Source organism: Aythya fuligula, chromosome Z, assembly GCF_009819795.1.
Source record: "Aythya fuligula isolate bAytFul2 chromosome Z, bAytFul2.pri, whole genome shotgun sequence".
NCBI lineage: Eukaryota > Metazoa > Chordata > Aves > Anseriformes > Anatidae > Aythya > Aythya fuligula.
The window spans coordinates 69,566,958-69,673,090 of NC_045593.1; the positions used below are offsets into that span (position 1 = coordinate 69,566,958).

The 106,133-nt window shown below is 48.3% G+C and overlaps 3 protein-coding genes across 5 annotated transcripts; 2 read left to right on the plus strand and 1 right to left on the minus strand.

The window, feature by feature from the left end:
* Window positions 1–2,007: 2,007 nt before the first annotated feature.
* ELP1 (elongator complex protein 1) lies at window positions 2,008–31,186 on the minus strand. Its single transcript, XM_032206079.1, has 36 exons — window positions 31,009–31,186; window positions 29,915–30,067; window positions 28,074–28,155; window positions 26,359–26,439; window positions 25,944–26,029; window positions 24,725–24,824; window positions 23,788–23,878; window positions 23,152–23,275; window positions 22,411–22,501; window positions 21,746–21,976; window positions 21,482–21,652; window positions 20,997–21,096; window positions 20,650–20,832; window positions 19,777–19,883; window positions 19,162–19,265; window positions 18,281–18,334; window positions 18,074–18,179; window positions 17,310–17,425; window positions 16,502–16,575; window positions 15,794–15,872; window positions 15,562–15,641; window positions 14,537–14,677; window positions 13,288–13,373; window positions 12,516–12,664; window positions 11,537–11,660; window positions 10,981–11,078; window positions 9,647–9,848; window positions 8,207–8,268; window positions 7,637–7,699; window positions 7,426–7,486; window positions 6,492–6,605; window positions 5,662–5,773; window positions 4,402–4,529; window positions 3,863–4,017; window positions 2,598–2,676; window positions 2,008–2,152 (listed from the first exon to the last, which is right to left on the minus strand). The coding sequence occupies exons 1-36, from the start codon at window positions 31,159–31,161 to the stop codon at window positions 2,085–2,087; spliced, it is 4,008 nt and encodes a 1,335-aa protein (XP_032061970.1). The 5' UTR covers window positions 31,162–31,186; the 3' UTR covers window positions 2,008–2,084.
* A 3,609-nt stretch (window positions 31,187–34,795) lies between these two features.
* Window positions 34,796–53,043, plus strand: TBC1D2 (TBC1 domain family member 2). Its single transcript, XM_032206679.1, has 13 exons — window positions 34,796–35,281; window positions 35,982–36,114; window positions 36,608–36,749; window positions 38,438–38,574; window positions 39,204–39,391; window positions 40,501–40,887; window positions 41,730–41,840; window positions 43,454–43,641; window positions 45,050–45,520; window positions 46,784–46,904; window positions 49,309–49,494; window positions 50,160–50,281; window positions 51,000–53,043. The coding sequence occupies exons 1-13, from the start codon at window positions 34,871–34,873 to the stop codon at window positions 51,199–51,201; spliced, it is 2,799 nt and encodes a 932-aa protein (XP_032062570.1). The 5' UTR covers window positions 34,796–34,870; the 3' UTR covers window positions 51,202–53,043.
* Window positions 53,044–55,955: 2,912 nt separating this feature from the next.
* Window positions 55,956–101,965, plus strand: CORO2A (coronin 2A). 3 transcript variants are annotated; one of them, XM_032206276.1, is made up of 13 exons: window positions 55,956–56,020; window positions 56,796–57,044; window positions 84,504–84,704; window positions 88,982–89,098; window positions 92,881–93,030; window positions 93,577–93,756; window positions 94,596–94,712; window positions 96,052–96,156; window positions 96,509–96,605; window positions 97,150–97,262; window positions 97,672–97,762; window positions 98,049–98,314; window positions 99,112–101,965. In XM_032206276.1, the coding sequence occupies exons 3-13, from the start codon at window positions 84,504–84,506 to the stop codon at window positions 99,241–99,243; spliced, it is 1,569 nt and encodes a 522-aa protein (XP_032062167.1). In that variant the 5' UTR covers window positions 55,956–56,020; window positions 56,796–57,044; the 3' UTR covers window positions 99,244–101,965. The 3 variants fall into 3 exon arrangements, with proteins under 3 accessions (XP_032062167.1, XP_032062169.1, XP_032062168.1); XM_032206278.1 differs by lacking the exons at window positions 55,956–56,020; window positions 56,796–57,044 and adding an exon at window positions 74,985–75,038; XM_032206277.1 differs by lacking the exons at window positions 55,956–56,020; window positions 56,796–57,044 and adding an exon at window positions 77,046–77,051.
* Window positions 101,966–106,133: the final 4,168 nt, after the last annotated feature.

Consider the following 106,133-nt stretch of genomic DNA (forward strand, 5'->3'; position numbering starts at 1 on the left):
AGCAGACTGGTGGCAAACTACTGCCTGACGAGAGAAGCAGGCTTCCAGCATCACATTTACTCAGAAACTGGGACAGTTCTTATATTAAGTCTATTTTTGCTTTAATGACTTACTTCAGCTGCATCTGTTTGCAAGAGCCTCCACAAATGTTAAGAGCAAATTCAGTGTACCTGCAAAGACAGTAGCTAAGGCACAGTATGTTTTGAAGCGAGATGCACTGCAACAAAGGCAAAGAACATCCAAAGAGAAACCCAGGGCAAGGGAACTCCTGGTTGCTGCTGAAGCAGAAGCAAAGGTTCAGGGACTGTAGCAGCAGGATGCAGGACTAAGAAATGTCTAAGAAAAGGGTCTCCAGCTCTGACTAGCACCATGATGGAAAAACAAAAGCACCAACAACGCAGACTTTAAAGGAACTTGTGTGTTTGGCACAAAGAAATTACCATCAAGCTAGCAGAAATTTTGCCTTTTCTTGGGATCTTTAAGAAGCAAATCTTTTTCTAGGCAATAGGTTAGGCTGAACAAGACCCTAAGTACTTCCTAGCATCACATTGAAGTGTCAGGGATCAGCAGCGTCAGTGCCACATTTCAGTTGCAGGGCCAGAACTGGAGAGGACCGCAGACTTCATCACTTATTTCCCTTATCAGAAAGTGTTTTCCGTGTCACTTTGGACTAGATTTTGCTACCAGCTTGAAGACCCAAGCCCAGTAAAAAGCTGCTATCCACTGCAGCCGTCCATGTGTTTTGCTGCCTTCAGGCTTCGTGTTTGTACAACCTCCTTTCCAGCCTCATCACAATGCTCGAAAACAGGCTCGAGCCATCCCCACACCACCCAAAGAGGCCATGTAACTCAGAACAGATGGAAGTAAAACCGCTCCAAAGCTTATATAACGCTGACAAAGGATTGCTTTTCCACTGCACTCCAACCATCCCAAGCCAGCACAGCGCAGGCTCATGTGGCCACCCCAACGTGACGGAGCTCCTGCACCAAGGACACAATAACCTGCAGCACCAGACACATTAATGCCATGCATGCAGAACGCAGCAGATGCCACAGACAGGAATTATGTTGTTGGTGCTGGCATTCTTCCCATGGTGCATTGAACTGCATTGAACACAAAGCTGCCAGGCCAAAATTAACTGAGAGGAAGGGCCGGGGTGGGTGGAGCAGCGCTGCTTCCACTGAAAGCACCCAGCCTCGTCCGCAGAGCTTGTCCCCTTCCTCTGCTCCCCAGACTGGTGCTGTTACTTCTCGGGCCAGATTGCTGAAGTATTCTGTAGTAAAGTTTAATCCTCAGGTGTGAATTTACACATCAGTTTCCATCTGAAACAGTTCTGCAACAGCACAGAGTGTAACCAGGGCACAGCTGCTCACCTGCCAGTGCCACACAGCAGCATCGAGCACAGATACCTGGGGTAGCATTACCCAGCAGCGTGCAACACCAACACAAGTATCCCCCCCAGCTTTTTTTTCCATGTTCTCACGTACCCAAGATGTCCCTGGTGCAAGATCAGCAGGGCAGTAATGGCTGTCAGTAATGCAGGGTTCACTCTGATGCAACAAAGTGATTCTGATGAAAATCTGCTATTATCAACACTCAACTTCAGCAGAGGAAACATAACTTACTTGGTTAGCAGCTGCAGTTTGCCACTAGTACAGGCTTACTGGTGAGATCTCTAAGCCCGGCTGAGCAGCTTAAGACATGACCTGCTCTCACGGCAGGTACTGTACCAGCCACGGGAGGAAGTGTGATGAAGAGAAAAGCACCCGCTGGGCACTCGTGGGTTTGCTTCACCTGGAAGCGAGGGCACAGTGGTGGCACGTGTTGGGTTCAGTCAGCAGCCTTCAGATCTGCACAGTCTGCTACTCCCCACCCCTGCACACAAGCTCTGCTGTGGGATGCAAGCGGCTGACACCATTAGCACGATGCAGTATGGGTCACAGGCACAGCTGCATCGCCTGCAGGGACAGCCCCATGAGCAATAGAGCAGGAACGGCAGGACAACAATGGTTTTATATAAGGGTGTAATGAAATGATAATGAAAAGTGACAGTTCAGAGTCCTCTAGGATTCCTTGGCTTTTAGTTACTGGAGAAGATGCAGTTTCCACTGTAGATTTTTATTGAGTTTTGGTGGAATGAGTAGCTCTGGATCTGAAAGGCAAAGAGAACAAATGTCAGAGCACAGGTTACCAGCAACACAATTTCTCTGGGACCTGTCAACCAATTCATTTGCTTTCTTTCCCATCAAATAACACCGAGAAGTCCCAAACATCGTGTTCACAGCCAGGAGTCTGCTGGAGGACTTTTTCCTGGCAGTTCCAGGAGTAGTAAGGGAAGATGGGAAGAGAACTGAGGACTAATGGGGAAGAGGGCAATTCAGGCAGTAGTTTTAATGCAGGACTTCAGAGAAAATAAAACCTTGTTAAGAAGACTGCTCACTTGTCGCGAGGAAGATGACACCGTAAGGTAAAGCAATCAACTCCTACAGCTGAAGAAACGCTGCGGCTGTTGGCAGGTGTCAATGCTTGAAGAGCCTCAGTGCTCGCTGGCCTCGCTGACATCTCACACCCACACCAAACCCAGAGCCAGAACTAACCTTGTACAACAGGAGCCAGCATCCTCTTCTGCTGATAGGCAGCCATAATGCTGTTAGCAGTTGAGTTGGGACCCAGGACCTGTATGGAGAAGCAATACCCATGTTCCAACCTGTACAGAGGGAGGCTGAGAGCACAGATGCCTACCAAGAAAACTGCTGATAGGCTAGACTCCAGGAGCAAAAGCAGCTGGCTGCAGGAGACCCCACAGCTCAAAGCGATCAGGAATACAGGACCAAAGCCCAGAAACGTCTCAGAAAAGCTGACAGAGAGGCAGAAAGAACTGCTTTGGGACAACCTTTCAGAATACAGAACTTTAATCTCAGTACTTACTTCTTTGCAGCACTTCAAGTGATAGAGTCACTGTGCCTGGGAGTGTTCAAGGAAGGGCTGGACGTGGTGCTTAGGGACATGGTTTAGTGGGTGACATTGGTAGCAGGGGGATGGGTGGACCTGATGATCTTGGAGGGCTTTTCCAACATTAATGATTATGTGATTCTAAGTGCCATGAATTGGCAGGACTACTTTCATTACAGAATCAGCAACATTTAAAGTTCATTGGGGAGCCTCAGCTCCTAAAACCACATTCAGCAGTTTTAATCTCCCCTTAAATGGACACATTAATCAGTGGTAAGGGAAAAGATACTGGGGGACATCTTGTGTTCACCTTGAACGCTCAGAAACTACTCATTACAGAGAAAGACTTTTACTTTGGAAGGGACCTAGTATAGTCCTCATGATTTCTGTGTTAAGCTGAAGCTTGATAAAACTCACCTTTTTGCAGTATACTTTTTATGATACTCTGGTTCAGACCAAACTGACCAATCTGTTTGCTTTTCGTCTAATGATAACGGTATGGACAACCACTATTTCACTACATAAAAGCTATGCTAACACTTCAACCAATAGGGCTGGAAAAGAAAAGAGTGTTCCTTTGTTCTGGAAATTGCTTAAGGAAGAGCTTATGAAAAGAAGTCACGAGGACAAATTAACACATGCCCTATGGGATATGATCATGTCCAACATGGTATTCAGTGGGACAGACACAGCAGGCTGTATCTGTCACACGTATCTAGGGCGTACTGATTCAGAAGTTGCAGCACTTCTATAATGTACTACACATTGCGTCTACTTAAAGTCTGTAGAAAAAGGGGCAGATCTGGAGTGCCAGGGAAAGATTGTGTGTTCTTTGCTGAAGAATGCAAAGCACTACCAACTACTTGGTATTGTATAGCAGGCATCATGAGTGTTGCAGATGAGCACGGACCGGGTTGAGAGAACTCTGCTGCACATCTGGAGTCCAGATTTCTGGGATCGAGGTCTCCATCAGCTGCAAAACCTCTTCCAGGACTTGCTGCAGTCCCACAGCTTGCTCATCAAAACCAAACAGTACAAGCTGCTTCAGAAGGATGTGTACATCTCCTGGAGAGTGAACAGAATACCAAGCAATGATATTTAACATAGGAGTGTGAAATAAACAGCTGTATTGCCCTGGTATCGAGATACAGGACAGGGAGCAACAAATCAGAACTGGTTCTTTGTCCCTACCCAACTGCTAGAGCACCTGAATACAAAATGTGAGCTAAACCTCTCATGGCACTGACAGGTCCTCACTGACCTGCTCCCAAAATTTCAAATGAGGAGACCTCACACTATTAGTTATTCCACCTGGCAGAGGAAGATGAACCGAATAAAAGTCCACCACAGACAGTCTTACGCACCATGAAGCTCCTCTCCTCAGAATACTTATGAAGAGCTGGCCGCGCTCACAAGCTGGAGAGTGGATTAAGATCACTGCCATCCTACCTTTCACATTCTCAACAGCACGGACGCTTTCTCCCAGGACTTCCAGAAGGGCCACATCTTCAAAAGGACTCCCCTCCTTCAAGCTGTATCTCTTGCGTTCAGCCTTGCGCCGGTTCTTTGAGGATCGCCTGGAAAAGACGGATGCTTAATTCTGCTGTGTGCAACAGGATTAGCTGTAACAGGGTGAATTTGAAGATATGTCAACAGCATGCATGCAACTTGTTACCTAAGCCCTTAGTCTCTCCAGTAAAAAGGGTCTGTCTGTATGTTAGCTGATGCATCTTTGCATCAGTATTTAAACACAAGTTGGTAGCTGGGCTGGGAAGCTGTCCTACAGTTTCTCTTCTACAAACACAACTGCTTTGTGTTCCAGCAAGGTCAAAGCATCATTCTAAGCACAGAGTAGGGTAAATTGTTTGACAACGGTTGCTAGCAGGCAAAAGTGAACTCCACTTGGAACAGTTTGGTGCCATGGTCTGTGCTTGCCTGTGCACATTTTAATTTCTGCTATCTCCACAAGCTGTGCACTAACACAGCCCAGCTCCTGGCCCATTATCACAGGGAAACAACTTCTAATCAGAGGCCATTATTAGTTACCTAATGACCCAAAATGATCAGCACACTCTGACACAGATATGCTGAATACTATGGTTGCGTTCTCTTTTCACCTGAGCCACAGAAAGTGCCCTGAAAAAAAAACATGTTTTTTCCACAGCTCTATCTTTTCAAGATTTCAACTAGGGAGTCCAGAAGTGGCCCCACAAACTACACCAACCTTTAACACAGCCCGCCCCACACCGCAGCTTATATTATGAAGAGCACTCAAAAGCAACACAGAAGCTCACTGTGGGAAGAGAACAGGTATGAAATTATATAATGAGCCCCAACTATTAAAATGCAAAGCTTAAGACAAAGAGCACAAGCTGTTAATGTTTGAGAAACTCTGCCTAGTTCCTGTGTCAAAACTCCCACAGCCAGCTATTCTGGCAACGTGCCAGCTGCCTACAGAGCCAGCTCCTGCACAGAGCCTGTGCTCACAGCTCCTCTGCTGGGCATTCACTTCCTGCACTACTAGCTTCTGGCATTTTCTGCTCTCTCCCCTCCAACAAGAGTTAAAATAACCAAGAAATGCCTGTAATTAAAACAGTTTCAAGGCATGTACAGCTGCTAGGAAGAGCATGCCAAACATGAGCAAACTGCCCTCCCAAATAAAGGCTGATGCCAGGGCAGCCACCATCTAATTTGGAGGCAGATACCTACGCTGATATTCTTGAATTGCTGTGTGAGTATTTGCTGTTCATGTCGCTAGCTGTCACAACACTGCTGGTTTCAGAAAAAAGATCCAATTCTGGGCAATTTGGCATTTCATAATCTGCAAAACACATTAACAACTGTCACAGCATGGAAAAAGGTCACAGTTATTCCAAGCCTTCTCTCTGGGTAACCTATGTGGCTTTCTGCAAAAGCAGCCTGGGCAGATTTGTTCTACCTGTTGGTGCACCGGAGCCCTGCGGCTCTCAGCCCACTCAGCCCGCACACAAGAAGAAAGAGAAATTGTGAGAAGAGCGTGGCTCCTCTGCCTTGGCAGGGACTGTGATTATTCAATGGCACACTCAGAGGGATGACAATCTCAGTGCAGCAGATCTGGACCAGGACAGAACGTTCTGCTTTCAGAAAACTTTCCCGAAGCCAGTGTGTTCTTGCAGGTGTGTATGCCTAGGAGGTACTCAGCACAAAGGATGTGCTAAGCACGGCCTGACCCAGGCAAGCTGCCATTGTGGAGACAGTGCCATCTCATTCTGAAGTGCTCTCAGTTGTGTTTAGCATTCTTATCCCAAGAAAGCTGTGACACAGATAGCAGTGAAAATAAAGCTCTTAATGGAATGGGTCAAGGTCAAACAATTGCACCTCAACTACGGTGCAAGGGGTGGGGTGAGAAAAATGCTGTTTCTGGGGTGGTAGATACCACTGGAGCTACAAGAGGGTACACTGCAGCTCCATCAGGGTAAATAAGAACCACAAAATTAAAAAAAAAAAGGATAATCACAGTTACTTATGCAAAAGAAAGTCATATGCATTTTAATACAAACCATGCAGGCTCTCACTAGCCTTCTCCTTCAGCTCTCGGACTACCTGCAGGCGACTCTTATGGCGAAGAAATGCTGTTTTCTGAGAATCTAGGAACATCAGCTGACTTTTCTGGGCTGCTCAATAACAAAAAAAAGATCAGATCCAAGGTAAGAACATGAACATTTGTACAAGGGAGTCAGAAGAGTATTCTTACACAAGGAGCTTGAAGAAACACAGTCCTCCAAGCACCTTGGAAGTCAGGTGTAAAGCACCCAAAAGGACTCATGCGGAAGGAAATTCAAAGCTAGTAGTACAAGAGCACACCAAACTTAAATGCAGCTGGGTGTGGAAAGAACTAACTGGCTAGACAAGCATCTCTGGAACAGGAGTCTGTTTCTAATACAGGAAGAGAAGAAAGCTCTGTGAACACATCTCTTTACATTAATTAGGTTCAAGCTAAACAAAAATATCGCTGAACTCACATAGCCTATTGCCCATAGCATGAGAACAAAGAACATCTGACAGCTATCAAACATCTTCCGGGGCTGAAGAGAGAATACTGGTATCAAATAATATTTTCAAAAGAGCTTCTTTAACAAACAGCAGTTTTCGTAGCCCATAAATCTGCCACCACACATTTGTGTGCTGGAACAAGGGCTGTTTTCCTTGTTCATAGACATGTAAACACCTACTCCCTTGCAGTCTGTGACTGTGAAGTCTGAAAAAGCTCAAAAGCTTAACTAAACTGAAAAGAGCCTATGGCAACTGCAGAGCTTCAAACGTTCAGTAGAATGCTGGCAAATGCAGCTAACTGGCCAACATCAGCTGGGCAGAATCAAAGCATCCTTCCATACAGCTTCCCGTACGAGTGTGCTATGGCTTCCCACAGGCCCAGCGAAGACCTCCTTCCACCTCCTCAGCACAGCAAAGTTTCAGGTTTGTGCACAGATTTACCTTCCAGGATGGCGGGTTTGAAGTTGGTCTCCAAGATATCCAGCCTATCATACTTGTGAATCTGAATCAGGAAAAGGAAACAAGATATTATTTGGAGATCTAACCTGGACTCCATCCCTGTTCTTGCACTCTAAAAAAAATAAAAAATAATTATATCCACTTCTTGCTATCCAGACAGTATTTCTGGTTCTTGAAATTTGAAATTCCTTACCACTCTTAAAGCTTCTTCCCACAAAGCCCCTTCTAGAAGGAGGAGAACAGCCTCTTCGTAGTCCTGGAAAGACAGAGCAACTGTTGCTACTGATGCTAGAAGTACGCATTTGGGTAGCACCCACATGATGCGTGCTTCTACTCAGCAACATCAGTCACACGAATACAGCTGTGCCCAGTACCTTGGAGTGCTGACACAAACAAAAAGCTCTCATTAAAAATAAACAAAACAAAACAAACAAACACAACAAAAGCCCCTTTTGAAGGGAAAGTCCCTCTGGAACTCATAATTCTTTATTCCAGCACTCATACTTCAGCTTTCTGAACCTTTTCATACCAAAGCAGAAGTAACTTCATGAGTAGAAAACCTGGGGACACAGCATTCATCTACTCCCTGATTGCTGCATCACCCAGACCTTCTCTGCCATTCCAAAAGGAACTCATGGCACAGAGTGTTCTGTAGTCAGCACATATGGAGTCACATGCAGCCCAGGAGAACAGAAAAAATAAAAGATGGAGCTTATCTTGGACAGAGGATGTTGCTGGGGCACAGACAGGAGAGGCACATTACCTGAGCGTACTGCTCCAGGAGCACGGCTGCCTCCGCATGCCTTCTCTGTTCAACCAGTTTTCCTATGAGAAAAGGTGGAGTTCAGCTTTTCAGGAGCAGCTGGATTTTCGACTACAAAACAATAAAGTACAGGAACATCCCACTCACTGTAGCACCTTCTACCTGCTCAGACACTTATTTAATCTGCATGATAAAAAGAAGGGCTGCCTGATGTCGAGAATTCATTAACCTGTATCATCATCAGCCAGTTGCTTGTGAAATTGATGATTCTTGTCTCTCATAGCCACTTGAAGAACCTCTCCCCTACAGTTTTAGACAGAAATAGTGAAGAGTCCCCTGAGTGGAGGAAGGCAGGATGTAAACAGGAAATCTCTCTTGAAAGCTTCAGTGTATCACAGTCTCAGTATCTGCTGGGAGAATTATGTCTGTTGCTCTCTGTGGTATAGGCAGGAAGCACCAAACCTATGGGATTCAAGACTTATAGTCCCTTAAAACTTAGGACCAGCTTTAGCACTGGCTTTTCTGTTAGGGTGTAAGTGAGAAAATGATACACAGGGCCAAGGAAAAAAAAAAAAGAAAGAAATTACCTAAGCAAATTGCATCGAATTTTATGTGCTCATCCTGCTAAATTACAGTTGTGATTTAAGAGGGGGCACTAGAAAAAGCATTAAAGGCAAGTCATGAAGGATCCAAACTGCATTAAGTGATAGAAAAATAAAATACTGGAATATCCAAATCTGGAAGACTACTCCCAGAAGCCATTCCCACTGTTTAAGGGGTTCTTCATAAACTCTGCCTCTGAGTACAGCAAAACCCAGGATTATGCTCCATTTTCTTGCTGAAATACGTGCCAGGCTCACGACACATCTCATGCATGAAGCCTCGTGTTTCTTAGTGAGCACAAACTCTTAAGAGAACCCATCTTTTTTTCCGGCAGTAGGACCACACGTAGCTTTATGTGTACCTGCCTGTCCTGACTGCTAGCAGGCTTTACGGAGAAAACATGAAGATGGAGCACCAAATTCTGCAACAGCCTTTAAGGTCTGTGGCTAGGCAATATCAGTGTGCACAGCATCTGGAGGACTCAGTCACGTCAGATGCTTTAAACAATCTCCATTCCCTGAGGTTAACCAAGGAAACAATCTGGAACAGCAGTTCAGCAACAGGTTGCAAGGAAAATGCAAGAACCAGTCAGCCCCGGGTAGCCAAGGCCATAACTAGCTCGGCAACTCTGGGGTGCCAACCAGCTCAGCCCCAGCATCTTTTGGTTCCTGTGAGAAACAAAGGTGATGTGCAATCACATAAACCCATGGGAATTACAGTCCTTTAAGAAAAACACTGAAGACTGAGGCTTTCTCTGATTTTAATGAAAAATCAGAACGAACGAGAAATAAAAGCAGCCAGTTTTGGTCTGCTCACCTCCACCCTCTCAAAGCCTACCTGCCATGCTCTGTGCCAGGCTGGACAGCTTATCCGTCGTGTAACCAAGCCGTGAAGCCATGCACAGGGCTTGCTGCCAGCTGCCACTGCTCAGAAATGCATCGAGTGCTTTTGCAAAGATGCCAGCCCGAGCAAATATCAGTGCAGCCTGTTCATAAAGCTGCTTCTGAATCAAATACTCCCCATATGCATCGCTGATATCCTGCAAGACAGGGACAAAAGAGAAGTAAGAAATCAGCTGTGGAGTCAGCAGCAGTCCTACACTAGTGAGAATTAAATGGATATCATCCCCTGAGGAACCTCCAGGCACAATGTTCTACCTCATTTCAAACTTTTTATCAGCTGAAGGGTTTTGATCAGCACACACAGACTTTTAATACAGTACTAAAGTAAGAGACATAAGGAAATACCTAACTTACCAAACTGGGTAACCTACAAACTGCAGGAAATCAGCCCCTTCTTCCCTACTCCAACCAGTAATTTTTGTTAGGTCTCCCTGAACCATGTCACCCTAGGAGTCAAAGACTGGGGCAAGAGGGTGCAGGCCCTTGAACTCTGTAGGCACAGGCTGTTCAAAATCAATACATGCAGCTTCTCTAGGCTATTCCAAGCTCACAATCTATATCAAGAAGGGGATGATATATTTGACTGGAGTAATACAGAAAGAATAAAAGACTCCATATTAAGCCAGAAACAAATCTCTCTCGAGAGAGACCTTTCTACTGTCACCTTGCTGCAGAAAGACAAGTTTCTGCATCACCCTTCTTACTTCTTCACCAACTTCTTTTACAAAGGCTTGTTTGTTGTATACTTAAAAAAAAAAAAAATTAAATTAAATGCATTCATTTACATTTGACAATAGCCTTGGGCAAGCTACAGTTCTTCAGTACTGAAATCTACAAGGGACTCTACATGCTAGAAAAGGGCACACCTAAGAGTGCTTCAAGCTCTCTAACGCTCTCCAGAATAGTTTACAGACAACAAAATGTCCCCATACAACCTGCAAGTGCTACACAGAAAACCTGTATCACAAACATCAAGATGAGTACACCACAAGACAGCACAGCAGAAACCAAACTCCCAGGTGCTCTCTTGGACATGAGATCAAAGAAGTAACAGCCACTCTTTCAATGACCAGACCTAGCAGGCTCAGCGCTAAGAGTAATTCCAGGTATGTTGGAGAAAGGTCTCAGACAACACAGGAGGAGCAAACGCCCTACAAAACCTGAATGCAAGTGACTGTTGTCTCACTCCTGCCCTCACTCAAGGTGCGGGGGATATGCAAACAACTATGTGAGAGAATTAAAAACCTGCATGCTACACATGCTACACACCTTGTACTCCTGAGTGCTTGAGGCGTACAGCTTCAAGGCTTCACAATACAGATTCTGATCTTTCACCAAGTTCAGAAACTCAGAGAAGTGTTCAGGACCTGCAGAGATATTTTATTTTTTGTAGCAACAAAAGAGAAAGTACATGACTCCCACGGACCCCACCCAGACAGGGTTCATTTTATTAAGAAGCAACAAGAGGTGCTTTGGTGCAAGGTCGTAAGTGCACCTACTCTATCACCCCAAACCCAAGGGATTCACTTTCTTAAGGTTTGCTTCACTTTTGCCAGCAGAGTTAACTGGGGAAAAGTCAACAGCAACTGGAAGAAAACAAAGGCTTATGCTTCACAATCGCAGGACAGTACACACATGCCCACCTTTCTCCCTGCCCCAAGCTACACTACAAAAACTATGGAGAAAAAGTTAACCAAGCATTACCGGGAGAGAAGATGACCTTGTGAAATTCTCCTTCTTTAGCTATTTCCCCCCAAAGGTTCTTTGAAAGAAAAATGTTCTACTACAGAATTTCTTAGAGATGCTGCATGTGCAGGACACCTACCACATTTGCTGAGGTGTCCAAGAGCTTTTGCATATCTCTTCAAATGTTTGTCTATGGTGTACCGCTGATAATTGGTCTCCATCTTCTGGAGAGTATTTAAGAAGGGTAAATATTCTTTTGGGTCCTGTGAAGAATAATAATATAAACAGCAGCTTAGTTAGTCTGATAAAATCCTTATTCACACCCCATCTTCAACAGCAGACAGCCCCAAATTTTAAATTATATCATAACACACTAAAGAAAATTTTTCATTAAAATGTAAGCCATCCTGGAGAATCAGTTCTGTGTATGTACTCTTGCCTGGTAACTTAAATTACCAGGCTCACACATGAACTTCAGCACTATCCAGAGACTATGGACACTTAAAATTAAAATTCCCATGTATTTGATATGCATCACACTTAATATTGTTTACTAGTAGCTATTATCATATGTAAATTTGCCTTTATACAGCTGCCTGGTATCTTCCACACCAGAAGTCATGAAAACCACATTCCTGTGTTTTAAGCCCGTTAACACAAAGAGGATGTTTTAATTGACAGGCAACAGGCTCTGCTGTAACATCTGGAAACTCTGTGAAGATCCTGACGGGGATTTTCATTGAGACTTCAAGTTACAGATGCTGGAAGATACGCACTGTTGTTGTAGCCACCACCAACTAAGCAAAAACTGAAAGAGTACAGAACTAGAATGCAGCCACAATGCTGTAGACGATAGTCCTCCCCTACTCTGCAGTGCTGCTCTAGAACAGACCTGTATCACTTTGAGCACAAGCAAGTTCCCTAATTTGTGCTCAAAGAGTACTAATAGATGCAGAGGCATGCCATATTCCTCGCATCACCCCAAACACACAGAGGACCTGAGCAACTGAAATCCTGCCTGTGCAGAGAGCTACAACTAATAAAACATGTGGGCTGACTCACAAACTACAATGAACCTTTGGGAAAGAAAACTGTTCACTGAAACTATAAACCAAGACCTTTTGAGACTTTTCTGCCACCATGATGACTAAATCAAAGTCATATGTGCCCAGGGAGTAATCATACAGTTCATTGACATCCACAAGGAAAAGCAGGTATTTTAGTGCTTCCTCTGCACTCACAGCTGTGACATTTGGAGAAATGCTCTCTGTAATGAAAGAAACACAACATCAGTCACATCATTAGCAGTGGAACACCGGTCTGAGAAATGGATGCAGTATCTAGCACAACCTTAACACCACATAAAGACCACTAAACTGATGGCTCACTCCACCTTGCAGGAGGGGTTACTTGGCTGTTTGCAGAGTCTTTCCCACACAGCTTCAAAAAACATCCCAAGCACAGTAATTTATGCAGCGTGCTATAGTGACAAGTCAGAAGTATCAGCACAGAATAAAAGCACAGTCTAACAGTTTGAGGCACCAGGACCTAGAACAGAAACCTCCTACTCCATGCTGGGAGAAACTCAGTTCTGAACTGAAAGACAAAACAGCTCCAGCTCTTGCCTGTCTGCTGACATACCTAGACAAAGGATGAGCAAAGGGTAGGCACAAAACCTAAGAAGGGTAAGTACAAAACTACTCATCATAGCTGACAAACTGCTGTTCTATTAACAGCAGTTTCAAGTTTCATAGTTAGTTTCAGGAACATTTCTTTTTTCTGACAACCTCCACAAACAGCCACCTTAAAATAATTTTCAGGGTAAACCATGCTAACAATGAAAGCTCTAAACTCCACATATTTTCAACTCTTGTGTTCCTGATACAACACCTCGAAGATTATGAACCTTCTGGAGAGCAATTTCCAGTTCTGGAGGATTTTTCTTTACATGTGCTGTCAGTATTGATAGGCAGTATCTAAAAAAAACAGAAGCAGTAGATGAAAAAATTAGACAACTCTTTCTTTAAAGAAAAGATCATCTTTAAAGGTCCCTTCCAACCCAAACCATTCTACAGTTCTGTGAAAGAAAAAAACTACTCAAGCTTTTTCAATGAAAACAGAGAACAAGAGGAGAACCAAATATACCAAAGAGATTTATTTATTTATTTATTTATTTAATTTAAATTAGAATAGATTAAATTTAATTTAAAATTTATTATTTTTTTTAAATTTAAATTAAATTTTCCCAAACATACTGCAAGACTGGAGGTGTGTTTTGAGTAGAATGAGCTTTCTTGCTATGCCAGACAGTATGAATGGAGAGGTAACACCCATCAAAAAGCTCAGATTGCTGGGTGTAATTTTCCAGATTAAATTTGGCATTTTTTATTTTTTATTTTTAATAAAAATGAAAGCTTTCTAGGAGGTTATTTCCACATTCATATTATTCACATGTACTATTTCAAAACAGGTTTCCCATGTAAGGAAATGCTTTGATTACCAACACAGTTTGCTGTAAAGTGTCTTAGTTTTCAAGGTACAGCAACAACCCACTGTCTGCTGCTCCTGTATCCACTGTTTCACACGTGAGTTGCCCAGGATTTAACACTGCTTCACCAACCACTGATATTATCCTATTTTCCCACCCTTTAATTTTTGTCTAGTCTTGATTCATCCAAGGAGGATGGTGACAAAAAGGTAACCATTCAGAAATACAGCTGAAGATTTACAAAAATAATTCAGTCTCAGACAGAACAGCTGAGGTTTTTCTGAAATGCCATCTGCTCCATAAAGCCAGCACTTCCCTGGGATGACAATCTTGCTCATCTCTCTCCATCCCCCATGTCACACAGTGTTCCTAAATTCAGTCTGTTTTTCAAACCCTTGTAGGCGTCCTGCCTCTATTTCTTTAATACTTCAGGGAAAAGATATTTTGCTATCTCTGGAATTATTAGATGCTGTGCTTTTCAGAAGAGTATCCTCAGCAGATAGTAGGTACAGCGATACAGGCTTTGCAGAGCACAGGTTCACCTCAGGGGATCCAAAGCAAAATAACTGACATTAAGGACAGCTTCGCTTTTCTGCTAGTGATTTAACAGAAATCTCTCTAGTAGTTCCTTCACCATAAGCAAATGCTCACTTTTCAGGGTCAATACGCTCCATGGCAACTCTCATCATATCACATATGAGGTTTACTTTCTTCTGATCGAGATGCTGACGTGGTTGAGCATTACTGCTACCATTCGGAGTCAGGTACATGCTCTTTGTGAAATCTTCCTCCCTAAATAAAAAGACATGAATACCAGCCTGGTCCATCACTTAGTTCAGCACAAAGACAGTAACATTAAAACACAGAAATGTATGCAGAAACAAAATAGCTCATATGTCATTCAGCGCAGACAAACAATCTGCCACACTACCAGAAAGCTCTCCAACATCTCTTATCCATCCCAATTGATTTTTAGCCAAATGAGGTACTGAAAAAAAAACAAGAACTGGTCAGAGCTGCTGTAGTTACACAAGACTTGGAAGGTAGTATTTTCAAGATACAGCTGCATTCTACTAAATCCACTGTGGAGGCGCTGGGCAAAGAACGCTTCTGAAAATTAAGACATTTGATTTTACTTCTAGACAAAGATTTAAGGTCAGGTCAAAACTGAAAATAGACACAGAGAAGACGAGTGTTAGCTCTAGTTCCCAAACAAATTACTTCAGCAAGCCTGAGAAGTCTTGAAGCTACCAGTGCTTTAAAACCTCTTTGTTACTCAACCTCAGAAAGAAATCAGGGCGTCTGATTTGGGAATCTAAACAAGTAACTTGGCTTCAGGTCTCAGACAAACAGGGCTGTCATGCCTTTCTTTATAGGGGTACAAAACCTTTTCTGTCAACATTTGTCCTTCTACAGAAAGCCAGCAGACAAGTCAAAGCAGTCAGATGGTGTCCTAACAACCCCTTAGTGGAAAAATGTAATGATTGCCTCCAAGTTGAAATTCCCCAAAAGATACACTTACTGTCCTTGAAACAACTGAGCTCACTTGAGTTTTTATGACCCAGCACATCAGATTTGTCTGAGTCCTTCCACTGAAACTGAATAGCTGCCAATACTTTGTCAAAACAATCCACCACCAATTACATGCATGCTTTCATTTGCAGAATTATACTCACTTCAGTTCTGTGAAAAACAAGTTGATATGGTTCACAGAATCTATTTGCTTGATAAAGGTTTCTACGTTTTCCAGAAATACCTGAAATGAACAAGAGTATTGCTACTGTTATTCTGACAAGTACAGGAACTACAGGAGCAAGTTCAAAGACCTTCTTTGAATGTACAAGATGAAGGAATCCGACCAGACTAGATGGATATGGAAAAGGACACAACAGAACTGGGCATACTTGCCTTGGGATTGTGGTCATAGAGAAGATTGAGGTTGATCCTCAGCTTCCTCATGCACTGAAATGCTTCCCTGAACATAAGCCTGGGGGAATGAGTCAAGAGGGACAGTTTACATATTGGATAGGTACAGTATCCACAAACAGAGGCAGCTCACTAGAGGTAACTACAGACCCAGCTGGAGGGGAACAACAGCCTAGGCAACAAGCCACGTAGACTGCCTTCCAGAAAAACCGTGCGAGGTCAGTCCTCTTCACTGCCAGCCTCTGCAGTTGAGCGGACCAGTAGATCAGGTTGCAGTAGGTCGGGGACAGGCTTTGAGTTTTTATATTCCTCTCTTAGAGAACTACACTTAAGTCTAATGGAACAACTTCTCTTTCAGAGAACTTGAACAAAATTATTTAGCAAATACAACATGAAAAATAGCAAGCAAGTCATGAAGGGATCAAAACGTCTGGAGAACGGAGCAGACCAAGATCTCTCCCACCCACTCAGTCTTAGTACATAAATAAGCCCCTCAATGGTGAAATGTGAGTCAGATGGGACTGCTGAAATTTGGATTTCTAGGTGGTAGACCCAGAAACAGTTTCATTCCTACCTAGAAAGCCAGTTTCTTTGAGTCCAGCCTCCCATCCTTCTGCAGCACTACGAGAGATGGGCTCTGAACAGCTCAGCATGGGGGAGGGAAGACCAGAATATGCCGGCACCATTTACCTGTCTAGCCACTTTCGAATCTGGGCAAGAACCAGAGCTCGGTGGTGAACGGTCTCCAGATTTCCTCTTGGCATCTATAGCATAAGATCCACATCATTATTTCTTGTAGCTACTCAGCCTACATAGAAGACAAAGTGAGGATAGGCTAACTCTTCTAGGCTTGTCTGCTATTTGCAGTTTCACGTGCTTGTTTGTTCACCTCAAAGAACAGTTTCACTTAACCTGAATCATCTGAAAATTCTCTCAGCTCAGGAACATTCCTTCCTTAGGAGGCTAGACCCCACACAACAGGACAAGACACAGAGCAAACTGATTTGGCTCTCAGGTTCTCGCTGCTCTGAAGAGGATGTTAGGCTACAGACCTCCAGAGGTCCGTAACAGATGAATCCTTCCATGTCCTGTGAGCCTCTGCTGGTTCTCAAGAGTGAGCACAGCACTCAAAATTCGGACAAACTTGATGCCAAATCTAATGGAGGGTTGCTAGAACATACAGTGAGTACAAAGAGGCGGGTCTGAGATTCACAGAAGAGGCCACAATACATAACATTAATCTGCCTCAGCCAGTAGGAATTTGAACACCACCCCCAGTTTGGTATGAACACAGTTGTCTGTGCTCCAACTAACTCCCAGAGACATGCTCAAAATCGCTCCATATCTAGCCTAGAGATTGGAAGTGCTGTGCTGCAGCAGCACAGGAGATCAGCTTTGTAGTGCTGTGTGCATTATTTGCAGATTGATCAGCTACCTACTGAGACAAGCCCTCTACACCCCACCAGCAAACCTCAGCAGACACGTGCAGAGCACTGACCTGTAGCACAACCTTTGTGTCCTGGGGCACAACGGTGACGATACGCGAGCCTCGCTCCACCTTGCGCAGCGTCTCGCTGTTAGGGGCTGCAGCACTGCTCAGGCCAGCCTGAAGGGCTGAAGACAGCAGTTATCAGCAGACACGCACACACGCCCCTGCACAGTGCCACCTGCACAGCTTTCCTGTGTAGCTCTGCAAGGTCTCCTACTTCCCCAGCTCAGTCAACAACACATCGATGGTCCTTAATGGCTGCAAGCAGGTCGAGAACCTTTTAGCGCTGAGCAGTGCTGTACAAAGTAGAGGTGTGCCCTCTATACACCGGGAACATAAAGCTTAATGCACCAGAGAGAGGAGCACTGAAAGCTGTAGAGCGCCAATAACCTGTCATCCTGACCCTCATGAGGGCCTCATCTCCCTAATGGACAGAAACTCTTCCTGTTGGGATCCCTTCTCTGCCACATGCCCTTGAATACCAGAGTGCCTTTTCTGTTTTTGGACATGTAGGGAAGGAGAGAATGCAGAGCTAAGCTGTTGAAAATAGGGAAGGAACAACCATAGGACAAATCCTGCTCCCTGAGAGGAATGTATGATATTCAGAGTCATTCTCCTGTGCTCCTTCCTCTCTTGTAGATTTTTGCAAGCAGCTCTCTTCCTCTGTCCTAAAGTAGCTGCTTTGAATGACCCAAATACAGCAGGTTTGGATGTGGAAAAATGGGGACACGTTGCAGGTCCAAGACAATGGCCATGGCAGAACTGGCATTTACCTTTCACTGTTAGGTCCTTCAAACAGAAGCACTGACAGGTGTGGGAGTTGGTTGTCACCAACAAAAATTCATTGTATGTTGCAAATGAGGTGATGTTGGAAGCAACCTGTAGAAAAATTACTATGTTTATTGCTGTATAGAGCACAAAAGGAAATCTGCCTTTGGCAGAGGAAAAGGGGACAGAGTAAGGGGAAAATGCTTTGGTACCTCAGTGTCATTAACAAAAAAACGGCATCGATCAGTGAGGCCCAAGATCACCTCCTGTAAATGAAAAGGATGACAAGTGTAAGGAATCAGTGTCTCAATCTCCAGTGTTTCACCACAGTGACTGGCAATGGATTCGAGTGCTTTACAACTGAGTATCAACTACTTCATGTGAACGATCTAGAAAAGCCGGACAGGAAGTCAGGCAGTCTCTATTCCAGGAGGGTTTACCTAAGTGTCTTTAAATACTTCTGGCTGGAAAACTAGCTTGGTTTACCCTGTCACAGAAACATAACAAAAGCAGAAGCCACACCAGACCATTTCGTTTATTTTATTTAGCAGCTTTAGGTGCAAAATAACAGAGGATAGACACTAGTAGAGAGGAGAAGAGATTAAAGCAACTCCATACCACACTCACCTGGATACCCACTGAAGGAAAGAAACCCTGAAAATAGCAGCAAAATAGCTAGTGATTCCTTAAGCTGTTGTTGGTGATGGTTTCTCGATAGCTACAGGAAACACTACTAGCAGCAGATCTGCAGTAACTCAGAGCAGATGTATTTGCTAAAAGGATAGCTTCAAATAAAACAGAGCAAAATGCTGTTTTCACAGAGCACAGCAGTAACTGATGAAAATCTTAGAATTGAAATTTCTTGCTCTTCAATTAGATTATTCATGAAATTAACAGGAAGGGGAGATTGGATGTTAACTACAAGCCATCAGAAATGCTCTAGAAGACAAGGAAAGATGTGCTGTCATATCTGCATAGAGCCTTACAAAGAACCCAGTTAAGTATCACTGGACCCTGGGCAGAAAATTATGGTGCACGTTTGACACAAAGAACAAATAAGTTAGGAGTTCAAACTGCTCACAGTCTTACTTACTTCACCACCGATCCTCGTGAGAGCAGTCTGCACGCAAAGCTGGGGGAACTGGACAGCACAGCCACTGCTACTCTGCCAGGGCTCAAGGACTGGAGGAGAAGCCTCTGAAGAGCAAAGAAGATCAGACTGTTTTCCAGCCTAAGATTCAGACATTACAGCCACATAATATAAATCCCAGGAAACCACAGCTGCAAGTATCTGACAGTATCAGACATGGAGAGGAGGAATATTAAAATGTAAGTCCAGCACATGGCAGAATAGAAGGTGGTAACTTCTAGAGGCTCAGAAGCGACTTTATTCTACTACAGAACAAGAAGCACCAAGGATGTGGCAATTCAGTCACCACTTCTGAAGCCTCTAAACCTGTTGTCATCTTTTCAAATGACAAAGTCAGAGCTATCATTCTCAACAACGTTAACTGCTCTCAGTTGAAAATCACTAATTCTAATCAATTTGTGGGGCTAAAAGGAGCATGAAATCCAGCACTAACCACTATCAAGGGTCATGTTCCCATGTTCCTGCAAGTCAAATCATCATTAAATGTTTTAAGATTTTATTTATTTTTTTAAAACAACTACACCTCGGGCCAGGGGGCCTTAATAGGGTCCAGCTTACCCCAGAGGTACTTCAGGATCCGTCCATCGGCTAGCTGTAGAGCTACAGTTTTGGTCACTGGGCTGCAGCACAGGCTTATCACTTCTCCATCTACAGGCACAGACAACCTGGAGCAAGGTACAAAAGACACAGAGCATCAGTCACGGTGGATACCTTTAACACCCCAATCCTCCATTTCCTGGGGCCAGAGTGAAGGGTGTAGATCTCCAGCCCGGACCCATGTCTTTGTCATGTAAATCCTTACATCCTTCTTCAGTCTTTTCACACTTACATGAGCTGACACTGGTAAAAAAAAAAAGAGCACTAACAACTTGTGTCAATTAGTGTTTGCCTAGCTGTGCTAGTCACTGTCTGCACACTTACAGCACCCTGCAAAACCCACACTTCTTTTGTTCCAATCTACAGTTCACATGCAAATTACCCTGCCTTTGCCTTGTAAGTGCTGCAGAAAGTGACTCTCAGGATCTCTCTGTGAAGCATATTTTTGTAGTCCACTTGGCTTCCTTTCATGCTGACTGCACAAAGACCAGCAGGAGGAAGACAGGAATAACAAAAGGCTACCAGTCCTCTCTGGACTTTAGTAATGTGGACAAAGGGTAGAACTGAGAAACTTGCTCCAAGGGCCTGGACTTCAGAGAAGGTAACAGAGATATCCTGCACTGACACGGGCATGCTGGCATACCAAGTCTTGTTAGGCTGGGTGTAGGCATTAGGACTACATGCAGGCAGCTTCATGAGCTGTTTTGTTCTCCTGCAGGAAGACAGCCAAATCCCCCAAGGCCAGTCCCCCAACAGCCTCCAGGATGCATGAGAGAATTCCTTCTAAGCCCCAAGGCACTCTCAGACCTCACCCACTACTGCAATCTCTTGTACCGTAAATTCAGGTGCTCTTCTTCAGCTCCAGTCACATGAGGTGCTGCAGTCAGGTGGTGAAGGACAGACTGAGAAGCACACTGATTCTGACCGACCACCAGGAAGCTGTCATCTGGCAGCCAGGTCAGAGATCGGAGCCCAAGAGGATGCATCATCTCATCGGCGCTGCTGCCCAGATCAACTCTGTCATGAAATAAGAAAGACCATGAAGAAAATAGAACTCTATTTTAGTTTTTACATCAAAAACCTCACTGCAGAAAGCCAAGATCCTCCTAGGCACAGCCTGGCTGTAGAGACACACAGCATGGCTAGGAATCCACTCTGCAGTTGCACTAGTTCTGTATTACCTGTATGTTTTATCCAGGTGTGGCGTTTCCACATTGGCTTTAAATCCATTTCCACCCACAGCTCCTAACCTGATAGCGGGATCCTTCACTGTCCTCTGTCCTAACAAACACAGAACAAAATAGAGTTCAGACATTCTGCCAACAGAGTCCCTTCCATTTTCATCCTTATAAAAAAACCACAGATGCTACAGGAAGTGATTATGAAAATATAAAATATACCACCCCTACATGTACAACCAGCACATCCTCCTCCTTATTAACATTCACCCTGAGGAACAGAACTACCTTGTAATGTCGCAAAGCATAACCGAGAGGCTGTGGCAGCGGTCTCTTGTCCAACAGCACACTGAGTATTACCCTGTTCATAGGAGTGCTTCGGGAAGCGCTGGGCAGCTCAAACAGACCCTGTACAGCTAATCCCAGATTGATTCCAAGTGTCAGGGACAGGGTTTCTGTTAAAAAGCAATAGTGAAACATACTCTCACCATATCTGTACACAGTGATCTTGTTATCAGCATCCAGGACAGCCATGTCTCCACTATGTTTAGGATCTGTGTGAAATGCAACCTGATTAACTGCTTGTTTGAGCTGAAGCTCATAGGTACACATGGGCGGAGGCACCACAGCATGCTGGAATGCCGTGACAAGCACTTTATCTGTGGAAGAAAGCAGAAAGAAACCAAGCTGTAACAAGTTTCAAATGTCAGAAAGGCTCTTATTAGGTTCTTTACTGAAAGCAGGAGTCTTACCTCCATCTATGACAGCCACATTTGCCATGTGCTGGCTGTTCTGCCCCATCCCATGGTCTGTGGTCCAGTGCCAGTCATAGCAGAGGTACTGCCAGCCCTGGCAGAGCACATGCAGCCTATATGGGACCACTGGGTCCCACAGCAGTGACACCAGCTTATTTTTTTCCATGTTGCCAAAATGCAGACTTTGCTTCAAGTACCAGTGATAGTTCCCTGTGGTCCATAGCTGAACTATAGATAAAAAAAATAAATAAAGTTACCAGACATTACTACTTGAGACCCATCTCAAACCCTCCCCACTGCTCTTCTGCAGGCGATTTAACAGTTTTACCCTCCAGACCATGGGCTCTGTCATACAACACCCTGCACAAGACAATTGCAACCCCTGATTTAAATCAAAGGAGTTGATCTTAGAATTCCTCTATCTCTCCTCTCTGAGAAGGGAAGGGATCACACCCTAAGCATTCCATGTAATACCACCTTCAGATACAGCAACCTGGGAGATGCTTTGAGCTCAAGCTAGCTAGCGTTTCTTCCTGACCTGCAGAGGGATCTCAAAGCTGTAGATAAACCATCCCAAAGTCTCTTCTCCTGCAGAGGAATATCCTTTGCTGACCACATTCACAGGCAAGTGTAAAATCCAGAGCCTCACAGAGCGCTCTCACCGTAACTGTTTGGGTTGGAGTTTTCAGTCTTCAGCTCTTCCAGCCATATAGCCAGGACCGTGGAATCTGCATTCCAAAGCAGTTCATTAACCTGCAGAAACAAAAGATGGCTCTTACTGGATACCGCTGCCTCTGCAAAGACTGGGTACATTTCAGATCAGTTCTCAAGACCATGAGTTGTTCCTTACGTTCAACAAGGTAAGGTACATGCCTTAATGTACTAACACAGTACTTGCATACTGCAAAGCTCCTGACAGCAGGAGCAAAGCGCCCTGAAGCAGAACCCATCACAGCAGCTGTACACAGCTGAAGAGGTTATACACAAATGGGACAGCAGAATTCTCTTTGTTGACCTTGGCACTGAGAAATGATCTGCCAAAAGACCTCTCAGTATCCAAAGGCAGAAGTTGAAACCACGCCTTAGTAGCAGATTTTCACTTACATTATTTGGGACAATGTGAATTATTTCACCTCACTCCTGGATGAGCTGGCATCCTAAATGGCGTTTCTGAAGCATTTGCCTAATATAAAGTATACAGAGGCCAGCAGTACCCTAGGGGTACAACACCCCAGTTTTGCTCTGTACTGAAAGCTGCAGAAGGCATTGCATCTTCACTGTTCTCTCTTCCACTAGGACCAGCACTAACTGCAAAGTCAAAAACTTCCTCTTAGAATCTGGATAAAGATCTAGTCTTCTTCTCCACTACAGTCTAATGAAAGAAGCCCAGACACGGCACTTACTTTGACCTGCCCTTTCCGGAACGGGAGGGTGAACTCCCCATGAAGAAGTCCATTCTTCTCCAAGAAAACCACATCATGTCTGTTGGGTTTTTCTTGTGTGGATGCTATCAAGTTTCCAGAGGGCCTTTAAAAAAAAAAAAAAAAGTAAAAGGAACAGTGGTTGCTCACACAATCACTAACTGTCATTTTAAACACCAATCATCTCCCCTCTCTCTGGAGAGGAAGCTTTCACATGAGAAATGAAGAAAAGGGCAGCAGGAGATCTGTTTTCCTCAGCACCGTTCAGACAAAGTCATAGGTGCAGCACAAACGTTTCACAGGGTCCCTAACATCCTCAGGTGAGCAGGTAAGTGTCAGCACAGGCAAAGGCACCTGTAATATTCCTTTTCACACAGTTAAATCCCAAACCACCTGATACTGAGACAGCGCAGAGAATCTATCCCTTCTTCCCACATATAATGCAAGTTTTTCAGGTCTTACGGGACTACCCTTCCACATGATGGATCAGAAGATGGCTTTCTTCAAGTTTTGAGAAAAATAAACATGGGAGAATGAAATTAATGCTAAGCAAAAGGCAGTGGCTAGGGAATAAAAACAAGCACTCTGCAGCCCTTAAGCAGGTTCATTGCTACTCACTTCCAGGCCAGTGCTTGTTCTAATCCCGAGATGGGCTCACTTGTTGACTGCAGCACAAGCTCCCTGTTCCACACCCGGACCTTTCGAGCACCTAGAGTTTCAGAAGGCAGGGAGAAAGGGGTGTAAGAAAATACCGGGAAGAGAATCTTAATTTTCATGAGGGTGGGAGAGCAAATTCAGATGTTCATGAATAGAAAGGATATTGCTTTTGTACACCTTATGGGTAACAACAGCACATCAAAACTTCTGTCTCAGGAAGCTCTTCCATAGTAATTGAGTGACTCTACTCAAATAAGTAGAAATTTCAGTTCGAATTAGCTCAGTGGTAGCTGTTTTGCTCTTCAGCAAAACATTTAAATTGTCTTGTATTATTCAAAATCTTCCTGATCCGAAGTACTGAGGGTCAAAACCCAAACTAGTGGAAAAATAGGTCTTTGGTACAGTTCAATATACTGACCAAAACATTTAAACTGCTCAGGAATATCAATCATGGAAGACAATTACAAAACCCAGAGAAAAGCATTATCAATACATAAAGGCTGCAAGGCCAAATTCTTACTATGAGGGACTGTGGGTACTGCAACACCCAGACACATGCACTTGGTATTAGGAACCTGAAAGAGATTGCTTAGAGCTCAAGCAGTGGCTTAGAGATGGTGAAAAAAACAGTTCACTTAGTAACTACTCAGTAGTAAACTCTTCAGACCTCTCACTGGACTGAAAACCAAACTGACAAGAAAGCATTCAAAAGACCACATTTACAAAATGTCTTTCTGAACCCTTGAATCAAAATAGAGGAAGGAGCAATTAATTAGCTCAAATTCCCAGTTTTAAGTGGCCAATAGACCACAGACACTAGCCAGTTCTTGCCTTGTCTCACTTCCACTTAAGAAGCCTTTTAAACAAGTTGATATTTCAGTGGAATTTGGTACAATACCTGTCTCTGGACAGACAGCACTCACGGCAACAAACTGCCCATCTCCTCTCCATGTCACCCGAGGCCTGCTGTCATCCCAGGCTGAAGTAGGTGATACTTCCTGAAGTCATACAAAAGAAAGTTGCATCAACGCTTAGGAAGGCAACTGCTGGCTTTGTCTAAGCAGACTGCATTGCTAAGACAGCTCTTTCAAGAAGCTCGGCATGAAACCAACCCATTAAACAATCACGAGACTGTGAAGTTTAGAATTCACTACTCAGAATGTTATTTCAGGAAATGCTAGAATTAAAACTGTCTGTCAATTCAATCTGTTCCTCCTGTATGTCCATATGACCATCTATTCTATGATCACACCATACGCTTCCCTTTCACCTCAGTCTCTCCTTACAGACCAGCTGTGCCCAAGCTGGACATGCTGCAAGGGTGAGTCAAGGTTTGTTCACAACCACTACTTAAGAGTCAACATCCCTTGGAAGGAGGGAAAGGCATGCTGCCACACTGTATGGCACACAAAAGTTGGGATGAGAAGTAGCATTTTTCAAGGCTTATTTTTCTAGATACAGCCAAACCTTATCCTGGTCCATCCTTCCTAATAGTAAAGCTATTGCAGGACACATTTCATTTCTTTTCGTGGTAGCCTACCATGTTTCAGCAGGACTGTTTTAATCTGGGCCACACATTTTCCCCTAAGTTTTCATTTCCAATTGGAGTTTATTAGCTACCTGAATTTTCATAAATATGTAAATGAAGAAGAGTCAAACAAAGGAACAAAGACCTAAAACTTACAGGCACAGAGAGAATCACCTCATGTGACTGGTGGCAGTCAGTAGCCCAAGTCCTTAAACTCTTGCCTTCGTGGAGCGAGCTGAACTACATGCTACAGCTTTTGGATATATAAATATTTTGATACAGAGAACACGTTCAGTAGCATCTGTCATGCTGATTCAAGGGTGGCTTTACATCAGCAAGCCCTAGCACTTACAAATCTTGCTTTGAGCTCCATATGAACCAGCCTTAAGTACTTCCAGCTGCTGTCCTGATATAGGAAGAGGATAAAAATGCTGAATCCCAAATAACAGAAACAATCAGAAGGAGACTATGAAAACAGCTACCTGGAAAGGCAGTGTCAAACTAGCAGAGCAGAAACAACAGAAACTTTCTTTATACATATCTTCCCTCTGGGGAGTATGGACCTAATGTAAGAAAAATAACCTAATACCGTTTGTTTGCGATGTGCTGCTTGTTTTCCCTCTGATCCATGGAATTGCGTCTCCTTTTTACCCCAGCCAAGAGCAACAAACTTTCCTGAGGAAGAAATAATCATTGTAGTAGAAGATTTACAGAGTTACGTTGCACATTGTGGTTAACAACTACAGCATCATGCCACATACTCCATCCATTAAAGTTTAATTCTAAAAAAATTGGAGGAAATTGACATAGCCCATAAAGTTCTCCGGTACAAGGAACTTGTTTGAATTTCCACTGACAAATACAATACCGGCATTCCCTTTCAGCTGCCCAGAAGAACTACAGTCTAAAACGTCTCCTGGGGTCTAGTAAGCACTCAATTTCTTTATATGTGCTTACAACACAACAAAAACAGTCCAAGAAACTTTATTTCATGCGCTTATTACCTTCTCCAAACTCATTTTGGTGGATTTGCTTTTCAGCAATTGGCTCAAAATCTCTTGTCATCATGATGAGAGTTTGCTGACCTGCAGGGTAGACATCAAATACGGCATTAATACTGAGATCTCCAGCAGATCAAAACGTTTTCCTCTATTATCCTACTATTTTGTAATGGACTTGAGTATAAGAGTATTTCTAATGGTAGCACAATACAAAAGAGAATGCATCCTTCGAAGCAGAAAATCTCAGACCGGAACACAAGGACACCTTAAAGTCTCTCTCTTCAGAAACATAATTCCTGAACTAGCCTTAAAGATTTCTTTCCACTTTTGAAGTAAGCACTTGGCACTTCATAAACATTTTTACTCAAGGTATGAAGAAGGTGACTGACAGTAGTCAGTGTAGATTTATGAAGGGGAAATCATATCAGACCTATCAGATTGCTTTTCACAGTGAAATAACGGTTTGTGGATATATGGAGAGACCAGTGGTTGTTATCTTGACTCCGAGGAGGCTTTTGACACCGTCTGCCATAACATCACAGACAAACTCATGGAAGACAGGATGGATCAATGAACGGTGAATGTGGACTGAGAACTGGCTGAACAGACAAGTCCTAAAGCTTGTTAGTGGTGAAAAATCCAGCCTGAGTCTGGTCACAAGCGATACTTCACCACCAGTGGACCTAGAGCCAATGCTGGTTAACATCTTCATTCGTGACCTGGATGACAGGACCCTCAGCGTGTTTGCTGATGACACAAAACTGGGAGAAGAGGCAGGCACAGCAGAGGGTTGTGCTTCCATCTAGAGGACCTTGTAATGTGGAAGAGACAGGCTGACAGACACCTCTTGAAGCTTAACAAGGACAAAAGACAAGTCCCACACCTGGGAAGTGATAATCTCAGGCAGCAGGACAGACCTGGGGGACAACAAGCTGGAAAGCATCTTGGCAGAAAATGCCCTGTGTGTCCTGAGGCATGCACATGAACTGGCAATATGCCCCTGCTGCACAGGATGCCAACAACAGCATGAGCTGCACTGGAAGCAGTGCCGTAAAGTCAATGGAAGCGATCCTTTTTACTTTTAATTTTTTTACTGTGTGGGTGGTCAAAGACTGGAACATGCCACCCACAGTGGCTGTAGGGTCTCCATCCTTAGACATATTCAAAACCTGACTGGGAACAGTTCCCAGAAACGTTTTCTAGGTAACCCACTTCGAACAGAATGGTTGGAATAGATGATCTCCAGAGTTTGCCTCCAGCATGTGATACTTTGTGTTTCTGTTTTGCCTGAGGTTAACTTTGTTGTCAAGGAGAGATATATCTGCAGAAAAGCTTGTAACAGATATTTCTTACCAGAGGACAAGCAGCAATATTTATTAAGCAATCTAATGGGCTTGTAATACAGGAATATTTACATTTTAATGCAAGATCAAAAAATATACCTCCCTGGAAGACCTGAAAGACTAATGAAATATTTTCTATAGAAGTCACCTTTTTGGGTCTGAACAGCTTCAGGTGGGATCACTAAAGCTCTTTATTGATTATAAAATGAAACAATATATAGGATCAGGTGTTTTTTTTTCTCTTCTTCAGAGTCTTACTCCCAGTTTCATGACTTTGTATCTTGTTTTCCTTATCTTAAAATTATCTGTATTTTACACTTTGGTCATTGTGAATTCCACTCCTCGGGCAGAAAGCTTACAGGTGGTTGTTACTACCTGTTGCAAGCAAGACAAGCTCTTGGTCGGGACTCCAGCTCATGACACTCAGGCCGCTGTCCACACTTCCAACACATTCCACCTGTAAAACAGAAGCAGTATCCTGGTTGAGCAGCAACACCAATGCAACACCATCCCAGCATCAGTCACTGGCTGAAGGAAATCCTCACATACCTAGAAAAGTCACTGTAGTTATTTCACTCTTTGTGTTGAATGAAACAAAAAGAAGTATTTCTAACCAAATGACGGAGCTATGCTATTTATGTATGTGAGCCCAAATAACCTACAGATCAGCATTTTCTGCCGCACAGTTTTTCCAAGAGTTTTATTTTGCAGCTCAGTCTTACATTAACATGTAATAGTCTTAACAGTAATTAATACTGCCACAGATTGGGTCTGTGGTTCTACTGGTAGGCAGTCTGATGTCACACAACACAGACATAACTGTTCTTTCCTAGAAAATTCTAATGTGCACTGAAGTGGCACTATATCCATTCAAAACCTGACCCCAAAAGCTGTTTGTAAATGCCAAACGTGATAGCTGAACTACCTTCAAAGAAGGTTATGAAAAACTAAGCCATTCTACTGAGATATTTTGGGTGTATAAACAAGACCGTGACAATAGTTCTCTGCCCACTGCATTGTTACCCTGATTTGCAAAAGGCCATGGAACAGAACAATCATAATGAAGTGCAAGATAATTTGATTCAAGAAATTAAGCTTGGATATCTTTTATTTTTTGCCCCCCCCCAGGTAAGAAGAATAGGACTATACACTGTTGTACAGTAAGTATCACCCACATACAACAGGTTTCAGAACAAGCAGAGTAACCTCCAAGGCTTCTTGGTGCCCAGACTGTACCAAAAGTTACAACTTTATAGCTCAGAAAGTAAGGCCTAAAGCCTTGAAATAAAAGATTAGAAGTTAAATATGAGCTCTGACCCATATACCAGTGCAAGAAGAGTCCCATGTACCAGATCTTTATTCCCTTTATGACACACACTGAGTTGCAATGAAGGCCATGCTTTTCAGATATAGATAGTTGTTTTTATATTTAAGAGGTATTTGCAAATCAAACCCAAACAAGAACCCAAAGAGGTGAGCTGCAAATAACCACAAACTGGCAGCCAGCCCGGACAGACCACAGTCATCTCATACCTACATACACCTGCACTGTTGGGCTGATACTGTCAGAGGTGAGGCAGACTTCAGAAAATGCTATTGTGGTGTTTAAGCATTTTACTGAAGACAGTACAAACTGGATAACAAGGAGGGTACAGAAAGTAAGTGTCTCAGTTCCTGTCTATTTAATCAGCTGGTACATATTGGTCTTTCCTCGGTCTTTTCTAGTTTTTTTGTTTGTTTTCATATTTTATTCCAAACAATTTTCAAATCTTAACATACAATTGTTTCTTCTCTCTCCACTTAACTCATGTCTGCACAGTTTTCTAAGCACAAAGTTCTGTAGTGACTGATAATAAAACATTAACAAACCTGTGAGTTATGGATTACATTATTCTGTATGGAGTTTCAGCAATATCCTATTTCTGTGATACTGTTTGTCCAATGGACCCAGTGCTGCTGACCGTATGTCATTAGCCCCCCGAGCAAGCATGCAGGACTGAGGCTGTGGACTTGCAAGCTGCAGTTTAGATTCTGGTTCATTTATGGAGCATATACTTTGTACTTGATTCTGCCCAAGGCTTCCACAGAAATCAACCTATCTATCCAAGAAATGAAGACTAACTGCAGCTCAATGTAATAAACATGCAACTGTCCCCCAAACTGTCACCTTCCCCTTGAAAGCTCTCTGTACTGTTCTCTCTTTCCTGCCACGTTACCTGCTTTGTGCTGAGATTGCACAGCAGGATGTCTCCAGCTGCTGTGGCAACACACACACATTCTTGCTCTGGAATATCTTCGATACCGACGATGGAACCACTTAAATCCTCTGGCATAAAACCCTCTGCAGTCAAAGAAACTTCTCTTGTCACCTGGACACGGAGAGGCCAATAGCTTAATAACTGCACATCACCAGACATTTTTACAAAAATGACAGAGTAACAACTAAGAGAGTATTTCATCTACCGCAGTTACACAAAGCATTGCTTGTCAGCAGCTAGCACGTGAATGTATCAGACAAAAGCCAATGTGCAAACACTTCTCTTCCTTTACCCATAGGAAACTGTGAAAGTTCTCTTGTGTTAAAAAAGCTAGACAGATGATGAAAAAAATCATGTAAGAGATCACACAATAAATGACAATTCCAATTTGTCTTGCTTATCATCTTTCAACTGCCCTTACGTGCTTCACACACTGGTAACGTTAAGAGGTGCACAGGTAGCTGCTTAAAGCGGCCCCGTATTTTTAAGGGATCATTCAGACTTTACAGAGACACAGCACAGAAAACTTCTGATGAACAAAAACATTTGGGTGTGCATTCAGGTCCAGCAAAACAAGGATGAGATTTACAACTGTCAGATAATCCAGTTCCTTCTATTTAATTGCACACGTGTTTTGCACGTGGAAACATCATGGAAATAAAAATAATTTAATTAGAATCACATATATTGGAAACAAAAAGCCCACAAAACGAATAATAATAAAGGAATATGATGTATTAAGTGGGCTTCTGGGTACTTTTTTGAGTTCTGAAGGTATTTTAGAGTTGACAGCACTCACAACGCGGATTTCTAGAAAGCGCCCTTCTTTAAAAACGTTAAAAGGAGAAGCCCCCAGGAAAGCCCCAAACCCCTGCGCAAGTTAGCTTGAGAACCGAACCCACGGAAAGAATTTGACGCCTCAGAGATATCAGAGCACGGTTTAATAGGATTTTTTTCCTCAGAGATGTTCTCCCCCCCCCCAACCAGCAGCTTCTCCCCCCTCCATTTCCCACCCTCCCCAGCCTAACACCGCCCCAACCCGCGGCGCTCACCGGCTGCCCGGCGGCGCCCAGCTCCACCAGGCCATTTGGGGAGCCCACCAGCACCACACCGGGCTCGGCGCCGAGGCAGAAGCGCTGCGGGGCGGCGGGGGGGATGGCGGCGGGGCGGCGCCCGGCGGCGCGGAGCAGCCGCAGGTTCCTCATGGCCAACGGCCGCTCACGGCGCCGCCATCTTACCGCGGCGCGGAGGGGCCAGGGCGCATGCGCCGCCAGCAGGCGGGGCCCCCGCCGAGCGCCACCTGCCCGCGGCCGGCGGTGGCGGCCATCTTGTGGGTGGCACCCGTTCCTCCCCTCCCTCCTTGGTGCCTTGGGATAAATAAATTTTAACTGGAAATGCGCTCATTTTGCGTCGTCAGCTCGCTGTTGCTACAGCACGGGAGCTTAGGCTGTTGAAAGGCTGTCCCACCCATGCATCTGGATGATTTTGCTCCTTGCTCAAGTGTTAAACTTGGTTAATGTCGGCAATAAACTCAGGCAATAAACTTCTTGACACCGGTTAGGGTCATATCAGCAAGGCTTAGCTATCACTGCACGTGGAAAAATCAAAACAATCAGGCTTGTTACCCTGCGGTGTACAACACGCTTTCCTGGGCCAGCACAGGTGTGACAGTGCTGGCAGGAGGAGGTGTGCCTGTGAGGGTGGCCAGACACTGGAACAAGCACCCAGAGGGGTGGTAGGGGCACGAAACCTAATGGTGTTCAAGGGACATTTGGATAATGCCCTCGGCAACGTACATTAACTTTTGGGTACCCCTCGAGAGGCCAGGCAGCTGGACTTGATCTTTGAAGGACCCTTCCAACTGAATGAATCTGTTCTAGCCTATTTCACCTCTTCCTGAGGCTTCTTGAGGGGTTGGTCTAGACTCTTTAGCCTAGCATCCAGCCTCCCATGGCACCAAGTTCCATGTTTTTTACCTCTTTTTTTAAAAAAAATAAATTAAATTTTACGCTTTACCCGATTCCTCGCGGTTCTCACAGCCATTCTCACACTGGGGCTGGGGGAGCAGCAGCCCCACACCCACTGCCCCCACAGCGGAGCAGGGGGACAGAAGCTCACCCGATCCTGATTTTCAGGACGAATGCAGACCGTGAAAGCGGGGCCTCACCATCCTTCTGACTTTTGGGGTTTCCCTGGCTCAGAGTGGCCCCGTCTTTTAGTGCCCCTGGACGATATTTCAGGTGTCCCACCTGCTCCAAACCCCTCTCCTGGGCTGAGGTGAACCCCCCCGCACCAGCCGGCTGTCGCGGCGAATCGCTTTACTTCCGCCACCCGCAACACAAAAGACACTTCGGACTTTTTAATTTAATTATTATTTTTTTTCTGTCTATTATTTGTCTCTTTTCCCCAGGTCGAGAACTCAAGCTCCGCACCGCCCACAGGCGCCGCCGCCTCCCGGCCGCTCCCTGCCCGCCCCGTCCCGCCCCTCGCAGCCGAGCCGTGACACCGTCGTGACACTATCGCGACAGCGGCCGCTGGCATCGTGCAGGCGGAGCAGGTATCCCCCCCCCCCCCCCCCCCGGAGCATATCGTGCCCCTTTCCCAACCTATATGTGTGTGTGTGTGTGTGTGTGTGTGTCCCACGCCGTGCCCCCCACCCCACTGGCCGTGCAGACACCCGGGTGCCCCTCAGGCTGTCGCCGATGTCCCCCCCACCCCATGCCGGGCGCTGCCATCTCCAGCATCTCCATCATCTCCAGCATCTCCATCTCCATATCTCCCCTCCGTGCCAGGCAGTGCTGCCCGGTGCCAGGCACCAGCACTGGGGGTGGGAGGGGAGGATGGGGGGGGGGGGCAGGCTGGCAGCCGCAGCTCTGCCAACATCTGGGCAGGGTCTGTGCTGATCCTTCCCTTTTCATGGGTGAGTCAGTGCCAGCACCGCTCAGGATCTCCTGCAGACAGTTCCCAGGCGGCGAGCGGGCTGAAGGAAGCTTGAGAAGCCCCTCTCTTGCTGTGGTGGTGTTTACCTGGCTGGTGGTGCCCGCAGCAGCAGCCCTGTGCTTGGCAGACGGTGGCTTCCCTGGGACGTCGCCCCCGCTTCTCTCAAGGAGGTGAGGTCTCCTCTAGAGTGCTTTGCAGTGCAGGTCTAACCAGATCTCTTACAACAGGGCGCCTCAACCCCTGGTGTGGACCCGTGGAGCGTCACACTGGCAGGAGGAAGAAGGGTGCTGGAGTCTCCAGGCAATGCAGGTCCCTGCGCTGATACTGACCCTGAAAGCCCTGGGGTCTGTTAGGGAAATTTGAGACTGCTTCTTCCTCCTGATAATGATTCCTTTGTGCCAGGCAAAAATAGCTCGGAAATGAAGTTTCCAGTTGCTTCAAAAGCTTTCCTGCAGTGGCACCTCCATGACAGGAGCTTGTTCCTGGCTCTTGTGAATGTTTTCAGCAGCAGGGGAGTGGACTGAAAGAAGTTCGCTGTCTTTCCAAAAAAAAAAAAAGAAAAAAAAAGAAAAAAAGTGAGCATTATCTGTAGTTTTCTAAAAAGTTTCCTCATTTCTAAAAATGAGGGAACAGCAGGAGGCAGCAGTAATCACGATGGGGCATAACCAGTGCTAACACATGCAAGCATTGTTTCAGTCATGAGGGTAAGTTGTTCCTAAAAGTGTGAGCTTGGGCAATGCCTCTTTGTGCTTCATGGTATTAATCACCACTGACCTGTTGTCGTCGCGGTGCTGGCTGCTGTGTTTGGTGGTTTTGTGGCTGCAATTGGATTTCCACTAACTTAACAGTGCATCAGTTTATTTGTTTACATATTTGCTTCAGATACCATAGTAACTAAACCAAAGCCTCTAGTAGTCCTTTCACTAGTTGCGGTATAAACCATGCTTTTAGGCAAGGAAAACAAACAAACAAACAAAAAAAAACTTGCAAAATATTCATAGGTATTCTCAGGAGTATTGTTATTTTTCCTTATACAAGGGCCATTGTTGTGTGCAGCTGTGGGCAAAAAAATCACACTGGCCTTACAGTTAAGCTCTCCAACGAGTGTCCAGAAATGCAGCAGAGTTGCCATCCTTGCATGAGATCAAAATTTATGTGAATAAATTTCAGTGAGACACAGCTTTGAAGTCAGCACCTTCTCTGAGAGGGTGGCTAGACTACCTCTACAAATTCCTTCCAGCCTTATTTTTCTGTTTTTCTCTTGCATGTTGCGTTCCTCCCAGAAACCCAGCAGGGCACTTTGGCCGCTGAGCCACCTAGTCCATTCTGCAGGGATCACAGCATTTCTTTCTCTGGTGCATAATCCATCAGGTAAGGCCTGCTGGATGGAGACCTGGCACATGATATGCGGGCTATTTAACAGCAGTCCTCAGCTGGCACAAAGTGTAAAAGGATGCTGCATAAGGTGGGATTTTTCTCCAGACACTGTGTTTTAAAGTATCAGTATCTATTGGACACACAGTGGAAAGATTACCTGAAATCTCTTGACCTGAATACACGTTCCTTCAGAGCTTGTAACCACGTTTTCTGCAGCTGATACTTAACATGGTTGTCTGGGGCTTCAGATCCCCCAGTTATTGCTATTGATTTGAAATGCCCACAGGCTTACTTTTCACCTGAGAGATTGTGGTACTGCTTCTTGGCTGCTACTCTGGGCTGGTTTAGGAATTGAACAGAGAAAACAGATCTGTAGACGTCATCTGAGCACAGGAAGGGAGAGAGTGATGGCTAAAAGTAGAAGCCTGGGACCTTGGCTGGGTAGTTGGAAAGCTTGGGAGTGTTTTTTGTCAGATGCTAGACCTGAACTCATTCCTCATTTTTTTCATCATCTGCAGGTATTTGGGATCTGCTGTGGCTTACTTACCTAGAGAATTTACTGTTTCAATTTGATACTGTGTATATTTCCTGAAAGAGATGAAAAAAGGACCAGAAAGTGGAACTTGGCCCCTTGCTGGAGTCCCAGGCAAGCTAGCAGAGTCAAACCCAGACAACAGCAGGAGTGGTGGAGCCTCAGCAAAGGAGAAGGCCGTGCTTTCCTCCCCTGGAGAAGCAGAAAATGTACAGCTGAAACCCAGCAGAGAAACACCCAGAAAAAAACTCTGTGGCTATTTAAATAAGCTGGGCATCAAGGGTCCCATCAAGACTTGGAAGTCTCGTTGGTTCATCTATGATGAAAATAAATGTCACTTACTGTACTACAGAACTGCACAGGATGTGAACCCTTTGGGGTCTATCGATCTCTCCAGCGCCAGCTTTGACTGCAAGGTGGAGAATGGTGAAGGGGTTTTTGAGATCAGAACACCAAGCAGAGTTTTTACTTTGAAGGTAAGGGTCAGCACCTTCTTCTGGGGGCTGGTGCAGAGCGTTCCCCATCGGGACAGACACATCTCTGCTAACATACCTCAGTGTGAATTTCACTTTAGTCCTCAGCCTGCGCTTTTGCCTTTTGGACCTAAATTGTTTTCACTGTTTTTGCGAGGCTGGGATTCCACTGCCTGTGAGATGACTTTTCTTTAAAAGAATAGGAGTAGAAGTTAAATTGGGTGCTGAATTAAAGTTACCAGAGAGCCCTGCTGTCCACTTGGTAACTTACTGAACAGAAATGAGCTCCCCTGTATAAAGTGGCTCCTTCAGCAAAGAACTTTGTTAGGTTCTTACCTCTGTGAAAATCTCTATTGAGAGAACTCCATGGGTGATCCCCAGTTAAAAGAACTGTGGCATTTCTGCTTAGCCTTGGAACACAGTAAACAAACAGGTCAAATAAAATAAAATAAAATAAAATAAAATAAAATAAAATAAAATAAAATAAAATAAAATAAAATAAGGTCAGCTGTCCTCTGAGGTTCTGCTGGCCATGCTGCAGATTTATTCAGTCCTTCCAAATCGGAGGCTGTAGCGTAGGCATGACACAGCTGGCCTTGATTTCTGCAGGCATGGCGAGAGCCATGGTGGTCATCCCTACGGGGTGCTGATGATCTCATGCTGATGAGATTGCCCTCTTCCTTCCTGTTCTGTGTTGTCTTAGGCAATCAGCAAGCAGGCCATGATGTACTGGCTGCAGCAGCTACAAGTGAGACGTTGGGAATTTTGCAATGCTCCGAGCAGATTTCCTGTGGGCAGCTCCCAGCTTGTGAATGAACCCCTGGCTGACAGAACAAGTAGGTGTTGCGTGTGTCAGCCCTTCCTCTGCTTTCAGCTCTCCAGCAATGAATGGTGCTCCTCACCTCTGAGCGGACAGGGGCACTGGCCAGGTTTTCAAACAGCAGCTGCTAGCTGTCACTGCTTGGATCGATGCTACCTGCACATTAAAACTATCAAATGCTGTGCTGGGAGAAAAGAACAGCAACAGCTCTGTTCCTCCTTCCTTTAGGAGGTTAAAGGTTGATTGCTTAGAGTTAGTCATTCTCAGGTACCGATGGCTGAAGGCAGTTGGTAGTCCCTGAGCAGATAATGTACTTCTGCCTGGAACCTTCTGTAATTTGACCTTAAATGCAGGAAACCTGCTCTGCTGCCTTTGTTCTGCCTGGCAGGTTGTGCACAGAAGGTCTAGCTGTAAGAAAATGTGGCTCTTAAGTGACACGAAGGAGCCAAAGACCAACGCAGGTCTGTCTTGCTCACTTGCCTCTTTTCTTCTGGTTTGTTTTTACATAGATGTTGTCGACAGTGAGGCCTTTATGCCTCCAGTCAAAACGCCAACTGAAGTGGTGGGTTTAAAGGCAGCCTCTCTGCCTGCACCCCAGACATCTACTGCTTTGCAGAACATCTCCCTGAAGCACCCTTGGACAGAGATACAGTAAGTGCACGAGGAGAGCTGCAGTGCAAGCTACTTTTTTCCTTCCTCACCTGTTGGGTATTGTGTGAAACGGGACCCTAGGCGAACCATGAAGCAGCTTTATGGAGGATATTCCCTGCAGAAACAAACTTCCTGCTGGAAGCTCCTTCACATCCCTCTGTTCCAGTGCATTCCACATCATCCAGCTGTCCTGGCTGGTCACTAGGTTTTTCCTAGAGCTTGGCTTAGCTTTCCTCTGCAGCTGGTTGTTAGCACGCCTGCCGTGGCGCAGCCGAGCATCACTCCTGGAAAGGTGTGTGGGCAGGTTGAGCTGTACTCGGTAGGCTAGCGACAGGAGACCATTCTGGTGGTTTCAAAGGACCGTGGATACTCTGCAAAGCAGGAACTCCAGGCACAAGGCATTTGAGCCTGTAAAATGGCCCTCAGGCTGCGCGGCTTGCTGCCCCTGGCTGAGTTTCAAGAATGTGAGTAGTCACACAACCTTCACTGACACTGCCCTTGCCACTGTGAGGTGTGGCTCCATCAGGGCTACAAATTACAAGCCTTGGGCAGCTACTGTTGCTCCAAACCAACCCCCACCAGCCTCTCCTTAACTGTAGTGTCCCGGTCACTTACAGAGAACCGAAAGCATGCGAGTGGTTGCAGGTGCAGCAGGTAGCCTGGCACTTGCCAAATGTTTCTGCTGGGGAGGCTGGCTGTAGTTTTGTACCACCACTACTCTGCCTACCATCTGATGCTGCTAGGAGGAAAAACCTTCCATGAGACCAAAGAGTACCGGTCTCAGCTGTGCTTTTTGCAGGCTATACGTTCGTTCCTCCCCACTCTAATTAAAAGTACCATAATCGTAACCCATCACCAGCCTTACCTTTGCTAGCTTGAATAACAGTTGCTTCTTTTCAGCTCCAAATTATATTACTCCCCTAGATCTGTGAATGTTTCTGCAGGCTCTGTCGCTGTGGGACCTGGATCTTCATGAGTGTAGTGTGTCTGTTTTCAGCCGAGCTCGTCAGATCCCGAAATTGCTCCTGTTTCATGGGAAAAGCACAGGGTGGTGTGAGATAGAGATAGGCAAGTGCCTCACGCTCTTGTATAGGTTTTGCAGAAAACACTAGCACGTTGCTGGTTCTGCCTGGTCCTGTAGAGTCATCTCCTAGCTCTCCTGGCAAAATCTGAAAGCAGCAGCTGTAACAGTCTGTGATGGACTGGTTCTGGGTCTGATTGCAATTTCGTTCCTGAAACTTTACTGTATCAAAGGTGTAGTGAATTGAGCTTCTGTTGGCACCTGGGGGTTTCTGCAGTGAGCGAGGGAAAGGGTAGGAGGTGAGAGGGAATGAGTATGCTTGCTCTGCAGTTGGCTTTGATCCTTCCCTCCAGCCTGATGCCTTTACGTACAGGGCTCAAGGACACAGGGGAAGATCCCCACCTGATTCACACCGCTGTGCTGGTACCGATATTGGGGCACCTTCCTAATATCCACCACTTTCACCCCTCTTCCCCTTAGATCCACTGGTGCCATCAAAAGTTCATTTTCTTTAGCACATGGTGGAGACAGGTTCTTGGAGGAGGGGTGGGATGTGAGTAAGTCTGAGATACGAGGAGGGGTGAGGCACTGGGCAGTTTGCATATGCACTGGCTGCAGCGTTCGTGACTTCTATTCACAAGGCTGTTTTGATCTCTTCTTGTTTCAGAAACACTGTCTACAACATCTGTGTCTCCAAGCAGCTCCGGGGGAACAATGGGAATATCTTTAACTTCAGTGAATTCCAGGAGCACCCTGAGAGCCTGGATGAGGAGCAAGAGGCTGAAGTGGAGGCAGGGTGTGCAGGTGCCTGTTACTGAACTGTGTGAGCTGGTGCGAGTATGACACCATTTACCAGAGGGTCAGACTTGGCAGGAGAGGGAAGGGCAGAGTGGCAAATAGTCCCGGGACATGAGAACTCGTCACATTGTCTCAGGGTCCTTCCGTTGTTTCTAGCACAAGAATGACACTTTTTGCTGTGCTTCAGGCTGAATCTGCCTATCTCCTACTTCTGGAATCTTCTGCAGAGGCAAAAATACCACCCGTGATGGCAGTCCATACTTTTATTTCTTTGAGTTGGAAGTTAAACCGCTGCACAATCACATTCCTTTCAACCCTTTTCTTCCCAAACATGTGGTGGAGCTGTGGAGTTTAGACTGTGCTCTCCACAGATGCTAACTTGCATTGCTGTCTGCAGGGTGGGTGGGGTGCAAGGAGAGCTGGCAAGTACCATAAAGCACCGTGGCTTTGTTTTGGATGTAGCTGTGGTTGATCCCTACTGTCTGTGCTTCAACCCTTTGGATCCCAGCAGGTTGATTTTTTCTGTCCTGTGTGTCAGTCCTCTGGGCAGAGCTGCTGTGTGTCCCCCGGTAGCAAGACACCGGAGTTCATAGCAGCAACCCCGTTCTGTGTAAATGAATTCTGTTTCCCTTCAGTTAAGGAGGAGATCCCGGAGGACGGGAGGCTGGAGTCTCGGATGAACTGGGTCCGGAAAGCCAAGTGGATGAACAGTGGCTTCCTAGGCTTGGCTGAGGAGCTGTCCAGGGAGAGGAGCTCAATGGATAAAGTGAGTGTGCTGCAGCAACAGATCCTGACGCTCACGGAGGAAGTCAAGTCACAGAAGGTGAGTGTGATGAAGAGTCTGCTGCTTTTTTAGGGCAGGACCCTGAAACTGGCCACAGGGACTCCCTTGGCCTTGATGTTAGGCTGAGGAGTGCTCAGCAGGCACTCAGCTCAAGTTCCTGGTGTTACCCCTTTCTATGTAGCCTGACTGTGCCCAGCACAAGGGGAAAAGGGATGTCCTGCAGCCACTGCTAGGAAGCACATCTAGCAGAGAGGCTGGAAAAGGGAGGTTGAACAAATCCAGGTGTGTTCTGCAGATATCAGTCATGCTGGCGTGTCTGTACATGAAGCACAGTCCTGGGTAAGGTACCACGATGCTGGCAGGAACTGCAGGGCTGAGTTGTGCTTTTTACAGGTAACACTTCCTTGAACAGTGATCCACAATTAAGAGGTGACTTGATTGGAGAAGCCCAGTACCTGAGGCACTGCAAGGGCTGTCTCTCCTGAGTGATTCTCTTCTCCACATGCATGAAGCAACGCTGGGCTCCCCACTAATGATGCTGGTAGCTCTTCCAGCAGAAGAGCCAGGAGAGCCAGGTCCCATAGGGGGCAATCAAGTTACACCCTTGATTTGCCTCCTTAAATGTCTGAGGCAGCAGAGCCTGAATCAGCAGCACGGTGCTGGGGCAAGCTTTTGTGCCTTGGTGTGGGATGGAGCGAGGGAGGACTCTGGTAGAGGGCAAGTTGAAATGTGTACATCAATTTCCATCTGGTAGCAGAGAGAGATGTGTACTGCATTATTTCCCTCGCTTCCATTTTACCACACTGCTGAGCTGACCTCCAGCTACTCTGGCTTCTGCTGGGCCTCCCAGGAAGGGTGGGTTGTTGAAAGCTGGAGCAGCAGGTCTCTTACTAGCAATGCACCTAAAGTCAAGGTGCCTGCGGTCTGCTGCAAAGACGTTTCAGGCCTAGCTCTGAGAGCAGAGCTCCTCTGCTAGGGGGACGCTGTGATGCCAAGGTTGCTGCATTCACTTTTGCTTCTGAAAGGAGGCAGCTCTGAGATCCTGAGAATCTTTCGCTGTTCACTCGTTTGTGCTGGGGTCTGTAGTGTCCGTGCTGCCGGTACCCTGGGCAGCACTGTGATGCGATGGCTTCGCACTCCTTTTCCAGGAGCTGGTTAAACTTCTCCACAAAGCCCTGGAGGCGGCCCAGCAGGAGAAGCGAGTATCTAGCATGTATCTCACTGCAGCAGAAGATAAGGACAGGCTGGAGCTGGTGCGCCACAAAGTGCGACAGATTGCTGACCTCACCAGTCGTCTGGAAGCTCTTGAGAAGGAAAAGAAAGAGCTCGAGCAGATGCTTGCGCTGAGAGACAGCCACATTCAGGAGCTCAAAGAGCACGTGCAGCATCTGATGGAGAAGAACCATGCCAAACAAGAAGTCATCATGGCCTTGACGGAGCAGATGGCCCGAGAGCTCTCTGATCCCCTGCAGGAAGCCAACACAATCACGGCCGAGACGTTGTATAAGCAGCAGGAGGAGATTGAGCATCTGAAGGTGCGTGGAGATGACACAAGTCATTTGGGAGCTCCCATTTCTCTACCCTCTGGTTCAGCAGGAGGCTGTTCCTCGTGGAAACCAGAGAGCGTGTTTCTCTAGGTGTGCTGTCTGTCCCCACATCAGAGGCAGGGTGGGCTCATCTGGTTCTAATAGGGTTCTTAAAAGCATCCAGGTTAGGTTCAGCTTCAGCCCTCTGTCTGCTTTCTTTGACTTCATGTCCCCATTGAGTGCCCGCCTCTTTGTTCACTCTTCTGTTCCCCTTGCTGCAGTCTCACTAGCTGTGATCACTGGCCCTGCTGATGTGCATTTCCCTCGTGCCAATGGTTTCCTGACACATCCTGGTTCTTTCAAATCCAGCCTGTTGTATTGTCACCGTTTGCAGAGTTGTAACGAACTGCTAGCATGTGGTGGAGAATTTCTAGAAGAGCCACTTACTTGGTTGTGGGAGAGTGTTTTGCTGCCACCCATGGGGCTAAGATCTCTATCCTTTTTATTTATTTATTTATTTATTTTTATATTTAAAGAGTACAAAACATCTATATTCTTCATCTCATTTAGGTGTTTCTCTAGCTTTATATCACCCAGCTGTCTCTGTGTTTTCAAAGCACATACATGCAGTACACTTGGGATTTTCCAGGTGTCTTCTCTATGTATGACATTTCTATTTAATGTTGGGCCTTGATTTCCTCCATAGGTAGTATTTGTCCTGGGAAGTCCTCTCTTCTTCCCAGAACATGGTATTTTTGAGATATTTTCGTGTCCCTAACACACTCCACATCTCAGTTCCCTCTTGGGACACTCAAGAGCTGTCCCTTTGTGACTGTTTTGCTTTGTGGCAGGACGATATTGATGCATACAAAACCCAGAACCAGTTTCTCAACTCGGAGATCCACCAGGTTACTCGGCTCTGGACAAGTGCTGCTGAGAATGAAAAAGCCCTTCTGATGAAGGTGAGGCAAAATAACTTTTTTCTTGGGGAGAGCTTTTTCTTATTTCTTTCCAGAACGGACACTGGAATGGATATTGATACAAAACACACCAAGAAGCAGCTTTCTTCCTAACATGCTTTGCTTTCTTTTTTAGCATAATGTTTTCTCTGCTTTGTGTTGTTCCCAAATTAGATATTATAATTTATTTTTTTTTCAGTCAAAGTAAAATACTTGCAAAACTCAGTCCTAGGGATGCTGAAACATAACCCAGATTCCTGCATTTCAGCTATGCTTTTGGAAACGAATAAAGAAATCACAGTATGCTCAGGGAATGAGGAAAGTTTCCTGAGAGCTGGCAGGCTGACTGCACGCTGGCTCCATCTAGTTTTGATTTCTCTAGGAGGCTTGGCACTGTCAGGTGTCAGGACTCTCGGATCCTGCAGCTAGTTCAGAGTTCATCTTAAGCTTGAATTTTATTGCATAACCTGGTTACTCTCAGACAAACCTACCTGCTGGTTCTGAACCAATTTCTGAGTCTGGCGTTTGTTCCCTGGGTTTTCCTTCCTGGGTTTCAAGGGATGTCTCCACAGTCTTGGATTCTAGTACAGGGCAAACAGCTGCCTTTGGGGTGTTATTGTCATGCTTGCATCTGTTTGCTTCCTAGTCTTTTGAAATCCTGTCTACCTCAACTTACTGCCCTCCTCTGATCCTGCACCTGCTGTAACCTTCAGAAGGAAAGTAATCAGACTGATGTGTTCGATTTGAGGCAAAAGGCTGGTTAAAGTGGTAGCATGACAGTATCCTACACTCATTTATTTCCCCTCTATATGCAGCCTAATTCTTCCTATGATTTTTTTTGCTGTTGTTTTGTTTTCAACTGCTGCTTCCCACTGAGCAGGAATCTTCACTGTGGTTCCTGTGAAACACTAATTGGGTGAGTCTTGTCACCTTTGTGGCCTTAGTTTCTCAGTTGTGAGTTAACAATCACAATAACAATAACAACGGATAACAATCCTCATTTCTACCTCTCTCTCTCTCTCTCTGTCTCTCTGTGCCCTGGAGTATGGTGGCAGCAGGGACTGTCTTGCTCTGTTTGAACTCGGTTGAGCTTCCTGCGCTTGAGAAACCTGTATCAGTGTGATGGGACTGGGGTTGCTGTGGGGCATGTGTTCACCTTGTCTGTGTCCTGCAAATCGCATGGTCCCAGCTCAGTCCCTTGAGTGGTGTGTTTTGTCAGGGTACACCTCAGTGTGGGGTAGAGAACTTGTCTAAGAAGCAGGGGAAAAGCCTGTGGAGAGCTCAGCTGCAGTGTTGTCTCTGAGCTGAGCTGCCTGGGATATGGCCACCCACTGGTGCAATTCATGAGGTAAGTAGGTGATGCTGTATTGGGTCTCACACTCGAAAAGCCTCAAAAAGCAACTGCTGATGTGTGCTCGCTAATGTGGCTTGTGCTTGTTCATTGACCACAGAGGTCCATTCATGCCTGCAATTTCTGTGAAAACTTCTGGGTGTGTTCTCAGGGGCCTTGCTGTTCAGGAGTCTTTGCTTGATGTGTGGGCAAGACCAGCAGAGAGCGGAGGCGGTACAGGAAGAACATCAGTGAGCCAGCTCATTCCCTCTTCTTTCCCCATCAGTGTGCCTGCCTGCAAGCCCGAAACTGCCAGATGGAGAGCAAATACCTGACGGTCTTGCGGAAGCTGCAGGAGACCGTGCCCGGCCTGCCCAGCTCCGATGCTGAGCTGGTGAGGAACCTCATCCAGGAAGCGCTCCAGTGGGATGTGAAGGAGGGAGCAGAAGAAGGTCTGAACCTGAACCCTGTGAGGTAATAGACAAGAGCACGGGGGCGTTTCTGTTAGAGGACGCACGGCCGAAGGCACGACAGACACCAGTAGAGTCAGATCATGCTCCATTTTATTGCCCGAATAGCCTAACTTTTATAGTGAACTTAACAGGGGCGAACAGTGTTTCACACAAGATTATTGGTCAAAAGCACTCAGACAAACAACTACAAGAAAACAACCCCACCTGCAAGAAAACAACCCCCTTGTGATTAGCAGTCACGTAGACCTTGTCCTTGAAGCCAGCTGCTGGTAACAATATTTTTCTGAATTCCTCAATTGGGCGATGTGGGAATCATTGTCGTGGGAGCTTCTCACAGTTACTCTGGTAGCTTGGTTTGCTCAGCTACAGCAGGCCATGAGATTTTCTAAGGCCTACTCCTGGTTGCTTAAGGCAAGCTCAGATCGAACAGTTGTTCCACGGACTCATGTCCATGCCCTTTGTGCCAATTCCCAACACATTTCCACCCCCACAAGCGTCCAGCACTGGAAGTGAATGCGTGGGCAAGAAGGATCTGGGGGCAGCTCTACAGCATGGACTTGGAGCCATGACCTGTGAGGAGAGGTAGAGGAAGCTCATTTGGTGAGGTGATGTGGAAATAGTGGATATCCGATCAATATAATGATACCTTGCAAATATCCCAGCATGTGGCCTGACTAGAACACAACAGAACAGAATAATTCAGTCGGAAGGGACCTTCAAAGACCACCATGTCCAACTGTCTGACCTCTTCAGGGCCAAGCAAAAGTTAAGGCTTGTTTTTGAGGGCATTGTCCAAATAACTTTTGATCACTGACAGGCATGGGGCACCAGCCACCTCACTAGGAAGCCTGTTCCACTGTTTAACTGCCTTCACAGTGCAGAAATGTTTCCTCATGCCCAGTCTGAACCTCCCCTGGCATGGTTTTGTGTTGTTCTCTCACATACTGTCATCACTTACCAGGGATGATGCACAAACCCTCAGCAAGCCCTACTATCAGCACTCTTGGGGTTTTCTGGTTAGTAGGAGATTTGCATGGTGCACAGGGAGACATCTGAAAGGGCTGTGGATCCCTGCTCTTTGTTCTGATGCCCTGAGGGCTTTGCAGTCCCTTCCTGGAGAACTCCCTCTGCACTAGCATGTGGTAAGGAGAAGGTACACAGGTTAAGCAAGGTGGGTAGGAGATCAGACAGGGTGAGAGAGGTCTGGTGGGGTCAGGCTGTAGCTCAGAGCAAAGCTACACCTGAGTTCATACGTCTGTGCTGTTGCTCTGCCTTCATGGCCCTGAGGCAGCAGGCTCTTCCACCTAGCTGCCAGAGAAGCAAGGGAGGATGCTTGTGCTCTGGCGTGGGTGACAGGAACCTGGCAGGGAACTGGCCTTTGCACTAACCTCAGCCCTGTGCCTTTCCAGCGAGTACGATGAGTACGGGTTCATGACTGTGCCTGACTACGAAGTCGAGGACTGGAAACTTCTGGCCAAAATCCAAGCCCTGGAGATCAAGTCCAACAACCTGCGGAGCCAGGAGGTGGTGGAGAAGCCCCTGCGCGACCGGTGGAACGGCGTAGGGGAGCTGAGCCCCTCTGCAGAGCTGAAGGGCCTCATTCGAAGCGGCATTCCTGTGGAGCATCGGCAGCGGGTCTGGAGGTGGATCGTCAGCCGGCACTGCAGCCGCCTGCCGGACCACTACCAGCGGCTGCTGAGGCAGAGCAAGAGCACCGAGCACCCTGCCTGCCGGCAGATTGAGCTTGACCTGCCCCGGACACTGACCAACAACAAATATTTCTCCTCTCCCACCTCCCAGCTCATCCCCAAGCTCCGGAGGGTGCTGCTGGCATTCTCCTGGCACAATCCTGCCATCGGGTACTGCCAGGGATTGAACAGGTGAGGAACAAGGTGTGCTGCTTCTTCGTGGGAGAGCACTGAGAAGGTGTAGACGCTTGCTTTAAGCTGTGATTCGTGCAGTCCCAGGCTCATCTCTCTCTCTAGATCCGCACTGGCTCTAGGTATTTTACTGCAGAGTTCTGCATCTGGTGTCATTTTCCAGCCAGTGTTGTTGCTGGGATGTAGCACGCAGCAGGATGCACTTGTTTGGCTCCTCCATAGCTCCAGAATAGGAAGGAACAGCTTTGGGAGACGGAGTGAGGCAGTCCCAAAATAACAGCAGGAGGGTAGGACTGAATTTCTGACTCGTAATGTGCTCAGCAGAGCACCCTGGTGTTCCCTTTTTATGAGAAGAGTTGAAGGAAATGGGAAGCATTAGGAATGAGAGGGTTGGGGCACATGACACCTGAGGAGGAGCTGAGAAAATTGGGCTTGTTCTGTCTGGTGAAGGGAAGGCTCAGGGGATCTTCCACTTTTACTTACCAAATTCTGGCTACCAAAAAGATAAAAATAGAGTTCTTAGAAGTGTGTGGCTGAGGAAGAAGGACATCAGACAATAGCTGCAGGAAAGGAATTCCTGGTTGGATCTTCACACGTGAGGAAAGTCTGTTTAAGCTATTGCTGTTGCTCTTTGGGTGGTCTTCAGAATGACACTTGCCACTCTAGAGGTCCCCTGATATTAGCTGTCACAGAACTATAAAATGATTTAGGTTGGAAGGGACCCTTAAGATCATCTAGTCTGGCCCCCCTTCCATGGGCAGGGACATCTTCCAGAAGAGCAGTTTACTCAGAACCTCATCCAGCCTGGCCTTGAACGTTTCCCATCTGGCTAAAACTGGGTAAGTCAGAACTAAAGGGGGTCAGGGAGGATGGATAGGAGGGGGAGGTGAGCCATGTCCTGGAATATCTCTGCGTGAGCCGTTTCCCACACTGACATAGCCAAGAGCAGCACACCTTGCCAACTGTGAGGGTCTGCAGAACATCCTCTTAGCTGGGGAGTCTCATTTTATCACAGCAGCTCTGTATTTGATGCTGCATGTTTGCTGACAGAGGCACACGGGAAAGAAAATCACAACCCCCTGGCTTCCTCAGAAACCCGCAGAACAGATCACTGTCTGACCAACTCTCCTCCTGCATCTGATGTTTTGGATTCTGACAGAGCTAGAGACAAGCCAAGAGGAATCTTGGATTCCCCTCTACCTGTGCTGACCTGTGTCCCGTCCTGCAGTGCAGCACTGCCTCACTGTGTCCTGTCCATCACAGGTTGGCAGCTGTTGCCCTGCTGGTCCTGGAAGATGAGGAAAGTGCCTTCTGGTGCCTCGTCCACATTGTGGAGAACCTGATGCCAGCAGACTACTACAGCGACACACTGATAACATCACAGGTGAGCTGGGCGCTCTCACTTCTGCCGTGATTTACACTAGAGGTTTAAAGGCCAACTTGTTTCACCTGGGCACCAGCGATGCAGCCAGGAGCAGTCTGAAGAGGAGGGGAGCCTCAGTCTGTCCTGCTCCTCCCAGCTTGATACCCAGAGCCTGCAGTGACAGGACAAGAAGTAATGGCTTTAAACCAAAAGAGGGGAGATGTAGATTAGATATTCAGAAGAAATTCTTCACTGTGAGGGTGGTGAGGCACTGGCACAGGCTGCCCAGAGAAGCTGTGGATGCCCCATCCCTGGCTGGCTGGGGCTTTGGACAACCTGGACTAGCAGGAGGGGTCCCTGCCCGTGGCCGGGGACTGTGTGAGAAAAATCTCAACAATTTTCTTCAGACAGGATCTTCTGTGAAGCTATTTTATTTGCAGTTGCAATGGTGGGCGTCCTGCAAGCAGGAGCACACAGTAAAAGTTGACCATAAATTTATATTCCCTACAACCCAACACCTGATTTCTCCTCTGTTTCCTCATTGGCTGAGTACTGCAGGTTCACAGCCTACTCGACACACTTCTACACCACATATGTACAATTTAATTTGACCAACCATTAATTTCTCCTTTTCCTTTTTTTTTCCTTTCTTCTCTCCTGACTAGAGAGCCCGTGATTTTTGTTTTTACTGATTTTGTACTGCTCATCCTGTTTTTCTTAGCTATCCTCCTTATTTTGGGACAGTGGGACCTTCCCCTTATCTGCTTAACATACTCCACACTGCTGTGCTGCACAAGCACTTTTGAATATGCAAGGTTAGGGGAATTTTCCACTGCAAAAACACCTCCTAGTGCAAAAACACAACTTTGTTTCTCACAGCTGGAACTGGATTGTCTTTAAGGCCCCTTCCAACCCAAACCCTTTCACAAGTCTATGATGCTGTGAGCTTGCACTGTGTTTGATTTCTCACAGGACAGCTGACATCACCTTTCAGTCCCTTCCATTACAGAGCTACAGAGTGGTTAATATACTGAGTACCACTCCTGAATAACAACCTGGAGGTCAGGTTAGTCAGAAGGAAGAATTTATTGTAAGGAGGGCCCAGTAAAAGCGAAAAAGTGAAGTGGCAAATGCTGACAGATGTAGAACCAAACAGGAAGAAAATGCCATTCTGGAGCCCATTGCATTTTTCTTTAGAAACCTCACCCTATCTTTTGGAGTGCCCCGTGCTTCTGGTATTTTTATGTACTGTTATTTTATATTCACTCTGTTTCAGTTCATGATCAAATGCAGTGTTAGTTCTGGCTTTGGGGCTGCGTATCAGTTTTTTGTTTTTTGTTTTTTCTTTTTTTCCTGCATATCAAAAGCCCTGTGGCCATTTGATATAAGAAGTTTTATAAGTAACTCATCCTCCTGGTTCAAAGTTCCTGGATTTCAAGGTTTTCAAGGTGTGTTGTCTTGTATCAGATGTACGGTGTCCTCCCAGATGGGCACAGAGCCAGGATAAATTCCGTTTAGCTCTGTGGAAGTGTAATTGTGTGACCCTACCACCCACACCCAGCAGTGCCCAGCCTGGTGCACCTGGCCATCACCTCGGTCTCGTTACTGTGTGTGGTCCTTTCACAGAGGGTTTCTGCTGTGAGCTCGCAGTGGAGGAGGCTGCAAGCATCAGTAGTGGAGAGTGAGTGATTCTGCCACTGAATTGATGGTGTTTACTGGGACATTGGTGTGCCAGTGAAGAGGTCAGCCCACAGAGGCTTGGGAAGCAGCCAAATCATTGTGCAGACAGCAAGATGTCTGTGCTGCAGTGATCTGGAGCAGGTAGGGTTAGCAGTGAGATTTTAATAGACAGCACTGGACACTCAGCACAGTGATTGCCAGGGAAAACAACAGCAGGCTGGAGGACACACAGGCTCCCCTACGTTTGGTGATAAAAGACCGTCAGCTGAGTGAGCCTTTTCTTTTCGTAAGACTTCCTGGGCTCATGTTTGGCCTCTGTAAGTCTATCCAAGAAGAAAATGAAGAGGAGGGTCTAGGGTGATACTTTGTGGATTGGCTTGATAAAGTGAAAGCTGGTTGAGAAAATCAAAATGTAGTTCTTGTGGGTTTTAAAGACCAAAGCATATCACCTTGTCTGGTTTGTACTACGGGCTCAAAGGTAACTGGGCTGACAGAACTGGGGCAGTGGTGTGATGTGGTACAGGGAAAGACCTAACCCTGTTCTTGCTGTGTAGCACTTCCCCTCACGAAACCATAACTTCCTTGAGATGAAGCCTTTATAAACTTGAGTCAGGGACCTCGCTGACTGCGTTTCTGTATCTTGGCTCATGCAATTGGCTCATTGTCCTGCTGCGTTGTTCCTCTCCTTCAGCACCAGGACTGCTTTTAACAGATAATTCGTTGTTTTCTTTTTCGTCAACTTCAGGTAGATCAGAGAGTCTTCAAAGACTTCCTGGCAGAGAAGCTGCCTCGCCTCACGGCTCATTTCGAGCAGCATCAGATCGATGTCTCCCTCATCACCTTCAACTGGTTTCTGGTGGCCTTTGTGGACAGCCTGGTCAGCGACATCCTCCTGCGAGTGTGGGATGCCTTCTTGTATGAAGGAACTAAGGTGAAACCATGAATCTAGGCCTCCCTTCCTTCTGCACTACTTCTGTGACGTGATAGCCGAATGAAGGATGTCCACGTGTGTCAAAGAGATGGGGGTTTGGGCCTCTTGTCCTACCCTGACTGTTTGGTGGGGTGCCTTGGTGCCTCCCTGCCATCCGATGTCATCTGTGTAGTTGCTGCCTGCAGGCAGTCCTAGTCCCTGATACCGTGTGTGCAGTGCCCCTGACATTTTTTAGCACGTAGTCCTGCTAGAAACAGTTCTCTGACAGGCCACGGTGTCTTCTGCTCTGCAACCCAGACCTAGCTGAGAGGGGACAGATACATGGAGCAGGAGACAGGCAGAGATTTAGCACTTGTGAAAAAATGTGAGTCTCGTGTTGCACCAGTGTGTGGGGAGAACGGGAGAACCCTTGTGAGAGCCCTGTGGCGTCCTTTTGGAGGATCAGGTGTGCTCTGGAGTTGTGAATTAGCAAACAGAGTGTCATTCCTGTGGGATTAGCTCTGTTTTTTTTTTTTAGGCCCGCCCTAAAGCAGCCTGTAGAGTACAGCAGGAGCCCAGCAACCAGCATGAACTGCAGTTCCTTACCCCGTGTTTTAAGCCATGTTATAAGCTGATCCCTCAGCTGCCTAAGACTTTGTCAACTGAAATGCCTTTCAACCTTCCAGGTGATTTTCCGCTATGCTCTCGCAATCTTTAAATACAACGAGGAGGAAATCCTAAGGATTCATGACAATGTGGAGATTTACCAGTACCTGCGTTTTTTCACAAGGATGATTGTGGATGGCAGGTAGGACTGTGGGGTATAGTCAGCCTCTTACTCTGGGCCTGTGCTTGCTTGCCTCTTAGGTCAGCCTGAAAAGAGTTGTGACCAGTCAGTTAAGAGAGATGCATGCACTGGCAGGTCACCAGGACGTTGACAATGTGCCTCCTTTCTGACTTTTTCTGCATGCTGTTACTTAAAGCCTGTTGGGCTAGGGTGAAGGCATGCTACCACAGACCAGGCCACAAAGTCTGGGCCGGCCCTCATTTTTCAGCAGCAGGAACTTTCTCTGTCCCCTGCTGGGTTTCTCTCAGGTGTAGCAGTCGGGGTTTTTGGGAGCAGAGAGCTGCTCACAACCTGTGGTGACAACGCGTGCACAAGAGGAACATTTATGTAATCGGATGAGCTGAACAGAGCAGACTGTTCCTACTCCAGGGGCCATCAGAGATGGCTTCTGATAGCCCAGCTCCTCGCTGACTGCTGCATGCTGGTACCCAAAAAGACACGCCTGGGCTGGTGCTGTGCTAGAAGCAGTGCCTGTGATTCAGTCGTGGTTCTGCTGCTCGGTGGCTGTTGAGCCCAGAGCTGAAACACGAGGCTGTGCTCTCTGCAGCCTCCTGGGGCAGCCAAGTGCAATCTGCAGCAGAGGTAGATGGTCTGGAAAAGCCTCCCTCTCTTAAAACTCTTGGGCATCTGTTGCCATCTCAGGCAGTAACTGGGGTCACCAGGCCTCTCTTCGTTGCAGGAAGCTGATGAACATTGCCTTCAATGAGTTAAACCCCTTCCCCATGAAGCTGCTGAGGAACCGGCGGACAATGCACCGGGAAGAGCTGGAGACGGAGCTGTGCGAGCTGGAACAGATCAAGGCAGCCTACGTCAAAGAGAGAGCAGAGCAGGGGCCTCAGGACCTGCAGGACGCTGTCAGCGAAGAGGAAGAAGAGATTTAGCAGAAACAGAGTTTGTCTCCGAAAGCAGCTGTCGGTAAGAGATGGAGGCAGCACAGGTGATCACAGCGGGCGTTCGTCTGCCCCAGGAAGCAAGGCTGTAGGTACAGGACCATTTGGGGGTTGACCCAGGCTTTGTGATGATGGAGGTGGTAGAGGAGCTTCATCCTCTCCTGTACTTCTCCCCCTCCTGCCCACCCGGTGCCGTGCAATGCGGGACTGCAGCTGGAGATCTGCAGGAGGTACCAGCAGTGGCACCCTGATGGGCGCTGGCATGGTGCAAGTGACCCAGCCAGGCAGGGCTTTTCCACCTTTTTTGATGGAGGCTTGAAAGAGATGTTTCTGTACATGTAAAATCACCAGAAAACAAACAAACAAACAAACAAACAACAAAAAAACAAACCAAAACAAAGAACAACAAACAAACAAAAAAAACACATAATCTGAGAACAGTCCCTCACTGGTACCCAAAGCTGCTTAGTTGGTGAGGAGGGGAGCAGCTCTTTGAACACATCAGAGGCTATCCTGCCAGGAGAGCACGCCTTTAACGTTGCAGCCACTGGGTCACACCGCGCTCCCCGGGTGACTGCTGGGGCTGAGGAAGGCCTGGGAGCTGGAGGACGTCTTCCCGTGGGGCTCAGACTGGGACAAGTGAAATGAGGTGTGGGAGGGTGGAGCCGCCTCCCCAGTTCATTTCAGTTCCTGCGGGAGCCCACGGGAGCACAAGGTGTGTCCTCTGCCCGACTGGGAAATTCTGGGAGGCGCCTCTCCTCTCTGTTGGGATCTGAGCAGAGCCATCTGTGGCTTGGCTGGACCCCTGCACTGATGTCCCTGTCTCTGTGTTCATAATCCACATGATTATGTTCCTTCTGACTTGAACGCCGCGAGGTTTTGAAGGGGATCCCTCTTTTCTCTTTGCTGTGCCCAAATTTCCAGTGCTGATGGTGCTCTGACCCCATGGGGTACAGCGCTCTGCGGGTGGAACCATTTGGACAAGGTCACAAAAGTAAAAAACATTAACATTTCCTGAAGGAGCAGCTGGCCTCCATGTGTCAAGTGCATGGAGATGCCCTGCCTGAGTGAATTACACCCCGCTTACCCCTCCTGTGCTGCAAGCCACCTGTGCTCGAGGAGGAAGGGGAAGGAGGCGCTCACAGCCCTGGCCTCTGCTCACCTGAGACAGGTAGCTTGCCTCAGCTCTACTCCAGACACTGCTGGGCCGATCAGCCAGGCTCAACAATGATAAAGCCTGAGTTTGCAGAGACCTCTAGAGGCCGATCACACCGCGTGGACGTAACCCAAGTGGAGATGAGGCTCTGGGGAGGCTGGGAGCCCTGCAGCAGGTTAGAGGGGCAGGAGCGGGGTAAATCCACCGCGTGGCATCGACAGCTGTGCACGCTGAGAGCCTGGGGTGAGAAGAAAACGTTACTCGAGTCCTTCCACAGTATCTCAAACAGAAACACTGCTTTCAAAAGGATGCCACAGAAGCTCAGAAGGTTTTTCTTTACAGGTCGTACTGCTAATCCAATTAATGCATACTGCTGTGTGTATGCATGCGCACACATACAGGGTGCTGTTACAGAGTTTTGAGAGGCATTCTCTCTTAAATCAAGACATGGAAATTAGGACCACACTTACAACTGTATTTTTTTCAAGAGCCTTTTGCAGCAGCTGATTTTTTTCTTTTCCTTCCATCCTGTCCCTACGTTCTTTAAAAAAGGCACTTAAAACATGCGTTGTCAGACCAAACCCCAGTCTGACATGTCTATGCGGTGTATGAATGCGCACTGGTCTGTTTGTGTTACATAATGACCTATAAAAAATAAATTAAACTTTTCTAAAGGAGATGTAAGCACCAGTGTGTTCGAGCGGAGCTTGTTCCTGATGGGAAAAACTGGAAGTGATTTTTAGTTGAACTCAGAAGGGAAGGACACCCCAGCGCTGTTAGCAGTTTCTCTTCTGTTTTGTCTCAGCCTTGCTCCACGTGTGCATGCACTGAGGGCCATGCCCTCCAGTCATACTGCCAGCCAGGCGTTTTTGGTGCTGCCTGTCTGAGCTCTGGGGGAAGCAGGAATATCTGCACGGCCTCTGCAGACCCGCACCCCAGAGCTGGCTTATCCTCACGGGCCCTGCGCCACTTCCCTTCTGCTCCACAAACTCTGGGGCTCCTCAACCTACGTGCTCCGGTCACAAAATGCCAGCTGGGCCCAGAGGTAAGCACCAGTAAATCCTGTGGTGTTCTGAGCAGAGGTTACCTCTGCACCAAGTGCCCGAGGATAATTTGTGTTGCCACAGCCAACTGTTGTGGCTGGAAACAAGAGTTCGACCTGCTTGCACAGCCCAGTAGCTCCATCTGCCCGTGCTGGCACCTGTGAACAGAACGGGTTTCTTTCCACAACACAGTTAGCTGTACACACATCACTACTTTTTAAATGAAGCCTCCTAAAACGGGAGATACCAGCTCCAGCCTCGAAAGTAACAGTTCAGATTTTTATTTATTTATTGTCCCAGAACGTGCAGTTAATCCATAGATCCATTGCAGGACCTCGGGGTCACCACATTTATATGTTTCTGAGGGTACCAACTGTTGGGAGGGTGGCCAAATGCACAGAAATCCGTTGCTGGCTCCCAAAGTCCCTGAGTAGACGCTGGGAAGCTTCCCTTGTCCCCCCCCTTGCTGGCCCTGGTGGCATTGGGCTGGAAGGATCTGTGGCCTGAGCCACCATTACCTTCATGTGCTGCAGCTGAAGCCCGTGACTGCAGAAGGGTTGGTGCAGAGCAAAGCCACTTGATCCACTCCTGCGTCCCAGCCTGCTGCCCGGGAGAGAGGCAAGCCCAGGAGGTTGTTCTGTGCCGAGTTAATGTTTATCCCAAGCTCGGGCTTCCCTTCGGGGAGAGGACAGAGCAGAGGGACAAGGCATTGCCTGTGAGGGAGCAACAACGCCCTGCTGCAGGAGCTGCCCTCAGCGCGCTGGGCTCTCTGCCCCCTTCCCTTCCCTTCCCTTCCCTTCCCTTCCCTTCCCTTCCCTTCCCTTCCCTTCCCTTCCCTTCCCTTCCCTTCCCTTCCCATTTCCCACTGCTCTGGCCTCCCTTGCAGAACATCAGCTCGCCCTGGCCTGGGGAAGTGTCAGGTGCCAGAAGACAAACCTCTTTCCCACAGCGGGGCCACAGTGGTGGAGCTGACGTAACTTAATCCCCTCAGAGGTAATTTCAGCCCTTTCCTGGAGTTCAGTCACAGGCTGCGGGCCACACTTCGAGGCTCAGTTATGAAACTACCCCTGTGCACTGCCCGCCCAGCCCCAGGAGCTCTGCAGAGAGGGAAGCAGCACAGCCGGTCACTTTTGGGGTGAGGGGTCCCCTGTCCCACCGCAGCCAGCGAGACCAAGTTCCCATTTCTCCTTGTTATTCACCAGTAGCTTCCTGCCAGCTGCGAAGGCTCACCTTGAGCTCCCCAAAAGTTCCCTGGTGAGTCAGTATCTGCTCAGGTGTTAGGCTTTAATTTAGTAACGCAAACCTCCTTGTTGGTGCCTTCTGGTGCCAAGGTGGTAGGAAGCTTTGAGATAGTGGCAACGTCCAAGGACGTTACAAGAGGACAACAAGTGCTGTCTGAGGGTGCTCTTTGCCACCAGCCACCTCTGTCAGTGGCCAGGCCCTAGCTGACAGCCTGCTGAGAGGTCCCAGAACAGAAGATGGAGAGCAAAGACACCGCTGTACAGTCCCTGCTGTGCAGGCACAGGCTGCAAAGGGGAGGGGGCTGCGAAACCCATCCCTTTGTTGGCACCCAAACTAGCTCTGAGGAATCGAAGGAGGTAAAAGCGTGAGAGCTCGTGGGTTTGGATAAAAACAGCTCGACAGGTAAAGCAGAAGCTGTGCGTGCAAGGAAAGCAAAGCGAGGAATCTGTTCACTGCTTCCCCTGGCAGGCAGGTGTCAGCCCCTCCCAGGAGAGCAGGGCCCGTTCCCTTCCAGCCTAGACAATCCTGTGGCTCTGTGAGCAGCAGTGTGGCCAGCAGGGCTAGGGAGGTGATCGTCCCCCTGTACTCGGCTCTGGTGAGGCCGCACCTCGAGTACTGTGTTCAGTTTTGGGCCCCTCACTACAAGAAAGACATCGAGGTGCTCGAGCGGGTGCAGAGAAGGGCGACAAAGCTGGTGAGGGGCCTGGAGAACAAGTCCTACGAGGAGCGGCTGAGGGAGCTGGGCTTGTTCAGCCTGGAGAAAAGGAGGCTCAGGGGCGACCTTATCGCTCTTTATAAGTACATTAAGGGAGGCTGTAGTGAGGTGGGGGTTAGTCTATTCTCCCATGTGCCTGGTGACAGGATGAGGGGGAATGGGCTTAAGTTGAGCCAGGGGAGTTTTAGGTTAGATGTTAGGAAGAACTTCTTTACCAAAAGGGTTGTGAGGCATTGGAACAGGCTGCCCAGGGAAGTGGTGGAGTCACCATCCCTGGAAGTCTTCAAAAGACGTTTAGATGTAGAGCATAGGGATATGGTTTAGTGGGGACTGCTAGCGTTAGGTCAGAGGTTGGACTCGATGATCTTGAGGTCTCTTCCAACCTAGAAATTCTGTGATTGCTCCTGACAGCTCCTGGGGCAGACAAACACCCTGCGGGGCTCCGGCGGCCCCCCCGTGCCCCTGCCCTGCCCGGTGCTTCCCCTGCACCCCCGGGGGAGCTGCCCCAGCCCCGGCTCCGCCGGGCACCCAGGGGTGCGGCGCGGGGGGCGGGCCGGGGCGGGACTGCTCGGCTCGGCACGGCTCGGCACGGCTCGGCACGGCTCCCATGTGCACAGCCTGCGGGCTGCCCGACCCCCGGCCGGCAGCGGCGAGGTAGGACACCCGGCTGGGGTGGGCTGTGGGGCCGGGACACGCGTGGGGAGGGCGCGCCCCGGCACCTGCAGCATCCCCCCGGCTCCCCCCGCCCCGGCACCCACGCGGGGGGAACGGGGACACGGGTGTGGGGAGCATCGCGTGGGGTTGGGGAGGGGGGTTTCGGGGAGGGTGCGGCCCCACCCGGCTTTGTGCGGAGCCGTGGCTTTGTGCTGGGGTCGGGGGGTTTGGGGTGGGAGCCCGCAGGGCAGGGTGACAGCCGGGCTGCCGGCGCTGGGGGCTGCCCCGAGCCGTGGGGAGGGTTTTGGTGGCGAGGCTGAACTGGAAGAGGGAGGAGGAGGAGGAGGAGGCAGGCTGGGGTGTGCAGCGCCCTGCAAACAGGTCCCCCCCGCCGGGCAGCGCCTCGCCGAGCATCCCCCGCGGGGAGCGGTGCCCTCCCGGCTGTGCCCGGCCCCCTGACAGCCCCCTGCAGCCCCCCTAAAGAGGGTTCCCCGGGGCACCCAGCGCTGGGTGCTGTAGGGAAGGGGTTTCTGCAGAGGTCTCAGGCAGCCCTTGCGAGGGTGGGTTGGGTGTTGGCCGCCTTTTGCCTTCCCCAGGCAGGCTCCCCGGAGGGTTAACAAAGGATGGGATCATCCTGCGTAGCCCTGTTGTTCCCTTTGTTCTGCCACCGGCTGTGCCCTCTTTGGAGAGCCCTGATCCCTTGCGGTTTGATCGGAGATAGGGAGTGACTCATGGAGACACGCAGGGTGTTCATGTTTTCGTGTCTGCCTTTCAGGAAACTAAAGCAAGGCTTCAGGAGGCGAGATAGAGGTGTGAGCTGATCGCCCCGGAGAGACAAGGCGAGAAGGAGGTGCTTCCGTCGGTGCCGAGGCTGTTTGCTGGCTTAGCATCATTGCAGACGAGCTGTTACTCCACCAGCGAGGGCTGTTTCACCTTCGTTCAACCCATCAGGCCACAGCAGCAATTCAAGCCCCATCTGCTTGGATTCATCATCTGCCTCTGCCCGGGGAAACTGGAGGCGCAGGTACCCACGGGCATTTGGACAAAGAGCCAGACAGCCCCGCCGCCTGCGCCAGGGCTCTGCCTCGGGCTCCTCCTGCCCTCCTCTCCCGGCAGGCAGAGCAGCCCCGTGTGCCTGTCCCTCTTGGTTTGTCCCCCTGAGAGCAGATTTACTGGGGGACATCGGACAGCGTTGCGAACTTCTCTGCGCCTGTTAAATTTGTTAACGAGTGGAGGGGGGGTGTCTGGCTCCGTGGCGGGTTTCTGGGGGCTTGTCTCCCTGTGAGTCTTGGCATGGGGGCTGCTGCTGGATCGTGGGGGCTGCACTGGGGCCACTGTCACTTCCCTGTAGGATTTCGGGGCTGCCTGGTGCCTGGGTGCTGCCCGATGGGCCGCAGGGGGGGTGTAGGCAGAGACCTGAAGGCCTTGGGAAACGCCTGGAAGGGAAGGTGATGCTCAGCAGTGAGGCACGGCTGCCTCACTAAGGTGGATTTCGTGCTGTGTGTTGCATTGTGTGCTCCTCTGGTGTTTTTGTGTCACCTGCCCAGCCTGGTGGGCTCTGCTTTCCGCAGCAGGGACTTTGTGAGGGGGGGGACCCTCATGGGATGTGGCACGGTGACAGAAGTGTGCCTCGTACAAGAAATGGGGCAGAGGGATACCATCCCAGGACAGCTGCCCCCGGCAGCCCAGGCCCGATGCTCCACTCGAGCACCTCAGGGCACGAGGCAGGGCCGCAGGCGGCCTGCTGCTCCTCTGCCATGCCACAGAGAGGCCGTGGCGAGGAGATTTCTCCTCTTTCTGGCTCCCCACAGGTGCAGCGTGGCTGCAGAGAGCTGGCTGGGGCAGGCAATTAGGCCGGCGCGCCTTCTGCCCCTCCATGGATGCAACAGGAAAGATCATCCTGGAGGCTGCGAGGGCCGTGGGGGTGCTGACACACACCGGGCTACTCAGGCTCACGAGCGGGAGCCAAACTGGCCTAGTATTTCCAGGGATTTCCCCTGTGCGGTATGACAGGCTTGCCAGCAGTCCTTCGTTTGGAAAATACGCCCTGCAGGGCTGTCTCCGGGTGATGCTGACGCTGACTGTTCCCAAGGCGCTTTGAATAGGACTTTCTGACCCTCAGCCAGGCACAGCTCTTTCTAAAGGGCCGGGACGTACCCGCAGCAGGAACACCTTGCAGCTCCCAGCCCTGTTCCCCCTCTCCCTCCTGAGCAGCTTTATTTCACACCGCACAGCCCAAAGCCAGGCCTCTCGGTCCATCCCTCTCCCCCTGCAGCATCCTTTTGGCCCTGTTTTGCACAAGGGTTTTTCCTGGGGCTGGAGGGTTGCCGTGCTCTTTGTCTCTGTGCCAGGAAGCACGGAGGCTCCCAGGTGCAAGGAGGTGTCCTTCTGCTCAGCGCCGTGTCTGCACTGCCTCCCTCCCCTCGGTGGGACAAAGTCACGGAGGGGGGATTATAAGGAAGGAGAAGCAGCAGAAACTCGCGGCGTCTGTGGTATTTTTATGGCCGACTTCGAGGCAAAGTCCAGGGAACCTGATTAGATAACTCCCAGGGAAGCAGGGGAGGCCGAACTCCGTCCTGCTCCTGCCGCAGGAGGCAGCACCAGGGGAGAGGCTCTCCCAGGAAGAGGAGGCGAGCCAAGGCCGCCGGGTCAGGGTTACACCTGTGAAAGCGAATACGAGATCAGCCTCCTGGCTGACAGTTGGAAAAAAGGGCGCAGGCAGGAGCCAAGTACAGGGCCTAATCCCAAGAGCAGAAATTAGGCAGTCCTGGCTCTACACACACCGTGGTTTTTACACTCCGTGCTCCATGTCATGGTGCAGAGGGCTGAAACCCTCCCCGGCAGGGTCAGAGAGCTTTGGATGCCGTCATGGCTTTTAGGTGAGCCAGATGAGCACCTTTTTCTGACCTTGCCCTCGCTGTGGGTTGGCACACGGGTGATGCAGCAGGTGAATCTGGAGCATCTCCAAGCATGGGACAGGCGTGGCAGATCTCCCCTGAAGCTGTCTGTCCTGCTCCAGCCACACCCGGGGCTAATGTGGCCACAGAGCATGTTTGCCCATCTGCCCAAAGCACCCTTGAACCACTGCTTCCCGTGAGTCAAACCCAAAAAAAACACAAACCCTTAGGAAAGTGTAGCTGCCTTTGTGCCTGAGCTGCTGGCACAGCTGCTGTGCTCCTTTCTAAGGAACCTCATATTGATGTTGTTGGAAACGCTGTCTGGTGACACGGAAGATGTCAGGAAGGACCGATATTCCCTGTCATCCTCTGGTTTCTTCCATTCGATCTGCCCCCTGAAAGGAGCCTGTGCTGGCAACAAAATTGCAGGGTAATAGGCACAGAAAACCCAGACGGCTCTTTAATTGCAGTAGACGGATAGAAGAAGTCAAAGATTGTCTTGCTAACGTCTACTTAAATGTAATTAGTTTGCATTATTTTCCTCTGCCATTTTCTCTAATTTAATTTGAATACCAAAATACATACACAGAGGAACAAAAACAAAATCAGAATAGCATTGCTTCAAGTTCCTGTTCTCATAACATCTGGCTCCTCCTATGCATAGAGGCTTTTTTCCTCACAGTCAGGGAGGATCATAGCCTCTCACCTCACCCCTCCCACTCTGGTCGTGGTGGTGGCTCATGTTTCTCTTCGAATTTGCAGAGGTCTTGATGTCAGTAATTGATGCCTGAAGTCTTAATTGAAAAGATTGATTTTGCTAATGATAGCCTGGCATCTGACGTCTTCCACAGAAATCAATAGGAGTTTCAGTGCCTCACAGTTTTAGAAATCATGGCACTTGTTTAAAGGCTTAGCCAGGGTCTGAAGGGCTTGGCTTTATGGCCCCTCACATCTATTTGAGACTTGTGCCACCTGCCATACATTAAGCCTTGTGCAATAGCTATGGGTCTGGTGCAGCCTGCCAAGCAAACAAATTCCCCAAACGAGCAATCCCAGCCCACCCCCTCACTGAGAGGGGTAAATCCTCAGGTGGAAAGTCAACGCTTTCCTCTTTACTGGCATCCAGGTTGTGTTTTGGTGAGCTCTGGGTTTGTGTGGAGAGTAAAAGACCTCAGAAATCTCATGTATCTTTTTAGATAACAGATTCTTCAATCTGATTGACAAACCAGAACAAGATCCAGTAGCTGGAGGCAGAAGTTATTATTTGGAAAAAACGAGAGCTAGTTGTGTTTTCAGCAGCAGAGGGGGCGAATCACAGGGAGAGCTTTACAGGATGATAGATAGCTAGCAACTTGAACAAGGTGATTTTCTAAATAATGCCATCCAGCACAGACAGCAGCATTCTCTGGAAGTAGGCGACATCCTGCAGAGGTCACACTCAGGCCAGAGTTATTAGCTGGACAGGAATGGCTACAAGGGTATTTTGCTTGCTTGTAGCACCTCCACCTTTTGAGATTTTCAGAACACACCTGGACATGGCCCTGAGCAACCTGACCTGATGCAGGGGCTTAGAGCTGGGCTAGGGACCCTCAGAAGTCTCTAGCAGCCTAAATTTGTCTGTGGCTCTGTGAGGACAGTAAAATAAAAATAAAATAATAATAATAATAAAAGGAAATGCTATTAGGAAGCAAAGATCCAAGGAGTTAAACCAGGAAAACCCATACTGGGTCCCTATCTCCTATGCATCCTTCTAAGTGTATTGCTATGTGTTGAACTTGAGAGAGTGGCTGCAATCCCTAAATTTCTGCCACAGCACATGCATCTGCTTGTGGGTCTTTCTGCTGGATGGAGGCAAAAATATCAAAGGGTGTCTGTCCTTGGGAACATTGTGGTCATCCATTCTTTGAAACGTTTCAAAGAATGTTTCAATAAACCTCTTCTTGCTGCTCGTTTGGGGAGTCTCTTAGTGCTGAGCACTTGCTTTTAGTGCCCAGCCCTTTGTGGGCTGTTAGTGGAAGAGGACTTCTTAAGCTTAATCAAGAGCAGGTCTTTTTGATGTGTAAAGAGGGAACTGAAGCAGCAATTTCTTTACCTTCTCTTTCTTCCCATTCTGAGAAGTCAGTGAAACTGAAATCATTATCTTGTGCACAGTTTTGTCTATTTCTGAGGAGTTTTCAGGTGTCATACCTGTTCTTCCTTCCCTGAAAGTATGACTTGCAACATGAACTCTTTTTTTTGTAACTTCAAGACAGCTTGTGACTTATGTATTTAAATAGTATAGCAGTGTTTATACTCTTGTTCCTGCCTGTCTTGCAGTCAGGCTCAGCTGTGAGGGTTTGGAAGTTGTGGTCTCTGCCTGCCTGTGCTGTGGGGCTCTGCTGTCACTGACCACCGACAGCACGGGCAGATGATTGCACGGTGTCTTTTGGTATGTATGTCTGGAAATGTGCAAGTGCCTTAAACTCCTGAAGAAAAACAAATCTTCCAAAGGAATTTTGGAATTTCTTTCTAAATTCTGAGCTCTGTCTAAAATCCCTCCCCTTTCTTTACTGCCATATCTGCCTGTGTCATTGCCTGCTCTCCTACCTGTGCCTGGAGTTCCCTGGCATTGCAGGGCACCCTGCGTGTCCCACCTGCAGCCCTCAGGCCTGCTCAGGTACCTCTCTATGGGGCTGTTCCTGCTTGGTGTTGTCTCTCTCTGAGCAGACGTGGGGACTGGACTCTCTTCTGGCTTTGAGCAGGCTGCAGAAGTTTCCTGGAGCCTGAAGACTTTCTGTGGTGCTGAATAGCCTGAGAACACAGACACAGTTCCATGAGTGCATTGAAGTCGCCCAGGGAACACTGCATACCCCGTCAGGTACAGCGTTGCCCAGTGTGTCCTACCCAGTGTTTTTCTTCTCACTCTTCTTTACACAGACAGCCTTTGTTTCTGCTGCCTAAGGAAGCAAAATGGAATGGAAATCACATTCCAAGCTGCCTGGTCTGCATTATATCAGAAGTTCAAATGCTGCTTTAATTCACAGCCAGACTTCAAGGGCTGTGCAACCTTTCCTTTCCTTTTTTTTTTTTTTTTTTTTCTTTTTTTCTTTTTTTTTTTTTTCTTTCTTACTGGCACTTTGAAATGATCAAATGATCAAATACTGTCTGGATACACCTACTGTGCAGCCGTGTCATGAATGCCTCATGCAACGCTAGGTTTCTGCAAGCTCATTGAGGACGGAGTAGTGCAGGAGAAAAGGCAGCACTGGGACAGCTGTTTACCTTGGAAAAGGTATGCCTGAGGAGGGATATGAAATGTGGCCTTTGACATATGGTAGGATGATGGGATGGAGAATTCAGATAGGGAGCGATTGTTCCTCTGTTTATCACTGCCCAGGAACTACAGGATACAGATAAACACTGGGACTCATTGACACAGGATGTTGAGGATGTGGTTCAAGAAAAGCCATTAGATGAATCTGCAGGCGGAAAATCCATTAGGGCTGGCTAAACAGACAGATAAGCCTTTGGCTCAAAAAATCCCTAAGGCACAGATGCCCAGAGCTGACTCAAAGGCAGAGAAAAGATTGTTGGTATGGATATCAGTTAAGCTGGAGAAATAGTCTGGTTTCGAAAGCAGCAGCAGTAGAGAGAGAGAGAGGAAGCCTGTAGGGTGGAGCTCAGCTGGAGTGTGGACATTGTGCTCGGGGTGCTCCTCAGCTGGGAGGGCTGGAGAAAGGTGGTGCAGGAGGACAGAGCTGGAAAATGGCTAGAACTGGTGCCAGGGGAGATGTTCAAAGAGCTGGGCACAGGCAGGAGCGAAGCATGTAGGAAATAAACTGCTATATGGGAAGAGAGGCTGGTCTTCACTGCTGATAGATGGGAGCTGTGGAGAGGGGACTGGTCACAGAGGAGAGCAGTGGCTGGGTGGTGATGCTGAAGGAAGTGATCAGAGGTGGAGTTACACCCAAAAACAATGTCAAAGAGAGCATTACCTGGAGGAGAGGAGGTCAAGAAAACAGTCATCTGAAGATGGGCACGGCTGAAGGGCAAACAGAGAGGTGTGTGTGGAAAAGCGTGCAGTGACTGAGCTCACCTAGGTCATCTCTGTGTTAACTGCAGCCACATCTACAGTACAAGAGAAGTAGACCTGTGGCATGAAACAGGTGGTTCCAGGACTTCATACCCATAGGAACTTTGAAAGCTTTAATTTCACAGTTTACCCCATCAACAGATGGAGTTGTGATCCTGGAACACCCTTAGTTTCATCCAGAGTGCATCTTGTCTGCATGCTGCAAGACTGCTTTGCAATGCAAGCTGGAGTGTGGTAAATGGCAGTGATGAGGAGATTTGCTTCAGAAGTGTGCTCTCTGTCTGAACCAAACACTGCTCATGCACCTGCTCTGATGGATCAGGCTCAGAGTAATGCCCCTGTTTTCCCAGGCACTGTGCATTTGCCAAGCCCAGTGGGTGAGTGAATGGGCACAGCATCTCATTTCTCTGGCAGGGAAAACATAGGTAGCCCTCATACTTAGCCAGCATAAATCAAAGCTGGAGTAAGAGCTGAAAAGAGCTAAAATGGACTGGCTACTTCTGCTCCTGATGGTGAATTGATTTTCAGACTTGAGATGTGGCAGAAGAGAGCCTTTGCATCTGTTACACCCGCCTTTGCCACGCACTCTTACTGGCTTGCCATGCCTCAGATAAATGGGTCCTACTGTTAGGGAGCTCAAAAGTGGGTGAGGAATTTTCCAGAGAACAGAGAGATGTCAATTTTGATTTAATCAGTCAAAGAGAAAAGCCTCAACTGAATTATATATGTTTATATATATATATATATATATATAATATACCCTATATATAAAATGTATATGATTTATTTTATAGCTATATACATATATAAATATATAAAATATATAAATAACTGTATAAAATAAATATATATAAACATATATATTATATTTCGATTTATTCAGACAACAAAGAGAGAAGCCTCAACTGGAATAATAAATCAATTCCACAGGTACTATGTGTGTGTGGGAGAGCTCCCCCCACTTCTTTTTTCTTTGGCACCCTGAATGTTTTTCTATGCAGATGATGCTGTAAGGAAGGGGGAAGAACTCTGCACCTCTGGGCTTCAGAGAAGACCTCTGATGCTGCTGGCTGCCTTTCAAAGAACAAGATCCTGCTGTCATCGCTCCCAGAGGGGCAGGGAATGTTTCCCTTTGCTGCTGGCTTATGACTTGGAAATCTATGGCAGGTTTTTTTTTCTATTCCATTAGGTACCTGTGTTTGTTGCTGCCAAAAACTGATTTACCAATAGTAGAATATAGTAGTATACAACTCCTGGAGGAGTTACAGAGCCAAACTGTTCTTGCAGTGACCGTGTAACAAGAAGAAAAGGATGCTGGCTGCAGCTGGAGGGAAGTAGGTCAGACACTTGAGAAGGCTTATTTCTCAGGATGGTGGTGCAGCCTTGGGACCAGGCAGGTGGGACCTTTTGTCCTTGGATGATTTCACATCTGCCCTAATTTAGGGCTGTGGGCAGGTTTGCTGTGAGGCTGGATTGGGGACTCCCAGAGGGCAGGCCCTGTAGGCTGTCCCCTTGCCTTTCTGCTTCTGCTTTCCTTGTGTGCCAGGCTGCAGTAACTCTCCTGAGCCCTCCTGCCTTCCAGTAAGGGCTGCGTTTTCAGACATTCATCTGAAGTGTGTAGCCTCCAAGCCCCCCCCCAGAACTCAGGAGAAACATCTGCACTTGCATTTCCCCTGCCTCACTATCCCACTGGCCGCTTCATGCTTCCTCATCCATCCCGGCCCTAGTGGCACCCACGGCTCTTTGGCTAGGCAGAACAGATTTGGGAAGGTCTCTAACCTCTGGGACTCCTTTAGGCACTAACCAAGGCCTTGGCATTCCCTGAAGGTGGCCAAATCCCCCAAACCAGTGATAGCTTTGCTGCTCAGACAACGTGGCAGGCTCCTGAGACCCGGCTGTGGCTTTTCAGTGGGGAACTGAGCTGTGGCTCCTGAAGCTCAGAGGCCGTCCCGGCCTTGGACAGCAGGAAGCTTCTTCCTGCGAAACAGAAGAGCAAGGGCACAGTGTTCGGGTTTCAGGAGAAACTGCTGAGCTTGCAGAAGGTCAGGTGATGAGTTTTTCAAGGCTGCCTTTCTGCCAAGAAATGTGGCAACGTCTCTTAAAGTTCGTGCGTTTCATCACTTCCTCTTTGCGCTGAGTTTTTCTTTTTGGTGGGGGTGAGGGGGCTTGGAGTTTTTATTGCTCTTCGAAACGGGGTTGTTGTATTTGCTTTTCTTTCGTAACAGAGCAGGTTCTTGCCAGGGTAGAAAAGCTCTGTGAGGTGGAATTTGCCCTCTCATTGAATTCAGCAGCACATTAGTACTCACAAGGAAGTTGATAAGCAATAATATTTTCTTTGCTGCCCAGGTAACCAGCAAAGTGAAAGAGGGTATTGTCTCTGGAGAATGCAGGCAAGTTGGCTTTATCTTTCTGGTGGAGTACACAGGCTATCTTGGTGGATGGAGCTGAACCAGGGGAAGGAGGGGCTCCCTCTCCCAAGAGGCTGGGCTGGCCCCCTCCTCTGCCTCGCTCAGCTCACCTCCTGCCCTTCCTGGGAGCTCCGATAAGCGCAATGAAAAGGAGCTGAGTTTCGGGGTCACTGTGGTTCTTAGGGAACGTGTTCACCGGCCCCATTTGTCTCCACAGTGCCTCATCTTTCCTGTCAGAGCTTTCAGGGTAGGGGCACCACGTGCAGCAAACGTGGGACTTCTGGTGAAGGGGGAGGTCGATCAATGGAGCAGAAGTGTCCTCTTGCTCTTCAGAGGGTGGGCCCCGGTCTTCAGCGTGGTTTCTGACTGTCATTGGCTTAAAAATATCCGTGAAACAACTTCTCCCGTGGCCTGGGGGAATTCATGTGCAGCTCCCCGTGCCTGGGTGCGAGGAGCGAGCTGCCGGGGCGTGGAGCTCCAGGCGCCGCTGGCAGCAGGGTGGCAGCGACGGGGCCACCGGGTGAATCATATCATTGCTCAGGCTAGAAGAGATGCTTGTCTGTAGTCATTTCTGGGAAGTCCAGGACCTTTCAACAGTCCCTCTGCGGCAATTCCCAGCCCTGTGGCCTCCTGTGCAAGCTGCAGGCCGCATGGCCTGCCCTGTGCCTCTCCATGGCCTCGAGGTGAACACAGCCCCTTGTGGACCTGGGCGAAGGCAAATGTCGACTTCTGCACCTGGTTTGCAGCAGCTCCCTGGAGCAGTGGGGGCTGTTCTTCATGACATGGCTTCTCTTTACAATGTGCTGGGGGATCCTACCCAAAACAGCCTGAGCTTTCTTGTGGCAGCCTCCTGCTGGCTGCCTGAGGCTGTGGTTGCCCCGGTAGTTTTCCTTTTTTCTTGATTTCCTTCTTGCTCCTGGCCTCTGCCGCTAGCTGTGCTGGGATGACCCAGTTAAAAATAACCTGGCTGAGCTATTTCTGTGAGGCACATGTGCTCCCTTGCCCATCTCCCTGCTCTGCCAGCCTGATGGATGAGCACAGCCACGGAGTAATACCAGGTGGTGGGGATGTGGAAGCGCCGTGCCACCTTCGGGGAGCTCTTATCCTCGACCTTGCTGTGCATTTCTGCCTGCCTTGGGGAGTCCATTGGGGTTTCCACCGTGACTGAATATAAATGCAGCTGAAAGCTCACCCAGGAAGGCTGTGCTTGGGATTTTGCTGTCTCTACAGCGCATTATAGAGAATGGGTTTGTTTCACTCTTGGCAGCCCTAGCTCATCCCTGGCCATATGTGCTTAAAATTATTTTGAAGTCTGCAGTACTTGCTGTACCTCCTACCACGAATAAAATTTGCTCAGTGTGTATTTTGCTGAGTCTGAGGCTTTGGTTATGTCCCTGGCCCTTGGCAGACTGCCTGGGGCCCCTCACTGGAAAGATGCTCCGAGGTGAGGTGGCACCAGCCCTGAGTGTGTGTGCAGGGCTGCAGCGTGCTGCTGCTCTCCTCCTGTTCAGTATGGGACAAGCCTCTGTGAAATGTTTTCCTTCCCTGTTTCAGATGGATATTTTAGTTGGGCAGGTGGGCAAGGAAAATTGTTGGAACCCCCTTCTTGTGGTCCATGCAGATGATGCCTCCTCCCAGGGACATGAGTGAGAGCTGGTGTCCTGCCCTGGCCGGCGGGCACCAGAAGCACGGGGCAGGAGGGCCTTCTCCTGGGGCAGCTCTACTCAGCAGGGCTCTGCTCAGCTGGAGGAGGGCTCAGGCCTCACTGTTTTGTGAATGAGGAAACAGCTCACTTCCTTCTTGAGTAACTTCTTCACCCTCCACTTCATGGCCTCTGTGTTTGTGCAATGTTTATACTACAGGCAGAAGTGTTTTTTTCAGACCCAGGTTTCCAGGGCACTATACTTAAGTACTTTTTGCCACATGGCAGAGCTGCTAATATTTTTGCAGGGTTATTTGGAGCTGGATTTTCCAAAGAAAGATGTGCATCTCTGGCGTGCAGTCTCCTCTGGGATCTTGCTAGCTGTTGTCCCTTTGTCCCACCATCACCACCTCCACAGACCCTAACCCACCCACACCAGCATTAAGTCCCCCCTTTAGCCTGCAGGCTGGAGGTGACAGAGAAGCAGGTCGCATGGCTCCTGGTGTGCTCCTGGGGAGAAGGGACCCTTGTGCTCCCACAGAAGACCGATGCTCAAGCTGGTGCTAGGGATGGACACATATAAAACACTGCTTTCTGTTGTCTGCTTTCCCTCTGACAATCCAGGGGTTTGCAGGGATGGCTGAGGGGTGCTTTGGAGAAGGTTTTTTGCCAGCATCAGGGAAGGGTATTTTGATCATGGGGCTGCTTTATTTTGATAAGGAGAGGCATGCTGTGCATGCACTGTGTGGCTGGCAGAGATGGAGAGGGAGCTCGGGCAGGCTGCAGCCAGTGAGCTGCTGCATTTTGAGGCAGTGGGGAGCATGGGTGGTTCTCCAAAAGTGCACCGAACCCTTAATCTGAGCCCTCTAACAGTGGGTGTGGATCCTGTAGGAACAAAAGGCAAAGAAGGGCAAGGCAATTGATAAAATCAGGGCCCCTCAGGATGGCTGATTTAGCGGCTGGTTCCCAGCTGGCTGGTTTAAAAGGCTTCCAGCTAGTGTGGCAGATAGGGTTGTTTTTCCTAGAGTATGCCTCTGAGCAGCTGTAAAAGGGTCCTGCTGCCTGACAGAAAGGCGTGCTGAAAGGTTTTTATTTGCTGCTGTGGATGGATTGGAGTACAGATGCTCTGGAGGATGTCCTGCATTATTCATGTGGTAGATACCTTTGCTAAAAGCTAATGCACAGCCCGGAGGCTGTGGGAAGTGGTACAGTCCTTTGTGTGGTTTTGTTGATTCACTGGAGAGCCTGGACTACTCTTGATTTTTTTTATTTTTTTTCCTGAATACTGAGATTGATAAAGCAAATCGAGGAATGTGAGATCACTTAGCTAATGGCTCTTCTCCTCCTTTCTTGTATACAAACAATTGCCATCCAATATAGCTTTTTTTTTTTTTTTTTTTTTTTTAATGCATTATTCATACAAAACTGCCTGCCAGACTGGTCCTGTTTGTGAGACTTCACCCGTAACTTGGTTTTCTTGTGGCACAGAACTTAAACTGCTTCCCCGAAGGGGCTCAAGTGTCTGAGGTGAGGTCTGCATGCCAAGACACGCTTTGAAAACCGAGCACTGCAGTGACGGAGCCCCACGCGGCGCTCTCTGCCAACGCAGATGCATTAGTTTCATCTGTGAAGGCTCCTGCTGGTGGGCCTGGATGCTGGGACACCCACCTCCAGCCACGGGACACAGCGTCTGCATTTCTGTGCTGGGGTGGAGGGACCTCAGGCAGGCCGTGGTCCTCCTTGTCGTAGGAAAAGGCACAGCTGTGGCCGTGAACCAGGAGGCGAGGGCCTTTCTGTCTGTGCTGCTCTCAGAGCAATAAATCCACAGCCCCTCAGCTTGTGGCTGTGTCCGAAGTGACACATACAGCTGGCATTTAAAGCTTTGGGGCTGCTGCGTCACCACGTTGTCTGGTCGACTTTGGAACCAAAGCCATTTCTTCCTGATACTTTCTCCGTGATAGCACTCTGACTCAGCGGAGGTGGAATTTGGACGGCGAGGTGCGCCGGGGTGTGTGACCTGCCTGCCCAGCTGGGAGGGGGGCCCAGCGTCAGCTCCGTGGCTCGCAGAGCCCTGGTGCAGCAGGGCTGAGATGTGCTGGGCCAGGAGCAGGAGGGCCCGTGCCTACCGAGCACCCGATTCAGGAGATGTGGGCAGCGCGAGCTCTGGGTTTGTCTCGGAGCGGTGGTTTGACACGAGCCTTGATAAAACATCTGTAAAAGCAGGAGGCTGTTTCATGTGTGCGTCTCTTACAAATTGTAGATAGCGCTGGCATTTTCGGTTTGCCTGCAGGGTTGCCTTTCTGAGGGGTGTACTCATCGTACCTTTTAAAACTGGGAGGCTGGAAGCCTGTGGGCGGGCTTTTGCAAAAAAAAAAAAAAAAAAAAAAAAATACAAGCTCCGAAACGTAAACCTGAGCACCTCGAATCAGTCAGGTTAGCAAAAAACATTGCTTGGGTGACGGTGGGGGACTGGAAGCAATAGCCTGAGGCAAGTCCACGTACAGAGGCAAGCGAGCTGCCTAGCACAGACCAGCAGGACCATACGGCTTGGCTGCTGTGTGCATATGGCCAGGCACTGACTGCATGGTCGGCTGCAGGGAAATAACCAGCAGACACGCTGGACCTAAGCAGTAGATGATAAATTACTTTCTAAAGCAATCAAATTGGCAGAAATGCTGAAGTTTTCCATGCTTGAACAGAGTCCCCTCTAGTAGCTATTCCCACCCTTCCATTCCTGTGCAGGAAGAGAGAATTTATATTTTGAAATTAAAGGGGGGAAAAAAATTGATTGATGGTGAATAGTGTTATCTGTTGAGATGCAAAATGTGATCTGCGATAGCTCTCTGGGTTTCTAGAGCTTTCCATGTACTGCAGGGCACTATTACTTGTCCTGCTATTACCACTGGGATTTCCAGGCCTGTCCATGTGGGAATACTGTTTCAGCAGAGGCTAAAGCATGTCCTCAAACTAATACAACCACACTGGTGTTGGTGGTCAGGTTAGGCTCAGTCCTGGCAGGCAGAAAGTAATCCAGACGGGGTCCGAGTACGTTGGTGTGCTGAGCAAAACCCAGTGCAGACAGCGGTGTAATGCAGCCTGTCCTCTGCATCGCTGCAGCCTCGACTTTCCGCAGGAGGAGCAGCTCGGTGCTGTGTGGCCTGAGAGGATGTGTCACGACAGGAGGCTCGCTGGTTTGTAATCAGGATGCCTGGGTGTTGCTCCAGATCCCCGAGTCACAGACAAGACGGGAGCTCTCCTCCTGCTGCAGATGAGATCTTACATGAACGATCTGCTTATTTTGAAAGTGCTGGTGACACAGAGCCAGGAGGACAGTGAGCATTTATCTTGACTTCAGACAAACGCTCAGTGCTGCCCCACTCAATCAACGTGAAGGAGCACGCACTGGATGCACCTGTCTGCAGTAAGGTGCAGGTATACCTGGCGAGGGAACCATCCAGGAAGCTTTATGTGACCACACAATTATCAAAATGTGAGAATTTATCGAGAAAAGTTTTGCAGGGTTCTCCCTGACATCCGAGGCTCTTTGGTATTTTAGCTATCAATTAGGACGAAGGAAAAAACAATAAACAGGAACCAGGAGGAGCAGGAAGCTTGCAGAAGGCAGGGCTCTGGCTTGAAATTGCCTTGATGAGCTGCAGGCATGGCATAGGAGAAACAGGATGCAGTTCAGCAGTGACAGGCCCTGGTCTTTGGGTGACACAGCACAGGCAGACCTGGAGCAGTCCTGCAGAAAAGCATCCAGGGGCTGCAGTTCGTCCCACAACCCAGCGGCACGCTGCAGCAAGAAACCTATAATTAAGAACAGGACAGGATCTGATAAATTATAAGGGATGCACCTGTTTGTCCATGCTTGTGAAGCAGAAATATGCCAGTTCCAGGTGCTGAAGAAGACTGAAAAGCTGTGCATCAGCTGCGTAGGAAAGCTTGCTGAATGGAGAAGGGAGCAGCCTTCTTCCTGTGATCTGGCTGAATAGGATAAGAAGGAGGGGACATGATTGCACGAAAGGAGATTCGGTTTTGAAAGCAGGGAAAAGCTCTGTAAGGGTAAGGGCAACCGAGAGCTGGGTGAGACTCGTAGGAAGGTGGTGCCCTGTCTGTCACTGGAGGATTTTAGACGAAGATCTTTGGGTAAGCATGTAAAGAAATGAATGAGAGGAATAGGGAAAAGATGGCCTCCCAAGACCCGTGAAGATCTGCCTCTCTTCCACGAATTTATCCTTCCTGGGAGACACGTGGGCGTGTAAAGAGGGTGGTGAGAGTCTATTTAGATCTCAAGCCTGCAGCACTCAAAAAGTAGAAATTTCCCACTTTTCTCAAATCGCAACCATTTAAGGACCTTCTTGCTAACCTCACGCTTCTGTGAGGAGCTGTGCTGAGTACTGGAAAACCGAGCACGCCGTACCAGGGGGATTCTGGTGTGTGAGACCTGGCTAGGATCTACAAAACTTGCGCTGACTCTCCCTCTATCTGACTTCTTCCTGTGTGTCTGCCAGCTTTGTTCCATTTTTTATTCATTTGCCCTCGTTTTCCTCCTCCCAGCCTTCCCAGAGAACCTTCTAACACTGCTTTCCTGCTCGCCTCATAAAGTTGGATTTAAGGGAGAGGCAGCACACTGCTGCTCGGCTATTTTTGCTGCTTGCAGTCAGCTGGGCGAGTCATTGCAGCTCGTTTTCCTTCCCCTCAAGGGTGGCCTGCCTGATGAGTCCCTTTTGGGCAGTGTTCTGCGACGGGAGCTTCTCCCATCTTCACGGTGAGCACACAGAGAAAATTCTGGTCTGTTTTCACTGTGCTTCCTCAGGACACTCTCCCTCTCTCCCTAGATGTCCCCATGCAGGTCTCAAAGCGTCGTGGTATGGCTGAGGGTGGCGGCACCTCAGGAGACCGCCTGGTTCAAACCAAGACTACCTACAGCAGGTTGCTCAGGACATGGTCTGAGTTTTCAGGCTGGGATGCAGACTCCACGGCCTCTCCTGGCAACCTGTTTGACTGTTTGACAGCCCTCGCAGTTAAAAACTTTCTCTTGCTGTCCGACCGCCTGAAGTCAGGCTGAAGGGCCCGTGACCCCCTGGATCCTTTTTGCCCTTTCTGAAGACGAGTGACATTTGCTCTCTTGCAGCCCTCAGGGACATCCTGGGATAGCCACGACCTTCTGAGAAAACCAGTGCTGGTCTCGATCAACGTGGGCCAGTTCCCTCAGTTCCCGTGGGTGCATCCCTTCAGGCCCTCATGCATGTCCAGTCTGTTTAATTGTTCCTCAACCTGATCCTTCTCCACTGAGGATAAGTCTTCCTTGCTCCTGACATACTCCTCAGTCCCAGGGGCCGTGGGCTTGCTGGGCTTTTGCTGATGACATACCTGTAGACATTTTCCTTGCTGCCCTTCATGTTCCTCACCAAATTCAGCTCCAAGTGGGCTTTTGGCTTTCATAAGCCCAGCCCTGCATGTCTGGACATTGTCTCTCTGTTCCTCCCAGGTTGCTTGTTCCTGCTTCCACTTTCTGTGTGTATCCTTTTTTTTTTTTTGGCTGATATTGTGTATTTTTTTTTGAGGATTTTCTTGTTCATGCATGCAGGCCTTTGCTTCTTCTCCTGCGTTTTGCTTCATTCGGGGACAGACTGTTCTTGAACCTGGAGAAGGTGATCCCTGAAAGTCCTGCTTTAGTTGTGCTTGAGAAAGAATTCAGTAGGTTTTTTTTAGACATTATTCCTTATATACTGAAATATATTTTTGTATTATCCTTTATATTTTATTGACTTGACTACAGTTTCAAACTCCCTTGTTCCCAGTGCAGTGTTTTTGAATATTTCCATGCAACCTGCATGAACTTTACTGTTTTATCTGCCTCGCTTACCACTCCTTTGCAAAAACTCATTGCTTGTGCTTGGATCTACTTTCTGAGCGAAAACAGAGTTGCAGCGAATGGTTGGGATTTCTGTCTTTCCCTGGGCGAAATAAAAGGTTTGCATTTTCTCCAAGGGGGGAGCTGAAGTGCTGGAGATCTACCATGGCACCTGCATCCTTGTGTGTGCAGAGACCTTCACCATGGGGAAGCAAGAGTAGCTGGTGGGGTGTGAGCAGGATGGTCACAAATCGATGGGGCAAAGGAGTGCCTTGGCAAAGCCTCCGCCTGTTTTTACACTTCCCTGGTATTTTCAGGGGTCTCCTCCAGTTTCCTTGCAGCCTGCAGAGCAGGGACAGCCTCTCCATCTGCCTGGCGGCCTGCGGGACATGGTGTTTACGAGCACACCTCTATCATTAGTGACCCTTTCATTAAGCAGCTTACAAGCACAACCCAGGAGGCTGTCCCCAGGCTGCTGGCGAGGCGTCCCATGTCCCTCGTCCCTCGGGGCTGGAGGTGGGTGGCTCTGGCAGTGCTCCCTGCTCTGCCTGTTCTCGGGCTGTGCTGCAGGAGGCCGCAGCCACCCTCGTCTGTCCCTGGGGACGGCCTTGCTGCGAGCAGGGTGGCTGCTTGATGGTGTTTTGTCCCCTGCTTCTTACAGAATTGGGGCAGGAGGCAGGGGAGGGGGCGAGGTGTGAGGAGCTGGCTGCTCTGGTGAAATCCCCTGAGAGCAATGTTTGCGCTGGGCAGGGCAAAGGATGCAGGACCAGCTCGTGCTCCGAGGGGCTGTCTGCTCATGCCTGAACCTGATCTGTGCTTGCGTGAAGGATTCTGCCCCGTCTTCCAAAACCCTCCGGGAAACAGCGTGTGCTTTTGGCAGAGAACCGTGCCTCAGCTTAACAAGAGGGACACGTTCGCACACTGCTGCTCCTACTGGAGCCATTTCCATTGTCCTGAGAGCTGGTGGCAAGCAAGGACGTGAGGGATGGGAAACTGAAACCCAGCGCTATTTGCATGCGGCTAGAAATTGGCACCCCAGACCAGAGTGAGCAGCCACCTTTCTCGCTGATTGCCTGTTCTGTGATCGCTCTGCTCCCACCAGAGCTGCAGCCGACAGCCTTTTCTCTGCTGAAGGCCAGAAGACGGGGTGAGAAGAGCATGCGGAGCAGTGTGAGGCTGGAAGTTTTGAAGCTGTCGGGAGGCGAGAAGTTCCTCCAGCGTCTGTCACTCCCAATGCTCCTGCCCTCCTGCAGGGGCCGGGCATATTGCAGCCCCTGTGCTGCTCTGCCAGCGCTCAGCAGGGATCTTTGCCCTGTGGGAGAAGCACTGATAGCATTACTCAGAGCAAACATAACGATCCGATGCTTTGCCTTTGCAGAAACTGTCCCAGTTCAGCTTGCGGGGGCGGGCACGTGGTCAGCTCGTTCGGTCAGACCGAGCATCTCCTCGAAATGTGCTTCGGCGCGAGTCTTGCTGGTGGCCTGGGAGCCAAGACCTGTGTGAAGACTGCACAAACCTGGTTTGGGAGCGGGTAGCAGGCATCTTTCAGCTCCAGCAGGAGCCTGCTGTGGGGCTGGGGCAGAGCCGGGTGCTGTTGTGGAGCTCTTTGCAGCCCTCTCTGCGCGGAGCCGGGCCATGAAATTTACGGTGCCTGTAGCCTGTAGCTCAGGCAGAAACCCAGCAATATTTCACGATACATTAATTGCTTTATTTAAGGGCACGTATTTAACTGCTGCCCTTCTGCAGTCCCTGGAGTACTCGGAATGGCCGTGTCTCTCCCGCTGCCCGTGGCCAGCTGGGTGTGCAGCGATGAAGCTGACTTTAGGCACATCCTGATCTTGTCATCCAAGCGCTAAAGGATTGCCATTAGCTAATTGCCCTTGGCAGAGGCAAGGCTGTTGAAGGGCGCTTTTTTGAGTCTCCCAGACTGACTCCTCGTGTCTTTTGGCAGCAGTTAGGTTACTCATTTACTCATTTTTTGGATGAGGAGGGGTGGATTTTGAAAGGATCAGCTATGGGGAAGAAACGGACGGGAAAGGGAGGGGAGAGGATTTGGCAGGAGAGGATGAAGGTAAATGGAATGAAACTGAGCTGAAGGCTGTAGGAGGGAAAACAAGGACCCGGGCAGATTTGGGGAAGGTCAGTGGTTTTTGCTCTGTTTGTTTTTTAATTCCAGGATATGTACAAATTTCACTTTATGGATGAGAAGTGTGTGTGTGTTTTCTCTGGAGCCTTTTAGTCAAAACACCTCGTGCCAGCTTCAGTCTGCTTATTTGCATGCAGTCGGAAGTTTGATTCTCTGGAGGCACTCTCCTTGGATACTTGTGAACTGTGCTCTCAGGAGGCTAGCAAGGCTGCCCAAAGTGGTGTTTGTTTTTTTTTTTTTTTTTTTTTTTTTTTTAACCATAGAAACATTCCCTAGAAATGATGAGGTTGAAAGGGAAAAGAGATTGCCTGTGCAATACAAGTTAAGCATTCCAAAGGAGAAGATGAAAAGGGAAATGAAAAGTTTCCATGGTGCTGCAAACTGAAATATTCATAGTAGCTTTCCAAGGCCTCCTTATCAGCATTTGCACTTCCTAATTTCTCCCCACTTTATCTCTTTTTGAGCCTCTGTGCAAGAGAAGGAATGAAAGGTATTTTTTTTTTTTCTGATGGTCTTTCTGCTGTTCAAATTATTTCTAACTTTCAAGAGATTAGGACCTTTAAAAAAATCATGCAGAACTGTAAATTCTCTGGAAGAACATCCAATTCATCAGGCTGGATTGCCTGGACATGCGATGCTTTTCAGAGAGGATGCCGAGGTAAAGGCAGAGCTTGGAAACCTGCCAAGGAACAAAAGGAAACCACACTTAAAAGTGTTTTGGAAGGTTGTCACATCCTACGCTCTCCCCAGGGGTGCCGTGGGGTGAGGTCCTCAGGGGTCTGGCAGGATTTCAGCCGGTGCCTCCTGGTGCCAGGGCAGCTTTCACGCCAGAGAGCAACACAGACCGTGCAGAGCGCAGGTCTGAAGGGAAGGGGGGGCGTGTTGAGGTGCAGCTGGGGAGTGTGGAGGAAACACAGCCATTAATTCACGTACCTCAGACACCACTGGTGTGCATTTGTACCCTGCAGCTCAACAAAACAGCTATTTGACAAGGGGGGTGCGCCGTCCACCTTTTGCAGAGCAGCCTGGAGGGCTGTCAGCCCGGGCGCGAGGTGTGCTGAGGAGTGTGAGCATCTCCGAGAAGGGGCTGGTGCATGTAGAAGTGGGCATTTTGGGGCCGGAGGGAGGAAGAGCTCAAAAAGCCAGTGTGGTTTTGATGGTGGTAATAAAACAAAGTCTGTGTGCCTTCTCATGGCAACCACACAGCGCTCTGAGCCCGGGCAGGCAGACCTGAGATAACATCTGGTTATCGGCAGCAACACCCTTTTCCCAGACGTGTGTCTCACCCCGTTCAGGAAAAGCCTTTTTTGTGCCTGGAGGCCCTGGAAAGCACCCGCAGGGCCCAGAGGGAGTTCCTGTGCCAAGCTGCTCCGAAACATTTTTTGTGCCCGGGGGCTTCAAGGCTTTTTGGGGCAGCTTGGAGCCAAACTGCCCCGAAAAACTTCTCTCGGCCATTTGTCTCTCAGCCAGCGGGACCTCAGAGGCGGTCTCTAGCCTAGTTAACGTGAAAGATTTGGGGTGAAAAATTCTCTGAAGGAACTCCAGGTGGTCCAAGCAAAAGGAGAAGTCTCTTGTGCCCTCTGGACTTGCTCATCTCATGTGAGTTCTCTGTGTGCCGTTCTGTGCCACTTTGCTGCTGTGCCTCTGTTTCTTCCTTTCCTTTTCCACGACGCTTTGTGATCTCTGCTTCTGAAGGTCTGATTGTCTCAGACCTGCTTCTCTCACCACCTCCTCCAGCTCCATACCCGGATGGTGTTTTCCCTCTACACGTCCATTTTGCAGTCCTTCCCGCGCAGCTGTCAAGGTTAACCTCAAGGAAGTGGGGCTTGTTTTCCTGAGGGCGGCAGAGAACCGTCTCAGGCTCAAATCCTACGTCAAACAAACAAGCTCACGTTAAACTTCTGGCTTTTGCAGTTCCTGACGTGGAGGTTAAGTCCTGCAATTGTAAGAAATGCAGGTGCCGGGGGGTGCCCTGCTGAGGGGTGGTGCAGGTGCTGGTGGTGCAGGTCAGCTCTGCCACGCTCCGGACGTCGGAGGCTTGCTGCACATGCGAGGGCAGCATTACTTGGTTGCTCTGCCTCCTGTATAAATCAGGGCCAGCTGTGGCTCTGTGGTCTTTGCTCGATTTCAGCCGACTTTGCCTGGGAAACGCCTGCGGTGGGGATTTCCCTTTGCCACTGCTGTGGCTGTCAGAGATTAGTGCTGCCTAATTGGAGGCTGCTCTGGTATGGCTAAAGCACAGGCCTTTTAACTGTCTCCCCTGGACCGTGGAAGCAGGTGATTTGAACGCTCCTTGTAGCAACTTTTTCGGTATTTGAAGCCTGTTATCATGGCTTCCATCCCTCATCTCCACCCTGGAGCTTTTCGGGTTCCTTAGCAGGCCACACGGCTGTGATTTCTGGTCCCCAACACACTGGGCTGAGTTATCCTTGAGTCATCTGGCGCCTGTTCTCAGCACAGTGCTCAGTGCTCACATCTTTGCCTGGTGTCTGATGGGAAACACGAGCTGAGCTGAGCAATGCAGAGCCTGGAACCTGCCTGGGTTGGAAGAAAATACACAGAGAGCACCTCAAGGAGTAAATGCCAGGTTTGCTCAGCCTTTCCCCCACATAAAAATGGGGGAAAATTGTTGGGATCAGCCCGTGATGGTGCTTCCAGGGCAGCTTCTCTTGCTGTGGGTGCCCCATCCCTGGAGGTGCTCAAGGCCTTTGGGCAGCCTGGTCTGGTGGGAGGTGTCCCTGTCAGTTCTTCAGAGGTCAGGCAAGCGTTTCCACATTCATGTCTGGCAAGGTCAGAAGGGCTGAGGAAGCTGTGTTTGAGGATATCAAAGTACCCCGATGGTTTTCTGAGCAATTTATCAACTGGAAAATGAGTCTACCCACTCTGAGCACCGGGCTGAGAATCACTTCTGCTTCACTGCTTCCTCTTAACATACCAGACCCAAGAAAGCCAAGGACAATATGGCTGTGTCTTTAACAACAACAACAACAAAATAATTAAAAAATGAACCAAAGGTTTTGCAAATCAGCAGATGTACTGATCAATTCCAGGTCCTGCATGAGCTGCTGGTGACTGTGCTCGCTGCATCCGTGACTCAACCTGTGTATACCCAGAAACAGCAGGGCCAGGTGCACACCCCGTTTGGCACTGAAGCCTGCACAGGACATGTCCAGAGGTTTCTCTGCTGACCTGCTGGTCGCCGTCGTGCTGGGCCAGTGCTGCCTTGCTTGCAAGGGGCTGGAGCAGAGAAAGCTGTCACAGTCAGGATGTTTTCTAACAAGACCTTTGCTCTCCGCAGATGGGAGAAATTGCAGCTATGACCCCACTTTCTCTGCCTCCTTCTGCTGTATTCCAGACCTCGGAGAAGAGATGAGGATCTTCTCACCCCCGCAGGGAAGCTCTGCTCTGTAGTTAGGGTTCTTCACGTGATCAGATCTTCATCTCAAACTGGTCCCTGCTGTTCAGCGCAGAGCCCAGAAATGCCTGTTGTGAGGGCCCTCAGGGAATCTTTTAAAACTACTTGCATGTCCTCGCTGTGTCTCTTGCGGTTGCGTTGTCCTTCTAGTAGAGGCAGAGGAGCTGCTTCCCCTGTTTATGCCAGCAGCACGGAGCTGTGAAGCAAATGGATGTATTTTACTGTTTTATTTAGAGCGCTGTGTATTTTTTAATGAGGTGGTAGTGCTTCCAGTGGTAGGGCTGCACAGCTTAACTGGCAAAAGCCATGAAGGAAACATTGCTCGGCCTTGAGAGGCTTGTGCTGATTGCCTGCTGCATCCTAGTGAGCAGAGATCTCTGTAGCCTACTCCAGTACCTTCAGGGAGCTTCAGAAAAAAATCTCCTTAATGCTTCCTTCTTGGAAGAGACAGGAGGACATCCACAAGGTCCCAGGTCTAGGTCCTTGCTCAGATGGGAGGACCTAGCCCCCAGCTCCAGCTGCTTCTCAAGTTAGGGATGTGCTGCCCATGGGCACGGTGTCACAGAAGTGACTCAGGACATTCCGCAGCCAAGGAGGAACCAGGCCCCAAGGGCAGATTTACGAAGCTTTTCTGAAGTTGAGTCATGATCATGAGATCCCTCCTCCGTTAAGAAAATGAAGGAGGCAGTGGTCTCGGAGCCCAGGTTAGAATGGGACTTTTGGTGCTCCTGTCACACAGTCAGGAGCTACAATTAATTTAATTATGGAGATCTTTAAAATGCTTTTTTTTTTTTTTTTTTCCATTTATTTTTAGGGGGAGGTGCAATTTTTTCCAATAAGAAGGCCTAGTGTGCTGACAAAATGTTGGTGTATTTCCCCCCATTTTCTCCCATCCCCTTCACCAGCTGCTGTTTGACTCTGCTGTGAAAATGATGCCCCCTCCAAGCAGCAGTTTCCCTGAAATGGGGAAGAAATGTGCTGTCACCACTCCCTGCTGGAGGAGCTGAGGCTGCAAGACAAACTTTGGGTTTATGGGGCTGAAAGTCCACGCCATATGTGTGCACCTTGGTGTGCTGCCAGGGGCATTTTCAGGAAGGGACAGCACACGCGGGGACCCTACAATCATGGAATATTTGCTGTAGGAAAGGACTCCTGGAGGTCTGCTGGTCCAACCCCCTGATCAGAACAGGAGAGCTGGTTGCCCAGGACTGTGTCTGGGCAGGTTTTACAGATCTCCAAGGAGGGAGGCTCCTCAGCCTCTTTGGGGAACCTGTGCCAGTGCTCAGGCACCTGCACAGCGAAGAAATGCTTAAAGAGGGAATGTCCTGTGTTTCTGGGTGGCACCCAGCCCGCTGGGTGCCTGGGGCTGTTCTCCCCCAGCTGCAGGACGTGTCTTTTTCTCCTGTTGAACTTCACGAGGTTCCTGTCGTCCTGTTTCTCCAACCTGCCCAGGTCCCTCTGGATGCCAGAACAAGCACCTATTTTATCAGCTGCTTCCCAGCTTTGTGCCATCGACAGACTCGCAGAGAGCATGGGGAAAGTGGGGGCTGCTTTGCTGTAGGGATCACCCAAGACAGGAGAGAATTCAAAGAATTGAGTTTTCGAGGAATGCTGACCTCTCTGCAAGGATCTTCTTGTAAGCACCATGATAGCTGAGGTCTGCCAGCTGCTCCCATAGCTGGTCCCACAGCCCTGCTGTTCTCATGAATCTGGGAGATTGTCTCCTGCTGAGGAACTACGTCTTGTCCCCGTAGGACAGGCTGTACTCACAGGGGCTGGGATGTGGCCTTGGGCTTTGCCAGGGTTCGGGGCCATTTCTGTACACAGGCCTGTACCCCGATGAGCACGGAGGCTGTCACTTCTGTCTCTAATCCCCTGTTATTCTGCGAGCGCCCCTGGAGATGCCCTCTGAGGATTTCTTCTGGGTCACACAGGGACTTTCCAGCGCTGGAGTGAGACCCTTTCCAGGTGCTGCACCAACCAACCCTCTCGGACTATCTCTGTGTGCTGCCTTGTGTGGATGCAAAGGAGCGGTTTGAGCAACAAGGTGCAGCTCTCCTGGTGGTAGCTCCAATCGTCCTTCATCCTTCCTAGAACATTTTCAGCTCCTTTTTTTTTTCTTTTTTTTTTTTTTTTCTTCTCAGGATCAGTGCTGTCAGCGTGTCTTACAGCCATGTAAAATGAACCTTGCAGAGTCAGTGAGCCTCATTGCAGAGTAAAGCCAGGCCTGGCTTTATTCACTGTGACCTGGGGTCTTTGATGGTCACACCTTGAACAGGCTGCTCAGGTACAGGGGAACCTATGGCGTGAGTTTTGACCAGTCCACGATTAATTTTACAGTCTCTTGGCACCAGAATAATCTCAAGCCAACAACGCACAATAATGTTTTCAGCTTCCCACCAAGTTCATTTTCACTCTGGCTGTTTATTTATTTCTGGCATACCTTTCCCACATTGACTCCTTCCTGGGCAGTACCTCTTGGATGTCACCCCATTTCTACAGTAACGTGAGGCCCTGTGGGTGATTCTGGAGCTCTGCTTTAGCTTGTAGACAGCGTTATTGACATGGAGAGCATTGTGCAGAGCATCCAGAGCTTTGTTGTGCTACAGCTCCTTCCCGTGTGTCTGCTGAGGAGCACTCATGGCAGACCAGGTCCCTTTATAAGGTTCTTCAGTGTCCCATGCTTCAGAGACTGTTCATTCTCTCAAAAACCCTGCTTATTTTCTCTAACCCTGCTTATTTTCATTAGTGAAGGTGTGAGGTTTTTCAGTTTTTAACTGCAGGGTGTCAGTATAGTTATGTGGCACCATGCCGTGCTCTTGGTTTTCCTCATAGGGGATTGCACACTAGGGGTTAACTGGAGTCCTTGCTTCTCCCTTTGCATTTAGGGAGCTTAGACATACGTTCATTGCCTTGTCTGCAGTTTTAAGTGCTACCCAAAAGGATGGATTGTGTAGCACTCTGGTGTTGCGGCGTGTATAACAACCAGCTGAGCTTTGAGAGTCTCCGTGAACGTTGAATTGTCTCACCAGCCATGGGGTATACATTTTCTGCATCATGGAATTTCACTGCCTGCCCTTGGTCTGCAAATGCATCATCTACATCTCCTGCTGCTGGGAGCACGTCACTCCTTAAGTAATACGTTTCGGGATTTTACATGCAAAGATTCATGCTGATCACAGATCTGTCTCTCTCTTCTGGTAAAGTTGCAGGCAGACCAATAGGTGGTGGCTTTTGTGGCTGGATGCTGAAACATTTCTGTTCGGGCACTTTCCCATTCTTGAAGAGGCACTTGGCAGCACACTCATGTTTTCTGCATTTTGTTTTCACCTGTTTGCCTGAATTTCATCCAAGGATCATCATTTGATCCTTATTTTGACTCTTGCTTATATGAATCCTAGAACTGTGAATAGAGATCTCTGCTGCAAGCTGTGTGGTTTCGGCTTGGTTTGGTGGTCCTTGCTTTTCTCCAGTCCATCCACCTGCTCAGAACAGAACTATTACCCACATTAGATAAAGAAGGACATTGTTTTTTATAACGAAGATGTGAAAGGATTATCTCCAAAGGTGGAGACTTCCATCACCACTTGAGCAACCTGTTGCAGAGCTCTCCTCCACACTCTTCCCAGAGAAATTTTTCCTAACGTCCATATATTTGCTTAATTTGGGATCAACTTCTTCCATCGTTCCAGCCTACTGATGCTGCACTGATTCAGGCTGTTTTTCCCCATACTTTTCTTTTAATGCTGAGCTTTCTGCTGTGGCTGCAATAGTGTTGAGAGGGTCACTATTCCTCTAGGACCATCTTTGTCAATTTTCTGGTATTCCCAGCCATATCTTGCCTTTCTGTCTCTGGAAGATTTGGAGGTCCTATGAAGCCCACTCCAGTGGCAGCAGAGCCTTAGTTCTACAAACTGAAATAGCAAAGGGCTTTTGTTTCCAAACCTGGGCAATTGTTCCCAAGGCACAGTCCAAACTTGAGCATTTAGCTCCTCTTGTTTACTTTGTTCGTCATTTGCCATCAAAACCTTACAGGCAGTCTGCGCAGGATCTCTGTACCTTGCCGTGTGTTCCTGCTCTCTGTCGGAATGACGGCCCAACCACGAATGTCTGTCTGTGCTTGGTGACTCTTTTCTGAGTTGAGATCATTGCTGCTGAGGAGCCTCGTACCTCCAGACCACAAACTTGCTTCCACCTGAAGAGCAGTTTAGCTAGAAGTTCCCTGGAGCGTGGCAGTTAATTTCCCTTTGGAAAGCTAATGTTCCTGCTGTAAGAGGGACCTGCTATGTACAGAAAACCTCTTGATTTTTTTTCTCAGTGTGAGTAAACCAAACCACTAGACCTGTAATGAATGTGAAGGTGTTTGAAAACATTCCCTCTCTAGGGCTGTTCAAGGATCTTGACAGTTGCTAGATTTTTTTTATTTTTATTTTTTAATGCTAGATCAGCTGTCTTTTTACCTGTGAACATCCCTTCTCCCAAGATTAGTTTCCCAGGATCACTGCTTTATTTTTTTAAGTAATTTGCATTTCTTTGTGTTTTTTTTTTTTTTGGGGGGGGGTGAAGGTAGCCCTCACTGTGCCAGATCCTTTGCACCTCATGTTTTCTGCACAAGAAATTTAATCAGCTATGAATACAGACTAATGCAGGTTTAATACAGGTAGAACATGCCAGGTTTCAGGTAGGGAACAAAAAGGACTGTAAAAGCTAACTACGATCTACCAGGACTGATTTTTTTTTTTTTTTTTTTCCCCAGGTGTGAGTATTTGGCCAAGGTGGGGTTGGGTTGGCTGTGAGCTGTGCCAGTGGACGGGGAGGAGGCAGAGAACGGGACAGAACTGGTGTCCTAGCGCGATTCACAGATCAAATATTCCTGTGTAACATGGGATGCAGGCTCACAGGGTCCTGTGAAGCTCCAGTTTGACTGCCCAGGATCGAGCAGTACAGGCTCACAGCGTTTAACGTGGTTCCTGTGAGGAAGCTGAGTGTCAGTTTGCAATATTGTTCCAGGTGCAAGGACACTTTGGTATAGGATTGCTTGGGCCCCTGCTTGTCAAGCGGTGCGGACTGGTGATGATGCATCTGCCCTCCTGGCACTGAGTGCTTTCTTTCCTGCAGACACTCACCCACGTGGGCAAGCAGTCTTAGTCTTGGTGTAACTCAAAAGCTGCTTGGCTGGGCTCCCTCTCAAACTGTAGTATCACCGATCCAGCACCACTGGTTAAGCTGTTTGCCAAATGCATGTTAAACAGACCGAAAATGGGCAAAACCAAGCCCTGCCCCAGCCTTCGCCCACATTCCCAGTTGATTGCGTGGGGCTCTCTTTCACCTGTAACTTGCTTGCCAGACCTGGGTTTCCTTTTCTCTGGGCAGCAGGAGCTTATCACTGCCCCCTCCGCTGCCTGGGTCTCGTGGAAAGAGCGTGAGTTAACAGCCAGAATTGCTCTTTGCTGACCAACACCGCCAGCTTCCTATTTAAAATCAGTCGTGCCAGCTTCATAGAGCTTCAGTGCTCTCTGTGGGAAGGGATTCTTGTGCTGACCGTGCTTTGTGCATCTCGTTTAAACACCATTCGGAGTGCTGCCTGTGGTGCGGCTACACACCGGGCGCGCAGGATGTCATTGTCAGTGGGGAGGGAAACCAACAGGTGCCTGCCACCATTCCTGTGATCTGTCAAACTGATTTTCTTCCCTTCATGCAAGCAAAATTTCGACTCCTTCTTGGTCCCAAACCACCTGAGGGCTAAATGAAGTATGCATCCAGACTGGCTCGTTCACTCCCCATCTCTCTCTCAGGCTTTCCTCGCCTGGGATGTTTTATCTCCCCTGCTTCCTGGGTGCTGTACTACCTGGGGTCATCTCCCCTTCAACCTGCTGCTGCCTGGCCCTGCCCCAGCGGTGTAGGGACAGCCTGGGGCTGGGGAGAGATCTCTTTTCTCTCCTCTCGCCCACAGAGAGGAGCGAGGGGTCACGCCAAAGGGGAAAAACGCGTCCTGGGGGGGGTCCCCTCCATCTCACGTCCCGCTGTCTCTCCGCCCCTACAGATGTCGTGGCACCCGCAGTACCGCAGCTCCAAGTTCCGCCACGTGTACGGCAAGGCCGCCAGCAAGGACAAGTGCTACGACTGCGTGCCCATCACCCACAGCGTCCACGACAACCACTTCTGCGCCGTCAACCCGCACTTCGTGGCGGTGGTGACCGAGTGCGCGGGCGGAGGGGCCTTCCTTGTCATCCCCATCCACCAGGTGAGCTCCGCCGGGGCGGGATGGCCTTCATGGTGCTGGTGGGGGGACCAGGCTCTTCGGGGAGGTCGATCCCACAGGGCATATTCAGCCAGTGCTGCTCCCGGCGTTGCAAAATGCACGGAAGGGGCTCCAGATTGCCTGGCACGTGGGTACCTGTGCGTCCTAGGTGGCTGCTCGCAGGTTCTCGACACCTTCCTTCCTTTTGTACCCTGGTTGCAAGTCTTGTGTAATCAACGGGAGCTGTGCTGTTCAGATGTTTGTCTCCCAGGAAAGACTGCAAATCAAAAAGCAATTAGTAGATACGAAAGGTAAGAACTGAAAGGTGCTTTAGTGCCTTGGCTTCATCTGCCACCGGAGCAGAGCATGGTGTATTTTGCTCTAACTACCTTCTCCTTTGTGAAAGAATGGAGACACAGTTACGAGACAATGAAGCTCTTTAGCTTCAAACACTGATGCTGGAAAAACTTCCCTTTCGGAAACAAATCCCATGTTTGTGGGTTCTGATGACTTGGAGATCTGATGAGAGGGAGAAGCTGGCTGTCTGGCATTTATTGCTGCAGAAGAATTAGGCATGCACTAATGTGGATTAACTTCGGTATGAGATTATGGGCTCCCTGGAATCAGGGCAGAACAGATGAAAGGCAAAAGTTCAGCCTTTAATTAAAAGTTAATTGATGGTGTTATTGTAATGCCACTTTTTCAATATATATTTGCTAAGGATGAAAGTGCACTGGGTGTGCTTGAAGAGCCTAGTGCAGTTCCCGGCTCTTCTAGACTTTGTTTATTCAACTCATTAACTGCTGGTGCTGTTCAGAGACAGTCCTAAAATTAACCACTACCCTGTTTTTCTTGACTGAGTCACTTCTGCCCCCTCGACCACGATCTGTTGGGGCTGAAGAACTTGTCTTTATCACAGACCTGCATCTCTGAGCAGGCAGCTGGGACTGTGGGACGTGGGGTGGGACCCAGCTCTCAAAGTGTTGGCAAAAAGAGCTCAAGATGCTTGCACGGCTTACTATTAATTCTTCTGTCTTGACACCTCTTCTCAACTTAGCTCATCTTTAGTAGCAGTCCCTCTATTCTTAACACCTGCTTCAATGCTCCACCCAGGTCTGAAAGACTGCCTGCAGAAGTGAAAGGCACAGCAGGACTAGAAGAGATAACTAGAGAAGGATAATTAAAGTATGTCAATGAAAATGTGAAATTACTTTCATTTGAGGACTTGAGACTTTGAAGGTTAGGCCTCCATTAGTCCTGGGAAAAAGGACAAACGAGTGAGACACATCAAACTGTGAACGGGGTGGGGGAAGAAGTGTAGGGAGAATTCCCGATTTGTGTAGTGAAGGGGAGGGACAGCAGCAATCAGAATGGCAGCAGGCATGGGTGGACACTTTTGCAGTTCAACCGTGGAGCTCACAGCCCTGGATGCTGATGAGCCTGGAAGAATTAAGGGGTTCAAAACAGGACAGAGTTACGGACCTGTATGTGTTGTGCGTCTTCCAGCTGCTCTCCCAATACCTGTTTCTGACACAAGCTGTGGGGGAGAGTGGCCTCGGCCACCCACAGAAGGGGGTTCTCTGAGCCTGGGGGCTGTGGTACCGGTTACTTTTTTTTTTTCAAGCTGTGCTTCTGAGCTGGTGCCACCTGGTGAAGAGCAGCAGCTTTTGGCTTGTGCTCCCAGTGGTGGTATTTGTGGCTGCCAGCTCCTACAGCGGCGGTGACCCGCAGCACTCCGGGCTCTTGGCTTGTGCCCCTGGCTGCCAGGGAGATGAAGGCAGCCTGGTCTGGAGGCTTGTGTCTGGCATTGAATTGCCCTCTCATGACTGGTAGCCAATCTTTTTTTTTTTTTTTTTTTTTTTTGGCTGGATTTGCAGCTCTTGTCTCTGGTTTAATGGTGTCTCTTTTCTTCTCTCCTGCTGAGTCATGGAAGCTGAGCTCTCTCGTCCCTTGAAGAAATCCCACTTCTTGCCTCCTGCACCATTCTTCCTCACTTTCTCAGAGCTTGGCAGTAAGGCAGGGGTGGAGAGCAGCAGGGCTTAACAAAAGAAAGAGCTCTTAGCCACAGATACCCCATCCAGCTGGCCTAGAAACACATTGCCTACTACCTGAAGAGGAATTAGCTGAACTCTTGCCACCGCTTGGAAAACAGTCTTCTGTTGCAGAACATATCGCTTAGATCCTGATGAAGATCAGTCAGGTCCTCGCTGAAGCTGGCTGGGTGGAACAGCTTTCCATCTCAACAGGAAAGCAGCTGTGGGCACAGGGGCTGTCTGGGGCCTGGCACAGGGCGAGTGCCTTTGTAAATCTCACGAGTCCAGGGACACACATGCCTTCCTTTTGCCTTCTCCCATGACCAGACCTGAGACAAAGAGGTAGCAGGATGCAAACAAAGTCCTGAGAGACAGGATGGGTGGGTTGCAGGGGGGTAGGTGAAGAGTAGGAGAAGCTTCAGGATGGGGCTCGGCATGGCATGGTGGCAGTTTGGCCGGGTGGCCTGGGAGCCTCCCAGACGGAGCAGACAGGCAGCCAGCTTTGGGAGGAGACGGAGCTCCCATAGGGATCAAGGGATCCCTGTGGAGCTGGCTGCCCAGCCCTCTGAGTTGTGAGCTTGAAACCAAGCCCTGAAGCCCGCAAAAGGACACTGTGGGTGGGGGAGCTCTTATTAAAGGCCTTTTATCTCTTTTCTGCTGCCTTCCCAAGTCACTTTGTATTGTTGCTGTCATAAAACTGATTTGTTTTAAAGTGGAGTCTAAAAAAGCGGTCTTTTACATTTCAAAGCCTGCTGGGTGTTCAGTTTGAAGCAGGTTAGTCCCAGTCGATGAGACAAACTTTCTTGTGAAGCCAGAGTGGTTGCACGCTGTGTCCTGTTCTACACCAAAAAACGGCCATTCGGCAGGAGTTTGAGGCTGGGACGTGGCAAATAACATGGTAGCCACATCCAGATTAGGGTCAGCACTGATGCCCCTCCACCACACACTCTCAAGGCCACCTCCAGAGAGGTGTGGGGAGCACACCCACAGCAGTGTCTGCTTTCCAGAAGGGCATGCAGTTGCATTCATTTTGATTTATGATGTGGAAGAAATCCCTCACTCAGAGGGTGGTGAGGCCCTGGCACAGGCTGCCCAGAGGAGCTGTGGGTGCCCCATCCCTGGAGGTGCTCAAGGCCAGGCTGGATGGGGCTTTGGGCAGCCTGGGCTGGTGGGAGGTGTCCCTGCCCATGGCAGGGGGCTAGGACTGGGTGGGCTTTAAGCTTCCTTCCAGCCCAAACCACTCTGTGATTCTTCCAGCTGAGATAAAAGTGGGCAGGTAGGCACGACCGGCTTGCAGCCCTGTCTGCCTCCTCAGGAGACCGACCTCTGCTCTCGCACAGAAGTCTGCATTCCTGGAGCACCTCCTGCTCCTCCTGCTTCTGACAGGAAGGAGCAAGTGTTGCTCTGATGTTAATCAAATCCCCAGCACCCTCTCTATCACGTAGTAGACAAATTGACATGACTGTAGCAGAGGCTGTCTGCAGCGTGGGTTTATCCTGATGCAACACAGCCCCCTTTCGGCACAAGCACTCAGTGTGCTGCTTCGTGCACGACAGCAGTGAGTATGCTGCCCAAATGTGGCTTATTCTGGGAGAGTCCTGAATCTGATTTAATGCGGTGAATGGCTGGATTTGAAAGCCATCAGAGAGAAACGCATAGCTTGTTGAAGGAAAAACTGGGTTTGTAATTTGTGTTGTTGCTTAAAAAATAAATAAAATAAAATAAAATAAAATAATAAAATAAAATAAATAAAATAAAATAATAAAATAAAATAAAATAAAAGCTAGTTGAAGAGGCTAAAAATGATCAGCAAAACCACTTTTCCTGCTTAACAGAAATTTATTCTCAAGGAACAGATAAGAGATTTTCTCTCCCCCCCAGATCTTTAAGAAATCTGGAAGATTCAATTGATTCCTAAGTTTTCCCACTCTAAGTTTTATTCTGGTGTCTGAATCAAATAATAGCTTATGTAACCTCTGCTGTATGTGTACAGATTTCTCAGTAGCGCTGTGAAGCCCTGCACAACACCACGATACCTTCCTGTCTCTGATATCATCAGGATTTGCCTTGCAGGGACAGCAAAACCCCATTCCCAACAGAAGGAGACCACCCAGGGCATTTGGAGCATAACAATCAGAAAGAGGTTTCTTGGTGGAGCTGGATGGGTCTTACTTGAAAGTATCCTGTAATTCCATGGCTCACCTTAGGTTTCATGATATATATACATATTTTTCTATTTTTTTCCAGACAGGGAAGCTCGACCCACATTATCCCAGAATATGTGGGCACAAAGGAAACGTTCTGGACATCAAGTGGAACCCATTCAATGACTTTGTAATAGCCTCGTGTTCAGAAGATGCCACTGTAAGTTTCCCAGCTTATACTCGATGTTATTGCCTGGCTAATGTGCTTTTGGGGGAAAGCAATAGGAAAAGAACCAAGAGGCCCAGGGATGAGATGTGAAAATGCATGTAATCTTCAAGGACAGATATATCAAAATCGTGATAGGAAGAAGATCTGTTTGTGTGGGGGCTTCCATCTTTAGAGGTTTGTTTGCGTGAGAAAGAAGCAAATGTAAAATTGGTTCAAGGTTAATCACTGTGAAACTCCTCCTTTACTACAAAATAAAACTTTCAACGCAATGTAATCTGTGACAGCTGTTTCAGATCATTTCTCCACACAGCAAGTTTGAACTTGTTTCTCTCTGAGTTACTCTGTAAAGCCATGCTGGATCAGCTATGGGGTAGTTAAGGAGTCTGTGTCATACTTTATTCCAGCCATGGCATCAACAAAATGAGTATTTTCCAACTGAACACAGAGAAAGACTCCAGGGATGCAAAGGGTAATGCTAATACAAACCTATAAAAAGATATCAAATTCTTAAGTCAGGTTTATGTTTTATGCCAGTTGGGCTGAGATTGACGTAAGTAAGATGCAGTCACACAGTTTAGCTCAGCGTAGGTGCAGTCTGGTTATTAGGAACTGGAAAATGCAATTCATTTGTGTAAGGGACAGTCTAGCCTATATCTGCCCACTGGAAAATTGCTTTCTGTGGCTTATCAAAAGTGCGGTGTTGGCTCTTATGACAGTAAGAACATCTAGCTACTATGGTCTTTCTCAGAGATCCCATGTGTATTTTCTCCCACTGGGTATATTTGCCCTTTGCCACACAGAATCAGGGAGGTTCCCTTTGCCATTTCCTCCAGCCCTGACTTGGTGGTTTATCTTCTGCCATTTCAGCTCTGTCGGAAACCTCTCTTGAGTTGGAAATATATGATCTTTGAATTTTCCTTCCCGCTTAGTGACTTTTCTTTGCTTTTTTTTTTTTAGGATCTTTGTATCTTTTTTGACAATGTTTTTCAATTTCTGGGCTGCCTGGGGGGGAGGTTATATTTTATCTTCCAACTGGAATGCCAGGTGTTCATGCTGTCTCAGAAAGGACTTGTGGCAGGAACGCACCACCATGACCTCTCTTTTAAGTCTCAGATGAGAAATGAGCACAAGCTTCAAAGCTTCCTGCTGCAGTTGCAGAATATATTCAAATAACACAATTACAGAATCATTCAGGGTTAAAGGGAGCTTGGGAGCTTTAGTCTGTGGAGCTGAGTCTTGAAAACCTGCAAGGATGCAAACTTTACCACCTTTTCAGGCAACCTGTTTCTGTTTTTTCTTATACGCAGCTAGAATCTTCCCAGTGTAGTTAATGGCCACCGTATCCAATCATCCTACTCTGCACTTCAGTAGCAAGCATGGCTCTATTTTCTCCGTTATCTTGTTAGTACCAAGGGCTTTTATCAGGTTCTTCTCAAGATGTCTTCTCCAAGCTGAGCAAGCCCATCTCCCCTCCTCACAGGACAAGTGCTGCAGCCTCCTGAACATCCTGGTGGTTTCCACTGGACTCACTGAAGTTTATCAGTAACTTTCTTGTGCTAGGACATGCAAAAGTGGGTGCAGCACTCCAGTGGTTGTTTAAAGATTGCTGAGTAAAGTGAAAAATCATTTCCCTTGATCTAGGAGCTCTCTTCCTGTTTTTCCAGACCACGATGTTGCTAGCTTTCGTTGCTGCCAGGGCATGCTGCCAGGTCTTATTTCTTCTCTTGTCTACCAGGACTCATTTCACGCCGTTAACATCTGTCTTACCTGTCCTGTCCTGTCCTGTCCTGTCCTGCAGAGCTCAGACTGGATAGCTATTGGGACACCACTGCAGCAACACCTTCTCTGTCCTGACCCGATAAGTATGCGAAGTTTTAGGGTTTAGGTGGATGCCCACCACTTCCATTGGGCTGGACATTTGAGCCAAACCCTTCTTTTCTCTCTGTTGTTTAAGGCCTGGTGCTCCCTGCCATTTTTCAGCATCAGCATGAGGCACTGCTCTGGCTTGTGTGTGAGGATGTGTCTGATTGCTCCTACTGCACTGGTTTTCCCTGAAAATGTTGAGGTGGGCCACAAGCTTGTGTGAAGATGATGAACATTTCCCACCACCCGTGTTCCTAAAAGGTTTCTTGGTCATTAGCCAGCCTTTCTGGAGCGTGCCATTGTGATAACACAACTAAATTTTGTGGTCTACAGCTGAAGCATGCAGAGTGGTACTCGAGGGCATGGGAGGGGATGGACAGTCTGTAAATGTCCAGTGCCCTTCCCAGGTCCTACTGCTGCCTTGGACTGGGGCTAAGAAAAGTGGCCTGGGACCAAGAGTTTGAGCTTAGAGCAGGAACCAAGCTCATCCTCCTGCCCCTTCTGTTCCTTCTGGCAAATCATCAGGCATGTATGAATTCATCCTGATGAAGATCTCCTGATGAAGATCATCCTGATGAAGAGAACTCCTGTGGTTGGAGAGTCAACTCTGTGTCCTTAACTTTGCTTTGTCAGGTTTCCTTCAAGATGCCGTGGAGCAGACTGCTGGTGAGCTAGGTTGCTCATGCTTGGCCTTGGCAGTTCTTGCTCCAAGACCTGCTTCTCCTGCCCACTAAGGAATGAGAATTGCTGCTATTTCATGAACCCTGAAACTCCAGTCAGGGTCTTACCACCAAACATGCATGGTTTGTTCTAGGCAGTTCTTCATAGTGTGAACACACACCATTTCCCTCTTTTCTCCTCTCTCAGCCCCATTCATTTAGTGATTATAGCTGTTGAAACCGTAGGGTGTGATGCTTCCTCTTCCTGCTGTGGAAGTTCATTAGAGGCTACAGGACCCCACAGTCCTAACGTTTCTGAGGGACTTGATTCTTTAATGAGATAAGCACTGGTGAGAAGGAGGGTGCTTGTGATCCTTCCTAGCAGGTCCCTGAATTTGTGCCTCTCCTTCTTTGGTGTAGAATATTGTGATTCTCATCAGCCAAGCACTGGGAGACTCAGGCAGCCATGGCTAATTTCCACAAGCTTTCTCATTCAAAGAGCATTTCTATCTGGCTTCAGGTTAAGTCCTAGAGAATTTCCCAGAAGTAGAATCACTTTCCTTGAGCCAAGGGGTTAATCTGTTGTCATCCTAAAGGCTTGTGCTTCTAAGATCAGTGTGGGAAAGACTCTTTCCTTTTACCTGCACAGGTTCAGCTGCTTTTGCAGGCCACCTCTGTTGTCTCCTTCTATATCAAGAGGACAGAATTTATTCTTGTCTTTATGCAGCACCTTCCAGATGAATCCAGATGAATCCAGTAGCCCTGTCATGAGACAGCAAACTCCCCTTGTGTTATACTGCCCAGGCTGCTCAGGACATCCACCCTGTGGCCACCTGAGTGGGCTTCTGTGTCCTTTGACTGTGCTGTTTGCAAAATATTTAGCATTTGTGCAGTTTTCAGGGGACAAATAGTACTATAGATATTATCTGACCAGGGGCACTGTCAGTTCTTCTACCAGGTAGCACTGAGTGGATGGCTGCTTGCATCAGCCACTGCTATAATATTTTCTGGGACTCTTTGCTGAAGTCTATCTCAGATTTGCGTATTCCTGCTCAAAGTTTGGTAGAAGGCAAGGTAGAAAACTGCAGGTGCTGTGGTTTGGTGTCTGTAAGATCTGTGGCATACTTCTTCCCCTTGGGAGCAGTTCTTCATAAGTGCTCTAACAGCGTGGCCAACAACAATAATTACTGTTAAATTCTGAGTCAGCACCCTACACACTAATCTCACAAAGACCCATCCTCTGCCATCCAGGTTAAGATCTGGGACATCCCCAAGCACTTGCTAACAAGAAACATCACCAATCCGAAGAAGGAACTTCTTGGGCATGCTCGAAGGGTGGGCCTCATTGAGTGGCATCCCACTGCCGAAAACATCCTCTTCAGTTCCGGCTATGACTACAAGGTGGGTCTGTTTTCTTTGAAGCCCTCCCCTTGGGACTTAGGGTTTGGATTTGTTTTCATTTCAAGCTGTAAGTTAATGATAAAGACTTCAGAAGCCTTCCTGAGGAGAAAATCCCTGAGCAACCCAACAGGCAGGAGTTCATTGTCACGGGTTTCAAAAAGCCTGGGTAATTTTCCAGTCTTCTGATGAACTTCAGTCTGCTCTTCTTTTCCGTGGCAATATCAAATGCCATAGATGACCTTTGGCTTCATTCTTGTGCTAATGCCTATATCTGCCATGATGTTAGTCATTTTTCTGTATAAAATGTGATCCTAAAGGAAACGAGAATATCAGAGATTCTGAACAGACACTATGTCCCTGATATACTTATCTAAGTACCAGGGATTATTTCAAATACTGGAGAATTGCAGCTCATGATAGTAAGATGTACACATGTGGAGAAGAAAGGAAGAAATAAAGAGGGTACACAAAGTCCCCACTTTGTTAGGCAGCAAATGTCTGATTTTTTTTTATTATTATTATTATTTTTTTTGTTCTTTTGCCCAGATAATGATCTGGAACATTGACACGAGGGAGGCTGTCATCTCGAACCCAGTGAAGACCCTCGACGCTCACAAGGATGTGATACTCTCCATGTCATTCAACACAGATGGTAGCCTCCTTGCCACAGCCTGCCGGGACAGAAAGATCCGTGTCATAGAACCTCGTTCAGGAACAGTCCTACAGGTAGGTGGTATTCAGTGGTTTGTGGTCCAGCTGATCTCACCCGTGGATTGTTTCCTCTTCTGGGTAGACTCACTGCCATTAGAGAAGACAGATCTGTGCCCAGTGTTGTCTGAGACATCAGAGAGTAGAATTGTCTTTTACTTTTCATGAAAGAATTGCTGCTGTTGACAACAGGTTCTCTGCATATTGCTAACAAGCTCTTCTCTCCCTAAAACCCTTCCTGAAGTGCACTGCTTTCATAGTTCCCTCCTGCAGTCCTCTAGGGGTACTGCTGTGGGATTCCTTAGGGTGACCAGTAGAGATCAGGTGGCCAGGTGGATGCAAGTGTACATTTGTCTGTACTTTGCATTTCTTGGTAAGGTGATGCTGACTGCCTTTTGGAGGTATGTGCACACATTTGTGTATTTGTGTACACAGAAAGGTCAACAGTACCACTAATAGGGATTACCCTCTTGTGAATTGACTGGGTTTTTGGGTGTGGGCTTGAAGAATTTAGGCTGCCTCTCTCAGATGGCTTTGAAATCCTGCTCACTGTAGTTTCAGCCAGGCTGGGGAGATGTTTCAGGTGTGACTGACTTCCCCACGTGGAAGTTCTGGGCTAAATGTTTTGTTGGGAGGTGCTTTCGTTCTTGGCCTTGCATGGCTTCTGGGGCTAGAAGTGTCATGTAACGTGAAATGTAGCTGCACAAAGATGGCCTGATGTGCCTTAGCCAGCCCAGATCAGCTTCATGGGCAGGGGAAGGTGGTTTCTTGCCTTGATGTGATTTCTTCTTCCATTTTTTTAATGGAGGAAGGGAAGAGGCTGTCTCTTACTCTTGCAGTGTGTTTTCTCTTCCTAGGAAGCCAGCTACAAGTCTCACAGAGTCAATAAAGTCTTGTTCCTTGGAAACATGAAAAAGCTGCTCTCTACTGGAACATCTCGGTGGAATAATAGGCAAATTGCACTGTGGGATCAAGTGAGTTGAACCATCAATTGTTACCATAGAATCTTCATTTTTCTTTCTTTTGCTGTCACTTTAACTTTTGCACCTGCCAAATACCCAAGAATTGGTTTATAACAGCAATTCAAAAGTGACTGTCAAGTTCTTAATGGGTGATAAGTTCTATTGTTATGATGCTATTAACTGAGCATAAATTTTGAAGAAGCTCTCAAAGCTTTGCACATAGAAATCCACCAGAGCAAGGATAATGCTGTGCCTACTGCAGAAAAAAAATAATAAAAAATTCAAGGGACCTTTGGATGGTTCCTGTAGTTCCCAGTTAAAAGTAGCTCTTAGTGCTCTTACCGGCAAAATTGTTACTGGTACTGGAAGATAAATGAATTCTAGGCAAACATACTCCAAAAAAGACCTCAAGGAAGGAAAATATGTTGTTGTTTTATGTTTTATTTTTTATATTTTATTTCCAATGACTCCTTACATTAGAGTATTGAGGTGACACTTGTCAATTCCAAGACATGCTTCTCTATTATGATGGTTGCAAGCCTCATGAAACTCTCCTCTGCCCCCCAGTGAGATGCTTTTCCTCTGTTTGCCATATCACTTTGTCCTCTGCACCAGCTACTTTGCAGCACAGCCTTCTGCCTCTTTCTCTCAGTGTCACCCTTTGTACCAGACGAAGCTGGTAGACCAAGTCTCTGATTTTCCATTTGATTGTGTTTGGACGTGGCTTCTTTGTATATGGGGGGCAGGTCGCTGTGCTGCCATCCAGAGGCTTTCCACAAAGCTGAGCACAGGGGTAATGCCATGGATTCACATCAGGGTTTCACTGCTCTGTTCTGCACTGCTGGTCTTACCCTGGTCTTACAGGACGTAGCAGACTTGTGCATGCAGCAGTATGCTGTGTCCAGGCTTAGCTGCAAAAGGCTGATGGGGACTTTTGCCCTTGCAGTGCACTTCTTCTCACCGTGCAGTGCTGAGACTTGTCAGCTACTGTAGGCTGTTTTTGTTCTTGTGGTGCACTATCGTCAAGGTATCACCTTAACCAGAGACAGTAAGGGAACCCGAATAATTCGGTGTACAGTGCAGACATGCCCTTCATCCTCCTGAGTCTGGCGGCCCATATGGCCTTCACGTAGAAGCAAGCAGTTTTTCGTATTATATCTACCCCTGAAACATGGCCAAGTACCCAGTGATGTCTTGACATGCTGCGCTCTGTCGAGAGCTCGCTAGCTTCCCTCCTGTGGAGCTTTGAGGAAGTCTGTGTCACTCCAAGGTGGGGTTCAAGTAAGGTGTTCCTGACTCGAGGTGACCCACGGGTGATTCTAGCTGTTTGTTTTTCCTGTGTCCTGCCCAGAATGACCTTTCTGTGCCTTTAGTGGAGGAGGATCTGGATGGCTCCTCGGGGCTCCTGTTTCCCTTCTACGACTCAGACACGAACATGCTTTACGTTGTTGGAAAGGTGAGCGCCTTTTGAGTCAGCAAATGCTGGTCTGATTCTCCTCTTAGCCTGTGTTGTGTCACCAGCATTGTTCAGACCGAAGTCATGGGTGCTCCTAAGGCACATCGGCCTGAGGACTGATGGGGTGGGGTCTGAGGATACTGCGGTGTCAGGCCATGTTTTCTACTGCAGACAAGCCGTGTTTGTTGTGGGAAGGTACGCTGCAGATCCCCACACTGCAATTTGGGGGTAAATATTTACATGGGAGGTGCTTATGTTCCTGACCTTGCATGGCTTCTGGGGCCATACATTCTTCTCAGAGCCTCATGCTGGATAGCAGAACCTGAGTCATGTTCATTTCCTTTGTGTTTAGGGTGATGGAAATATACGGTACTATGAGATAAGCCCTGAGAAGCCATATCTGAACTACCTGACGGAATATCATTCTCATTTACCACAGAAAGGAATTGGTGAGTGTCACCGTGTATGTCTAACACCACATTTAGAGGCACAGGGTGTTCCTTGCCCTTTGGGACTCTGCCCCAAGATTTCCAGCATTGAACTCCTGTTGCCATTGTTTCCCTCCAGTGTACAGCGTCCTGATTTTATTGTCATAATCTTTTTAAAAGTCACTTCATGAAATGGAAATGTGACATCACCTGTGACATCACCTGCCAGGTCTGCTCAGTTCTGGTCACTCTATTTCCAGTTCATGAGAAGGAATAATGAACAGGAGGTTCAGCACGAGAACCACAAATCCTGTGTGTAACCATGTGGTCTGACAGAAAAAAGAAAAAAAAAGAAAAAAAAAGAAAAAAAAAAAGATTGACTTTACTCGTAATTTGTGACACTGAGACAGTTTTGGGTCACAGTTTCAGACCACACTGCTGTTGAGTTGGCAGTCCAACTCCTGTTGTTCAGTGGTCCTTTGTTTGGTGGTCCTTTTTCCATGATGGATGACACTAACTTTCTTCAGGAGATTTATACCTTGTTTCTTTTATGCTATCCCGCCAGGAATGATGCCAAAAAGAGGCCTTGAAGTGTCGGCTTGTGAGATTTTCCGTTTCTACAAACTGATCCCAACTAAAAGCTTGATAGAGCCCGTCTCCATGATTGTGCCTCGACGGGTAAGTGAGCCTCAGGTCATGCCTGTGTCGGGGACAAGTATCAGTGAATAAGAGGGCAGTGCCTCCTCTCTGTGCCTGCTGGGTGGCAGGAGAGCTGGTAGAACAAGGGATTTTCTTTTTCCCTGTCTGAGGCACAAAGCTGGTCAGCTAGTAGGGCAGTCCTGCCAACTATCCTTGGTTGGGTAACTCAGATCTCCATGTAGTGGCCAAATTTCCTGTGCAGGACACACTCAGCAATCTCCTCTGCTCATGTGCCTCATTGTCAGGTCAACTGGCTGTACACGGCAGTGAGTGCTCTTGGCATACTCCCTGAGCTGAGGTGAAAGAAGCTTCCTTCTCCACCACATTCCAGTATGATCCTTCTGAAGCAAAACCTTTCTGATGTAGCGACTCCTTTGTTTGCTTGCAGTCGGAGTCATACCAGGAAGACATCTACCCCTTGACCACTGGAGCCCAGCCAGCACTGACAGCGCAGGAGTGGCTGAACGGTATTAACAAAGGTCAGCACACAGAGAGCTCCCCAACCCTTCAGCTCCCCAGGGCTTGGGTAAGATGCCGCTGGCCCTCTGGCCTGGGAAATTGGAAAGAGGAAGAGGAGAGATGTAACAAATGTAGCTGTAGACTAAAATAAATTAGTGGCTGAAATGTTCACCGCTGTGAACTCTGGAAAGCTTTCCTGTCAGGTGCTTCCATGTTCATCCCTGCAGGCTGGTTGAAAGAATTGCTTACTGCTGATTTCTGAATGTGGTTTGTGAGTGCTAACCAGTCACCTGCCTCCCTCCCTAGGACCTCTCTTGGTGTCCTTGAGACCAGGCTCTGGAAATGTGGATTCCTTACCACAATATCTCGAGCCAGAGCCACGGCTGAAAACTACTGACCATTACCAAGGCCGGGGAGAAGCAACGGCACCAGTGGAGATGCAGAAGAAAAGTGAAATCCAAGACAGTGGAAAGCAGCTGGAAGTGAGGGAGAGGTTGCCAAAAAAGGACCAAACGCATCTTTCCAATGGCTTTGACGTATTTGAGTGCCCACCACCAAAAACTGAAAATGAGGTATGAAGGCCTGGGTTGAAGGGTTGGGGCTGGGTGAGGGGAGACCCAGAGTCAGCTGGCTAAAAGGTGCCATTCATAATGTAGCAAAATCCAGAGAGGGTTTATTCTGCAGAGCCTAGACCAGTGTGAGGTCTTTGTGGTGACTGGAAAGCCCACAGTCATTGGCAGCTCAGGGACATTTTTGAGTAGATGCAGCTTGTTTGCATTTAGGAGCCCTGGAAGGCTTTTCTTCCTGCAGCCATGCTCAGACACCCATTTTAGCTATGCAAGATTTTAACATCTGCAGCTTGACAGGGTAGGAATTTACAGAGCTGAATTTCCCTGTGGTGTGAAAATGATATTATTCTGCGCATCTCTTAACCTGCCCCCTGAGGTTACAGAAGCAACCCTTTCAGAGCTGGGTGCTCTGCTGCATGCACAGTGAAAGGCCGCGCTCGTCTCACCCAGTGAGGAAAGAGCATGATCAGAAGGAAGAAGGATAAGGTCCTAAGGTCAGAGTAGGAGATGTGGCAGATCCAGGAATCTAGAGTCCAAATGCTCTCCTCTGTTTCATCAGCATTAGGCAGGCTGTATTTTCTGTTGATTTAAGCAGAGTAGCATTGCCAAATGTTTCTGAGAAAAGACTTATGTTCACAGCCCAAGCTAGCAGGAGACTGCTGATGACCATTTTTTTGGTTGAAAGTCCCCTCCTTAGGTGTCATTTTTCTCATAAATGATGTGGCAGGACTGGTAGCAGTTGACAGGATCAGTCTGTGCTTCGTTAGTGTAAAGGAAGCAAAATGTGTCTTTTCTTCCAGCTTCTGCACATGTTTTACCGACAACAGGAAGAAATACGTAGACTGCGTGAGGTGGTAAACCAGAGAGATGTCCAAATTAAACAGATGGAGCTGGAGCTCAGAAACCTCCACATGGTCATTGGCATGTACTGAGGGTGCTGGCCTTGCAGCTCTTTGCACCTCCACAGCTGCAGCAGACTCCACTTCCTACAGAGAACTTCTAGATTTTTTGTCTGGGGGAAAAACTGATGCTTCAGGCAGCATGGACTTTCTTGGCTTGTGATGGTCACATTTTCCCATTCGACACCACACAGTTATTGATGGACATGATGAGCTTCTTCAGAGTCCTCTTGCTTGTCACTCACTCATGTCAGAAGATCATGCACTAATGGTAGTAAGACTTTGGAAAATCTTGCTCTTCTCGTCCTGGAGGAACCACCTGTCAAGCTCTAGGACCACAACCTGTTTTGCTGCCCCTATGACATGAGGATGGGAGAGTGAAGGCAGCTGCTGGCTTCTTTTCCCACCCCCAGACACAACAGCATGGCTCCCGTGACTGCTGTCCTCCTGCCCTGGGAGACAGCTCTGCAGCTGACTCCAAAGCAATCCTTATGGCCCTCTCTTGCCTCACAACTTGGCCCTGCAGCTTGTGGCTTTCCGAAGCTGCAGCTACCTTGACCTGGTGCTGGGGATAACCCTGCTCGATGCAGGAGGTTGCACTGGGGCTGCCAAGGGCCAGCACTTCGGTGATATGTGAAGGAGGATTGTCTGTTTGGAGTTCCCACTCTAACGGGGCAATGATGTGGGCTGTTTCCCACCAGAGAAGCTGCAGGTCTCTCGGCCCTTTCCGCCAGTGGCTTCTTCCCCTCCTTCTACCAAAGACACCCAGCCTGCTGCAAACCCTTCAGCAACAGTGCTGGAAGTGCAGTCTCAACGACGGGTGGATCGTGGGACCATGGCCAGCCATGAACAGCCCTTCCTGATTGATGAATTGTTGCATGTCCTTGTGCCCACAGCTGCTGCTTCCTTAGCTCCCGGGTGCCAGCGCCTCGTCCCGTGTCTGCAGCCACCTGTGGCTCTGTGCTCCCCCTTCCAGACTGTGCTGCTCCGTCCCTTGCACCTCTCTCTTTTGCCTTGGGCAAGATCAGCTGCAGGCTGCAGGTCCCATCCTCGGTTTCAGAGCTGGCCCCTGCGACCACATTTATGCAGGCTGTCCCCGTTGTGCAGAGCTGGGTCAGCAGCTGCACAGAGGAAGAGCATGGACACCCCTGTGCCTTGCTGGTGTCTGGGGGTCTCCTCTCATTTGCTCCTGAGGGCTGCGGGCTGATGGGGCAGAGCATGAAGAGAACATGCTGTCAGCAGCCCCGGGGTCTGAGTGCAGCAGCAGCTCCCGAGGGGGGAATGATTCTCCTTGCCCCAAATGCAGAGCTGATGCAGACATCCTTGTCCCAGACAGAGCAAGCAAATGCTGTTTAATCTGTAACCGTGCACATCTGTTGTGGCACATATAGGAGTGAATAGTATTGCCTGCTGGTTCCCTGAAGCCTGATTTTGTTTTTGTTTTTTTTTTTTTCCTGAAGTTAAAAATAAAAAATCTGTATAATCAGAAGTTCCTGCAAACATAACTCCCCCATGAAGGGGATTAAAGGCTGTGCACTGCCTGTGCTCATGTGAGATGCTCTTCTGGCTTCCACTGAAAGCAGTAGTCAGGAGGGAACTCATGGGCACTAAATGCTAACATATTAGAATCATACAAAGACTTCGGCATCTCATTTTCTCCACAGCAAAATCTTTACCCAGCTTTCAAAAATATTTAATTCATTTCTAACACAGCAGCAACTGGGTGCTAAAACATCATCAACATTTTTTGTCTCTGAAACATTACAGAGGGGATAGATGTTATTTTTCTTTCAGGAAAAGCCCTTTAGCATCGGTCACTTATTTAACACTACTCTTTTTGTAAAAAAAAATAAAAATATATATATATATTTGCAACAACATTGTTGAACCAAACTTCAGCTCATTTCAAGTCTTCTAGAGTGGACTTTCCTGCACCCTGTGCACACTCTGCAGTATGCAGATGTATGCGAAAACAGCTCACCCCAGACACAGCTTTAAATCCAACGTGAATCTTACACTAGAAGCGATCAGGCTTTTTCTCACCAAAGAGATCAGCTAGATAAGAAATCTCGTAGCTCACAGTTTTTCAGCCATGTCAAGCAGGCCTGACAGCTTCAGACTTCAAAGCCATTTTCACTGAGTTTAGTCCAGGAATATGACACTGTTTTTCAAGCTATTGCTACAGCAGGTATGAAGAAGTGCTTGACACAACCCCAGCACTCCATGTGATATGACACTTTCCCTGCCACCATGTTGGGTTTTGTTCGCTGGAAATTTTTTGCTTATTTTTCATACAGAATAAATTATTTAAATTATTTCCAAGTTAGAGTAATTTTTTTTTTTCAGGGGACTTTTATGTCCCCTTGAGGACTGCTTTATTGTCATGCTATATCTGGATAGCATAAAAATTGGTCAGCCACTATGGTTCTTATCTTAGGGTTGTGTTGATTTCAGCATTTCTGGAAAAGGAGTAGCTTTCATTTAGGCTTTGCTGGAGACCTTTGATAAGGCAAGACTACTTAATCAAACCTTGTTTTTCAGACAGGATGCCCATAAAAGTGTAGACTGTGAAATGTGTTTCAATTTGGAGCTCAAATGCAACCATAAATTTTTCAGAGAGAAATAAGTGGAAGAAATGTAGTTGCGTTTTAATGAACTGTGCCTAAATTGACTTACATGATCATTTTAACAGTTTCTAAAACTCCTAACAGCTTTTTAAAAAAATGCAAAACATGGGGATAAAGAAAAAAAATTGTGCAATGAAAAGCAAATGTAACTGAATAATAAATATATTTAGAATTTGTAATACAAGGTTGTTGGCTTCTCATTGTCAGGAAGGGGTATCACCTGCTGTCTCTTTCACTCGTGTGAAGGCAGGGCCCTATGTTAGCAGGCAGGCTGCGCCCAGCCTTACGCACATCGCTCTGCTGTTGTCTATCTTTCCCACCTGCCCCTGATGCTGCAAGAGGGTGGCCATTTCAAAGGGTTCTGCATTACACAGCTCCGTACGTCGTTTTGAGTAAACCACCCCCCTCTGGAAGGTTGTCCTGCATGGTGAGGTGCTTCCTGACCGAGCTGCCTTGCAGTCCAGTATGCTCTGACCGGGCTTTGTTAGGTATTCCACATAAGGAATGTTTAGTGTATTAATAACAAATTTACATATCTGAAGATATTTGACGTTATGCGGGATTTTGATTTAGCAGAGTGCTGCAGCAATGTAGTGAACTGCGCGTAGACTCACAGAATCATTACGGTTGGAAAAGACCTCTGAGATCATCTGCTCCAACCATCACTCTATTACCAATGTCACCCACTAAACCATGTCCCCAAGCACCACGTCCAACCTCTCCTTGATCACCCCCAGGGACGGTGACTCCACCACTTCCCTGGGCAGTCCATCCCAGTGCCTGACTGCTCTTTCTGAGCAGAAATGTCTCCTCATTTCCAGCCTGAACCTCCCCTGGCACAACTTGAGGCCATTCCTTCTAGTTCTATCACTGGTTGTCTGTGAGAAGAAGCCAACTGCCAGCTCCTCACATTTTGGTTACTGTCAACCTTCTGGAATATCTTCACTGCTGTCGCAGTCCTATTTCACAACCTGTCCATAGCAGCTTATGTGTGCCATAGTTAACAAACACTTCATGTAGGCACAAATCAAGACATCTGCAGTCCCTTAGGTCTGGTTCCTTATCTAGCCCATGCACATACGGGGAATGCAGCTCTCTGGAGACAAGAGGGGACAATTGCCCTCTACCCAACTGGCAGCCCCAGGGCTGGGCAACTTTTCCCAGAACCGTGGTCTGATGGACAGTTGCAGAGCCATTAGCCTTCACGACAGGTTTTGAAACCTAAAAGGAGAATCCATTTAAAAAAAAAAAACAAACAGAAAATCTTTCTGAAAAGATTTGCATTCATTAGTTCTGGGTAACTAGACAAAAGTCTCTGGACCAAGTCCCAAAGGAGTCTTTGGTTTTCTCAGGGGAGATCTTGGGCCTCTGCAGTGGCATGAGGAAGGTGGGAAATTGAGGACGGCTGCCAGGCAAAGCCTTGTGTGTACATCAGAGCAGGTTGTGAGGCTCCTCTCCAAACACCATGGATGTGGGAATTATGGCTCTCACCCACGTCCTGTGAGCCACCCCTCCGATATCTGTTTTCCCCAGAAGGTCTGCACCATGCTCAAGCTGCACCAGGTTTAATCTCATCTTCCCCGGCAGCTGGCCAGGACGTTGTCTCCACTGATGGGTGAGTTGCTGGTCTGCAGGCTAGCTGACAGCAAGTCCAAGTCCACACCAAGAGTATCCGGCTTGCTCTTTTAGGCCTTTTCTTATGCCCTGTGTTCAGTTATTTCAAACCTGCTAAATGTGAATCTGGTGCTTGTGATGAGCTCACACTCGGTACTCCATGCCATGTCTAGCACCTCTTTGTCCTTGTCCTGATTAAACACTTGCATTTCTTTGTTCCCTTTATCTCTCTGTGAATCTGCGGTGCCACTAAAGATTCATTAGGGACAGGGGGATTAGGAATACCTCCAGGGCTCAGCCTGTCACGGTGGGACTTTGGTCAACCTACCCAGTGCAGCAATGCAAGTCGTGACATACCCAGGAATTCTGCCCTTTGAAGACACCCCAAAGGCAGCCCCTTCACCATGGGCCATGCCTTCCTGAATCCTGCCCTTGCCTGTGCAGTGCACATGGAGGCCAGCGATGCAAGAGTTAGAGTGTGAAATCCCCCTTATATACCATTGCAGTGGGGGGCATGGGAGTCATCTTAGGTGACTAAAGCTGCAGGTGCAATTTAATTGGATGTATACATGTAGTATTTCACAGATTTTGTACAAGTCCATGAGTGCACATCTACTTTAAAACTTCTGGTCAGTTATTAGAAACCTTTATGTATGTTGACTGCTTGATCTAGTCTTTGATCTTATAATCAATACATTCTCTGGTCCAAAAGCACAAGACCTTTAATTAAAAAAATTAATTAAAAAGGCCTTTACTAACACCTATCAGTGCCTTCAGCTGAAATTGAATGCCAAGCTCTTTTCACATGAGTGAAACTGTTCTCCTCTGCATTCAAACCATTCCTCTTGGCACCAGGCAGGTCTGAGTGCTGCTGGAAAAGCAAGGTGAGATACCTACACATAACCTCCTGCCGCTGGAAAAGGGAGCTCTGTCCCTCTTCAAACAGGACGGATCTAGGGGAGGTGTGTCTCAAAAAATGGTGAGGCACCAAAGGGCTCACTGACTTGTGACCCTCACTGACTGGCCTGACAGCACCTTGGGCTCTGAAAATGGTGCCAGTGAGGTTGCAGCAAGGGCAAAAAACAGAGATGGGTCACACCGCACTTTGAAGTAATGGCCCTATGTAGCAAGGACAGGGCTGCAGGACACTTCTGCTCCCAGACCAATGGAAGTTTGCTGTTAAGCACGGTAGAGGGCCAAGAAGGTGTTGCTGGGGCCACAGCCAGCCCAGGGCCAGGTGTGCACCACCCCTACTTGGCACCCCTGGCCACACATTTCCAGGTGCCCCCTGGTTCCTCCTGGCCAGAGTCACAATGATGATGGCCACAGTCACAATAGGGGTGGCCACAACGAGGGTTGTGCTGGTGCTGCTGCCGTCCGTGACAGCCTGAAGCTCCCTGCAGCTGCCAGCAGGATGATACACGGCCAGAAGTCAGGCCTTGCTGTGGGCAGCACAGACAGGACTCTGCCCCTGCAGCCCCCCAGGCAGGAGAGGCATGGGCTGCACACGTTAGCTCAGTGCCCGGCACCTCCCCTGCTGCGTGCTGCTGACCACCGCACCATGGAGCTGGTCACGCAGCACAAGAGGAGAGCAGCTGTCCAGGACGTGTGAGTGGTGCTGCCACTGCACTGCTGAGCATGGGGGCTGCTGCCAGGCACCCGCAGCACCTCACGGCTCTCTCGTATCCTCAGGCATGACACGTTCTCCCGGATCTTCAACCGGGAAAGAGAGCCATACAACGTCTTCAGGGTTGAGAGACAGCGGCCAGAGCCACCAGGGAGGCTCCTGGAGCTGCGACACACCCCCCACCCTCGTCACATCCAGAGAATCGACGGCATCGCACTGGGTGGTGCACAGCATTTGTTTGTGGTGCAGACGAAAGGCAGCGAGTTGGACGAGGTAGGAAGTGCTGCCTCCCTTGGCTGTGGGCAAGCAAGGACTGTGGGGAAGAAGATTGTGGTGGGGATGCTTTTTTGCGTGCAGGAGCCATCTGCACTGTGACAGCACCACAGCAGCTCAGATGTCAGCAGAGGAGTGGTGTTTGAGATAGCTTCCTCTTCACCTTTGCAGGCTTGCTGGTGGGACTGGTCAAGGAGCAACCATCTCCCAGAGCGCTGCAGGAGGCCAGTCTGTAAGTTAGCACGCCCCAAAGCCCTGCCGAGACCACTTTGCCACCCTGGGGAGGCAAGTCTGTTTGGGGAGCAGAGCCCCATGGCCTCCTGGGCCAGCTGAAGACCCAGCCCCACTGGGGACACCACCATGGTGAGGTCCTTGGGCTCGTGGCCAGCCTGCCTCCTGGGGTCTGGATGCTTGGCCTCTACTCAGGCAACACTCACCATATCACCACAGCACCTCCTGTGTGGCAAGCAGACCTGCATGACCATGCTTGCTGAGCAGGAGCTTGGGCTGCGACAAGGCTGCACAATGGACATGGTGGCACCTCACATGTCTTCCTTTCTGCTTTTCCCAGGGCCTGAGGAAACCTCCATGGAGGCCATCAGTTTTCCCAGGCAATCTGAGAACATCTGTTGCAGACACCTTACATTGGAAGAGGCATGGCGAACTGCAAGGCAAGGAGCTCAGTGAATTAACCAACTCTGGCCTAAATGGATCTATTTTTTTTCAGTCAGGGAACTGGTCTCTATAACATTTGCTATCCTTCTTTTGTTTCCCATCCTGCG

Bases quoted from the DNA above. Each gene is read 5' to 3' on its own strand.
- CORO2A (XM_032206276.1), top strand. From the start codon at position 84,504: ATGTCGTGGCACCCGCAGTACCGCAGCTCCAAGTTCCGCCACGTGTAC. The intron at 89,099-92,880 runs GTAAGTTTCCCA...TCTGCCATCCAG, and splicing joins CGTGTTCAGAAGATGCCACT to GTTAAGATCTGGGACATCCC. The intron at 94,713-96,051 runs GTGAGTTGAACC...TGTCCTGCCCAG, and splicing joins AAATTGCACTGTGGGATCAA to AATGACCTTTCTGTGCCTTT.
- ELP1 (XM_032206079.1), bottom strand. From the start codon at position 31,161: ATGAGGAACCTGCGGCTGCTCCGCGCCGCCGGGCGCCGCCCCGCCGCC. The intron at 14,678-15,561 runs GTGAGTATAATT...CTTTTTATTTAG, and splicing joins TTGTTTTTCACAGAACTGAA to GGAGGAAGATTTCACAAAGA. The intron at 7,487-7,636 runs GTAAGGAATTTC...TTCCTGATTCAG, and splicing joins GGGAAGAAGCTTTAAGAGTG to ATTCACAAGTATGATAGGCT.
- TBC1D2 (XM_032206679.1), top strand. From the start codon at position 34,871: ATGAAAAAAGGACCAGAAAGTGGAACTTGGCCCCTTGCTGGAGTCCCA. The intron at 35,282-35,981 runs GTAAGGGTCAGC...GTGTTGTCTTAG, and splicing joins GCAGAGTTTTTACTTTGAAG to GCAATCAGCAAGCAGGCCAT. The intron at 45,521-46,783 runs GTGAGGAACAAG...TGTCCATCACAG, and splicing joins TACTGCCAGGGATTGAACAG to GTTGGCAGCTGTTGCCCTGC.